The sequence below is a fragment of the Acomys minous genome (assembly GCF_964271855.1).
Source record: "Acomys minous genome assembly, chromosome: 12".
Taxonomy (NCBI): domain Eukaryota; kingdom Metazoa; phylum Chordata; class Mammalia; order Rodentia; family Muridae; genus Acomys; species Acomys minous.
Genome location: NC_140493.1, coordinates 24,549,433 through 24,691,364, shown reverse-complemented (window position 1 = coordinate 24,691,364; position 141,932 = coordinate 24,549,433). Strand labels below are relative to the sequence as shown.

The 141,932-nt window shown below is 50.7% G+C and overlaps 3 protein-coding genes and 1 long non-coding RNA gene across 8 annotated transcripts; 2 read left to right on the top strand and 2 right to left on the bottom strand.

Moving 5' to 3' along the window:
- Positions 1-15,824: 15,824 nt before the first annotated feature.
- LOC311579926 lies at positions 15,825-21,984 on the top strand. Its single transcript, XR_014773292.1, has 3 exons — positions 15,825-15,888; positions 19,955-20,038; positions 21,943-21,984. It is a non-coding gene; the product is annotated as an uncharacterized lncRNA (long non-coding RNA).
- Positions 21,985-21,986: 2 nt separating this feature from the next.
- LOC311579782 (apolipoprotein L3-like) lies at positions 21,987-25,863 on the top strand (the record flags this gene model as incomplete). Its single annotated transcript, XM_084750625.1, has 2 exons — positions 21,987-22,069; positions 24,750-25,863. Coding segments are annotated over 2 exons (912 nt in total), but the record flags the coding sequence as incomplete, so codon positions are not given.
- An 11,890-nt stretch (positions 25,864-37,753) lies between these two features.
- LOC311579911 (apolipoprotein L2-like) lies at positions 37,754-46,513 on the bottom strand. 3 transcript variants are annotated; one of them, XM_084750953.1, is made up of 4 exons: positions 46,338-46,513; positions 42,489-42,619; positions 41,819-41,951; positions 37,754-39,009 (listed from the first exon to the last, which is right to left on the bottom strand). In XM_084750953.1, the coding sequence occupies exons 1-4, from the start codon at positions 46,352-46,354 to the stop codon at positions 38,133-38,135; spliced, it is 1,158 nt and encodes a 385-aa protein (XP_084607079.1). In that variant the 5' UTR covers positions 46,355-46,513; the 3' UTR covers positions 37,754-38,132. The 3 variants fall into 3 exon arrangements, with proteins under 3 accessions (XP_084607079.1, XP_084607080.1, XP_084607081.1); XM_084750954.1 differs by having other exon boundaries at positions 42,492-42,619; XM_084750955.1 differs by having other exon boundaries at positions 41,819-41,948; positions 42,492-42,619.
- Positions 46,514-49,983: 3,470 nt separating this feature from the next.
- MYH9 (myosin heavy chain 9) lies at positions 49,984-133,178 on the bottom strand. Of its 3 annotated transcripts, XM_084750684.1 has the most exons (43): positions 132,991-133,178; positions 111,332-111,386; positions 110,531-110,635; positions 102,268-102,619; positions 97,700-97,856; positions 86,223-86,250; positions 85,388-85,481; positions 81,671-81,763; positions 81,128-81,191; positions 80,273-80,371; positions 79,897-80,040; positions 79,041-79,136; positions 78,157-78,275; positions 76,799-76,951; positions 75,756-75,929; positions 74,367-74,540; positions 72,645-72,759; positions 70,481-70,674; positions 70,226-70,347; positions 69,162-69,231; positions 67,027-67,187; positions 66,128-66,236; positions 64,976-65,107; positions 64,062-64,268; positions 63,511-63,648; positions 62,819-62,942; positions 62,160-62,331; positions 60,572-60,784; positions 60,092-60,236; positions 58,587-58,793; positions 58,310-58,414; positions 57,992-58,144; positions 57,562-57,810; positions 56,251-56,463; positions 55,948-56,160; positions 55,524-55,685; positions 54,565-54,693; positions 53,640-53,728; positions 53,437-53,560; positions 52,921-53,129; positions 52,364-52,472; positions 52,108-52,280; positions 49,984-51,409 (listed from the first exon to the last, which is right to left on the bottom strand). In XM_084750684.1, exons 4-43 carry the CDS (start codon positions 102,598-102,600, stop codon positions 51,292-51,294), a joined length of 5,883 nt encoding a protein of 1,960 aa, XP_084606810.1. In that variant the 5' UTR covers positions 102,601-102,619; positions 110,531-110,635; positions 111,332-111,386; positions 132,991-133,178; the 3' UTR covers positions 49,984-51,291. The 3 variants fall into 3 exon arrangements, with proteins under 3 accessions (XP_084606810.1, XP_084606811.1, XP_084606809.1); XM_084750685.1 differs by lacking the exon at positions 111,332-111,386; XM_084750683.1 differs by lacking the exons at positions 110,531-110,635; positions 111,332-111,386.
- Between the last annotated feature and the right edge of the window lie 8,754 nt (positions 133,179-141,932).

The following is a 141,932-nucleotide window of genomic DNA, read 5'->3' as shown; positions in this document are numbered from 1 at the left end:
ATGTCACCTTCTTCTGGTGTAATTGACAGCTTTATACTCCATTTTCTAGACCAAGAAGATAAAGTTTATTGAACACAAGTCTACAGAACGTAAGAGGACGGAAGACGGTTGGTCTGAGACACCATCTTCACCAGGACACCTCTCCCCAGCAAGAATGGAAGCTTGGGGGGGTCACAGGCTCCTGTCCCAGATGTGTTGACTTCATTCCATGCATAAGTAGTTTGTTTTCTCATACAAACCACCCTTAACTCTACCCCAAACCCACACGGACCCATCACAGCTCACAGACATTCAATGTTATTGCCCTCCAGGTGACCCTGCCCACTTGGAGGACTGGATATTTGTCAAGAATTCCATCTTTTCTGCTGTCTCCACAATTATTCCCAACATCCTCTTCATCATCTCCACCGCCACCGTCATTCTCTAGAGGTCACTGCCTGAAGGACACGAGTATGCGTTGACACTGCTGATGCTGCCTAGAATAGGCTAGAGGTCCTAGGATACTTCCCTATGGATGGGGGACTGAGGCCAACTGCTGTGGCCATATCTAGAGCTCTTGCTCTGCCTTTCCCTCCTCTTCAGCTCCCCACGTAGGAAGGGGTGCTTTGTCAACTACATGGTGGGAACACATGCAGTCAATGATAAATGAGGTTCTTTACTGTGTGTCTGTGACACACAGAGCTCCTCATACACATATCATAAAGAGACCAACGTCCTCCATTAGATGTGAGGTCTGTGAACTCAATTGGAAAGTGGAACGAAGACCATACGTGATTGCTGACACCCCAAGAGTTGACAGTAGTGCTAGACCAGGGACTTAGCTCCAAACTATTGTCATTGGCACCTCAGCATTTGGATATGAATCTCCACACTCTGTAAGCATTTCCTCTCCTCATCGTGTGACTGTGCGGGGCTCCTCACCACTGACAACCCCAAGTCAACCATGGTACCCACCCAATGCCCAACTGAGCACACAAACTATCTAATACGTTGATAAACCTAAGTAAACATCATCGTTCAAGGTTACTGAGGTTATTTGAAATTGGAAGAAAAAACGGATCCCAGCCTATAAGCTTCAACCCCATCTAGAGTTCAGAACACGTTAGCTGCCCAAGGTGCTGTCTCAGGTCACCTGGCAGGTGGTCTATAGACTTGAGTTGAAGAAATACAAGCAACCATACATGAGAAGGAGGGATGGGGCAAAAGGAGTGGACAGAACATGATGGAATGCCCCACTATAGCCTTGAATGGGGAGGTATATGATCGGCTGACGTCCGGGGAAGCAGGAAGCATGGCGGCCTGCCAGCAGTTAGAGGGAGGGGCTGTGTGGTGAGCAGGATACTGGTGATATTCACCACAGACAGAAATTGACTGTTAATGTCTCACTGACCTCGAGGATGGGAGGTTTATTTCTAATACTGACAGAACAGGGGTCCACAATGAGACCACAGGAGGTGAGGAATTAGCATTTGAAAATCCTAAACCAAAAAGACTCTCAAACCTGAAGTGACCTCAGCTTTGAATTGACAACACACAGATAAAGTTTGAAGCCACCTTTGTGGCACAGGTTATAGTACAAGCAGCCTAAAGTGATAGTCTGAAATTATCTTTGTGGGGCACTTGAACATTGCTATTGGGGAAACCTGCCCAGAGTGAGCGTGAGACTCAGATGTGCCCAAACCTCCCAAAAAAATCTCATCTTGAGAACAGACAGGAGTAAGGACTGCTCCTACCCTCTTCTGAGTCTTCATGTCTCCTCCCCCATCCTTGAGTTGGCAGGTGGCCTAGTGGCCTGGTGGTCTGGTTTCATCACCTGGAATTCCTCTACATGGAAATGAAGCATTTCCATCACCTCAAGACCAGCCAAAGATGTACACTCACCCCGAAAGCCCAAGCTATATAAAGCCCTTATTCCCTTGAATAAAGCAGAGCTGTATCACTGAAAGCTGTCTTGCTAAAAGGGCCATGTCACTGAAGCACTCCTAAGGAGAAGGCTTTCTCCCTGTGGTCTCTCCAGGCAGTCACCTCCAGACTGAAATCCTGCACTCTGCCTGCCCAGGGAAACTTCATTCCTTCAGTCCCAGCACCTGAACAACATGTTTTCATCTGCCTGTATATGATGCCAACACACATTATTGGGTTTCAAGACTACACCTGGGTCTCAATCGCAAATTATGTCATTACAAGTCAACAAAGAGTTAGAGGCGTAGGAACTTTGAATGTGGTTTTTCAAAGGAATTATCAAGTGTCCTTCTCAGGAACAAGCCTGGTCTGTTACCCCACACCCACATCTCCACTTTCCAGAAACTAGTGACAAGCCTGATCCCTTGGTCATTCTTTAATGAGAAAGCATTCTGATGACACCTGAAATCCTGCACCCTGCCTGCCCAGGGAAACTTAGTTCCTTCAGGTCCAGCACCCGACTAACAGTTGGAGCTGTGTCCCTTTTCCGGCAATTTGAAGGCCAGCTCAAGCCTCATCCATCACCTTCATTCTTAGCTCTGTTTCTATCTCACCCAGGCCACGGCTGCTGTTGGCAGTTTCAACTTCTGTCCATGCGTCAACAAGGAGGGTGGCGCAAAGCAGGCATTGTGAGGCATGAGTGGTTTTCTTATGAAGCCTGAAAACCGGGACTTGCCCTTTCATTCTTGGGAAACTGGGTGTATCAGGCCCAGAGCTTGTGTCTGGTTGTGTAGCAGGATCTCCAGGGCTCTGGAGGAGGGGGGTTGTGGCCCCATTTTACCCATGAGCTCACGGAGATTACACAGTGGCTCAGGTCCCAGGCAGGCTCAGCATCGGCATGGCTGGGCGTACAGTCAGAATGGGGTCTGTCTGCTCCTCCTCCCTCCCCTGCCATGGAGAGGATGTGGAATCGCTCAGATGGGAATCACCACACTGTCTGCGTCATCAAATCCTCGTTGATTCGACATCTCAGAGGCAACTTGTGAAGCCTCCCTGGTGGCACAGGTTGCCCTTCACACTCAGTCTAAAATAACTGTGTGAAATTTTCCCAATCTGTATGTAAATGATGTTGACACACATTAGGATGTTTCAGGGCCTCACGTGGGTGACACTTGCAAGATATGTCATTGAGTGTCTGCGAAGAAGGAGTGTAGTAGGAACTTTTGTCATTTCTGACCACCAGGACTTCTGGAGAGAAAAGCCATTGACCTTCCGGAAGAGAGGAAGGTATCAAGGTATGTTGCCGTTAATGTGGAGGTATGGCCTAATGTATGTTTATTATTAGGATATAATTACTATGGTGGTTCTTTCTAACCCACAATCAATCTATAAAACATAGCAGAAAGAGTGAGGCTCCACCTATCTTTACAAATCAGTGGACTTGGCCAGAATCAGCCAGAGTACCACCAGTTCTCCGGAATGCACGCATTTACTCTCAGACTCGGGAGGCAGAGGCAGGTGGATCTTGGTGGGTTCAAGCCCAGCCTGGTCTACAAAGTGACTTTAGGACAGACAGGGCTGTTACACTGAGAAATCTTGTCTTGACTCTGCCTCCTCCTCCAAAAAGCGAAATTCTCCTGAAACATTTCTCTTTATGAAGGGAAGACCAGCAAAGTGTCCCACAGCTTAGCAATGCAAAAAGCCTTGTCCCACTGTCTGTGGCTCTTCCTATACTCTTTCCAATCATCCCAACTCTCTCACATGTCTGCTCCTAGCAAAACATCACATGACCTCTCACAACACATCCTCCAGGAAAACATCCTATGTCACAACTGAATCTTCAAGGAAACCAGAAACTTCCACTTCATACACTGTACTGACTGCCTCAGAATAGCGGCTCACCTCCCTGCTGACCACCCTTTCTCTAAGGACCATGGCAGGAACAGGGATTTTTCAAATGTGCATTGGACATGAGACTTCTGAAACCGTACAAGGTGTCAACACAGACAAACCTACCTGGACTGCAAAGCACAGGGAAGGAAACTGCACCCCGCACTGACATTCCTGGGTGACTGAAAGCCTGGGAGAGGCATGGATAGCCTGACACTGCAGCCTGGATTCCAAACTCATCCTTAGGACAATCCTATTTGCCTTTGCTCATATAGTATATCGGGCTCTGAATAATGTGGAAACTTCAGGAGAATTTAGAACTAAGTGAAAGCCCACAGTGTTGAGCCCATGACGGTGGCATTTCCACATGGCCATCAGATAACTCTGCCCTCTGGGTGATGCACACGTAACGTTCAGGAGCACTAGTCAGATGTGCTGACTGGACACAGATTTGATGAATGTGATTCTGGTTAAAAGAGGATTAGAAATTGGCCCAGAGGCTGATGTTCACCTGGAAGACTCTACAAGTACTTAGGGAATTGTCAGTGAGCCTGAGACAGAGAATAGATGAAGCCTCAACTTTCTGATCTATGTGAAGACACATGCCCACATCCACATGGTCTCAGCAGAGGATTTTCATCCCTACATTCTTGCTCTGAGTCCCCGGAGAGGCAAGGCTCTCAAAACCCATGAATTATTGCTTAGAGTCTAGCTGTCCTGAGGCTAGGGAAGATGGGCAGAGGCTCTGACTAGGTCCCCAATTCCTGACACCACTGACCACTCCATGGCTTCTCAAAGCTTCTTCCTACAGTGGGAATGCTGATGTTTCCTTGTGCCAGGCAGCAATAGCAGGCACACACACACACACACACACACACACACACACACACACACGGAGAGAGAGAGAGAGAGAGAGAGAGAGAGAGAGAGAGTTAGACATACACAAACAGGGACATGAGCACCAGCACACACACATATGGACAAGGAACTAAGTGAGCAGTCCTGTGCTCTGTCTCACGTTGGAAGGCAGGCAGGCAATATATGGGTGTTCCCTAGTCCTATGAAGGGAGGAACTCCCATTTTGCCTCCAAGACAGACTGAATTTTTCAAGATGTCCCCTCTCTGTCTGTCTCTCTGTAGAGATAAGATTTATTGAGTCGCCTGTGCACAGATTCATCCAGAGCTTTCTGTGGTAGATGTAGACACGTTTTTCTTCTGATCCCAAGTGTGGGATGTGAATTGTGTGGGTGTGTGAGGTTTTTGCCAGCTGGAAACAGACTTGGGGGGGGACACATGGAGTTTGTCTACTAGAAGAAGAACCACTTCTTGTTGGGCATGGTCTTTGCCAACTGAAAAACATCCTGGAAGACACTATGAGCGGATACGTGTGTATATGTGAGCCCAAAGCCAGAGGCTTGGCTTTTTGGGTTTGGGCGTTGCTTCCTACCATTTGCCTTTCCTCACTCCACTTCCCACACGCTCTCAGAAGGAAACGCTCCAACGAACGCTTCCCAGTTCCTGGCTGTACTTGCTGAGGTTGCAGTCACCTTTGCTGAATTCCTGGTTTGGTAAATCCCAACAATGAAGAGTGAAATTGCTCCAAGGAACTGAGTCTAAGAGGGTTTATTCTCCCGTGCCCACCTCTTTTCCCTCCCACCTAGAGTAGATGGATTAGAAAGGAGGTGGAGGCACCGAACAACCCCAGGCACAGTAGGTTTGAAAAAGCTCAAGGTCTTCAGCTTTTTTCAGCTGACCCTGTAGATGCTCCTGCAACCAAGCTCACCAAAGCCCAGGTCCTATGGTGGTTTCTTCCAACACCTCCACTAATATCATGATTCCCAGGCCAGTCTTCTCCCTCCTTGAGAATAACTGTCTGATTCGCCTATGACAGCCGCGTTCCGGGATCTTTGACTGATGCACTGATGGGTATTGCTAGTGTCATGTGAGGAGGAATGAATATTCTGGCATGTCTGGCAGATGTCTCTGTGCACCAGGCAAAGGTGGCCATGGCTCCCAAAGGTTCCTTCCCCTAGCAGCTGGTTTTGGTCACTGACCTCACCCAGCAGCACAAGGCTCCCAAGGTCCCTAGATATCAAAATTATACAATCCTGCTACCCCCTTCTCAGTCTCCTTTCCAGGACCCTGGATAAGTCACTGTTCCCGCAGCCTCAGGTTCCACATAAAGCTTGACACCGAATAGGACCTTAGAGAAAGGATGGACGGCACACCCACATCTAGCTGCTTGTATCTCAGCCTTTCTCCCTTGCCCTCCTCCATCTCTTTGTTTCCCCCATTTCCAGGTGGAGTGGGCACCCACACTAGACACCTTCCCTCTGGGGTCCCCGTCATGTCCCAAGCATTCTGTCAACTGAGCTGAGCCGGGCAGCTCAGGAATCCCACTTGCAGGCAAACCTCTCTCTTGTTTTACAAGTGCAGAGAGACCCAACATGATTTGGAGTCCAGTTCTTCTGTCACAGATGTGTAAATAAAATGGGTTCGTATCTTTCTCTAGAGCTGTGGTGAGGATGAGCAGGTAGGAAAACTGAACACGCCCCACAATTTACAGAGTTATCTTGCTCTGTCTGAATTTGAACAGCGCCCAGGTCTTCCTAGGGGTGTGGGTGTCCCCACAGGCTTTGTGCATGAGATAACTGGGCAAAGGCCGGAACTCAAAGGGAGTTAGGGAGGCTCCTCTTCTGGGCAGTTCAGACTCATAACCCCATACTCAGGTGCTGAGCCCTACCTGCACCACACTTTGCGCACCCACTCACAGGACAACCTCATGATGACTGTCAAATTCTGGAGCAGTTGATACTGACTGTGGTCTGCTGAAGTTGGGGGGCTGTTGGGGACACAGCCAATACGGTTGGTCCAGAGGAAACATCTGCCAAGAAAAATGTGATGCCAACCCAAAGGAAACTATCATAAAGCTGCTGTGTGTTGATAGTAGCCTCACCTTGTGGAAGGAGGAGGGGTCAGCACAAACATGCCAGGGTACCATGGTCACCCCACTCTAGCCATCAGCCTAGAGAACAGGCTTGGCTCAGCACAGCTGGACATCCAAGAGACCATGAGAGAAAACCCCCTAAGACCTGCAAAGCATGAGAAGGCAACTGCATGCCATGCTGTCAGCACATTCTGAACCAGCCCAGTTCCTTAGTCGAAGAGAAACAAAGGGAAGTCAGGAGCCCAGTGCCTAGTGGTCAAAAGTACACAAACCAGTACATCAGAGTTTTCAGCTTGGCCTGGCTTCGGTCATCTTTCTAAGTATCAAGAGTGGGCATAAGAAACCCCAACCTGTTATCCCTGTCATTGCAGTGGCATGTGGGGCTCTGCAAAGGGACCCCAGTGCTGTCAGTGTTAGACCAAACCTGGCATCCTTGGTGTTAGTTGACACTAGAGCAGCCACATTCTGACTCTGATGGGTGTCACTGTGATCCTGCTTACCATAGATAGCGCCTCCCTCTGAGCCTGGGGCAGCCCACCAGGCTTTGGCTCCCCTCAGCCTGGTACTGCACATAGCTCCCCATCAAAGGCAAAAGCCGGTTATATTGAACTTTGCCTTTTTCTTTGTCCTGATGTCACCTTCTTCTGGTGCAATTAACAGCTTTATACTCCATTTTCTAGACCAGGAAGATAATGTTTATTGAACACAAGTCTACCGAACATAAGAGGACGAAAGACGGTTGGTCTGAGACACCATCTTCAGCAGGACACCTCTCCCCAGCATGAATGGAAGCTTGGGGGGGTCACAGGCTCCTGTCCCAGATGTGTTGACTTCATTCCACACATAAGTAGTTTGTTTTCTCATACAAACCACCCTTAACTCTCTACCCCAAACCCACACGGACCCATCACAGCTCACAGACATTCAATGTTATTGCTCCCCAGGTGACCCTGCCCACTTGGAGGACTGGATATTTGTCAAGAATTCCATCTTTTCTGCTGTCTCCACAATCATTCCCAACATCCTCTGCATCACCTCCACCGCCACCGTCATTCTCTAGAGGTCACTGCCTGAAGGACACGAGTAGGAGTTGACACTGCTGATGCTGCCTAGAATAGGCTAGAGGTCCTAGGATACTTCCCTATGGATGGGGGACTGAGGCCAACTGCTGTGGCCATATCTAGAGCTCTTGCTCTGCCTTTCCCTCCTCTTCAGCTCCCCACGTAGGAAGGGGTGCTTTGTCAACTACATGGTGGGAACACATTCAGTCAATGATAAATGAGGTTATTTACTGTGTGTCTGTGACACACAGAGCTCCTCATACACGTATCATAAAGAGACCAACGTCCTCCATTAGATGTGAGGTCTGTGAACTCAATTGGAAAGTGGAACGAAGACCATACGTGATTGCTGACACCCCAAGAGTTGACAGTAGTGCTAGACCAGGGACTTAGCTCCAAACTATTGTCATTGGCACCTCAGCATTTGGATATGAATCTCCACACTCTGTAAGCATTTCCTCTCCTCATCGTGTGACTGTGCGGGGCTCCTCACCACTGACAACCCCAAGTCAACCATGGTACCCACCCAATGCCCAACTGAGCACACAAACTATCTACGTTGATAAACCTAAGTAAACATCATCGTTCAAGGTTACTGAGGTTATTTGAAATTGGAAGAAAAAACGGATCCCAGCCTATAAGCTTCAACCCCATCTAGAGTTCAGAACACGTTAGCTGCCCAAGGTGCTGTCTCAGGTCACCTGGCAGGTGGTCTATAGACTTGAGTTGAAGAAATACAAGCAACCATACATGAGAAGGAGGGATGGGGCAAAAGGAGTGGACAGAACATGATGGAATGCCCCACTATAGCCTTGAATGGGGAGGTATATGATCGGCTGACGTCCGGGGAAGCAGGAAGCATGGCGGCCTGCCAGCAGTTAGAGGGAGGGGCTGTGTGGTGAGCAGGATACTGGTGATATTCACCACAGACAGAAATTGACTGTTAATGTCTCACTGACCTCGAGGATGTGAGGTTTATTTCTAATACTGACAGAACAGGGGTCCACAATGAGACCACAGGAGGTGAGGAATTAGCATTTGAAAATCCTAAATCAAAAAGACTCTCAAACCTGAGGTGACCTCAGCTTTGAATTGACAACACACAGATAAAGTTTGAAGCCACCTTTGTGGCACAGGTTATAGTACAAGCAGCCTAAAGTGATAGTCTGAAATTATCTTTGTGGGGCACTTGAACATTGCTATTGGGGAAACCTGCCCGGAGTGAGCGTGAGACTCAGATGTGCCCAAACCTCCCAAAAAAATCTCATCTTGAGAACAGACAGGAGTAAGGACTGCTCCTACCCCCTTCTGAGTCTTCATGTCTCCTCCCCCATCCTTGAGTTGGCGGGTGGCCTAGTGGCCTGGTGGTCTGGTTTCATCACCTGGAATTCCTCTACATGGAAATAAAGCATTTCCATCACCTCAAGACCAGCCAAAGATGTACACTCACCCCGAAAGCCCAAGCTATATAAAGCCCTTATTCCCTTGAATAAAGCAGAGCTGTATCACTGAAAGCTGTCTTGCTAAAAGGGCCATGTCACTGAAGCACCCCTAAGGAGAAGGCTTTCTCCCTGTGGTCTCTCCAGGCAGTCACCTCCAGACTGAAATCCTGCACCCTGCCTGCCCAGGGAAACTTCATTCCTTCAGGCCCAGCACCTGTACAACATGCTTTCATCTGCCTGTATACGATGCCAACACACATTAGTGGGTTTCAAGACTACACCTGGGTCTCAATCGCAAACTATGTCATTACAAGTCAACAAAGAGTTAGAGGCGTAGGAACTTTGAATGTGGTTTTTCAAAGGAATTATCAAGTGTCCTTCTCAGGAACAAGCCTGGTCTGTTACCCCACACCCACATCTCCACTTTCCAGAAACTAGTGACAAGCCTGATCCCTTGGTCATTCTTTAATGAGAAAGCATTCTGATGACACCTGAAATCCTGCACCCTGCCTGCCCAGGGAAACTTAGTTCCTTCAGGTCCAGCACCCGACTAACAGTTGGAGCTGTGTCCCTTTTCCGGCAATTTGAAGGCCAGCTCAAGCCTCATCCATCACCTTCATTCTTAGCTCTGTTTCTATCTCACCCAGGCCACGGCTGCTGTTGGCAGTTTCAACTTCTGTCCATGCGTCAACAAGGAGGGTGGCGCAAAGCAGGCATTGTGAGGCATGAGTGGTTTTCTTATGAAGCCTGAAAACTGGGACTTGCCCTTTCATTCTTGGGAAACTGGGTGTATCAGGCCCAGAGCTTGTGTCTGGTTGTGTAGCAGGATCTCCAAGGCTCTGGAGGAGGAGGGTTGTGGCCCCATTTTACCCATGAGCTCACGGAGATTACACAGTGGCTCAGGTCCCAGGCAGGCTCAGCATCGGCATGGCTGGGCATACAGTCAGAATGGGGTCTGTCTGTTCCTCCTCCTCCTCTGCCATGGAGAGGATGTGGAATCGCTCAGATGGGGATCACCACACTGTCTGCGTGATCAAATCCTCGTTGATTTGACACCTCAGAGGCAACTTTTGAAGCCCCCCTGGTGGCACAGGTTGCCCTTCACACTCAGTCTAAAATAACTGTGTGAAATTGTCCCAATCTGTATGTAAATGATGTTGACACACATTAGGATGTTTCAGGGCCTCACTTGGGTCACACTTGCAAGATATGTCATTGAGTGTCTGCAAAGAAGGAGTTAGTAGGAACTTTTGTCATTTCTGACCACCAGGACTTCTGGAGAGAAAAGCCATTGACCTTCCGGAAGAGAGGAAGGTATCAAGGTATGTTGCCATTAATGTGGAGGTATGGCCTGATGTATGTTTATTACTAGGCTATAATTACTATGGTGGTTCTTTCTAACCCACAATCAATCTATAAAACATAGCAGAGAGAGTGAGGCTCCACCTATCTTTACAAATCAGTGGACTTGGCCAGAATCAGCCAGAGTACCACGAGAAGTTCTCCGGAATGCACGCATTTACTCTCAGACTCGGGAGGCAGAGGGAGGTGGATCTTGGTGGGTTCAAGCCCAGCCTGGTCTACAAAGTGACTTTAGGACAGACAGGGCTGTTACACAGAGAAATCTTGTCTTGACTCCACCCCCTAAAAAGAATTTCTCCAGAAACATTTCTCTTTATGAAGGGAAGACCAGCCAAGTGTCCCACAGCTTAGCAATGCAAAAAGCCTTGTCCCACTGTCTGTGGCTCTTCCTATACTCTTTCCAATCATCCCAACTCTCTCACATGTCTGCTCCTAGCAAAACATCACATGACCTCTCACAACACATCCTCCAGGAAAACATCCTATGTCACAACTGAATCTTCAAGGAAACCAGAAACTTCCACTTCATACACTGTACTGACTGCCTCAGAATAGCGGCTCACCTCCCTGCTGACCACCCTTTCTCTAAGGACCATGGCAGGAACAGGGATTTTTCAAATGTGCATTGGACATGAGACTTCTGAAACCGTACAAGGTGTCAACACAGACAAACCTACCTGGACTGCAAAGCACAGGGAAGGAAACTGCACCCCGCACTCACATTCCTGGGTGACTGAAAGCCTGGGAGAGGCATGGATAGCCTGACACTGCAGCCTGGATTCCAAACTCATCCTTAGGACAATCCTATTTGCCTTTGCTCATATAGTATATTGGGCTCTGAATAATGTGGAAACTTCAGGAGAATTTAGAGCTAAGTGAAAGCCCACAGTGTTGAGCCCATGACGGTGGCACTTCCACATGGCCATCAGATAACTCTGCCCTCTGTGTGATGCACACATAACGGTCAGGAGCACTAGTCAGATGTGCTGACTGGACACAGGTTTGATGAATGTGATTCTGGTTAAAAACAGGATTAGAAATTGACCCAGAGGCTAATGCTCACCTGGAAGACTCTACAAGTACTTAGGGAATTGTCAGTGAGCCTGAGACAGAGAATAGATGAAGCCTCAACCTTCTGATCTACGTGAAGACACATGCCCACATCCACATGGTCTCAGCAGAGGATTTTCATCTGAGCTGGCTGCAGCTCACAAGGTCAGCAGCAGAGAGCAGAAGAGCAGCCACTAAACCTGGCTCCAGCCTGACTCTCACTCTTCACTCACTCCTGATCCACCAATGAGCAGGTCTAGTTCAGGGTCCTAGATACAGAGACCATGAGGCAAACAGGCACCATGCACAGTGTCACATTGGAACACAGCAAGGCAAATGCAATGACACAAGTCATTATCCACAGACCTGAAATGTCTTTAATTAGCAGGAGGAAATAAGGGAAATATTCTCTTCTGCATTGGGGACAAAACCACAGACTATCGAATTATGTGAATCATCCTTCAACCACTCTGGCTTTGGCAGTTCTCCAGCTATACATCCTTCCCCAATATTCAGGGATCTCTGATTAAAATAAAATACGCCATATAATAAACCGAAAGAAAAAGCCACATGATCATCTCCTTAGATGCCAAAAGAGCATTCAACAAAATCCAACACTCATTCATGTTTAAAGTTTTGGAGAGATCAGGGATACAAGGCACATACTTAAACATAATAAAGGCTATAGACAGCACGCCAATAGCCAACATCAAATTAAATGGAGAGAAGCTCAAGGAAATTCCTCCAAAATCGGGGACCAGACAAGGCTGTCCACTTTTTCCATATCTCTTCGATATAGTTCTGGAAGTTCTAGTCAGAGCAATAAGACAACAAAAGGAGATCAAGGGGATCCAAACGGGAAAGGAGGAAGTCAAATTATCCCTATGTGCAGATGATATGATAGTGTACATAAGTGACCCTCAAAATTCCACAGAGAACTCCTACAGCTGATAAACACCTTCAGTAAAGTGGCTGGATACAAAATTAACTAAAAAATTCAATAGCCTTCCTGTATACAAATGACAAACATGCTGAGAAAGAAATTAGGTAAACTACACTCTTCACAACAGCCACAAGCAATATAAAGTATCCAGGAATAACTCTAATCAAGCAAGTGGAAGATTTGTTTGAAAAATAACTTCAAATCTATGAATAAGGAGATTGAACATGACATCAGAAGATGGAAAGAGCTCCCTTGTTCATGGATTAGGAGAATTAACATAGTAAAAATGGCCATCTTACCAAAAGCAATCTACAGATTCAATGCAATTGTTATCAAAATACCTACACATTTTTAAAGACATTGAAAGATCAATTCTTAATTTCATATGGAAAAACAAAAAACCCAGAATAGCTAAAGCAACCCTGTACAATAAAAGATCCTCTGGAGGAATCTCCATTCCAGATCTCAAGCTGTACTATAGAGCAACAGTGAATAAAACAGCATGGTACTGGCATAGCAACAGGTTGATTGAGCAATGGAATCGAATTGAAGACCCAAAAATAAATCCACACACTTTGACACTTGATTTTTGACAAATAAGCCAAATCTATTCAATGGAAAAAGGATAGCATCTTCAACAAATGGTGCTGGTCTAACTGGATGTCTACATGTAGAGAGATGCAATTGGACCCATATTTATCACCAAGCACAAAACTCAAATTCAAGTAGATTAAAGACCTCAACATAAAACCAGAGACACTAAATCTGTTAGAAGAAAAAAGTAAGGAAGAGCCTGAAATGCAATGGCAGAAGAGATAACTTCCTGAACAGAACTCCAACAGCCCAGGTCTTAAGGTCAACAATTAATAATGGGACCTCATGATGCTGAGAAGCTTCTCTAAGGCAGAAGACACTGTCAACAGAACAAAGTGACAGCCTACAGACTGGAAAAAGATCTTCACCAACCCTACATCTGACAAAAGTCTAATATCTAAAATATATAAAGAGCTCAAGAAATTAAACACCACCAAACCAAATAACCCAATTAAGAAATGGGGCTCAGAATTAAACAGAGAATTCTCAACAGAGGAATATTGAATGGCTGAGAAACACTTAAAGAAATGTTCAACATCCCTAGTCATCAGAAAAATGCAAATCAAAACAACTCTGAGATTCCATCTTACACTCATCAGAATGGCTAAGATCAAAAACACAAGTGACAGCACATGCTGGTGAGGATGTGCAGAAAGGGGAATACTCTTGCATTGCTGGTGAGAATGCAAACTTGTAAAACCACTTTGGAAATAAATCTGACACTGCCTCAGAAAACTGGGAATAGGGTTCTCTCAAGACCCAGCTATTCCACTCCTTAGAATATACCCAGAAGACCCTCCACCACACAACAAAGTCATGTACTCAACCATGTTCTTAGCAGCCTTATTTGTAATAGCTAGAACCTGGAAACCACCTAAATGTCCCTCATTTGAAGAGTGGCTAAAGAAACATTTACACTATGGAATGCTACTCAGCTATTAAAAACAAGGAAATACTGAAATTTATGGGCAAATGGATGGAACTATAAACGATTATCCTGAGTGAGCTAACCCAGACCCAGAAAGACTCACATGATATATACTCACTTATAATTGGACACTAGCCCAAAAGGGATGTCCAATGAAAGTCTTCATTTACCAAGAGATCAGGATAGATGCAGGAACTTCCTATTGGTACTCTAGGTGAGGGAAATATGGGAGAATGGGGAAATAGAAGAATCCAGAGGGTCATAGAAACCCACAAGAAAAACATCCTGATGGGCCGATCTGAACCCAAGGGAATATGCTCAACCTACTGCACCAACCAAGGACAATACATGCAGTAAACATTGAACTCCTATTCAGATCTAGCTAATAGACACGACATTCTCCACAGTTGCAGGAGAGCAGGGCACATGAACTCTGGTGCCCCATATTTGACTACTAGCCTGGTGGCACTCAGAAAAAGGATAAGCAGGCTACCAGGATGAGACTTGATAGGCTCTGACCTTATGGTGGGGAAAAAAGTCACCTCTGTCACAGACCTAGGGGAGGGGAAAAGGGTGAAAGAGGGAGGGAGAGAGGAATGGGAAGATAAAAGTGAGGAGATAAGAACTGAGATGTAATCTGAATAAATTAATAAAATAAATTTTTAAATGAAATAAAATAAAAGAGAGTCCCAAGTGTCACCAGAGAAACCCCTCAGAGCAGACATTGTGTGGCAGGCACCCTGTACATCTCTGCAGCCCATGAGGCCTGAGCTCAGCGCAGGCAGCAGAGCAATGTCTCCTCTCCATCTCAAGTGTCCTCTTGCTAGGCCCTTGACTTTGTTCTTTGTGCTTTCAGAACCTCCCTTGGGACCCTCTCCTCACAGCCAAGCCACAGCAGGCTTTTAGCTCCTCTATTCTTAGACTGCTTTTGCTCTTTCTTGAATCTGGCCCATGATCAGAAAGTACAGTGAATGTGGAAGATTGCCAATATAAGGGGTTTTTTTCTGGCTCATGGACATCCTGGCAGTTGGGGGATAAGGAGTGCATAGTCTTGCCACACAAGAAACCTTACTCAAGAGATTTACTGTAGAGAATAACACAACATAGCAACTGCCTCTGAATGGGAAGAGAGTGAGAAAAGAGTTGAGCTGGAGGAAGGCTTCTATAGGGTTTCTGGAGCATTTACTATGAGCTAGCCGACCCTGAACACTAGGCCGTTAGAAAGCACCATGTGGTCAGAAGCACTGGTTTATTGTGAAAACATTGTTTGTCTATTGGCCCTGAGTCATACGGGTGCAGAATTCTAAGTCTCCGGATTAGGAACAGGCCAGGGCTGTTTCACTGTTACCCCACACTCACTTTTTTCCTTCTCTACAAAAGAATGAAAAGCCAGGTCCTTCCTTTGGTGAGCAAGCATTCTGATGCCATGACAGTCAGAGCCGTGTCCCCTTTCCTTACAAATGGAAGCTGAGCTCAAGCCTCATCCATGACTTTCATTCTTTGTTGTCTTTATACGTGATGGAGGCCAGAGCTGCTGTTGGCGGTAGCCACTCCTGCCCATGTGTAAACAAGAGTGGTGTTGCTTCACATGTATCACATTCAACATGTAATTTCATCACCACTGGCCACAAAGCGGGACTTTCCACTCTCTGGCACTGGGTATATAAGGCCCAGCACTTTTGCCTCACTGTATCTCAGGCGTGTAGCTGGATGCACACAGCTAAGGACAACTGGAACCCATTCAAACCTGGCTACGGGAAGATTCCTTGGTGAGTTGAAGATCATCTCCCCACATATGTTCATTTTCCCAAGGGTTCTGGAGGAGGACGGTGATGGGCCCAGTTTATGGATGAGCTGAGTGAGGTGAGGCAGTGGGCCAGGTCACAGGCTCAGCATCAGCGAGGCTGCACTTGCAGTCAGCGTGGAGTCTGTCTGTTCCTCCCTCTTCCTCTGCCATGAGCACAGGATGGGATGCGGAATCTTCCAAACGGGATCTCCACGCTGCCGAGGGCTTGACCCTGCTTGTAGGTCTGCCTGAGACATGATCAGGGACCTCTGGAGGAAAGGCAGCTTTTCTCTATGCTCAGTCATTTTTGGAGAGCCAAAAAACAGAAAAAGGGGTTGGAGGAGGCTTGGGACACAAGGTCCATCCAAATGTGTGGCATGGGCACCCAACACTGGCCTTGGGGTACTGTTGCTGAACTCAATAACTACCAATGGCAGGTTTTGATTAGGATATACAAAGTGTCTGAGGGGTTCGGGAAGAGGTTGTCTTTGCTTCATGATGCTGTGTCAGGCCCCATGGAGAAACTGAGGCATAGCACACAGTGACTGTTGTAGGGAACCTGGAAGGAGATGAAGAGGTTGGTGAGAGGCTGACACTCCCTGGTTCTCATTGGCCTCTGCCTAGCCTGTGGGGGACAGAGGAGGATGGCAAGGCTGGCCTGTGTGTGCAGGTGGGGAAGGGACCCAGTAAGGGACAGGGGCCAGGCTCAGTGCAGAGTCCCCAGGACCATCGTGCCTTGCTTTACCCAGGCCAGCAGGGTGGCCATGCTCTAGTCAGTCAGAGGGGCCCAGGAAGTGTTAAGTCCATGGGATTTCTTCTGTTTAGAGGCAGGGCTGTTGATTCTCTCACTGCTCTGCTCTGAGTACTTTGTGACACTGGGTTTGTCACCCTTCTCTAGGCTTCTGTTTGTCCCCTGATAGATGGAGCCAGGGTTTCCTGTGCTGCTGAGCCCCAGCAGGCTGCTCTCCACCTGTTGTGTTCTGGACAGCTGTGCAGTGGTAGAGAGGGCACAGGAGACTGGTACTGGTCCCTCAGATACCAAAAGTATGAAGAGAAGGTGGAGGAATGAGATGGAAATGTCACTGGTTGGAAGGCAGGGAAGGCGCTCCAGGGAAGTACAGGCTAGCCTATGTAGGCGGTTTTTTGTTTTTTGTTTTTTTGGGGGGAGGGGGGTTTAAAAATCTATTTTATTTGGTTCTTATACCTCTACCTCCATTGAAACCCTTATTCCACCCTAATCCCAACCAACCCTCCAACACTAGGTAGGAGAGAAGGTTGGAGGGGAAAGGGGCATTGAGCTCTTTTTAGACTACTTCCTGCTGGTTAGGGGTATTGAGTATATTAGGGCAAGTCCAATTTACATCTTATCAGGCTGTCCCAAACTTGTTCTTCTTGTATGTTTTTTTCTTATGGCCACTTGACAAACCACAACCACCACCACCACCAGCAGCAGCAGCAGCAGCAGCAGCAGCAGCAGCCTAGGAGCCAACAGGAGGAACAGTCATGCCCCTGTCTTGGGGCTCTAGTCTTTTTAGACCCTCTCTAGAGTCCTCAGAATTAGTTTATCTTCAGCTGGCAGAATCACACTCCTGCCAGAACACGGCATGGGGTAGCTGCTGTGGACAGTCCGAAGCAGCCCAATATCCCACACCTGGGATTAAAACAAAAACATGTTTACACTTAAAGACACCAAAACTCTCATTACAGGCTCAACTGATGTAGGTGAGGTGAACAGAGGGACACTCTTTAAAGGTCACTGGAGGAAGAGTGTGTGCTATCCTTCACATCAGCTTAGAATAAGCTAGAGCTCAGACTGTAAGAGCTACCCCCGGCTCTGTGCCTTCACTGTGTGTGCCCTCACTGTTTTTGCATCTCGGAGCTGCTAAATGCTGCCTGACACGCTCTATGAACACACGCACGAACTTCTCCCGCCTCTGAGGGAACGGAATCACAAGAAAACTTGAATTTCTGCACATGAACTGGTTCAGTTTTTCCATTTTGCCACTGTGGATTGTGCCCAGGTCCTTGTACAGTGCAGAACTTCAGCACAACCCACACACTTGAATTGTCTGTGCTTGATTAGAACTAGGGTCTGCAGCTGGACGTGGTGGTGCATAACGTTGATCCCACCATTCGAGATGGAGAGGCAGGTGGATTGCTGTGAGTTCGAGGCCAGCCTGGTCTACAGAGATAGTCCAGGACAGCCAAGACTACACAAAGACACCCTGTCTTGAAAAACCAAAAAGTTCTAAAAATATCTGTTAGATCCATTTGATTCATGGACATCCTACTGAGACTCTAGGTAAGAGAAATATAGGAGATGGGGAAATAGAAGGACCCAGAGGGTCCTATAAACCTACAAGAAGAACATCGTGATCGGTGGTTCGGGGCCCAGGGGGGGCTGTTCAAACTATTGCACTAACCAAGGACAATCCAATAGTAAACATTGAACCCCTACTCTGATCTACCCAATGGACAGGACATTCTCCACAGTTATGTGGAGAGCAGGGACGACTTTGCATGAACTCTGGTGCCCCATATTTGACCACCTCCCCTTGGTGGGGAGGCCTGGTGGCACTCAAAGAAAGAATAAGCAGGCTACCAAGATGAGACCTGATAGCCTATGACCATATAGTGGGGGAGGAGGTCCCCCTTGGTCATAGACCTAAGGGAGGGGAATAGGGTGAAAGCGGGAGGGAGGGAGGAATGGGAGGATACAAGTGATGGGATAACAATTGAGTTATAATCTGAATAGATTAATAAATTAAAATTAAAAAAAGAAAAATCAGAAGAAGAAGAAGAAGAAGAAAAACAGGAAACAAAGAAAGAAAGGAAAAAAAGAAAAAAGAACTAGGGTCTGAATGTGAAGGCTTAGCTGGCTTCAGCTGCCAGCAATCACTCTTCTCAGCCTCTCCAGTGCTGAAGCTACCCCATGCACTGGGCAGACCCGCTGGTCACAGTGCCTGCAGTGCACTGTGAGTCTGGGGGGAACGTCCACCTCATGCATGGCCCTGTGAGTGTAGGGTCTCACACTTTATTTATCCAACAGTGAGTTTCAGGCCCTGAAAAAGTTACATGTTGACGCTGCGTGAGGCAGTCATTTTGCTTCATAAAACATCTGACAGCTAAGAGCCCCGGTGCCGAAGGTTCCTCAAGACAGTGTTCTTCCACTGCAGTTCACATGATGGTTAGACACTGCCTAAGGTTGAACATTTAGGAAGGAGGACAGAGGGACTGCATGGGCCAGAGCAGGGACAGGGACAGGGTCTGAAGGACTCCAGCCCTAGTGGGATGCAGGCTCCTGCAGAATAGGGGGTGTGAGCTCTTGGAGATCACCCTGGCACCAGTGAATTAAACACTGTCACAGGGCACAGGGCACAGGCCAAATGTATGTGAGAAGCCACTCAGAGTCACACGGTGAGGAGAGGAAATGCTGCTGTGGGTTTACAGAGTGGAGATTCATATCCAAATGCTGAGGTGCCAATGACAATAGTTTGGAGCTAAGTCCCTGGTCTAGCACTACTGTCAACTCTTGGGGTGTCAGCAACCACGTATGGTCTTCCTTCCACTTTCCAATTGAGGTCACAGGCCTCACATCTAATGGAGGACGTTGGTCTCTTTATGATATGTGTATAAGGAGCTCTGTGTGTCACAGACACACAGTAAATAACTTCATTTATCATCAACTGAATTTGTTCCCACCATGTAGTTGACAGAATGCCCCTTCCCATCTCTCCGGGTGTAGATTGTATAATGCATTTTTTCGTGGCTCTGTCCTTAGCTGGTGACATCAACCATGGATGTTAACAGGACAGGAGGCCTCTGACTTGGCCAGGATGAGGGGGAGAGGGTAAATTAAGATGACTGACATATGTAAGCAGCAGTGCAGGGCCCACTGGAGAAGAAACAGTCTGTCTGTCAGTCCTTTGTCCTCTACTGCCACCTTAGAGGAACCCCTGGGCCTCTGGCCCCTCTCACTTTACCTCCCTACAGCTGCCCTCATTGTATCTTATGGTTGTTGTTGATGCTCTTGTCTCTTTTTCCTCCAGCCTAGACATCCGAAGAGCTTTAAAAGCCTGTCAGAAATCCTGCGGCTGGCGCTGAGAACCAAGAAGCTCTCATGGCAGGCGCAGGTAGTCAATTTCCTCTTCTGTGGCTGCTTCCTTCTCACTAAGGTTCCAGTGGAAGAGGAAATGTTCTTTGTTTCCTGTCCTAAGCATAACCTTTTTGTCTTAGTGACCCATCTATGTGTGTGTGTGTCGCTGTGTGTACGCGTGTGCTGTCTGGACTGTTCGACAGCCCCAGTGCATTTGAACACTGGTCTCCGGTTGTGTTGCTGTGTGAAGAATGACTGGGGGTTGTCCATCCCTGTGTGTGGGTGTGTAGACTTTATAGCCCTTCTGAGTGTGGTGTGCACACTTAATCCTAGCACTTGAGAGGCTGAGGTAAGAGGATCTCTGTGGTTTTAATGGCAGCCTGATCTACATAGTGAGTTGCAGGCCAGTCAGAGCTACATAGTGAGACCCTGTCTCAAAAATAAATAAAATAAAATAGAATAGAATAAAATAAAGCAAGATAAAATAGAGATCATACCCTTGCCCAGCTTCCACTAGATTCTATGCTTCTTCTATGAAGTTGAGATGTGATCTCTCAGCTTCTGTCACCTGCTTCTCTCCTTTCCTGCCCCTGTGGCCATCTATCCCTGTGGAGCTGGAAGCCAGAATGGCTCTTCCTTAAGGTACTCCTGCAGTGCTGTTTTATCTCAGTCACAGATAAGTAAGTAATCCAGAAGTTGGCACCATACAGTTAGACCATGTTATGAATAACCCCCCTCTGTGAGTGTGTGTGCATGTGTATGGGTGTGTGTGTAGTACACAGAGTAAATATTTTCTGTTCATATACATATATAATCATATAAATGCACTCACCTACACACATACACGCATATATAAATAATTGACATTTTACACTTGGAGAGAAAAAGAGAAAGCTCAATGTCATTGAACAGAGATTGTTGAGGACATTGGGGCAGTAAGTGGAGGCTCCTCCTCGGCAGTAGGATCGTTGGAGGGTGCAGTCAGGGCAAGGCCCCAGAGAACTAAGCCCCAGCTTGTGAAGGGAGCAATCCCAGAGCTTTCTTGCTCCTGGAAAATCATTGCTTCCATGTACAATGCTGCAGGTGGTGTGGTTGGATGTGACAAGGGTTCATCTCAACCTGTCAGCCAATCGAGGCGATGCTGTTTATGTAGCATGTAGGCTTTGGATCATGAAATACGAAAGAGTCAAGTGGTCATAGGAGACTTCTCCATGGTTTCAGAGAGCCCTGGGTCCTTCCCATGTTCAATACACACTGATGTTCATTCCATCTTATTTGAAAATGCTACTTTTGACTCAAAAAAGCTAATGTAGAACCCACTAATGGCTTGAGGTCACATGTGAAGGCCCTGGTACCACAGTGTGTGACATGTAAGAGTCTCATGGAAGATGGAGCAAGAGACTTCAACAAAAGCCCTGTGATTTCTCTCAGACATGGAAAGCCAGTGTCAGGAGTGAGCATATGGCAGGTTGATCCCAGTAAGCACCTCTTCCAGGTGTGCAGAGGGAGCAGGGTCACCACATCTGCACAAGGTGTGTCCTCTGCATGTGTGGAGCGGGGTCAGAGTAAGAAAACATGCAGAAAGATATGGACACATAGAGACACGTGTGTACATATGATGGATAATGAAATGATGGAGAGTAGATATCTGGCATCCCTTTGTCATAAGGACCCCAGTTCCACTAGGTAGCACCCTATGTTTATTACATCATATGATCTTCAAATTTTTACTTTCTCAAAGTTTCTGTCTCCATATGTACTTGCAGAGCCTAAGAGCTTTTACATATAAATTTGGGAAACATTTTGAACCTCAAACCCTTGTGACTCCACTAGAACCAGGTGACCCATGGGCAGAAATATGGCATCTTGCCACCTCCTGTTTCTTGTCATTTCGACCCTTTCATGCTGTCTTTCAACCCTGATCTTTTCCTTGGTAAATAGTGGGAAGACGCATTGTGGAGGAAATCACGGATTATCTTACCGACACACTCCTCAGGGAGGACCTGCAGCGCCTGATAACTGAAGATGGAGCCTGGAAGGCATTTGTGGAGGCAGCAGAATTGTCAAGGTTACCTGCATGATACACTGCCCACCAGACCATGCAAATAAGGGTTATGTTCTGGGCAGCCATGCCCGTTCTAGGCAGTCCCAATGGTTAGGGCGATGGTCATTCAAGGTCCCAGGACCATTTCTGACATCTATTAGTCATATGGCCTTGGCAAGTTATTAACACTTTGATAGTTTTAAAGCCTTGAAACTTTAGTTTGAGAAAATAAGATCATGTGTGTGAAATCCTCAGCATGCGGCCAGTACACAGTGGATGCTCCTGAAAGTTAGCTTTGAGAAGTAATTTAGAAAGTTGGAAGAGACCAGAGCCAATGGTCTCCTGTAGGGCTGAGGAATCAAGAACTTCTTTTGAGAGCCGGTGAGAAAAGTGTAGACGTGATGAACCCATGCTCCAAGGTTCTAGCTCAGTCCTCATCTGAGGAGCTGGAATGGCAGCAGCATCCATCTGTGGCTGAGGAGGCAGAGAGCACAAGGTGCAGCCGCCCAGAGCTAGGTTCAACCCTGACTGTCCTTGCTCAGATGCAGACTGCAAGGCTGTGTTCAGTACAGAGGATAATTCAGCCTGATAGGATGTGGTGATGGCCTGGGATGAGCAACAAATCAGGGATGAAAAATGAAGTGACAGTACCCTTCCCAACGCCCAGAGGAACCAGGACCAGGGTCCGAGCCAGGGTTCAGGAGACAGTGTCGGCAGCCTAGCATGGGGGTGGAGGCTGAAGGCTAGGGCAGCTGGGAAGATGGAGTAATTGAAGGCACAAAGCAGAAGCCTAGCAGAGGACACTGTGAGAAAGAAGGGACACTTGCCACCCCCTGCTCTAACTGCATGGTTCATGAGTGTTCAAGGCTGGCCTTGGTTGTTCCCTCAGCACACTGTCTTTCCTGCGGAGATCTCAGGTGGCATCTGGAACTCTCTTCTGCTCGGCATGGAGCTCCCTGGCTATCAGGAATGCCATATGATGTTACAAATTCAGTGTAGTTAGAGGTCAGTTTGCATAACTCTGGAGTCTGAGGTGACCACATGTCTCCATCCCAGGGGAACATACTTTCCCTGTTGTCTTGTCCAAACTCAGGAGAACTCCAGAGTACTAATTACTATGGGTGGTCTCCAAGAGCCTAGCATCTTTTGATGTGCCCTTCTTGCATTCAAATGAAACACTGTCACCAGATATGGTGTCTGTTGGTGGCCTATGTCTGTAGGACCCCTGAACTAGACCCTGCCAGTTGGTGGATCAGGAGTCAGTGAGGGATGGGGGTCAGCCTGGAGTCAGGGTTAGTGGCAGCCCCTTCTGTTCTCAACTGCTGACCTTGTGAACTCCAGGCATGGAAGGATAGGGCTGTGGGCGTCTGCAGAGAGCAGGTAGCAGGCAAAATGAGCTGGAGGATCTCATGGCTATGAAGGGTTTGTCTTCTGTTATATTAAGTTCTCAAAGATAAGTAAATGACAAAATCTGAGGAAAGTGTCCCAGTGAGCCCTCTTGTCCTCTTTTACACCAGCTGTTGATGAAGGACTATGCTAAACCAACTACAGGATTTGGAGTTGGCTAGAATGACCCATTCAATGCCCACATTAGATTTCTATCACATAGTTGCAGTTGACCATGGATCACATGGGGTTAAAACAAGCCAATGAAAACACCCAGCAGCCAGATCTAGGAGAGCTTCAAGTTTGAAGTTTCTTGTCCTTGGGATGCAGTGCTGTCCTGCATTGAGAGTATGGTGATTCACCTGACTACTGCACACCAGGAAGCCCACCTTAGGAAAGACTATCCATCCAGAAGCAGGTGCAAGCAGCCACAAGGACACAGCTCAGGACTGTTTCTCCAAGGGACAGAGATGGAACCACCCTGCACTCACAGAGGGCTGAGACTTAGAGCAACCTTGCAGTGAGGGCAGGAGACAGCACATCCCTTACAAGGGCACCAACAACAGGTCAATTCTACTAAAATGGGCCTCATGGGAATCTTATCAAGGTTAATGCCTTTGGCCTTAGTTCCTCTGGATGTTAGAAATGACTCCAAAGTCCCCACCACACCTCACACCTTTAAGGCTGAGCTTTTTATAGGAAACTCATGGGGACTGACATATCACAGACCCTGCACTTCCCTACTTGTAATAAATGCAGATATTTAATGAAGTATCTTACAGATGGGATCCAAATCTTAACCCCAATGCTGACACTGTGCACAGTAGATGGAGGCTGGCATGTTCAGTCTGGACATCCCATTGCAGAGCTTCTCAGGCAAGCATAGGCATCCTGAAGGCTGAATGCTCCAGGGAATGCAAATGGTTTCCCAGCAGCCAAGGGCAGAGGGAGACTCTTAGGATAGGTGCACCCCTCACAGCACACACAGTTCTCTGAGGCAAAGTATTTTCTCTGAGCCCACGTCTCTGTGCCCATCACAGGGTTCCCACAGAGAGCAATGACACTGACCCTGAGTGGAGACATTTTCTCAAGAGCCTTTCACTATGGTGTTTTGATTCTACTTTGTAGAGTAACCCCATGGACTAAGGATGGCAGCATCTATAATTTACCAACTGTACATAGTAGAATCCAAAGATTTGGATCTCTGTAAAATTATGCCCCATTGGAGTTGTAATATGAATGTAAATTTTGAACAAGCTTTTAGAGTTTTTAAAAAGCAATCCTGTTTTTCTCATGCACTTGACCTCTTCTCTCACAGTGAGGAGCAAGCCGCTTTGCATGATGCACTGAAGGAGCATTTAACACAGCCACCCAAGGATGAAAATAATGGAGCTCAAAAGGAGCTGCAGAAGAAGAGGTTCTTGGAAGAATTTCCTCAGTTGAAAAGCAAGCTTGAGGAACACATCAGGAAGCTCCGAGAGCTGGCCGCCCACATTGATGAGGTGCACAGTGGCTGCACCATCTCCAACGTGGTGGCCGATTCCACCAGCACAGCCTCTGGAGTCCTGGGCATCCTAGGTCTAGTTCTGGCTCCCATGACAGGAGGGACTAGTCTGATGCTCTCAGCAACTTCCTTGGGGCTGCTGGCAGGTCTGACTAGTATCACCACCACCGTTGTGGAAGAGATAAGCAGGCAGTCAGATGAAGCTGAAGCCAGTCGGCTGGTTGGAGCCAGCATGGATACACTGGGTGAGGTTATAAAGATCTTGCCTAAGATGAGTGTCAAATTTGTTAATAAAGGTGTGGATTTAATCAGTGGCTACAAAACATTCAAGGAGCAGGTCAGAGCCATCCGGATGGCTAAAGCAGGAAAACTGTCTGTTCAAGGTTCGAGGGGGGTGGAGAACGCCTTAGGGAATGCCTCTTCTCTTTCAATAACCAGAGCTGCCAGGATTAGAGGAGCAGGCTTTACCAGTATCTTCCTTGGGTTGGATGTGTATCATCTTGTGACTGACACAATGCATTTGTTCGACGGGGCCAAGTCTGAGTCAGCTGGAGCACTGCGGGACCTAGCTCAGAAGCTGCAGGGAAAGTTAGAGGAATTTGAGCATATTCACAGTGTCCTGAAGGCAGACCTGCCTCAGTGACCCCTCCCCCAAGCAGTGAAGAGTTCAGGGGAGACAACAATAATGGAAGGGGGTGGTGAAGGGAATATTGGAGGCATACTGTTACCAGGGAAACAGCTTGACACCAAGTCTACGGAACTGAGCATCGTCGAGTGTGCATTTCTGTAATGACCAAAGGAAGGTCAATGAAAATAGCTAGTAAAGATTCAGGGAGCAGACAGACACTGGAGTTTAACATAAGGAGTCAGAGAGGCCTAGAGAGTGCGGAATAGGACTGCAACATAGTGGGTGTGAACAGGGAGGGCTATACAGGACAAGCAAAATGAAGTCAGGAAACTTGGAGAGCAGAAGAGGAGGGAAAGGCAGAGCAAGAGCTCTAGATATGGCCACAGCAGTTGGCCTCAGTCCCCCATCCATAGGGAAGTATCCTAGGACCTCTAGCCTATTCTAGGCAGCATCAGCAGTGTCAACTCCTACTCGTGTCCTTCAGGCAGTGACCCCTAGAGAATGACGGTGGCGGTGGAGGTGATGCAGAGGATGTTGGGAATGATTGTGGAGACAGCAGAAAAGATGGAGTTCTTGACAAATATCCAGTCCTCCAAGTGGGCAGGGTCACCTGGAGGGCAATAACATTGAGTGTCTGTGAGCTGTGATGGGTCCGTGTGGGTTTGGGGTAGAGTTAAGGGTGGTTTGTATGAGAAAACAAACTACTTATGTATGGAATGAAGTCAACACATCTGGGACAGGAGCCTGTGACCCCCCCAAGCTTCCATTCATGCTGGGGAGAGGTGTCCTGGTGAAGATGGTGTCTCAGACCAACTGTCTTTCGTCCTCTTACGTTCTGTAGACTTGTGTTCAATAAACATTATCTTCCTGGTCTAGAAAATGGAGTATAAAGCTGTCAATTGCACCAGAAGAAGGTGACATCGGGACAAAGAAAAAGACAAAGTCAATATAACCGGCTTTTGCCTTTGATGGGGAGCTATGTGCAATACCAGGCTGAGGGGAGCCAAAGCCTGGTGGGCTGCCCCAGGCTCAGAGGGAGATGCTATCTATGGTAAGCAGGATCACAGTGACACCCATCAGAGTCAGAATGTGGCTGCTCTAGTGTCAACTAACACCAAGGATGCCAGGTTTGGTCTAACACTGACAGCACTGGGGTCCCTTTGCAGAGCCCCACATGCCACTGCAATGACAGGGAAAACAGGTTGGGGTTTCTTATGCCCACTCTTGATACTTAGAAAGATGACCGAAGCCAGGCCAAGCTGAAAACTCTGACATACTGGTTTGTGTACTTTTGACCACTGGCTCCTCTAGGCACTGGGCTCCTGACTTCCCTTTGTTTCTCTTCGACTAAGGAACTGGGCTGGTTCAGAATGTGCTGACAGCATGGCATGCAGTTGCCTTCTCATGCTTTGCAGGTCTTAGGGGGTTTTCTCTCATGGTCTCTTGGACGTCCAGCTGGTCTGAGCCAAGCCTGTTCTCTAGGCTGATGGCTAGAGCGGGGTGACCATGGTACCCTGGCATGTTTGTGCTGACCCCTCCTCCTTCCACAAGGTGAGGCTACTATCAACACACAGCAGCTCTATGATAGTTTCCTTTGGGTTGGCATCACATTTTTCTTGGCAGATGTTTCCTCTGGACCAACTGTATTGGCTGTGTCCCCAACAGCCCCCCAACTTCAGCAGACCACAGTCAGCATCAACTGCTCCAGAACTTGACAGTCATCATGAGGTTGTCCTGTGAGTGGGTGCACAAAGTGTGGTGCGGGTAGGGCTCAGCACCTGAGTATGGGGTTATGAGTCTGAACTGCCCAGAAGAGGAGCCTCCCTAACTCCCTTTGAGTTCCGGCCTTTGCCCAGTTATCTCATGCACAAAGCCTGTGGGGACACCCACACCCCTAAGAAGACCTGGGCGCTGTTCAAATTCAGACAGAGCAAGATAACTCTGTAAATTGTGGGGCGTGTTCAGTTTTCCTACCTGGTCATCCTCACCACAGCTCTAGAGAAAGATACGAACCCATTTTATTTACACATCTGTGACAGAAGAACTGGACTCCAAATCATGTTGGGTCTCTCTGCACTTGTAAAACAAGAGAGAGGTTTGCCTGCAAGTGGGATTCCTGAGCTGCCCGGCTCAGCTCACGTGACAGAATGCTTGGGACATGACGGGGACCCCAGAGGGAAGGTGTCTAGTGTGGGTGCCCACTCCACCTGGAAATGGGGGAAACAAAGAGATGGAGGAGGGCAAGGGAGAGAGGCTGAGATACAAGCAGCTAGATGTGGGTGTGCCGTCCATCCTTTCTCTGAGGTCCTATTCGGTGTCAAGCTTTATGTGGAACCTGAGGCTGCGGGAACAGTGACTTATCCAGGGTCCTGGAAAGGAGACTGAGAAGTGGGTAGCAGGATTGTATAATTTTGACATCTAGGGACCTTGGGAGCCTTGTGCTGCTGGGTGAGGTCAGTGACCAAAACCAGCTGCTAGGGGAAGGAACCTTTGGGAGACATGGCCACCTTTGCCTGGTGCACAGAGACATCTGCCAGATATGCCAGAATATTCATTCCTCCTTACATGACACTAGCAACACCCATCAGTGCATCCGTCAAAGATCCCGGAACGTGGCTGTCATAGGCGAATCAGTCAGTTATTCTCAAGGAGGGAGAAGACTGGCCTGGGAATCATGGTATTAGTGGAGGTGTTGGAAGAAACCACCGTAGGACCTGGGCTTTGGTGAGCTTGGTTGCAGGAGCATCTACAGGGTCAGCTGCAGAAAGCTGGAGGCCTTGAGCTCTTTCAAACCTACTGTGCCTGGGGTTGTTCGGTGCCTCCACCTCCTTTCTAACCCATCTACTCTAGGTGGGAGGGAAAAGAGGTGGGCACAGGAGAATAAACCTTCTTAGACTCAGTTCCTTGGAGCAATTTCACTCTTCATTGTCGGGATTTTACCAAACCAGGAATTCAGCAAAGGTGACTGCAACCTCAGCAAGTACAGCCAGGAACTGCGAAGCGTTCGTTGGAGCGTTTCCTTCTGAGAGCGTGTGGGAAGTGGAGTGATGAAAAGGCAAATGGTAGGAAGCAACGCCCAAACCAAAAAGCCAAGCCTCTGGCTTTGGGCTCACATATACATACGTATCCGCTCACAGTCTCTTCCAGGATGTTTTTCAGTTGGCAAAGACCATGCCCAACAAGAAGTGGTTCTTCTTCTAGTAGACAAACACCATGTGTCCTCCCCCAAGTCTGTTTCCAGCTGGCAAAAACCTCACACACCCACACAATTCACATCCCACACTTGGGATCAAAAGAAAAACGTGTCTAGATCTACTACAGAAAGCTGTGGATGAATCTGTGCACAGGCGACTCGATAAATCTTATCTCTACAGAGAGACAGACCGAGAGGGGACATCTTGAAAAATTCGGTCTGTCTTGGAGGCAAAATGGGAGTTCCTCCCTTCATAGGACTAGGGAACATCCATATATTGCCTGCCTGCCTTCCAAAGTGAGACAGAGCACAGGGCTGCTCACTTAGTTCCTTGTCCATATGTGTGTGTGCTGGTGCTCATGTCCCTGTTTGTGTATGTCTAACTCTCTCTTTCTCTCTCTCTCTCTCTCTCTCTCTTTCTCTCTCTCTCTCTCTCTCTCTCTCTCTCTCTCTCTCTCTCTCTCTGTGTGTGTGTGTGTGTGTGTGTGTGTGTGTGTGTGTGTGTGTGCCTGCTCTTGCTGCCTGGCACACTGAAACATCAGCATTCCCACTGTAGGAAGAAGCTTTGAGAAGCCATGGAGTGGTCAGTGGTGTCAGGAATTGGGGACCTAGTCAGAGCCTCTGCCCATCTTCCCTAGCCTCAGGACAGCTAGGCTCTAAACAATAATTCATGGTTTTTCAGAGCCTTAGCTCTCCGGGGACTCAGAGCAAGAATGTAGGGATGAAAATCCTCTTCTGAGACCATGTGGATGTGGGCATGTGTCTTCACGTAGATCAGAAAGTTGAGGCTTCATCTATTCTCTGTCTCAGGCTCACTGACAATTCCCTAAGTACTTATAGAGTCTTCGAGGTGAGCATCAGCCTCTGGGCCAATTTCTAATCCTGTTTTTAACCACAATCACATTCATCAAATCTGTGTCCAGTCAGCACATCTGACTAGTGCTCCTGACCGTTACGTGTGCATCACACAGAGGGCAGAGTTATCTGATGGCCATGTGGAAATGCCACCGTCATGGGCTCAACACTGTGGGCTTTCACTTAGTTCTAACTTCTCCTGAAGTTTCCACATTATTCAGAGCCCGATATACTATATGAGCAAAGGCAAATAGGATTGTCCTAAGGATGAGTTTGGAATCCAGGCTGCAGTGCCAGGCTATCCATGCCTCTCCCAGGCTTTCAGTCACCCAGGAATGTCAGTGCGGGGTGCAGTTTCCTTCCCTGTGCTTTGCAGTCCAGGTAGGTTTGTCTGTGTTGACACCTTGTACGGTTTCAGAAGTCTCATGTCCAATGCACATTTGAAAAATCCCTGTTCCTGCCATGGTCCTTAGAGAAAGGGTGGTCAGCAGGGAGGTGAGCCGCTATTCTGAGGCAGTCAGTACAGTGTATGAAGTGGAAGTTTCTGGTTTCCTTGAAGATTCAGTTATGACATAGGATGTTTTCCTGGAGGATGTGTTGTGAGAGGTCATGTGATGTTTTGCTAGGAGCAGACATGTGAGAGAGTTGGGATGATTGGAAAGAGTATAGGAAGAGCCACAGACAGTGGGACAAGGCTTTTTGCATTGCTAAGCTGTGGAACACTTTGCTGGTCTTCCCTTCATAAAGAGAAATGTTTCTGGAGAAATTCTTTTTAGGGGGGTGAATTCAAGACAAGATTTTTCTGTGTAACAGCCCTGTCTGTCCTAAAGTCACTTTGTAGACCAGGCTGGGCTTGAACCCACCAAGATCCACCTCCCTCTGCCTCCCGAGTCTGAGAGTAAAGGCACAGGTTCCGGAGAACTTCTCGTGGTGCTCTGGCTGATTCTGGCTGCTTCCACTGACTTATGCTGATTTGGCGGTGGAACCTTGTTGTTTCTACTGTTTCATGCCACCACTACAGAGTCCTGCTGGACTCCACTGCTGGCATACCGGTAATGCAGAGTGGAACTGGGCCAAGGAACTTTATCTAAACAGGTTCATAACCCCTTCTTCCTATTAACATCCTTTCTCCCCTCCCTGGGGTCGGTGGGTTAGAAGTAAGGTTGAAGTGTTTAAGAACCCTAAATGAAGTAGGTTTTGAAAAGTCTAAGCCTATAACTGTATCCATTTTGTCTGAGTCAGCTGTCCCTTAAAGGCTGTGAACCTGCTGGGGTGACCATGACGTACCCTGTGTCTGGGCTGCTTACTCTCCAGCCTCCACTAGGTGGATCTGGTGCTCAAGTTTGGCTTCCCAAAGTAGCTGCAGGGTCACTTCCCATTGCATTAATATCACATTCCCTTGGCTGCAATTACCTCTGGACCAAAGGTGTTGTCAGCACCTCCACCTTTGATGTAGCAGCCACCCTGGATGACATCTCCTGACACATCACTGGTCAACCAAGCTGTTCTTCAGGAGATCTTGATTATGTCCAGATGGAATGGCTTCTGGGTGTTGAGATCCTTATTTGTCTCTTTCAGGTGAATCACACAGGAAAAATGCATTTTAAAAAAGAAGTGGGTTCACAAGTGTTTACGGCCTAAGTTCCTTGACTTCTTCAAAATGATATATAGGCTGGGACTTTAAACCAAATCAAAGTTTTCTTCTCTCAATTCTTTGTTTGTGTGTTTGATTGATTGATTGTCATGTATCTTATCACAGAAACAGAAATGAAAGTTGGGCAAGCACAGAGGTTGGAGGAGTTTGCGTTTCTCTGGCTCACTGTGGGGTTAATATGGATGGCTGGAGTGTCAAACAAAGGTGTGACAGCGGCCTGAACCCTCAGCTCCGCCTCAAGCTGTGGAGGCTTGCTGGCCAAGATGGTGTCTCTATCAATGGGCTCTTGACCTCCTATGCTCTATAGACTTGTGTTCAGGAAATGCTAACTGATTGGTTTGACAATGGGTTATAAAGCAGTCACTTGAGCTTCTGGACCAAAGGGATTGGTAGAGTTCCAAACTCCAGGGTGGCAAACATTTGCATGACTCTTGTGGTGTCACTGATCATGCTGAGCAGTTCCCTGGCAGACCTTCATGCTCTCCAAGTGGGATGGGATCTGCTTGTGTCCCTGTAAGTAGGGACAACAGTATGGGGGTGTCCTAAACCCTGCCATATGAGTCTGTGGCCCCATCCTGACTGTTCAAGGGTCTATGACTGTCTCAGTCCATTCCTCACTCTTATCCAGGGATGCTCGCCATGCTTGGCTGTGGCTCAGCAGCCATTTCCTGGGTCTTAAATCTCACTACACTCTTCTCTGCCAACCTAAAATCATGCTAATGAAAGGAGGAAGACTCCTGAGGATGGAAAGTATTTAAATATAGAAACAAAGATCTGTCTCCAAGGGAAGCCTGGTCCTTTGTGTCTGGTGTCTAAGGCTCCATCTTGGCTTGCCCTGGGCTCAGGCTCTGAGTTGTGGAGTGAAAGCTTAAGGATGCCTCATTCCTCACCTCAGTCTCCCCATCTGCAAAATCACAGCACAGCCCCAAAGCACATGCGGTAATTACATACTGCTTTGAAAATTGGGCAAAGATGTGTACCTTACAGAATGAGTGTAAAACTCCGAACAAAATGGTGAAATAAATGTGTTGCGAACTGTACCGTATAGCTCCTGAGTTGTCACTGGCTCTCCCTCCCTCAGCCTGGGTGGAGGTGGCCATCAAGGCCCAGTGACATTTGTGTACAATAAAAAAGGCCCCCATAGAGAGGGTTATATTGTCCCCTGGTGTCCAGCCCCTCTCAGACCCTTTCCCTGGACAAAGCAGAGAAGTCCACAGCCGTCCAGATGCAGGTCTCTGGTAGAGCAGAGGACGTTCATCCCTCCACCAAAGGTGTCAGAGGAGTGGGACATAAGGTTGTGGAGTCTGCAACAGAGGATGCTGGGAAATTCTGAGAGGAATCAATGCATGATGGATGCAAGTAAAGGCAGATTCCAAGTGCCATGCTCTCCATCTTCAGCAAAGCACGGTCAGCACCAAGCACTCCAGAGACCAGAACTTTGCTGCAGGGTGAGGAGAGGCAGGTGTGCCTGAGGAGCTGGGCTGGGCAGAACTGGAGACATAGAGGGTGATCTGAGGAAGTCACGGAGCCTGAAAATGCAGGGTTTTTTTTCCTTAAATACCATGTATATGGTCTTAGGCAACCCCACTGAAGGGGCACTACCATCCCCAAAGGGGTCAGGACACACAGGCTTGGAACCTCAGCTCCAGTGACAGATCATTTTCCCTAAAGGCTGTGGAGAACCTACAGCCAGCATGGGCTGTGCAGAGAAGAATCTAGAAAGTCAGCCAAGACTGTCTTGTGAGTGGGTGCACAAGGAGTGGGGTGCGGGTGGGGCTCAGCAAGCTGACTCTGGGGATTTGTTGGATATCAGCTTTCCCAAGCAAACTCTTTCACTTTCCCTTGAGTTCCTGCCTTTGTAGGTTAACACACAGACAGAGCCTGTGCTGCTGCTCAAACTCAGCCAGACCAAGACCCCTTGGTAAGTTGGGGAAGGGGCTCAGTTCTTACATTCTTTCTGCCCCTCCTCCACAATGTTCCCTGAGCCTTGGCAAGGGTCACGAGGTAGGAAGACACTTGGCCACCTCATGCAGAGCTCAGCACTTAAGCAGTCATGAACCTCCACACTGTTTGCTGCCCACTACAGAGAGAAGCTTCTCTGGCCCCCAGCATGGCCGGCACTAATCTATAGATATAGCTATAAATGCACAGAAGGATATTTGATAGCATGTCCATTTTTAGCAAGTCAACTGCAGTAGGTTCCCTCTTGCGCCTATGACCCCTTGAGACAAGCAGCTCCTGGCTTTTGAGCAGAGTACGGTCCTGAGCGTGCGTTTCCACCGATGAAACCAGCCTCAAATCCAATGCAAAAGCAGTTGGTTGCTCCCGTGACCTTTGGCCACTGTGACATCCATGGGCACACCTGGCCTGGCATGTGAGGTTGGCTGCTGGATATGACCACAGCTGGGTTCTTCCCCAGCTGTCTGTAAAGCACCTCCTAACACCATGAAAGCTGGGCAGTATCCAGATGCTGAGATTAAGGACTTGCTCGGAGTTCCTGTGGCTTCCATCTTCCCTAAAGCTCCTCCCATGGGAGAGAAGAGTGCTCTGTGTGACACACTTCTACAAGCCCCTCTCCTCGCAGACCAGTGAAGCCAGCCAGACTCTAGCCTGTCGTCTCCCTCCCCACCGCTCTCCCGTGTGAGTCAGTCATTCGGCCGCTGTGACAAATGGCCAGGAAACACTTTACAGCCTGAAAGGCTTGTTTCTGCTCAGGGTTCAGCAGTTCTGCTCAGGGCTGGCTGGCTCGGTTGCTTTTGGGTCTTTGCTAGAAGCTCCATGGCACAAGGGCTTGGTGGAGGAAAACTGATCACAGTGGGGCAGCCAGCAAGCATGGGGACCAACAGGAAAGAGCCAGGACCAAGATAACAAGCCATTCAAGGCCACGCCCAGAGCTCTACGTGCTTCACAGTCCCCTGGACTTTTCTGGCTGTTAGGGTCTTCTGTCTCTGGGCTTGATTCCTGTTAGCCTTCGCCTCCACAATCCGATCCCTTTACCATCTCTCCATCTTCTCCTCCCGCCGCCAACCCTGGTCCACACACGCCACAGCTCTTGCCCTTCTTCCTTGGCACCTACTACTGCTGCCATCTCCCCTTCTGTGGCCCCTTCTGATGCTATTGCTGACTCTCCATGTCACCAGCTCAGCCCAGGATGAAGACCACAGGTTGGACACTGCTCAAGGAATTCTTTACTGAGGGCCAGGAAAAGTTGCTCTATCAGTAAAGTGCGTGCCATGGAAGCATGAGGACCCGAGTCCAGAGCCTTCAATGACATTAAAAGAAGCCAGACACAGCGGCACACATCTCCACCATTGGAGAGGCAGTGGCATCAGGATGCCCAGGGCCTGCTGGCCGGGCAAGTCTAGCCAAGCCATTGAACTATTGCTTCAGTGAGAGATCTTGTCTCAAAAAAAAAAAAAAAAAAAGGGAGGGGGAGGTCACATGCGTGCCAGTGAGATGACTCTGTCCCCTTACTTCTGCTGCAGAGAACAAAGGTGGTGTTTTTAACAAAATCTCAATCCTTTGATTTTACCAATAAAGGCTCAGGAGCAGATGCTGTGGTGAAAGGCTGCTGGCTCAGAGAGGCGGAAAAGCACCCAGCTGACCTTCCTCCTCAGCCAACATCCCCCACCCAAAATAAAAAACATGTTCCTTTCTCCCAGTCTCAAAAAAATCTCCTTTAAGCTGAATGTTCCTCCCTTCTCTTCCTGTGCATCTCCTCATCCATCCTCCTGGTTTCCTCTTATTCTCTCTTTTTTTCTTCCTATGTTTTCTCCCTGTCCCTAACAACCTTTAAAAGTCAACAGCAGCCTGACAGACAGGCTCCTTGTCATCCGTGAGGCTCAAAAGGAAGTAATTGGGATGTCCGTGGTGTCTGTGACACGGGGACCCTCCTCTCTGGCTTGGCCAGTGCCCACAGTGCTGTGTCTTGGAAAACAAAGGCAAGAGCTCATTAACACCCTTGGCCTGAAGCAATTGACCAGTTGCCATTCCAAAGTTGGTCCTGTTAATTAGCACAAATAGAGCAGCCTTGAGCTCTTGGTAACAAGCCAAGTGACGAAATCAATATTGTATGAGGAAAACAGCAAGAAATGTCTTGGGATAGCACCTAAGGTGGCATAAACTCAGCAGGAAGCTGGAGAAAAGGCTTGGGAAGTCAGAAGCTAAAAAGCTGCATGGTGTCTAAGGAGGAAGGCGGACAACCCATCACCAGCCCCCACTCCTTAGAGAAGGTCAGGTGCCGTCACCGGGAGTGCACTCCAACACCTTTGGGTTTCTCTACACTTGCTCCAGAGTTGGGAGCCCCAGTTGGAGCAGCCATTTACCCACTACCTGTGGCTCAGAATCCATGGAGCCCAGGACAGGCATGGTGAGGAAGCGTCTCGTCTGTCTTCACATAAGGAAAAATGGGGTCAGCCCTCCTTAGTGAGGTCACGTCTCAGGGAAGCCACAGACTGGGGAGAGGGGAGCAGAGGTAGAAAAGCCCATCATATCCTGCAGCCCCAAGCATGGGTGACCTTGGCATCTGCCAAACTCTGGTTTGCAAAAAAAACCAAAAAAAGTTGAGCACTGAGCACCCTGAGAAGACCTCGAAAGCTGACTTCTCTTGGTGTGCAGGCCTGCGCAGACACGCTGGTGTTTCGCCCTGACACAGGCTTTAGCTAGCAGTAGAGAGTTGGGGAAGGCCTGCTAGAGGTGACCCTCATAAGCAGAGTGTCTCCCCATCCTCTCTACCTCGAAGCGTCCTCCGCATTGTCCCGGGTATGGGCAAAGGGTCTGGCTGGAGCTCAGCACTCCAGTAAGAATAAGTCTAGAGGTTACCAGCAGGTACTCAGAGGAGAGGACAGTGCCAAAATAAAGACAGAGTTTAAAAAACAAAACAAAACAAAAATAAACCCACCTGTCCCATGTGAAACTTCTCCTGAAAATCTCTACTACCTAAGAGGCTTTTTTTTTTGTTTTGTTTTTGCTTTTGTTTGAGCTGGTGAGTGAGACAGGGTCTCACTACATAGCTCTTTCTGTCTTGAAACTCACTGTATTGATCAGGCTGACCTTGAACTTAGAGATCTGCCTGCCTCTGCCTCTCAAGTGGTCGGATTACAGGCATGTGCTACCATGCTCATCCCTATGAAACTCTTATACTCAAAGAAAGAACATACCTTTGTGGCTGCCAGACCTCTGCCCTCCCCAGCAGCCTGGAGTTTTCTAAGATATTTCAGAGCCAGTTGGCAGGGAAAGAGGCTGTGTATATCCACATATCCACGCCTCACCAAGGCTGCCACTCAGTGACTTTTAACCCCGGAAGTGACCACATAGGACATTCCTGAAATGGCCAGAGGGTAATTCAGCATGGATAAGCTGGGAAAAGCCAGCTTGGGGACAGAGTGCTACCTTGTAGGACAGGCTGTGTGGGGACCTCTGCGGCCACCATGACCGGTAGAGTAATAATCCTCAAGAAGCAAAAAAGGTAATTTGGCTCAATGCGTCTAAGTAGCCAGTGTTGGTTCAAACTTTAGGAGTCTGCACCCCAAGTCAGTTAGGCATATTTAAGCAGAGCACAAGTGGGTAAATGCTTTATTGCAGATAATACCTCCATCTCATGTGTACAACAAAGCTTAAGACATAACTACATCAAACCCATTCTGCACACGTGACATCTTTCATAAAGACGGGGGTTCTATAGATGGACAAGTTCACAATAAGGGTCTTGGGGTGTGGGGGGGGAGGGGTGGCACGAGGATCTGGTGTGGTCCTGGACACAAAGATAGCACAAAAGGCTACCACACTATTAGCTGTGTCCGCTCCCAACCTTCTGGGCAGATAACAGGTTACGCTTCCCTTCCTATGGAAGAGCAACCCTGCTGCTAGCAATCCCTGGTTCCCCTGGTGCGTATCTGCGAGCACAGGAACCTCTGTGTCTCCCACAAGGCTGTGCTCTCCACCTGTGATTTGGGGACCTTCAGGCTAGGGTGCCCCATTTTCCTAGAATAATTGGTTAAGACTCATTGAACTAAAGGCTATAAAACACAAGATAGAAGAGAAAGATGAGCAGAGAAGTGATCTGGTCCATCAGCCCCACCCCACCCCAAACTCCGACTGATGAGGAAACTGTGTCTCTGAATAAGGTGTGTCTCTTGACCACAAGCTGGCTGCCCTCTACAGGATACAACGTTTTTTGACCTGTCACTCCAATCTGTGTCACTCCGCGGCCCTAAGACAACCAGTACTATTCCAGCACTGCCTATGGAGTGTCACCGGAATTTCACTGGAAAACTGTTGTGCCCACTCTGTTGTCACCTCCACCGCCACCGTCATCCTAAGAGGACACTGTGGCTTCTCCACATCCAGAACCCTGTCTCTCTGGCTTCCTCCCATTCCCTGCTTGTCAGTTTCCCTGCCTTCTCACTGCTTGCACCTGCACAGCCCTCTTTATCCAAGCCTCAAAAGTATTCTTTACACCAACACCAACTGTCTTCTCCCATCCCCCACGCTCTCTAGTCCCCTCTGGTCCCTTGCTTCAGGCTCTCATTGCCTTCTCTTTGCTCCCCTTAGCGACCTGCACTGATCTTACCGTGCTCAGCCACAGAAAGGCCAAGCCCTGGCTGGAAAGGTGACTCAGCAGGTGAGAGTCCTGGCTGCCCCTAATGAGGCAGCTCACAACCTCCTGTAACTCCAGCTCCGGGAGATCTGACGCCCCCTTGTGTCCTGTGAACACACCTACACCCACATGCTCAGATACACACACATAGAGAGGGAAATAAAAACAATGTTTTTAAAAAGAAGAAATTCCTAAGTGCTGAACTCCATGGACTTGACTCCCTCTCACAAAGTGCCTCTGTCTCTAACCAGAATGCCTCCCCGGACTTGTTATTGAGTTGAGCCTGACTGCAAACCATCATAGATCTGGGTGAGCGCCTGCAATTTCTCCTCCAGCTCCTGAGCCTGCTGCCTCAACTCCTCGGCCGACTTTGCCTTTGCCCTCTTGTGCAAATGCTTGGATTCTTTCACAAGGCCAATCGCATCCCCGATGAGGGACACACCCGCGGTGGCTATGCCCATGACCCAGGCTCTTCTGCTCATTGACAAGTCAGTGCCCCTTAAGGCTTTCTTCAACTGCTTACTGCTTTGGGCAGAGATGCTCCCCGCGGTCATGAGGCGTTGGGCACTGGCTGCTATGGCAGGGCTGCCTTTGCTGAGCTTGATGGCACTGATGCTCTGCTCAATGCATCGCAGGACTCGGCAGCAGTTCTCAGATAATGAATAGACTTGGGTTCCTGAATGACCCATGGCCTTTGCAACCATCTTCACTTTGACCATGCTGCTTGACACCAAGTGGCTGGCTTCCGTTTTGGCTGATGACTCACTTGTGTAGTCCACGATGCCGGTGGAGACACTAGTCACAGCTGCCGCTGCTCCCAGACCCATTCCTGTTGCCAAGAGCACCAAACTGAGCCCAGCTGTCATGGGTACCAGAGTGAGGCCAAGGAGGGTCAGGACTCCGGACACAGCACTGGTGGAGCCGGCCACCACCTTGGAGATGGTGCAGTCCCTGTGCACCTTGTCCACTTTGTCCGCAAGGGCACGGAGCTTCCTGATGTGCCCCTCCAGTTCCACTTTCACCTGAGGAAACACGTCCACAAACCTCTCCATGTCCTGCAGGTCACGCTGGAGCCTGTCCTGGTCTTCCACAGGCATGTTTGCTGTGAGCGCATTGAGGGCATCACGCAATGTGTCTGCATCAGCTCTGTAATAGGGACCAAGTGATTAAGAGAGAGAGTTTAGTTAGGGATTTAAGTGAGTGGTGGAGTGCTTGTCTAATACACATGGGGCCCTAGGTTCCATCCCCAGTGCTATTTAAACAAAACAAGTTTGTTATAGGCTCTGTAATATATGGCCTGCCTGGATGACAGCGTGCTTACTGTGACTCAGGAGGGATTTTGCAGAAATACAGACTCTTTCTTTTGATGGTGAACATTTAGTAATTGTAAATGGTCCTTAGTCAGTAGTGGATAATGAATAAAAGTGGCACTACGATGCTTTTCAGGGGATGGAGAGATGGCTCAGAGGTTAAGAGGGCTAACTGATCTTCCAGAGGTCCTGAGTTCAATTCCCAGCAACCACATGGTGGTTCACAACCATCTATAATATGATATGATGCCCTCTTCTACAGAGCACTATATATGTTATAGTAAAAAAAAAAAAGCTTTTTTAAAAATATGCTTTTCTGGGAGCTGAAGAACAGGATCCATAAAGAGGGCTTGGTGCACATGTACAAAACTGGAATTTGATTCATCTCACATTGAGAGGCTCACAATCACCTATAGTTACAGCTCCTGGTTATATGGCGCCCTCTTGTGGCCTCCCAGGGTCTGTGCATGTGCATGTTCAAATGCACAAAAGTAAATAAATTGCCAGACACAGTGGCCCATCCTTTAATCCCAGCACTTGGGAGGCAGAAGCAGGTGGCTGTCCTAAACTCTGTGAGTTTAAGGCTAGCCTGATCTACATAGTGAGTTCCAGGACAGCCAGAGCTAAGTAGAAAAGCCTTGTCGATGATGATGATGATGATGATGATGATGATGATGATGATGATGATGATAGCCTTGTTTGTTTGTTTGTTTAAGGTGTTCTTGTTCTTGCAGCTAGGAAGAGCACTCACTCAGCAGCTAAGAGCACTGGCTGCTCCTCCAGAGGACCCAGGTTCGAGTCCCAGCACCCACATGGGAGCTCACAACTGCCTGTAACTCTAGTTCTAGAAGCTCTAATGTTCTCTTCTGGCCTCTGTGGGTACCAGGTACACACATACGAATGCAGGCAATGACAATGGAAGTAGTAAGCCTGTTTACAAACATTTAAAAACAGGCTGAGTGTGGTGGCGCAAGCCTTTAATCCCAGCACTCAGGAAGCAGAGGCAGGTGGATAGCTGTGAGTTCGAGACCAGCCTGGTCTACAAAGCAAGTCTAGGACAGTCAAAGATACACAGAGAAACCCTGTCTCAGATAGAAAAAAAACATTTAAAAGATGTTCTTTAGGGGCAGGGATTAGCACAGAAGGCAGGGTGCGTGCCTAGCCTGCATGAGGCCCCGGGGTCTAGCACTGCATAAAGTCAGGCTTGGTGGGCGGTACACACCAATAATTCCAGCACTTAGGAGGTAGAGGCAGGAGGATCAGAAGTTCAAGATCATCTTTGGTTATGCTTGAGTTCAAGGCCGATGTAGAATACAGCAGACCTTGTCAAAAACAAACTCTGAGTGGTTGGCGTTTGATAAAGATATCCCCTTATCAAGGACATCACTGTGGCCATCAGCACATCAGCAGGAGTGGACCATAAGTCACACTTAATTCATGGAATGTTTGCTAGTGTGTCATGAAGTGCCTTCCTTTCGCCCTCAGCTGCTGAGATAAGGTCAGTAGGCCTGGTCATGTCCTACCAGCCAGGACTGTCCAACTGTGGCAGCAGACTTTGGCTGGAAGCTCATTTGAGCTGAGTAGCCCTGAGCGAATACCCTAAGTGTGGGGGGCTCCAAAAGATGAGGTCTTTTGAGCAAGGTAGTGGTGCCACAGTAGAAAGCTCCACAGTTGACCTCAGGGGACAAGTCACACTCAAACACAAGGACATTAAAAAGAGCATTGAGAGCCAGGTGCAGTGGCACACACCTATAATCCCAGCACTCAGGGAGGCAGAGGCAGGCAGATCTCAGTGACTTTGAGGCCAGCCTGGTCTACAAAGTAAGTTCCAGGACAGCCAGGGCAACCACTTGTTGACTCATGACCATCTGTAAGATTTGCTGCCCTCTTCTGGCCTGCAGGCATACATGCAGACAGAACTCTATACATAATAAATGAATCTTTAAAAAAAAAAAAAGAATTTGAAAGAGTATAGAAAATTAAGGTGTATGCAAGGTATAAAAAAAAAGTAATAATAATCACTCCAGTTACGGTGATGCACACCTTTAATCCCAGCACTCAGGGAGGCAGAGGCAGGTGACTCTCTGTGAGTTGGAGCCCAGCCTGGCCCACAAAGGGAATCCAGGATAGCCAAGGCTACACAGAGAAACCCTGTCTCAAAAAACAAACAAAAAGCAAAAACAAAAAACACAAGGAAAGTTACAGTGTGTATTTCATGTTGAGACTTGAAGCCCATGCCCACAATGTATTATAGTTGCAAGTATTTTAAAATCAGGAAAATCCAGGATCCAAATCACTCTTTTGCCAGGCATTTCCTGTAGGATACTCAGTCTATATCATGTGGTGTGTGATGGGGCTCTAGAGCCATTTCTGACCTCCAGGGAGCTGGAGACTAAAGGCGCTGACCTCCAGGACAGTGAGAAACCCTAAGTCAGCCTTAAGGACAGTGTGTGTCGCCTTTGGTGGCTCTCAATTTCTCTAGGAGTGCCTAAAACAAAACCCCGTTCTGGGCGTCTCCATGGAGATGCTTTGGAGAGCATCGGTGTGTGAACAAGGGCACTGAGTGGGAAAGAATGATGCTGCACCACCCACGGGCAGGGGAAGAGAAGCCAGAGGAAGGGAGGAAGTGCCTAGCTGCAGGTGACCTGGACAGCTGGGCCTCAGCCACGAAGGCCTCCCATGCTCTATCTTCAGCCAGCAGCAGCCTCAGGTCCTCCCTCCCCGATGCGTGCTGCAGGAACTCGGTGGCTTCCTCGATGAAGCTCCTGCTCGCCGCTGCTAGTTGGAAAGGAGAATGAGGTTAGAGGACCTAGTGGAAGAGCTGGAGTCACACTGAGCAGAGTCAGCTTCCCAGGCTGCCCTCCTCCCCAGGCAGGATAGGGAGGAGGTGACCTGGCTATACCCCCTAGGACAGGGCCAGGAGTGGCCCCCCAGGGAGCTGGTGTTGGGGGTGTACCTGCAGTCCCCCTTGGGTCTCACCTTCTCTTTTTATTTTAAATATATTTTATTAATTTATTCATATTACATCTAAATTGTTATCCCATCCCTTGCATCCTCCCATTCTTCCCTCCCTCCCATTTTCCCCTTACTCCCCTCCCCTATGACTGTGACTGACGGGGACCTCCTCCCCCTGTATATGTTCATAGGATATCAAGTCTCTTCTTGGTAGCCTGCTATCCTTCCTCTGAGTGCCACCAGGCCTCCCCATCCAGGGGACGTGGTCAAATATGGTGTTTAAGGGACCCTGTCCTCAGCTTCTCTGCGCTCAGTATGGAGGTCGAGGCCACAAGCAAGAAGAAGGCGGAGGAATGTAACTACCTGCTGAGTCCTCGCACTCCGATGGGTCCATTGTGTCAGATGCAGGGTCTGTGGTCCCTGGTGTCAGATGCAGGGTCTGTGGTCCAAGCTGCAAGGGGAAGAGAACTGTGCCCTGGAGGAGGGGAGAACTGCGGAGAACACAAACAGTTAAGGACTGTGAGCCACAGCTCCCTCCACAGTGTCTGCCAAAAGTGTCTCTCTTCCCTGGGCTCTGCAGAACCCAGCTGGACATCTGGCTCTAAGTGTCCACCCCAAGTCCCCAGCTCCAGCCAAGGCAAAGGCCTCCTGTCCCATTAGGATCAGCCAATGATGCACCTATGGGAAATAATTGAATTTTTATACAGTAAGCAAGAGGAGGAGAGGGTGGGTGTTCTGGCAGCTAACTGAGGGTAGGAATGGACATTTACTGTCTGGGACACACTGGGCTCCTTAGCCACACTTCATTATGGCATCACACACATGCCATAAGATGAGGAGCGTGGTGATCCCATCTTAATGTAGAGCGAAGACCACAAGGCTAGGTAACATCCCCAGTCGGCATACCAGTTAGAGCCAGCGCGTGAACCCAAACCATTCCGAGCCATGTCCCACCCTCTGCTGACTGAGCCTGGGTCCCTTAAACAGCCAGCAGGATGTCCTCCTGCCCAAGTGCAGTGATCTGCGACCACTTCCCATCCACAGCAATGCCTGTGCCCTTCAGGGTACAAATTCCCCAGCACCCAGGGCCCATCCAAAGCCCTCCCACTCCTTGCTTCTGCAGGATCCTGCATCTGACCAGGACCTAGAATCCTGCCACATCCTGTCTCTGTTTCTGTACTTGCTCTGGGCTGCCCATCTGCCATCCCTAACCATTGACCCTCCTGTCCCAGCCAATGCTTTCTGTAAATAGTACAGTGCAAAGAACATTCTCCTTGCATAGAACTTCACCTACATTTCACATTATTTCCCCCAAGATCTGTCTAGAGGTCTGGCAAAATGATACAGTAGATAAGGGAGCTTGCAGCTAAGGCTGACGACCAGAGTTCAATCCCAGTCCCTCAGAGTGAAAAAAAGGATCTGACTCCCATATGCTGTCCTTTGGTTTACACACACACACACACACACACACACACACACACACACATGCACACATACATGTGTAATCACATGTGTAATACGTGCATGCATACATGCATATTTGAAAAATAAGTCTAGGTTGGTGTGGTGGCTCACGCCTTTAATACCAGCACTCAAGAGGCAGAGCAAGTGGATCTCTGTAGATGTAAAGCCAGCCTGGTCTACCTAGCAAGTTCCAGGCCAGCCAGGCCTACACAATGAGACCCTGTTTCTTTCTCTTTCTTTCTTTCTTTCTTTCTTTCTTTCTTTCTTTATTTATTTATTTATTTTTAGACCCTATTTCTAAAAACCAAACCAAACCAAAATAACTAACAAAACAAAACAAAAACAAAAACACCTTAAAAAACAAAAAGAAACTGACTTACTCCTTAGACAGAAAGCTAAAAGTTAAAAGCAGGTCTATGCCACTGGGATGGCACGGCCGATGGCTCAGTACTAATTGTTTCTTATGGCATTTTCCGGGCACACTGAGGCCTGGCAGATGTCCCAGGAGTCGCAGGTGAGATGAGGTAGCACCTGCCTTCACAGTGCGTCTGTCCCTTTTCTGTCTTCACCTCAGATTTGATCCTGCTCTGCTTGATCTTCATGCACGCTTGGTACACTGAGGCATGTTAGGTCCAGTACCCCATTACAGGCTTAATTTAACTTGCCTAGCTGCCCACCCCCCCCCCCGCCCAGCGCTGTGGAGCTCGGTCAAGGCATCTACCTGCCACACACCAGAGAACCCCAGTTTCTCCAAGAAGCAACAAAAATAGTCCCCAGCTCTCTCCCCCTTCTCTCTCTCCTCTCCTCTCCTCTCCTTCTCTCTCTCTCTCTCTCTCTCTCTCTCTCTCTCTCTCTCTCTCTCTCTCTGTTTTTCAAGACTGGGTTTGTAACCCTGGCCAGTGGCCTTGAACTCACAGAGATCCGCCTGCCTCTGCCTCCCTCCCGAGTGCTGGGATTAAAGGCGGGCGCCACCCCTTCCCCAGCAAGAGTCTCTCAGTATGTTCTCAGAAGGTGCATTAATATTTTCTTTCCTCATAACCAGATAAAATCTTCTCCATTCTTTGTTAGGCTTGTTTGTCTGTGACCACTCACTTCCCCTGAGGCAGAGAGGCTGCAAGGAATGTTCCCGTTCTCCGCTCTTTGGCCCCTCGGCAAACCCTTGCACTGACCTGCAGCTGGGTGCCGATGTGGGCACGGGGGAACCTCTTCAAAGGGGCTGGGACTCAGTTCATAGGAAGGCTGTTCTCCAGGGAGAAGTGGAGACGGAGCTGGCCCTGCCCTGCTCCCGGCCAGCTGTGCTGCCCTGATAGGGGCCCTCTTCTCCCCGGCTGGGTTCTGAGCAGAGTCTAGCAAAGCCACACCTGTCCTGCGACTTCAGGGCATCATCTTTGGCAGAGAAGGAAGGAGTGAAGACAGGTTGCTCCTACTAAGGAGTCCTTGATGACCTCTCGGGGTCAAGTTGAAGCCCTTTTAGTCAGCACTGCGGTCCTCAAGCCTGTTGCAGCCCCTCCCTTCCTCCCACCCAGTCCATTTCCACCCTACACCTTCAAGGCCATCCTGCCTCAGTGACCATGACACCCCCATGTCTTTGCATGGCTCACCCCGTGGTAAGTTTCCCAGCCCTCAGTGAGACACGTCTGTTCTTCCTGCTCCCTCACCTTCCCACTGTCCCCGAGGCTCCTGGCTCTCAATGCCTGCCATCTCCTGCTCCCACTACAGAGACTCCAAACCCATCCCACAGGTGGGCAGTGGCCTCTGGGGGTCCACAGCACAGGTCATCTGCCCCTCAGCTGGAAGCACAGGTTCTCTGTGGGCAGAACGGAGACCAACACCGGCCCATTTGCTCTGACACATTAAGTGTTGCCTTAAAAGCCACACTGGCGGCACAAACCTAGAATCCAAGCACTTGGGAAGCTGAGATGAAAAGATGACTCATTTAGAGCCGGACTAGGCTACATGGTAAGTTCCAGACTAGTCTGGGATTCCTAGGGAGATGCTGTCTCCAAAAACAAACAAACAAACAGCTTTGAGCTAGGCTGTGCCGCCTCACGTTCAGTCTCTCCCCACACCCATAGTCTACCCAGCGATCTTAGGTGGCAGAGCTGGAGTGGCTCTGTGGATAACGCTTGGCAGGGTGCCCCTCCCAGTCCCCACACCTTGTCTCCTTGCCTATCCAGACACGCAGGACAGCTTCCGCTTTCTGCCTCTGTCCCCTACGTACTGATGCCAGCCAGGAGTCAGGGGAGGCCCAAGCCTGTGATCCAACTGACTAGTCTAGAACCCTTGGCAAATCACCCTACTCCTGGACCCTCAGTTTCCCCCACAGGACCTGAAACAGAACAGATGCTCAAAAGGAGGCTTGCATGAGAGCCCTCTGGGCCCTTTGGACCTCACAAGCTGGACTTGGTTCCTGTCAGACAAGTAGGGTCAGAGACAAGCTTCAAACTGAGGTAGACAACCATTCTGACACGTGACACTTATGACTCCCTACTCTTTTTGCTTATGGTTATTTTGGGGTAAATTTTTTTTTCTCTATAGCTTCCCTTTCACCAAGCCTTCCCCCTTTACCAGGATTGACATTCATATTAACAGCTGAACAAAATGACCTCAAGATTCAGAGCCAGGTAAATGCCTGTATGAGCAGTGGGCATGCAGTGGCGGGGACCTTCTGGTCAGAGCATAGAGCAGAGCATAGTCTCTCACGGGATCTTAGGTGAAGCAGTCTGGACCTCACTGCAGACTCACTTGGCAGGGTAGGGCATAGATGTCTTGAACCTCAGAAACTCCCGGATATCTGAAGATCTGCTGACAGCAGCTCGGCTTGACTGGTGACAACCAAAGCAAGGCTCCCAGGATGTCTGCCCCCTGCACAAGGATCAGTATCTCAGCCCAAATCTATGGCAGTTACAGCCGTGGGGATCCTAACTGCAAAGGAAACAACCCTGAAACTGCGGAGCAAGTCAGGCAGGGTACAGCACCACCTAGTGGAAGGTGGAGGGATCAGCAGCCACAGCATCAGGCCACCATGGTCACCCCTATCCCAGCACACTTTGGCTAGGACACTTTAGGCTCAGATAAGCTGAAAGCTTGTCTGGAGCTACACTGGATGGCCCAGAACAGGCAGCCACCTCTATACTCGGCTCACTTTCTCTAGAGGATGCAGGAGGGGGGCAGGGATCTTCCAACTGGGCATGTGACACGGCACTTCTGAAGTACCTAGGCTGTCACCCCAGACAAACCTGCCAGGACTGCAAAACACAGGAAAGGTAAAACCATTTCATCCACACTGACAGCCCTGGATGACAGCCTGGGAGTGGAAAGGGAAGCCACTGCTCCCAGCCACTGCAGCCTGGCCACCAACCTCGTGCAGAGAACAGTCCTGTCTTGACTCAGATGGGCTACCACATCCCCAAATGTGTCAGCTTCAAGGTTTAAAACTAAGTATAAAGATGCCAGGATCTAAATCATGTCATGATAACCAAACTTTTGTGAGGCAATGCAGATAACACTGCCCTCAGTTTGATGTACACATAATGGTCAGGAATATCAAACACATTTGCTGAGTGAACACAGCAGCTTTGGGATTGATTTCAAACTGGACACACAATTGACCCAAGGGGTTGAGGTTCACCTCAAGACTCTGTGAGTGCTAAGGACATTGTTGGTGAGCTTTAACCAGAGAATCCAACTTTGAGCTCAGCAGACTCCCAAATAGGAGAGGGGAAGAGAGCTGGGGAGCCGCCCCACTAGGTGGCTCTGCAGCATGTGCTCAGGGTGTCACCACGGAGGGCTGGACGATGTCACTGTCATGCCACAGCACGGCCTTGAAATTCCTAGCACCGGGCTGCTATACCCAGAATGGAAGGTGCAGTGGGACATAGCTGGGCTTTGTTAGTTCGTGGGTTCTTCTTTTTCCCTCCCTTTATCCCTCTGGTTTCACCCCCTATCACTAGATAGGGGAGAGAGGGGGACAGAGAGAGAAGCCCTGAATCTAATTTCTTTCCTTTAGTTTCTTCTTTGAGCACCACTAATGCCACCAAGCCCCTAAACAACCACCAACCTCACCTATTGGGGCCCTAGCATTTATAGACCCTCTGGAAAGTTCCCTGAGTTCCAAGCGTCACACAAACACTGAAACTATCTGCAACCGGCAAAACCATGTCTCTGCCAGAGCACAAGAAAAATCATAGTCAGCTGTTGCAGACAGTCCGAAGCCCCATATCCCACACCTGGGATTAAAACAAAAGCACATTCTTCCCTCCTCTCCCTCTCTCTCTGTGTCTAAAAAACCCAAATTGACACTACTGTGGGATGCTAACGGAGCTTGTAAATTAAGAATCTAGGTTTACTTTTATAGGTGGGCCTTAAACCCAAAGTCAAGTGTCCTTTTAAGAGATACACAGGGGCTGGAGAGAGGGCTCAGAAGTTAAGAGCACTGGCTGTTTTTCCAGAGGTCCTGAGTTCAATTCCCAACATCCACCTCTTCGGGCCTTCAGGTGTACATGAAGACTGAGCACTGTATACATAATAAATAAATAAATAAATAAATCTTTTGATTGTTTTAAAGAGATACACAGAGGGGCTGGCAAGATGGCTCAGTAAGGGCACTTGCTACGAGAGAGAGAGAGAGAGAGAGAGAGAGAGAGAGAGAGAGAGAGAGAGAGAGAGACAGACAGACAGACAGACAGACAGACACACACACACACACACACACACACACAGACAGACACATTTTCAGGGGCTGGAGAGCTGGCTCAGTGGCTTAGAGTACTTGTCTTGCAGAGGACTGCCATTCAATTCCTAGCACCCCCATGGCGGCTCACCACCGTATGTGACTCCAGTTCTGGGAACAATCTAATGACCTCTTCTGACCACCATGGCACCAGACACGCAAGCGAAGCACAAGCACACATGCAGACAAAGCATTCATACACACACATAAACTTCTTTTAATCTTAAAAAAAAAAAAATTAAAGACGGGTGGGGGGTGGGGTGGGGAAGGAAGCCTCATGAAGGCAAAACAGATACTGGTGTGATGCTGCTACAAGTCGTGGAATACACGGACCCACCAGATTCCCCTCAGCTTTGAACTTGAGGGTAGCCTGCTCTCTGTTGTAGGCGACCTAGCATGTGGTACTGCTCCAGTTACCCTAGGGAAGCAGCAGCGCGGGCTGGTCTGGAAAGTAGGACTCAGGAAGGGAATGGAAGCACCCATGGGGTTAGAGCAAGGGTTCTCATCTCTATTGTCCAGAGCCTGGCATGCACCTGAGTCCTCTGGAGGGCTGGTGGCATCCTGGGTGCAGATCCTCTGAGGTAGCAGGTCTGCTGTGGCTGTAAGAATGTACACTCTCAGAGGCCTGGAGCAATGGCTCAAGAGGTTAAGAGCATTAGCTGTTCTTGCACAAGATGGAGATTCGATTCTCAGCACCCACGTGGTGGCTCACAGCTACCCTTAACTCCAGCTCTAGGGGATCTGATGCCCTCTTCTGACCTCCATAGGGACTAGGTACATTCATGGCAAACAAATATACATGCAGGCAAAGCACTCATACAATAAAAATAAAGACAAAAAAAAAAAAAAATTAGATCCCATGCAGCCAGGCTGGGGCTCCACAGAGCTTTTGGCTCAGTCAGGCCAGTGCTTATCCCCAAAACTTCCTTCACAAAACTTGACAAGCAAAATCAACACTCCACTCGAAAAGGATGAGCAGGGGACTGGTGAAAACAGCGAAGATGAGCATAAAAAGCACTAGCCAGGCAGTGGTGGCACACACCTTTAATCCCAGCACTCAGGAGGCAGAGGCAGGCAGATCTCTGAGTTCGAGGCCAGCTTGGTCTACAAAGCGAGTCCAGGACAGCCAAGGCTACACAGAGAAACCCTGTCTCAAAAAACAAAAACAAAAAACAAAGTGCATGTAAACCTAGCAGGATCCAGGCTGCTGCTGCCGCGGCCATCAGAACGGACTAGTCTGAAGGAGTGCCCCCAGGCCTTCAGCTTCCCCAGAGCACTGTTGGTCTGACGCGTTCTGGGTCCTTTCCTTCTCTTACAGCTTCCTTTCCTGTAGCATAGGGCGCCACGCCCCTGAGCACACATCGCCCCTCCCTGGAGACTTCTGCCCACTTTCTGCCTCCAGAGTCTGCAGCGCCTCACTCCATAAGCTCCTTCCGCCTAGAGGAGAAAGGTGACCTCCGCATGTGCAAAGGGAAGCATGCCTGAACCATGGCTGCCTGGCCGCTTAGCCTGCCTGGAAAGTGGAGGCTCTTGATTTCTAGGGCTGTGAGCCCCTAAGGTCTCGCAGTGGAACCATATGTGGGCTTGTGAGAAGCTTGTGAGGGCTGGCCCAGCCCCTCCAGACCTTCTGCTGTGGACAGACACCCAGACACCAGAGGGTAGGACATGGTAGTCTTTATTGTGACGCTCAGTGGAAACATCTGTAAACCAGCTTACTGTAGTGGTGACAGCTGCGACACATGCTAAGGCACTTTTATTATATAAAAAAAGGGGTGTGAGTCCCACTCACTCCTTTGTGACAGCAACTGGGACCTGAATTCAGAGCTTTTCTGGCATATGTAGCTTCATGATTTGACTGATTTCTTTTTCCTTTAAAAAAAAAAGGCTTCTTGCCATAAGGGAGTCTAAATGCAGCATTTACAAACCAGTGAGGTGCAGGAAACTAAGCAACCAGTGTAGACCGCTGTAGGACAGGCTACTCTTCTAAACATGGTTCTGTGGCAGCGGCAGTGGAGACACCCAGAACTGCAGCACTTAACTACAAGAAGGGGGAAAAAAGAAAACCTTTTTTTGTCCCCCTCTCAAAAACATCCACGTAGAAGGCAGATCTGAAGCTGGGCGTGGGCGGCGCAGCTCGGCCACCCTTGGCCCCAGTCCTAGGAGAGGCACAAGAGCGCACAGTGGGGCCCAGCCCTTGGATATTCTGGCTACCAGGCCTGCAAGTCCCTTAACCATTAAATATATTTGGTCCCCTAGAGTGCTGGGAGAGGCCACGGGAGGAGGCTGTGGGCCTTTCCAGAGTGGCCCTGATGCCCTGTCTGGTTTGCCCCAGTGCCAGGACAATCTGCCGTCGACAGGGGAGGGGCACTGCACTGAGACATTTTACAGAAGGAGCAGAGGCACCAGTGATACCCAGAAGGGAGTGGGGGGAATTCCCAGAGTGCCCCATGTTCTATACCCAGCAGAGGCATGTAAGCCGTATACTGCTCCTTCTGGACCAGGAAGGGCCTGGGGAAGGGGGCCATAGGGCAGGCATGAGGTCACCATGTGTGATTGCCAACAGCAGAGAAAGGAGTGGGGAGGAGCTGGCAGCAAAGGTTGGGGGAAGGAAACAACACTTCTAGAGGGCCTGAGCTATCAAAATCTTTATCTGAAGAAAAAATAGATTCATAGAAAACTCCTGTGCTCACTCCCATGGCCACCCGTCCTTGCCCACCACCTGGGCTTTCAGCACGTGGGGCATGACCTTGCAGGTCTTCCGGGTGAGCCAGCCTGGACTCTTTGGTATCAGATTCTCGAAGGGGACGGAGGACCGAAAGGGCTACAGCAGAGGAAACCAATGCCCTCAGTGAGGCCTGGGAGGAGGGGGTCATGGTCAGAGCAGTCTCGAGGCAAGGGTGTGGAGGGCTGGGGAGGGGAGGTGGAACCATCTGTCCATCCAGTCTTGAGCAGCAGCAAAAGCTTCTTCTATTCAGCTGCCTTGGCCTCGGCCCCGTCCGCTTTGCCGTCAACCTCCTCATCTGAGCAGTCGCCAGTGCCTTTCCGGACAATCCGGCGGGTCATGACAAACGGCAGGTCCCCGCGCCTGTGGGCAGAGGCAGAGGGTCAGTGGGGGCCAGCTAAGGAGGGGTCTTTAGAGGGAAGGAGGCCAGGGATGACCCCTGCCAGGGGAAGAGAGCCATGAGAGCCAGGACTAGCCTCTACCTGCCAGGTGTCTTTACTACAGAACACCAGCAGAGGGCAGGTGAGTGGAGACAGGTGGCGCTGCCTTCTGCACCACGTGCCTGTGCTCAAGCCTCTCGCACAGGTGGGGTGAATTCCGAGTGGCTCCCCAGCCTAACACGTGGGACCCCAAGTTCTGTCCCAGCACAACAAAACTAAAGGAAATAGGTGGACCCCGCCTAGCTTTCCTTCATGCTGCATAGCGACCCCAGCACTCTCTCCTGGACATCTCCCGGGAGCGCACTCAGGCCAGGAGGCCTCTAGCAGCCAATTCAAAAGGCCCGGCATGGAGCCGCCCCATCAGGCGTGGAGCTGCAACACGGACTATTAAAAAAGGCTGGGCATGAACTGCCAAGAAGCTGCAGTTCACTCAAGAGCCTGGCTAAGCCCGAGGCAAGGAGACCCTGAAAGGGCACGTGAGGGTGCCCCTAGGCTTCTGTCACTTCACACACTTGCACACACCACCTTGCACACTGGCTCTAGAAGGAAAGGACTTTTTGACATGCACTCAGAACTAGCCTGAGAAGAATAATAAGGTGAGGGGACGGTAGGCTGGCTCACCTTAATTTGTTCTTCAGGGAGCTGACCTCTCGGTTCATGGCATCAGCTGTCTCTGTGGCATCCTCCAGCTCCCGCTGCAGCTTCCGGCGTGAGGCGTTGGCCCGCTGGGCCTCCTCTTCAGCCTCCTCGAGCTGCCGCTTAAGCTGCTTCAGGCGGGTGGACGCCTTGTCGGCCTGCAGACAGGTGGCCAGGGGCGCTGGTGAGAGGCTCTGACTGTGCAGCCCACCCAGAAGCGAGGCTCTGCCCGCGTACAGACCTGGTCCTTGAACTGCTCTGCGTTCCTCCGCTCGTCCTCCACTTGCAGCAGCACGTCCTTCAGCCTCTTCTCGGTCCGGCGGACCTGCTTGGAGGCTGCCTGGCGCTCCCTGGGCAGGACAGAAATGGTGGCTGAAGGGGGACACTCTCCACCTGATAGCACAGCCACCAAGATGGCAACTGGAACCTCAACTTCCTGGGGTCACACAGAGGCCTGGGGACTGAGATGCTAAGTCTTTTCTGGACACCCAGTAGCTGTGGTCTCAGGATGGGACCTGGGCTGACCCATGAGACCACTGAAGAAGCCTGTCTATGGAGAAACTGAGGCTTGGGACCCAGAAAGATCCCATGACCTCCAAGCATCACTTCTGCTGAACGCAGACAACTAGACAGAATCTCTCACTAGAAACAGCCCGCAGAGCCCCCGGTTCTGGGTGGGAGCTATGGGTCTCCACTCAAGCTCCACATATTTCCCAGAGCAAATGAAGATGGCTTGTTGGGCCTGGAAGATGGAGCTGGCTCCTGACCCATCGCGCCCTCAGCCAGGCGGGCACCTACTTGGTCTCGTTGTCCAGCTGTTCCTCCAGCTGTGCAATCTTGGCCTCCAAGGCAGCGATGGAGGCCTTGTATTTGGACTTGACAGCGCTCTCCATTTCCTGCAGCTTGGCCTTGAGCTCTTTGTTCTGGCGCTCTAGCTGCTGCCGCATGTTCTCGTTCTTCTGCGCGTGGCTGCGCTCCAGGTTCAGGTCGGTGTTGATTTGGTCGATCTGCAGGAAGGGGGTACGGTGACCTCAAGCAAGGCTGGATCCCAGATGCAGGAGCATGCAGGGCCTTCTCATACACCAGGACCAGCAAACAGCCCAGCGCTCTCGGGAAGGGATCTGCCCATGAATAGGACCCAGAAACTTCCTGAAACCTAATCGTAAAGGCACAGGCCTTCATAGGGTCAGAAGCAATCAGAGAGCAGCGGGCACTCATATTTCGGCCCGCCGTGGACTGCTGCACCACAGGGAGCGCAGGTGCAGGTGCAGGTGCAGGCCCAGTGTGCAGGCCGGCTGCTGTCTCGGTGCTCACCTGCAGGTTGGCCTTCTTCAGCCGGTCGTTGATCAGCTCCGTGTTGCCCTGCTCCTCCTCCAGCTCCTCCTCCAGCTGGGCGATGCGGGCCTCCAGTCGCCGCTTCTCCTCCAGTGCTAGGGCCCTGGGAGGACCCGGAGAAGTGAGAGCTTGTACAGCTGGGGAGGTCCTCCAGCACCCCGTGCTTCCTCCCTCTGGCTCACCCTTTGCCACTGCTGTTGGCGATCTCGTCGGCCAGCTCGTCCCGTTCCTGTTGGGCCTGGCGCTTCGCCCGCTCTGCAGCTGCCAGTTCCTGCCACAAGGACCCCAAAACATGACCCACTGGGACCAACACAGCCTCTAATGGCAGCAGCCCACACATATCCTCTCTGGTCCCTGAGCACATTCCTCTGCTCCTCCATAAAGCCTGTTCCCAGGGACTCTAGCTCACAGGGTCAGCTCCACCCTGGGGCGTACTCAGCCATGTGTTTACTAAACCCCTGTGCCTAAGTACTTGGAGTCAAGCCAGGAGCCAGGGCTGTAAACAGGAAACACCCAGGCCTAACAGGGAGGGCTGTGCGAACAGGCCTGCAGTGATGGTCCCTCTGCACACGCTCACACCAGACACTGAGAAGGCTAACGAAGCAGGCCTGAGTCCAGGCTGGAGTCGGGGATTCTGTGCCCACCAAGGGCAGCAGAGCAGCACCACACATGATGCTGGAAATGGAGGGAGCCACTCCAGACCCAGCAAAAGGGAAAAACAGAGGGTCCGACTGAGCAGTGACGGCCTTTGTGGGAAGTCCACCAGACCTAGACACACCACCCCACCCCACCCCACCCCACCCCACTGCGTGCTTCCTGTGTAACCAACAGCAGCCCAGGGGCACTAAGGCCCCTCCTTGCTGGGAACAATCGATAGAACACATAACCAACACTGTGTCAGTTCATGAAATGGACTGGGGACGAGACAGTCACATGTCTGTGCCAGGTTCCAGAGGGCCGAATCTCACTGGCCTCCCCAGTTATAGACGCGTACAAGCATGAACATACACACCGCACCATGCCCCTAGAGGGACCCGTCTATTAACTCCCTCGTCCTCCCTGCTGACCCTGCTGACAGGGAGGCCCGAGCCCCGACAGCTGACCCACCTCCTGCAGCTGCATCATCTCAGCCTCCATGCTCTTGAGCTTCTTCTCATTCTCCTTGGCCTGCGCCAGGATCTCCTCACGGGAGGCGCGCGTGTCATCCAGCTCCCGCATGCAGTCCTTCATCTGGGCCTGTGTGAGGGACAGGTTGGCGTCTCCACCTACTTTGTGCTCAGGCCCTCTATCCCTCAGCGATCTCGCCCCCAAAAGGGACCTGCTCTAAGCCTAGCTCAATTTTAACCATCCTTTCTCTAAACGGGCAGAAACTAACCAAAGTGGCTCTGCCACTATGTCTTCCTGTCTGGACTTACAAGTGTCTCAGACAGCACAGACCCCTGGCTACAGTATAAGCTGTGCCTTTCTTTCTAAAACTTCTAGCTGACTTGAAGGGGATGCCAGTAGCACCATCCAGCGGCAGCCGTGACGTGGTCAGTGACCAGGTAAGTATGCTTCCTGGCAGGTTAGGCGACAACAAGGCAGAAAACCTGGTCCCCTCTGTTCCCAGCCTGAAAAGGCTCTGTAACCATCCATAACCAGCCCCTTTTCTTCTGCAGACAGATCTCACAATGGCACTCTCAGAGGCAGAGTGGGCTCCTGTTACATGCGGCTCTTATGAACGCCATCAACAAGATGATGCTCTACACCTCACAACCTGGCCCACAGAACACTGAATCTTACTGCTGACATACTGGGCATGATAGGCCCGCCACCCAGAGCTCTTTTTATCCAATATTAGTCTTTAATCGCTAGTGAGCGACAATCCCCACACTCTGAGCCACTTCTCAGAACCATCAGCTTAGACAGTCTGACACCCAACACTGTCGGCACCCGGTTTCTTCTAGAAGCGAGCACCATCCCTGACTCTGTGCCTTTCCAGCTGTCCTCTCCTTGTTTAACATGCTCAGTCCCCTCTTGTTACACAGGCCCTGACTCACAGCCTCTGCCAGCCCTGCCTGCCTCACCTGCAGCTTCCGCAGCTGTTTAATGGCCTCCTCCCGGTTCTTATTGGCTGTGTCGATGTGCGCCTCCAGATCCTTCAGATCCATCTCTAGTTTCTTGCGTGCTGCCATGGCCATGGAGCGCTGTTTCCTTTCATCCTCCAGCTCTGCCTCCATCTCGCGTACCTGAGGAACACCAGTGGCTCAGGAGGTGGGGCTCATGCTTAAGAGCTCACTGCCAAGCGCTGAGCACGGCCGAGCTCAGGCCAGTTCTGGGTTATCCGTGGGGCCACCAGGGACAAAGCACAAAGTCACTGAGCCCTGAGACAGACAGCTGAGAAATGAGGCAGTGGGAGGGTGGTCCAGGAGTCCCTCCCAGGCCTACATATCATGCAGGGAGGCAGAAGGCAGTCTCTGGTGGCTCCTGAGGTGGGGAGGCCACACGCACCTGTCTGACCAGCTGCTTCTTCTTCTCCTCGCTCTGTTCGTCCCGGCCCTGCAGGTCCCGCTCAAACTGGGCCTTCATGGCCTGCAGGTTCACCTCCAGGCGGAGCTTGGCATCCTCGGTAGCCTGGAGCTCGTCCTCCAGCTCCTCCAGCTGGGTCTTCATCTCCTCTACCTGCTGCTCCAAGGCCCGCTTGGACTTCTCCAGCTCATGGACCTACCGGAGAGCCGAGTTAGTTACAGGCTCACAGCAAAGGGCCCTGAACTCAGGCCACACACACCCTGGCTCTCCTGAGCTCAGACTCACACTCTTGCCCACGTCGTCCTTGGAGCTCATGAGGTCCTCCATCTCCGTGCGGAACTGCTTGTTGAGCCGTTCCAGCTCTGCCTTCTGCTCCATGGCCTCCTCGAGCGCCCGGGCCAACGACAGTGCCTTCGTCTCCTTCTCACGGGCCTCAGCCTCAGCTCTGTCACGTTCCTCTGCGTACTTGGCAGAGATGGTCTTCTCCTCGGCTAGGAGCTGGGGAAAGAGGTCTTAGTGTGAGGAGGAGACTGAAGACCACTGGGGTCCTACAGGCCAGACCCATGACAAAACAGGCTGCTGCCCAGGGACTAGCTGGCTCCCAGGGTACCGGGCAGAAAAAAGACAAGGATTTCTCTAGCACTGTCCTTGGATCTTCACTGCTTAGATTTTTAAAGATTTATTTTCATCTGTGTGTGTCTGTATGCGCATGCATGTGTACACACACACACACACACACACACACACACACACACGCCAATAGAGGCCAGCAGAGTGTGTTGGATTCCATAGAGCTACAGTTACAGGCAGTTGTGAGCTGTCTGGCTTGGGTCCTAGGGACTGAACTAGGGTCATCTAGAAGAGCAGTAACTGTTCTTAACATCTGACTCATCCCTGCAGCCCCTCATTTTTGTTAGCTGGTGGCCCTTTGAAGAGAGCAGAGGCACAGGGGTTGGGGAGTGGGGGTTGTCACCACCCACCCTGAACATGGCAGTGTTGATTTTCAAAGAACAGGTTGAGCTGATTCTTGAAAAGATGTGAGCCTAGTTGCTTAAAAGCTTAAATCCCATGTGTGGCCCTCCTCCAAAGATGCCACTGTACCACAGGGAGCAGGTGGTAACAGCCATCCACCTCTGCCACTATCACACAGAGAGCAGGTGGCAGCATGTAAGTGAGTAGTGCGGCAGTGTATAATGAAACTTTATGTAGAAAAACATGGGGCCAATGAGAGGGCTCAGCAGGTAACTGTCAAGCCTGGTGACAGAGGATGGACTTATGCAAGCTGTCCTCTGACCTCTACACATGCACATGCATGCATGCACACAGACCAAATAACTGAGGGTAAAATATATACAAGGTTCCAAATATGGCAGGCACAGTTTGTCTATCGTGTGTTCACCCTGATGCTTCGGTCACTCCATCTGGCCACAGTGTCTGCATCTCTGTGGTGGAACGAGGACAGACTATAGTCTAAACCTGCCCTAACCCTTTCCTGGTTACTTCCTGGGCCCCTCACCACGATGCAGAGGGGGGCCTGGGTGAGTTCACCCCACTCCTTCATAGAGAAGACGTAAGGAGGCAGAAGGGAAGCCACACCTGGTCAAACTTCTTCTGCTTCTTTTCCAGGCTGGAGACGCTCTGGCGCTGGTGGTCCAGGTCCACCAGCAGGTCGTCCAGCTCCTGCTGCAGTCGTGTCTTGGTCTTCTCCAGCTTGTCGTAGGCAGCCACCTTCTCCTCATGCCGCTGGCTCAGGCCTTCCAGGTCCTTCTGGAGCCTCCGCTTCGCCTCCTCTGCCGTCTCCAGGCACCCTACCCCGTCCTCCATCTTCTTCTTCATGTCTGTCACCTGGGCACGACAGGGAAGTTAAGCAAACACCCACACTGGCACCCAGTCTGGACACATCTTTCCCCAGGACAACTGAGGAGACAAGCCTGCTGCGCTCCAAAGGGGAAACCAGGGTCTAACCAGTTTTGGATCGGCCCCCATCACTTCCGTCTTCCCAGAAGGGAGAGGGCACCGTCCGTACCTGGGCATGGAGGGTGGCAATCTGCTTCTCCAGATTGCGCTTGGCCTCCTCCTCCTCCTCCAGCTGCTCTCGGAAGGAGTTCTTCTCATCCTCCATCTGCTTGAGCTTGGTGCTCAGGCTCAGCTTCTGCCGGTTCTCCTCCTGCAGCAGCTCCTACTCAGAAGACAGGGGGCTGCTCAGGAGGTGCAGGGCCTCGGCCCCTGAGCACCCCACCAGCCCGGTGAGAAGAGGATGTGTCATCAGGTCTGTCTGCAACCAAGAGGCACAGGTGTGGCAGCCAAGGCTCTTGGGACCTCTGGCTCCTGACATCGTCCTCACCTGCGTGTCCTGAAGCTGGGACTCGAGCGCAGAGAAGTCCTTCGTAAGCTTGCTGGACTTGCTGTCCGACTGGTTAAGGAGACCGGTCACACTGTCCAGTTCAACCTGCGTACAAAGGAGAAAGGCAATGAGTGCCCAGAATGGTTCTGGCGAAGCTGGATCACTCCTGAGCGGAACCGAGGGGGCCTGGCTGAGGAGCCAGTATGAGGAAGCACACTTAGGGGGCGGCAGGTGAGGAGGGCCCACGCCCAGGCCCAGGGTCCGGCAGAAGCCTCACCTGCAGCTTGGTGACCTTGTCAGCCAGCTCGGTGCGCACACGCTCTCCCTCGCTGAACTTGACCTGCAGCTCCTGCAGCTGGGCCTCCACCTTCTTGCGCTTGTGCTCTGAGTCGCCCTTGCCCTGCAGCAAGGCCTTCACCTCATTGGCCAGCTCTCCTCGCTCATTCTCCAGGCTCTGTTTGGCCTTCTCAAGGGTGGCTTTTACCTGGGAAGGAGGCAAAGAATGAGCATCCAGGGTCTGGGATGTGCCTGGACTTTCTAAAGCTGCTGAAGAGGCGGGGATGCTAGGTGCAAAGATGGCTGCCTCTGACTCAGGAGCCCTGGAAAGGAAAGCCTAGGCTGCACCTAGTCTCATATCCGTAAGGGTGGGTGGCAGAGCACTGCCACGCTTTCCCTCTCCGAATGGATGGAATATTCTAGTGTATGAAGTGTCATGGGCGATCTCTAGGGATTTTAGCAAAATTCATAATACAAGAAAAACCAGTTCCTAAACTTGAAATCTGATGAAGGTGTCCGGTGAGGTGGCGTGTGCCTTCAACCCAAGCACCCAGGAGGCAGAGGCAGGTGGACCTCTGTGAGCCCAAGGACAGCCTGGACTACATAGTTCTAGACCAGCCAAGGTTACATACATAGTGAAACCCTATCTCAAAAAGCAAACGGAGCTGGAGCTGGGCACAGTGATGTATGCCTTTAATCCCAGCACTTGGGAGGCAGAGACAGGTCTATTGCTGTGAATTGGAAACCAGCCAAAGCTACATAGAGAAGCCCTGTCTAGAAAACCCAAAAACCAAAACACAACAAAGCCAGGAGAGTGCAGCTTATAATGCAGATACAACAGCGCCTGTCCACACAGCACAGAGCGGGCTTGACCAGGTCAGGGGACCAGCGCCCTAAGAGAGTACAAAGCCATGGAGTAAGAGCACTGGAGAATGGACCTCACAGTGCTGGAGGAGGTATGTTTCTGAATGTTCTAGACTGCCACTGAAAGAAACTCTGACCAATAGTGGCAGGAGCTGGAAGCCAAAGAGGTGCAACAGTTCTCTGGAAGGAGCCACCAGCTACCAACTGCCTGGATGGACAACACCAGGGTTTCCAAGTAAGACACTAGCTGAGTATTTGCTGTGTAAGAAAGGGCCTCCAAGTCAGAAGAGACCACTGAGGCTCTGTAGGTTCAGAGTTCATGATGTCCCTTGAGCATTCTAGTCAGGTAGAGTGTTACAGATAAAAACATTTCATTGATGAAGCATCAATCATCCAGACGCTTTGTAGTATGATTAATCCGACCTTAGATCATCACAAGACAGAGCAGCCACCATCCTCCTTTACTGGCAGGGAAACTGAGGCATAGAGACACTTATGTGCCCAGGCCTTCTGACAAAGCTGGGTCTACGGGTCAAAGGCAGCCTGACACTGCACCGCTCTGCTCTCCTCTGCAGTGGTAGATGCAAAAGGCCCACTGGTGCCCTCCCCAGACACAAGCCACCTTTCCCAGAGCTCCCATACCCGCTTAGTCTGCTCCAGCTGCTCAGCCAGCTCCTCCACGGCCTGCGAGTGCTTCTGCCTCATCTCCTGGATCTGGGCATCATGGGTCCTGGCCTCGTCCTCGAGAGTCTTCTTCAGGATGCTCACTTCCTGTTCACGTTTCGACCTGGACAGAAAACACACTCAGAGTGGAGGCTGAGCAGCCCTAGGGGTGATGCTGTCCCTTGGCTCCTCTCTGACTGCAGAGGCCTGAAAGGGACAGAACCACTTCATATAGTACCTCCCTCCTTAACCGTCTATCCATCCTCAGGCCCAGCCTAGCATGCACACGCAGAGACTTGTGCCTTTTCAGCACTAGGGTCCACCCTGTCTCACTAGGTTCTTCAACGGGGCTTCTACTCGGTGGAGCATGCACACTCCCTGGTTCATGCCAAGTCAGGCCACCCAGCATGTGTGTACAGGCCTCGCAGCTTCAGCACGTCCACCCACCAAGCGGCCTACCTCAGCTCCTGCTGGGCAGCTGTGGAATCCAGCGTGTCCTCCAGCTCCGTCTTCAGTGCCTCCAGCTCTTCTCCGAGATCCCGTTTCTGCTTCTCAGCTTTATTCCTGGAGGCTCGCTCAGATTCCAGGTCTTCCTGGAGCTCAGAAATCTGAGCTTCCAGTTCTCGGATCTTCTTCAGGGCCATATTCTTCTGGGCAGCTTCTTCCTCCACTCTGCCACAAAGGTCAGTGACATCAGTATGAGGCCGCTCTCAGCAGCAAGGAACAGAAATGTACGGAAGAGCCTTGGGAAGGTACAGCCAAAGCGGCAGCTGGCAGTCACAGCCCTGGCCTGAGGATCAACCTCAGCAGAGCTCAGCCACCAGGGTGTTTAAGAGCAATAGCACCTGGAGCTGGAGAGGTGGCTCATCGGTTAAGAGCACTGGCTGCTCCTCCAGATCCTGAGTTCAATTCCCAGCACCCACAAAGGAGCTCACAACTGCCTATAACTCTTGCTCGAGAGGATCTGAGGCCTTCTTCTGGACCCCAAGGGAAAACACACAGTGTATGCCTGTAATCCCACCATTTCGGAGGCAGCGGTAGACAGAATGCTGTGAATTCAAGGCCAGCCTGGGACAGGACAGCCAAGGCTACACAGAGAAACCCTGTCTTGAAAAAACCAAGCAAAAAAACAAACAAATAAAAGACTGAGACAGGTGGTGGTGGTGCACACCTTAAATCTCAGTACTCAGGAGGCAGAGGCAGATGGAGCTCTGTGAGTTTGAGGCCAGCCTGGTCTACAGAGTTAAGTTCCACAACAGTCAAGGACACAGAAAAGCCCTGTGTAGAAAAATCAGAAAAAAGAAAGAAGGGGGGGGGGAGACTGCCTTAACTATAAAAAATTCAAACATTTACTGAAAATATACAAAGAAATAAAACATAGGTCATGATGACTATAAGTACAAATGTGGGTGTGCTATATAAGTTTACATGATTAAGAGATGTTAAAGTCACCAGCTGAAACCACTGTACCGCAGACGTGGCAGAAGGAGGGAGGGAGGGAGGGAGGATCTGCACATAGGGGCAGAGCATGTATGAGAAATCTCAACCTTCTGGTCAATCTTGCTGTAAATTTAAAGTTGTTATTTAAAAAGAAAAAATAATTTTAAAAAGAAATGTATACAGGGTAGTATGGTTCAGCAGGCTTGCAACCAACCTTGATGACTGAGTTCAGTCAGAGACCCACACAATGGAAGGTCACTGACAGACAAAATGTCCTCTGACCTCCACATGTGCACCATGACACATAATGCCTGTGCCTCCCATCTCCCCAACAAATAAAGTAAATCAAAATATTAAAAAGGGAAAAGTATTTTGAATGTATGCCTATAGCCACAAAATGAACAAAGAAGGAAAGAGCAGGGGACAGAGAACGGGCTGTGGGTGGATTGTTTGAGGATTAAACACCCTGGACCACACTGCTGTGGGTCAGAAGCATCTTGCCATGGGCTGAGACAGAAGCAGAGAGCAGGCTCATGGCTCACTGCAGCACCAGGAGTGGGGCGGGAAGCCACTGCACAAGTGACAGCGGCCAGGAGCAGGGCCTCACCTGGCCAAGGCAGCCTGTAACTCCTCCTCCTTCTTGGCCAGCTGCATCTTGAGTTCCGCGATCTGCGCCTGGAGCTCGGCGATCTGGTCGCTGAGGTCGGTGGAGTCTCCCTCCAGCTTGCGGCGGGTCTTCTCCAGCTCCTGCCGCTGCTTCTCCTCCCTGCGGAGGCGCTCTGCCAGGGAGGGCAGGAGGGGCAGGGGCCTCAGTGGCCACAGGCTCTCTGCTTGCTCTTAGCTACTTGTATAACACCAAACGCTGTGCACTTGCAGGACACACGGACAGTTAAAGGTGTGCGTGGACATGCCCACACCCAACTCTGAGGTGAAACAGACCCCAAGCTACCAAGGTCTCTGTGTTCCCATGGCAACACAGCACCTGGACTTTGCTTCCCTTCTCAGCTGTCAAGAGTTCAACAGCTTCTGAAATAGCTGTGCCCGACATATGCCATATCAGACCTTCCTGCTTACCACTCCTCACACAGGCAACTGTCCAGCCATGCAGCTATACTCCCAGGAGAACCAGATACTGTCCCCTGAAGCCCGATGGCCCCGTCTTACGGCAGTGACCTAGCCCTGGGCTGAGCCCAGCGTGCCTGTGAGCCGTGCAGGGCTCCACACTCCGGGTGGCTGGGATGCTCTTGGCCAGCGAGCATGCCTTACCTTCCAGGTCGGTGATCATCGCCTCGTGCTTATTCTTGAGCTTGGCCAGGCTCTTGGACTTCTCCTCCTCTTCCATGAGGTTGGTAGTGAACTCGGCTACTCTGTCTTCCAGCAGCTTCTTCTCCTGAAGGTGGAGGAAGGTATCAGCGGTCAGCGTGGGCTCACACCTTAGCTCTTCCAAAGGACTCGACCAGAAATGTGTGAGTCAAGGGGTAGAAGGCTTTAAACACCTGGCCAAGTTCATGAGGATTTACCGAACCAAAGAGGTGGCCGATAAGTCACTAACTGACCTGAGACATTTGGGTAAATTCATATCCTTAGACACTTAAAATGGAGGCATCCAAGACCTCCCTGGGCTCAGGTAAGAAAGACTTCTGCATGTCAAGAAAGACTCCCTGCAGTTTAGGGAAGGGACAAGAGGTCCTGCCCCTACCTCTCTAAGAGGCTGCCACATGGTGTTTCCTTATTCCCAAAAACTGGTAAAGAGCAAGGACAAATGGCAAGCCTCTCCCCCAGCCTCCTCACTCATGAGAAACCCCTTGGTACGTGGTGCTGGTGCCCAGAGGCCTTGGGTACCTGGGAGAAGCAGCTCACTGCTGAGCAGAGCCACGCCACTGCATGTCCACAGGCAGGCATGTCCTGGCCAGCTCTGACCGGCCCTCCCCATGACTGCATGGAATGCCAGGCCCCACCTTGGCCAGTTTGCAGTTCTGGTCCTCCATGATGATCTGGTCCTCCTCCAGTTTCTTCAGCTTGGCCTCAGTGGTCACCTTCTCAAGCTGCAGCTTCTGCCGGGCGCTTTCCTCCTCCTCCAGCTGCTCCTCAAGTTCCTAAAGGGAGAGGCGACATGAGAAGGGCATGTGACGCACGCACGCGCAGCTGGCCCCTAGTCAGGGAACCTGTATGTGAACTGGGGCACACGACTGACAGCACCACACTGTTCCCAGGGCTGCTTGAGCCAGCATGCCACAAAGAGGGTCATGTTAAGGCTGATGGGGCAAGGGCCACAGAGAGAAGCTCAATGGCCTAAGTGTTCAACTGTGTGGCGCTCAGGTGAGATGTGAGACCTGGATGTTGTGAGTGACCATTGCAGACAGGAAGCCTCCTCAGAGTTGCCCAAGTGGACAAAGTGACAACTGAATCTGTGTGCCTGCCTTGTGCCACTGGTTGCCCATAGCTGGCGACACAGCCCTGGTGCCCCGCCCTGGCCGGCAGGTGCAGGAGCCGGAGCTGCAGGTGGTACCTGGATGTTCTGCTGCATCTTCCTCTTCTCCGTCTGCAGGTGCTGGCAGCGCTCCTCCTCCTCCTCTACCCTGGCCTCCAGGTCATGGCAGATCTCCTCCAGCTCCTGCTTCTTTGCTGTCAGGCGGGCCCGAAGCTCCTCAGCCTCGGCACACAGCTCTGTTTCTGCCTGCAGCTGCTCCTGAAGCTGCATCTTCTCTGCCATTAGCTGCAAGGAACACATGCAAAGGCTGTAAGTCCCCTGCGGCTCTGTGGTAGTCCTGAAGGGAAATCTCCCCAAGACAGACACTATAGGCTTGATTGCCAGCTGATGTCACTATTAGCTGTTGGAAACTTCAGAAGCAGAGACCTAGTTGAAGCAAGAAGGCTGGGGTGGGGGGTGGGGGGCACATCCTGGAGGGGATACTGAGGCCCTGGCCCCTTCTTTCTCTATGCTTCCTTGGGACAAAGGCGTGAGCAGCTCTGCTCTGCCACACTCTCTCCGTCATGGCGTTCTGCCTTGATAGAGGCCAATGACCATAGGCCGAATCTCTTCACCCCTTTTCAGGTTATTCAGCTTAGGTACACTGTCACAGCAACAGAAAGCACGTCCAGGGTGGGTGCTTAGGGCTCAGGCTCCCGGCCTCCTAGAACACGGATGAGAACAGCTCCCACGCAGAAGCGCTCGTGCGCCCGTGCAGCCCCTACCATCCTCTACCTTCCCCTAAGCGCTTCGGACTCCCAGAAAGCGGGCTGACGGGTTGGTTATATGGCCTGCTGGGAGCTTAAGCCAGCACTTCTGCACTCTCCACTCCACTCTGCTCTCCCATTGGACTACAAGTGTTGTCTAAGCTGAAACCAGGCTGCAGGCTGCAGGCCAGTAGGGGGCAGCACTGAGAGTAACTGAGATTGATGGGTGGAGCCTCTGACACCCACCTGGGACTGCAGAGTCTCCATCTCTGTCAGCCTGTTCTCTGCAGCCAGGTGCTTCTCTCGAACCTTCACCAGTTCCTCCTCCTTGGTTAACAGCTCATCCTCATAACGCTTTGAGTTTAGCAGGGGCTTGACCTGGGAGAGAAGACAGAGGCAAGAGTGAAGGCAGCTGGGGGCTGCCCAACCCTAGAAGTCCCCTCACCTCTGGAATGCAACTAGACCTGCTATGTTGGGGAATGCGGGCCCAAGTGTACAACCTTTCTAGAGGTCGGTGTGGTGCTATCTTGGGGAGTGCGGGCCCAAGCACGTACAATCTTCCTAAAGGTCGCTGTGGTGCAACACGCCACAGACCTCTGACCCACTTAATTACACTACAGGGAAACCATCTCTAATGTGCATAAAGATGCTCGTGGCAGCATTGTTTATAACGCCAAGATTTAGGACTGATACACACAGCTCCATCTATCTTCTAGGGAATGGTTCCGAAAACCTGGTGCTGATAGGAATTTTAAATAAAAAGTGAAAAATACAAGACTATGTACACAAGTCAAAGCTTAGCTATGTAAGAATGCACACAGTTTACATAACTGAGATTTACTGTGAGTGAGAATAAATACTGAAACATGGCGTTGGCTCAGAGTGAAGCCTATGAGTGAAGTTGTAGGTTCTTCCTAATGCTTTCTGTATTTAACATATGCTATATATTACAAGCTAAAGCAACCAGAACAAGTTGCAAAGGAACTTTTTTTGGAGACAGGATTTCTGTGTAGTCCTAGCTGTCCTAACTATGCAGACACAGAGGTCCACCTGCCTCTGCCTCCTGAGGGCTGAGATGGAGGGGCACGCCACCACGTCTGCCTTGCAAAGGCACTTTTAAAGACTGAGGACGGAAGTAGAACCTCTGAGCAGCTAGCTGCCATGGGGCACCTCAAAAGGCTAGTGTCTCTCACACGGGGCCAGGTGTGACAGGCCCTTACCTACAAACGCTGCTAAGTCCCAGCCCAGGCATTGCCATCCACAGCAAACAACTGGTGCTGCTGGCACACACTCTGGACAAAACCAGGTTAGGCTCACACTGCTGGACCCTATGGAGCTATAGAAAGGCAACAAGCCCTACATGAACAGAAGGGGGCTGAGTTGCTCCTGGAGACCCACCTTGGTGAAGAGCCTCCACCACTGCCAGTTGCGCAGCCTGAGGTAGGCAGCGCAGTTCCTCTGTAGGACTTTCATGGCAGTCAGCTGCTGCTGCCTCTTGGCAAAGGCCCTGGAGGTGAAGGGCACAGTCAGCAACTCAGGAGCAAGAAATTCATGCATGCATACATGCACGCACGCACGCACTCACGCCACACACACGCACGATGCACACACACCAGCAACCCTGGCTCACGAGTCACTGCACACACAATGGATGAGAAAGGCTCGGGTCATTCAGCCACTGCCCTCCACTGAGGCACTCATAAACATAAAGGACAGTTTAAAAAAAAAAAAAAAGCAGTGACAGCCCAGTACAAGCTCTATCTGTGACCTTGGCCAAGATTTCCATCTGTGCGCAGGGGGAGTGGGCTTAGGCTATCCACCTCTGCTGCCTCCCTGCCTGAGCTGCTGGTGGTGCACAGTGTCAGTAGCCAATGTGCTGCAAAAGTGGGTAGCGAGGTGTGCGTGGGAGAGCTCCACTTCTCCGTGCACCACAAACTCATGCTTGTCTTCAGAGCTCATTCCGGGACATGCCCTGAAGCATGAGCAGAGACTCAGGGACCAGGATGTTGCTATTTTGCCTGTCGCCCTGCAGCAGGGGAACGCTGAGCTCAGGATGCCTCTGTGGAGCATAGAACTCCATCAAGACAGGCACTGACAGGCCAGGGTATCCTTGCCCACAGGGTGAAAAGTGAGGATCACAATCCGTAATCTTGGGACAAATCAAAGCTGTTGACTGACTCCCACACATCTCTCTAAACTTCATAGCAGCCATTTCTACCCATCAACAGGAGGGACTCAGGAAGCAGACAGGCAGCAGGAGCTCAGGGCCCATCCCCAGACAGGTCCCTGCAACTTACTTCCTGGCCAGGTAGCCCCGGCAGCAGGCCTGGAAGCCAATGATGACGTCAGTGATCTTCAAGTCCCGCTCCTCCTCCAGGTGGGCTAACACTCCTGCCCGGAAGAACACTTTGCTCTGGCCAATGCGGTACAAGTTACTGTCAAGCTCCAAGGCTTTGATCTAGAAGGAGGAAAGCAGACTGTGCCACTCTGCACACTGGGAAGAATGGCCAGGACCTGCCTCAGCCCAGCCTTCCCAAAGTGGCTGCACCTCCTCTAGGAGCCTTCTGCCTCAGGACCAGAGAACACAGAACACAGGGACACTAAGAGCAGAAATGGCATGGGGCAGACTGTCAAAGAAACACGGGCCTCCTCTGAGACTTTGTCTCCCTCCTGCCCCTGCACCCTGAAGTCACACCCACAAACACTCGACAGGACGCCCTCCACTGTGAAGCAGCTAAAGTTCACGACACCAAGGTCAAAGCCAGGGCCCTCCTGGGCCTCAAGTCCCAATACCACGTGGAGACCCTGGCCTGTACCCTCTCTGAGGCCGTTTCCCACAACTGGCAGGGCTGTGGGCACCGCCCAAAGCAAGGCCAGAAGCACTCAGCACAGTGCCAAAGCACCCACTGAGCACCAGGAAAGCTTTAGTCATCATGACAAGCTTGAATAGCTCCAGCCAGGCAGCTCCGCTCCTTAGAAAGCCCACATGGTAGGTAGGGTGCTCTCTGCTGCCAACTGACTGGGTTTGAAATTACCCGGGAGACTCAGCTCTGGGTGTCTGTGTGAGGGTGTTCCCAGAGTTCACCTGAGGATAGTACAGGTAACACCACCGCACAGACTGGGGTCCTGAGGAAAAAAGGAGAAAGGAGGAAGCAGCAGGTGCCATTCATTTCTCCTGCCTAGTACAGATGTTGTGTCTTCCCACATTTTTTCCTCCCTCGTGATGGACTCTACCCTCAAAACGAGAGTCAGAACAACCCTCTCCCTGAAGTTGCCTTCCGTCAACTAACTAACACAGGTAGATATGTGTACCAGCCAGTCTGCCTGCCTGCCTACCTGCCTGTCTGTCTGTCTGCCTGTCAATCTGCCTGCCTGCCTGCCTGCCTGTCTGTCTGTCTTGGAGGGATTTAGAATTAGCTCCCACTGGCATTGTCAATGAGTATTGTGTGTTGGTTCTGGGAGACATCTGTTCCTAAATAACCTTGTTAGTGTGTCAAAAACTCCTGGTATAAAGGCAGAAGACAAGGGATGGGGTGGGCCTGTCCCGTGCTTGCCCCTAGCTCTCTTATAGTGTGATGAGAGCCAGGACTAGTCATACCCATCTTCCCTGAAGACAGAGAACTCTGGTCCCTGGAGGAGGCACATAGCCCACCCCACAAGAAAGTGGCTAAGGGCCCTGGAGAAGAGGTAATCCAAACCCCAGGGAGACATCCCCCAGCCCTACCCTGCCCCCTACTGGCTGGCAAGATTCTGAACAGCAGGCAGTGTCCCCCTGCCCCACTTCCTTCCCCAACCTAATCCCCAAACCACAGCCCATAAGCCTTCTGTACACGAGAAGTGCTGAGATTTGTTTTTCTTCCAATTCCTTGTGCCAGCAGCCCCACCTCCATGGCTCTTCTGAGGCAGCAAGCAGCAGCTACTCACAAAGGCCAGGCTGGGAATAAGAAGAAGTGTAAGAAATACAGGAAAGGGTCCAGGCTGGGCTGAACCCCAAGTGTAGCTATGGGGCACTGGGAACACTGGTCATGAAATCAAAATCCAGAGTGGGCACTGCACATTAAACCAGGGCAGGAGAGTGTAGGGAGGAAAAGTCCAAAGGCACAAATTCCAGATGTTGGGTCGAACCAGGACCCATCCTGGCTGTGAGCTGAGTACACTGAGCACAAACGCCAAAGGAAAAAGGCCAAGAAAGCAACAGAATGTTTCCCGAATAGAACAGACCAACTCCTGTCAGAATCCTACCTCCTATGGTCTAGTACTCGATTGCCCTGGTTCCAATATATCCCTCACAACCCAAAGCTTTTGAAGGCGGCCCCTCAGGGCACCACAGAGACCACATGGCACAGACATCCACAGGTCAAAATGGCCATGGGACCCTCATCACATGAACAGCTGTGACCCAGCAGCCAAAGGTTCCCGCCTCAGGACTCACCATGAGCACACAGGCCTGCTTCCCATCCATGAAGCCCTTTGGGATGGAGTTAGGTGTGAGGATCTCATACCTGAGGAAGGAAAAGAATAGCTGCTCTTCTTCTACCCATGATTCACTGCTGCATGGACTAGAGCTTAGTCAAAAGTGAAGACCGCCCTTCTGGAGTAACAGGTGGTGGTGCTGCTCCCTGAGTCTCCCAAAGAAGGAACCCATCCCAGTCACACCCTGCTCCTTCTCTGGCTAAGTGCCTGAAAGGAAGTGAGCTTAGAACGGACCCTGGAATAAGCTGCGGGGCTGTGCTCTGCTCCCTGCTAACTGCAGTCCTCATCTGGGACCCAAGGACAGCCATGCTCACAGGTTCCCTGGGCACCGCAGATCAGCCCAAGGGATAAATAGCTGCATCGTGACAACAATCAGCACTAAACAGCAGGAAGCTGCAGCACTCCCCACCCCGACCCCCATTCCATAAGGACCCTCGGTGGCCAAGTGTCTGGCTGCTCCCTTTGCCACAGCACCAGCCACCACTGTCCCTGGGATGTGGCCGTTCCTTCTACTCTCCTCACGACAGTGGTTGTGCTAGGCCGAATAGGATGTCGGCTGGATTCTCACCACCCAGCTGGTGGCCCTGTTTGGGAAGCTTAGGAAGTGCAGCCTTGTGAGGAGTGTGCCACTGGGGATGGGTTTTGAGAGCTTAAAGACCTGGTGCCATTTCGAGTTTGCTGGGAGCTCCTAGTTTCCAAGTCCAGTAGGGGCCTGCCTGCTGCCACGCTTCCCTGCAGTGATGGGGATGGTGATGACTCTTACAGCGAAACTGTAAGCCCCAAGAAAACCTCTCCTGCATTACATTGCCCTCATGGTATTTTGTCACAGTTAACAGAAAAGTCGGGGAGACGGCAGTGGTACTAAGAACCGTCTGCCCACAGGGCACAAAGGAAGGGTACATAGAGAGCCGGCCAGACCCTACGGTTGAGAGATGGTGACAGCCCAGCTGAAGGGTCCTTCAGGAAGCAACCACCTGTGGCTCACCCCACATGTAGCCTGGGCCAAGCAAAGGGCCAACTCACCTCTGCCGGAACTCCTGGAAGACCACTCTGTTGGGAAAGCCCTGGCGGCAGATGCGGATGCCCTCCAGGACACCATTGCAGCGCAGCTGGTCCAGCACCAAGTGTGGGTCCAGCTTGCCAGCCTGGAGAAGAAAACATGCAGGTGGTCCCACTGCTGTGACTGGGGGTAACGAGAACAGGGCAGGTGAACGCTGCTGCGAACACTGCTGCTAGGGGATCAGCTGTATCCTGCCCCGCCCTGCCAAGCATCCTCACCTTCTTCTCATGGTTAGGAATGATGCAGCGGACGAAGTTGGGGTTAGTGTTCCTCAATGTGGCCATGAGCTTGGCCAGCTGCTCCTTGTACAGCTGCCCCACAGTACGGAACATGCCCTTCCGTGTCTTGAAGGCCCCAGGTAGTGCTGTCTCAGACATCCCAGCCACCTGGTCCAAGCCAATGATTCGATCCACTGTGAAGGACATAAAGCTGTGAGTGCCGGCGCCACACCGAAGGTCCCCGGGGCACAAGAGAGACAGACGCCAAAACAAGGAGGAGGGTCTGTAAGGAGCTGCAGGACCCTTCTGCTCGAGACTGAGAAGTCAAAGGTCTCTAGGGAGGACACACCTGACCTAGACAGGTGGCACAGAGGGAAACAGCAAAGTGCCAAGGCATAACTCTAGTGCACAGTCAAAGCTGACCTGACCTTATGTTCATGTCCATTACCCTAGCCAACTCTGGAGGCCACTTCTCCCAAGGAGAAGCAATCAAGTTGGTAATGTGTTTGGAATAGAAACAATCCCCTGAGGCTGGCTCTGGGGAGGTGTTAACCCTGGCTTAGAGCACATGTATGTTCCTCTGGTCCCAGCTGCAAAAGAACTAGTATCTTGAGTTCACCACAGTGACCTTTGCTCCACAGGAACCAAGCAGTGGGATGTCCAGACATGTGAGTGCATCACAGCCAGGATCAGAAGATTCATTACATATGGTCCTCCCCAGCAGAGACCTCTAAAGCAGGGCCCAGGGCAGCCCAGGGCAGCACTGGAAACAGCTCTGAAAACCAGTGCTGGCCCATAATAGTCCCAAGGGTCTCCCTGCAACATTTGCACACTATCATATGGTGCTTGGGTGCAGCCCGTGATCTTCATCCTTCAGACCAACCCCAAAAGACATGGCTCTTATCTGCATGGTTCAGGCCCAGCAGTAGTGAAGTGAACTGCTTTCTCCAAGGTAACAAAAACAAAAAACAAACCAAAAAACCACAACAAAACAAACCAAAGCAAGCAAGAGCCACTGGGATCAGTTTTGCGCAAGGACTAGGGTTAAATCTGAAGGCTTCTGTCACTAGAAATAGGTTATGCACTCTGTGGCAAAGACCAGTTTCTACTGTGTGACCAGAGCTCTCTTATTTGCATGAGGACAGTTTAAAAACAAAGCAAAACAAAACTTGCTAAAAATGGAAGCCACAGTGGAGCTGCAAGCCATGTGACCTTGGTGGCCACCAAAGCCTGGGGGTGAGTGGCTGGAAGAAACACTTGGGTCCTATAGAGGAAGGGGAATGTGGCTCCATGGCCAGCTGGTCCCTGTATGGACTCTGCTGCTGACACACATGCTAGAGCTCTCTGGATAACCGTTGAAGGATCATACAGCTGCCCTCAGCTAGACAAGCAGCAGCACACACTGCACCTGACCCTCATGCAAGACACACAGCTGTCCAAGCAGAAGACACGGCCTCTAGGGGGAGCTCTAAGGAGGATGGCAGCCTTTTCATGGTCTCCCTACATGTGAAAGTCATGCCAACATCCTTAGAAGCCTGGCTTCCTATTGGAGAGAGGCCTGCGCCAGGCATACTAAGGCAGGAGCCCAGGGCAGCACAGGGAACAGGCATAGCCAGGCAGGAGGAACCACGGGGTGAGAACGTGCACGGCCCTGGGTACGCCACACAAGGGAGCCCACTCGGGGGCAGCCGGTCACCTGATTCTAGGTGGAGAATGGGAAAGCGGCGATAGAAATAGGCTCTCTGAGTGCTCTGCATCTCTGCAACAGAGAGGTTAAAGCAAGACCCAGGCAGAGGAGAGGGAGAGAATGAGAGACAGAAGAAGAACAGCTTCAAAGCAACCAGCCTACGAAGGAGGAGAGGAAGAACTGCACGGATGCTCGGGGACTGCAGACCTATGTGGCAAGGCTGGGGCCGCCTGGGGATTGGCCACTCGGGAGAGGTTCCTGGCCAGACAGCCAGACAGCGAAGCCCCAAGGGGCCTCTGTCATGGAGGAGATGGCTAGGGTGCCAGTCAGGGCAAACTGTCCTTTTCGATTCAGACAGGCCTTCCTTGTGAGAGTCACAAAGGACAAAAGACACCTGGCTGGTGTCAGGGGCCTCTGGCTGGTGTCTGGGTTCTGATGGGCCACGCGGGAGGCAGGGGTGGAGGGCAAAGGGCGTACCATCCTTCCACAGCTCCGAGACGAACTTGTCCGAGGACTGGTGAAGCAGCGTGGCGATGTTGTCGTTCAGAGGGTCCATGTTCTTCATCAGCCACTCGTCTGCTTTATAATCCACCTGGGAGAGGCAGAGACCAGACAGACCCTCGTGGCTGCTGCCAGGGACACACAGACCCTTTGTGCAGACACCCTCTGACCTGCTGCTGCCATCCCCGAGAAGCAAGTGGCAGAGGCAACGAGGTATTGACAAGCTGTTCTCTGAGGTGTTGCCAATGGAGCTGACCGTTAAGACCAACAAGGGACAGCTGAGAAAATGATGTCACAGCTAGCCTTAGAACAGTCTCCTTTAATGTAGTAAGAACTTAAGCAAATATCCTCTTTATACCGACATCAGAACAAACTCCTTGTTAACTAACATTTCTTTGTAGTCATAAGGCAAGTTATTTGTGCTTTTTCTTGTCTTTTTGGAACACCCACATTTTTCTATAACTGTGTTTATTGTTCTAACCTCTTTCAAATACACTCTCAATAATACAAGTTCTACTTTCATTGTAGAAGGTCCTAGAACAATACAGGCAGAGCAGCAGGCATCTTTGCCTCCCTCCCTCTCTCTAGCCCACATGGCAGCGGCTGCCACTGAGGAACAGGGTGGCGCTTCCTTTGTCCTAAGACCAGCGCATACATGCTGTGAGATGGCAATCCAGAGCGGGTGCTGAGCAACACCACTGGGCACAGACATGGCCCAGCTAATTTCATCATTCAGACCCTGGGTGGCAGGCAGGGTGTCCCCTCCTTCCATGTGACACATCAGAGGGCAGGAGAAGCATCCTGTGAGCCTCTGAGCTAGTAGCTGGGCACTGCTGGGAGGTAGGAGGGAACATAAAGCCAGGAAGCCTTCCGTGGGCAGCTGGGTAAACAGTGCTTTGGATTTTACTGTATTTTTCTGGGGAGTTTTAAGAGAGTTGCTTCAGCAGCCTTAGGAACCACACAGCCAGGCAACACAGGCCAGGAGAGCATGGGAAAGGCTTGAGGTTAGCACTGAAGAGGTGCCAGATCCATCCAGACTCTGTGCCCCAGCTGGTACTGGAGACTGCAAAGAGCAGCTTCAGTCTCAGCAGAGACTAGGTTAGGCTGAGGCCCCAAGAACACACAGATTGGGGTGAATGCCAGCCAAGGGGCGAGCAAGCGCAGCTCTACCACAGACCAGCTGTGCAGCCTCATGACAATGGCTGCTATCTACAGCGGGGACAACTCCCTTCCCCCTGAAATAGAACACAACTGGTAATGTCTGGAGACACTGTGGGAGGGTGCTACAGCCAGAATTCTTGCAGGAGAAGCCAGGGGTGCTGCTCAACACTGCATCGAGCACAGGCCAGTGTCCACAATAGACAACTGGGCTGCTAGGGGCACAGAAAGCTTGCCCGGGAGTACTGACCCACAGGAGCTCACTTGATCCCTGGCTGCTCCCACTCTAGGAGACAGAAGCGCAGAGAGTAAAGCACTTTACCAAAAGCCGCTCACTTTATTAAGTATCAGGGTCTCGTTTCAGCTCCAGATTATAGCCACAGCCGTCCACCTCTAAAACACACCCCAAACATTCTACAAGTTTCCAAGACCACAGTTAGGCCCGTGTGCAGGCTTACTGCTGCTACCAGCCTATTACCTGAAGCGGTTTGGATCACACCTCCACCCCTGGGCTGGCCTGCTTCTATGCTCCTGCCTCACCTTGCCAGCATAGTGGATGATGCAGAAATCAGCCTTGTCCTTCAGCTGCTTGGGCTTCTGGAACTTGGGGTGGGTGCCCTGCTCCTGAACCACCTTCTCCACAAAGCTCTTGTCGGTGGCTTTAGGAAACCAGCACTCCTCATCCAGCAGGGCCAGGATGCCTGGGGGACCCGCCTGGAGAAAGGGGCATGGGGTGAGCAGGGTGCAGAGTTATGCCCACCCACAGAGAATCCAGGGTGGGTGTGGCAACCCTCAGGCTTCTTACACAGAGGAGGGGGCATTCTCCAAAGAGGAAAAATAGTGTCATTAGAGAAAGGACTTGAGTTAAGAACGCTATTTCAAGACACTTCTGGAGTCTGGGCTCTGGCTGAGAGATGGCGCACTGTAGCAGGTCTGCAGCAGTGGCAGTCACTAACAAAGCCACAGTGAGACTAACAAAATGCACAGCTCGACCACCACACCCCCCCACCCAAGTGTCTGGTTCTAGAGTGTGCGGGATCTGCCAAAGTGACTGTCCCTGGACTAAGGGACCCTCGGCCTGAGCCCTGGCCCCCAAGCTGTGTCCATACTGCTGTTTAATGATGAGATGAAAGGCCTAGGACAGCTCCTTAAGGAGAGGCCCCAGAGACCCAGTAGTCTTAGGTGAAGGTTACTCAGACACCTCTGCGAGCATATGACACTTGAGTCAGTTGGGCTCCTGAGAACTATAAGTTAAAGAAAAAACAAAAGCCCTCAAAAGGCCAGCATTACCAAAGTACGTGCTTCATGTTCTTCGGCCCACTGCCACTAACACTGACCAGACTTTCTCCTGGGCTTTCTGCTCATCCAATTTTCTATGTGACTCAATGGCCCAGATACTATAACCATTGTCCAAGCACATTCAGGAGGTGACCCAGAGATGGAAACAAGTCAGGTTTTGGTACAGTGCAAAAACCCAAAAGTCCAACCAGGTACCCTAAGTTCCACCTGGCAGAAGCTATAAATATGACCTGCTTTATGGAGGAGGAAAGCTTCTCCTAGCCTCAGCCATCTCGTCAGTCAAGGCCATGGGATAAATGCTGTGGGGCTGTGTCAGTCCTGAGCAGACAAAAGCTGGGTTTTATGTGTATGGCTGCACAGTTCTAGGCTGTAGCAGGTGAGGCTGGGGGGATCTTACTTCACAGAAGCATGCAGTTTCTTTAAGACAGACAGGCCAGCATCTGCTGGGCCTGAGGAAAATGGAAAGCTCGGTCCCAGTCACCTCCCTATTGGATCAGGGGGACTTTGATGAGGGAGGCCTCCCAAGCTGTGAGCTCTCCAGACGAGACTGACAGGAGAAGGAACTAGATGCCCTACAATCAGGCATTGCAGAGAGGAGCGAAGATCCAGACAGGCCAGCCTGGCTCTTACCGGCTTCTCAATGAGGTCGATGCAGGGCTGCAGGTCCAGGCCGAAGTCGATGAAGTTCCACTCGATGCCCTCACGCTGGTACTCCTCCTGCTCCAGGATGAACATGGTGTGGTTGAACAGCTGCTGCAGCTTCTCGTTGGTGTAGTTGATGCACAGCTGCTCGAAGGAGTTCAGCTGCAGGGAGAACGAGGCATCAGAGAGGTCCCTCCTGCCAAGGGCCCAAGGCCACAGGGAAGGAGAGCAAAGGGAAGGGATGCTGTGGACACCCCAGGCACTGCCTGTAAGCAGCGTCCAGGATCTGCCATCCATGTGCCCTACTCCACAGCAAGAGGCCTTTGCCGTCTGAGGGCAGCAGCGCTCTCCAGCAGGCTGACAAAGCCCTGCTTGGGATTATGTTATGAGATCATAAAGAGACTTAGCAAGAAACGGTGTTTTGCTGACTACGTTAATCAAAACACCAGGATGTGGCCATACATCTGTGTTCCTCGTGAGCAAGGGTTAGCTGTGGGCTTCCTCGCCAAAACTCTGACACACAGATGAACACAAGTGACAGCCACAGATCCCTATGACTCCATTGTGATGTGGCAACACCTGGCATCTACTGCTGACACCACTGCGGCCGTGCATTGCATTTATGCCACAAGTGAAAAAGATACAACGCTTCAGTGAGAAGTTGGTGTTTCCCAAATCTAAGTTCTCAGCTTCCCTGGGATCTACTGTGGGCACCGATGCAGGATCTCACCAGCTCTTCCTACTAGATCTCAAAGCCTTCATGGACAGACACAATGCATGACCTCAAAGTGCGAACTTTGCCTGCGAGAACAGGTGACCAGGCATCTGTCCATGAAGTCTCCAAGAACCTGACTCGGAAGGCCCGTGACTCTGAAAGTCTTTAACACACATACCAACAGTGTTCCAATGCAAAAAAGATTTGCCAGTATGAGCAGCTATGAAACTATGACAAAAAAAAAGACTTGAGAATCAAGGAGATGGCAAAGAGGAAGCCGAGGGGGCATCCAAGGGGTGTGAAGGCCAGAGCTTACATCAAAGATCTCGAAGCCAGCGATGTCCAGGATCCCAATGAAAGAGGCGCCCTGACGCTTTGTCTTGTCCAGTGCTTTGTTGATGCGAAGCACCAGCCAGCGGAACATTCGCTCATAGGTTGCCTTGGCCAAGGCCTCAATGGCAAAGTCAGCCTAGGGACAACAGCCAGGGGCACTGGGTCAGATGCAAAGCCTGAAGGCTGCATGCCCTTGCCCCATAACTTCACTGCAAGGCTTTCCCCAGAGAAACAGCCTAGGCACGGAGGATGGGGAAAGCGTCACACGACCTTACTGTGGTGCTGTACAATGACAACAGCTGGAACGCCTCTGTATCCCATAGCACAGTGGACCCAGATGTTTGCAAAGACCTTTGTTAACTGCGCAGTGGCATAAAACATTTACAGAAGTGGTAAGCTCCCAAGACCAGCTTCAAAATAACGCGGCTGGGAAGGAGGGTAAAGACCGACCAAGACAGGCCATCTGCGGAAGCTGCCTCGGGACAGGCACAATGGGTCATTCCATTGTTCTCTTGTTTTGCATGTTTCGAAAGCTCCATAATAAAAAGCCAGAATTGAAACTAAGTTAAAAGGAAAAAAAAATAGTCTACAGGAAATAATAATCCTCATGGGTTAAGACAATAAACACTGTTGCTTCTACTGCCTTCGTTGTATTTTCTGAAGTGTTTATATAGCATTTTCTAATTGGGGGGGAAAAAATCAAGGTTTCTCTTTAATTATTACGGATATGAACAGTGTTGGCAGCTATTACACACATTGGCTTTTGAAAACAGCACTCTTGTCTTTCCTACAATGGCCCTGTCCACGGGCTCACAGCTATGCAGTGAGAACCCTTAGGAAGAGCCTTGATAGATGCCATCCTCCAAGAGTTGGTGCCATAAAACCCCACGACCCATGGATAAAGCCAGAGGAGGAGGTCCGGCCTCCGAGGGCACCAGGCCCAGGAATGACAAGCACATTTGCTTGGCACAGACAGGAAAGCCCTGCTTGTCTCTCAGCACATGTAGCAAGGCAGCAGGTGGTAGACGAACATCTTGGACTGAGTTCCAACGATGATGGAGCCACTGCTGGCACCGGGAAATCACACTACAGAAACAGTGATGCCTCATTTTAAGCATCATCTGGAACACCAGGCAGCCTAAAGTAACACTTTCCAAAGGTGGCCTTGGGCATATCCCTCTGCCTCTGATGTTCCCAGGAGTGCCACTGTCATCTTTGCCCTATTCAATAATGTCCACACGGTTGGCAGCCCAGAACAGGCCTTGCACTACACAGCTGTAAGATCATCTTCCCAGGAAACGTCCAAGTCATGTGACAGACAAGAGACACACAATAGCATACCTGCTCTTTCGTCTGTGCCTTCTGCACATAGTCTCTCCCCACCTTGATGCGTGGGGTTAGGATGCCTCTGGTGAAGTCGGTCACATTGATCCCCAGGAGATGGGACACCTTTTGAGCAGCTGATATTTTCAAGAAATAAGGAAAAGAGTGAGAAACGGTTTAATTGAAACCATATATAGCCTGCAAGCAAAGAAAAGTTGCAAAGGCAAATGCAGACTCACTGACTGAATCTAGCCACAGCGCAGGCCATGGACTCTTGGCCCAAACCAGTGTCAACGGAGATGTGTGCCCAAAACAAGAACTTCAAGGGGACAGCCCTGTCCAAGGCACAGCAGTACATAGTCCCACAGCACAAGCCACACAACCCATTTGAATGTGTTTAAGAAGCTGTAAGACAAGGCTGTGAGGCTCAGTAACTACAACAGGAAACAGTAGTGGCTGAGCAAGCTGAGTTACACGGTGTCACATCCTGACTGGGGCAAGGACAAGGCTCAGGTTACTTTCTCCCTCAAGCAGAAATGGCTTTTAGCACCAGGACAAGTGGTTTGACTTCAGAAACAGAACTCAGGCCAGGAGAGAAGGTCCCCTAGCTCACTGCCACTTGTTGTGTATTCTACGTCTATACAAATGGCACAGCTGGAGGAAGGCACAACAATGCACAGCTGTAGTCCCAGCCACTAGGACAGGTGCCAGGGGAATACCACCAGCTCACAGCCGGCCTGAGCAATACGGTGAAATCCACCTCAAGAAAGGCCCAAAACCCTAAAACAAACCCCAGGGGATTGCACACCCACAGACACAGACAACGTTAAAAGAGGAGGGGTTGGAATCTTGGCTGGCTCTCTCCTAAGCATGACCAGAATCCAGACGGGAGCTCGTGTTACCTGTGTTGTCTGGCATGGACGCCTGGTCAGTGTTCCGTTCCTTCTTGAAGACAATGTTGCCAAGCTGAAGGACTCCTGAGATGACCCGCAGCAAGCCTTTGTTTGGGAAATACAAGTCGGAGTGGACAGAGGTTGGAGAAAGCCTCAGCCAACTAAGGGTAGCCATCCTCAAGGGATCCGTGCCTAAGCATGCATACTGCGCTTCCTGGGACACTGGAATACAAGGTCTCATCTCCTGGTGTGGAGGTTACTGCCTTGGGGGCTCACTACCACTAAGGATGGCCTGTCTCCACCAGATCTCAGCTGACAGCACTATTCAGACACAAGCTTTGATAATATGTTTGACCCACCACCCTCCCCGCCCCTCTTGGTTTTCAGGACAGGGTTTCTCTGGTTGTCTTGGACTCGCTTTGTAGACCAGACTGGCCTCAAACTCACAGAGACCACCTGCTTCTGCCTCCCAAGTGCTGGCATGCACTGCCGCAGCCACCACCTGGTCCAAGGTGGTGGCTACAGTAAGGACATGTTTCTGGCCCAAGGCCCAATGTCTGCTTATATGAATAGTGTTTTACTGGGACAGTGTTTGTTTAAAGATTGTCTGCAGTTGATCAGATGTTCTAGCCCACAAGCCTCTTCCACCCTTCATGGAGTCCGTTTCCTTTGTTTGCCTATACAAATGCCTGTGGTGTCTCATGGAGCAAACCCTGAAGCCTACTCCTTAAAGACTGCCTTCCACTACACAGAGATCCCTAGGACCAAAGCTAACAGGAAGTTCTCCAAGGGCCCCTCATCTGCCTCAAGGCCCCAGTGACAGGACACCTCTCACCACCTCTGGCACAGGAGTCCCTGCCCTTACCCATCTGCTCATCCTCTGGGATGCCCATAATCCTCATGGCCTCCATTGTCTCCTGAAACATGTCTTTGTCCTGCTGCCCAGGGATGGTGACATGTCCGTTGGACAGGAAGCGGTATTTGTTGTATGGCTCCAACAGGAGGTCAGCTGTGAGATGAGGAAGAAGGCATGGGTTAGTGAGGTGTGAGGTGCACATGCTGCGGGCAATGCTGTGACTCCAAGATGTGATCCGCCTGGACCACTCTGCTGGCGCAGCACGTGCCGCCAGCCTTTACACAATGCAGAACATCAAAACTCTGAGACTACAACTCTGCCTACAACACATGCCTCAAGACAGAAGCTTCTTCCCCTCCCTCCCCGCAGTGGGACCCTAACTCACTCTTGAGGTGCTCCCCGGCCCCAGACAACAGGTAGTAGAAGATGTGGAAGGTTCGCTCCTCCTTGGCCTGGCGGATGGCGCGAGATTTCTCCAAAAGATCTTCAAGTATGTTAAAGAACAACACACACCTTTAATCCCAGCACTCAGGAGGCAGGGGCAGGCGGATCGCTGTGAGTTCAAGGCCAGCCTGGTCTACAAAATGAGTCCAGGACAGCCAGGGCTAACACAGAGAGACTCTGTCTCGAAAAACAAAAATAAATAAAGTAAAAAAGAAAGACAGAGACACAGAGAGAGAGAGAGAGAGAGAGAGAGAGAGAGAGAGGAAGAAAGGAAGAAAGAAAAGAGCAACACACCCTGGAGGAAATAAGGGTCACCTTGCTTCTGTCTCCATCAAGAACTGGCTGTCACCAGGAAGGAAGGGTAAAAACAGCAAAGCAGAGCAGGGCCAACTACCTTGCCTCCAGCCTTCAGACAGCCTGCCAGACTAACATTGCAGCTCACACCCTGAGGGAGCCATGTCTGCCTGAGGAGACCCGGCTGATGAGTTACATCAGACTGAAGCATTCACAAAGGCCATAGGATGGTGCAAGGGAGACACAAAACAACAGTCACCACGTGACTACCACCCTAGGACCCCACAGTGATTTTCAGTAGTTCTCTCCTAAGCCAGGAGGAACCTGTCCTCTGAGCCCTGTGTCACGTATCCAGTCAGCTCCTCCTGAGTCAGATTTTCTTGATGTTGTCCCAATGTCACACAAGTAGCAACACAATAACCCCCAGGAGGGCAGGCTGTGTGCTCTGTGAGGGCCACTGCCCGCCCAGTGCCTTCTCTTAGTCAGTCAGCCACAAGGATACAAGTCTCAATGTTAGCACCGACGATGTAGCCATTGACATCAAAGTTGATACGAATGAATTTACCCTGAGGAGACAAAGACAGGAGACAAATCTCAGAGAAGGAACAAGGGGCCCCACCCAGCCCTGCTCCTGTTCGCAGAAGGCTGAGGAAGGCCACAACCTGAGCCAACACACAGCACTTAGAGGCACTAGGCTAATCAACGTGTCCAGGTTGGGGTGGGTTCCTTGCACGAGGGAAGGCAGAGAGGAGAGGCCTGTTATGGGCAGTGCTCCTTCCCACGTGACCTGACCCTGGGAACCAACAGACAACACCCCACTTCCTCACTGGCTTTTCCCAGTCTTCTGTGAAGGAAGTTGTGGCCATTATATTAAGAGGGGGAGGGGGCAGGCCATGCTGACAGGAACTTGTACACCAACAGGAGGAGGAAATGACAGACTCAAATCCTTGTTTAGGGTGAAAGCAGCAGGTGGGAAGTCATGGTGCCAAAACATCTACATAGCGCCTTGTCCCCCAGGAACCCAGGCAGCGCGGGCAGTACTCACAAATCGTGAGGAGTTGTCATTCTTCACCGTCTTGGCATTTCCAAAGGCCTCCAGGATAGGGTTGGCCTGCAGCAGCTGCCGCTCCAGCTCCCCCTGTAGGAACCCAGAGTCTCATGAAGGCCAGGCAGCAGCGTGGGCTGCGAAGGCCAGCATGCCAGGAGCAGAGGCCTGCAGGGCCTGGTAGCCGCCACTCTGGCCTCCTTCCTGCTGGACCTTTGCAACAGGATGATCAGAAACTGACCTGAGAGGAAATCAGGAAGCTATCAGCTCTGGGAACTGACCCTATTAGTGTTGAGAGTGGGGAGATTAAGCCACAGCCTATCTCAGGACAGTCTCGCCCTGTGACCACCGGCCTTGTGCCCCCTCCTTGTATCTAATCCCCACATTTTCCCTTCACATACAAGGGAAGGTGTCAGGTCCACAGAAGGCACAGATGATTCCATGCAGAGTGCAGTCGGCTGTACTATCCCTAGCATCTCCTGCCTCCAAACCTTCCCTGACATCTACACGCGGGATCAGTGAGACAGACTTTAAAGTCCCAGATAGTTATCAATCATTTTCACAGATCCTATCTGTAGAATCCTGGTGTTTGCTGGGCACCAGAAGACGCCCTCGTGCATCTCATGCCTGGACCTATGGGGTTTAGTCAGGCAGAGAGCTGCCCTGTTTCACTGACTCAGGAGCTGAGGTTGGGGAAGGAAGGACCATCTGCTCAAGATCATCCAGCCACGACTCAGCAAGGCTGACAGGCAAACTCAAGACTTCTCCCTAACCATCGCTGGTCACTTTGACATCCCCTGCCCCTGCCACTGTCCTTCATGGAGGAATCTGCAATGCCAGGCCAAATCAGTTCCGCAAGCAGGGGCCAACAACTGAGACTGGCTGGGGACGTAGGGCTCTGTCCCTTCAACTGTTAAAGCTGTAGAGGGGAGAGCGCTTCACTTCCATCAAGCAGGGCTGATGTTTCTCAGCGGCTAGAGAGTGGCCAGGACTTTATGGAGACAGCAGCCACCGGGGAGGGATGAATGACAGCAGTGGCAGCAGCTCTCCCAGGAGAGTCGGCCATACCGCCTGCCCTTCTAGCACGCCTGCCACAGGCACCTGCAAGGTTCTGGAGTCCACCAGAGCCCAGAAGTGAGTCAGGTTAAGCCTCTCTCTCCTGCTACCTGAGCCAGGGCTCTGCCTTCCTTCTGCAGAAGCTTCCATGGCCCAGTCAGGTAACTGGAGGAATCACTCTGCCTTGCTCCCAAGAGGTGGGTCAGTGAGGTCAGGCCAAAGGGTAAGGGCAGCCATGCCCTCAGAGATGGCTCCACATGTGCACTTGGCACCAATAGTCACCAAGCCACAGGCTCCTCCCATAAGCCTGGTGCTGGCCTGGGGATCAGCCCACAGGCAACCTACAGAGCCAGACTTGGACAGGAGCTGCTCCCTGCCCTGTGACAGACCTAGCAAAGCAGAGGCCAGGCTGCCAGGATGGCTGGGCCACTCCTGTTCCCTCAGACAGTCTCCACCTGCCTGACTTAGATGTAGAACTCAGGCAGCTATCTGAACCCACACATAGCTGCTGTGGAAAATGAGTTCACTGGGCCAAGTGGGAGCCGTTACAGAGCCCTGCTGCCAGTGGTGATGGCATGCTTTCAGGATACCTAACTGGGCACAGAGACTTCATACACAATATAAAATGTACAATGTATGATCCTAAGTTTGGATTGCTAGTGCAGTTTCTGAAAAGCTCTTCCTCGGTGGCATTTCAGCCAGGAGGCTCCAACTAGTACATTAAAAACAACTGAGAGGGACAGGGTCGCTGCTCAGACTTCAGATGTCCACCCTGGCTGTCCTCTTAAGAAAGCTCAGTTCTGAAAACCCAAGGCCAAGGCCACATGTCCTGTCTGGTGGGCTTGCCGGGGAAGGCTTGAGTCAATCACCGCAGGTAAGAGAGCTCTCTTAGCATTGTAAAGCTAGCCTGCCAAGTGTGGAGAATCACTGTACAGCTTCAGGCATGGTAAACAATTACACTGGTCAACGGCCTTGGCTGTGACTGAATGGCAGAGGCAGCCAGGCAATCACTCTAGCCGGAGAAGGAGCCAGGCCCACCAGATTTTGTGTCTTCATAGCTTTCCTCCTACTATCCCCCTAAGACCCTAGTTATTTGTATGTCTGAGGCCTGCCTTCCCTCTAAAGTTGGGACCTAGACATGCATCACATGGGGCCATTTTACTGCTCTCCAGCTGGGGTCCTGTCTCCTGTCCTCCAGGACAGAGACTCCACTGTGACCTCCTAAAAACCAGTCACATACCAAGCATTCAATAAATAGCTGGGATATAGATTTTTACTCCAAATTCAGAGACAAAAAAAAAAAAACCCACACAGCCAGAGACCTCCTAACCTCATGGCCCTGGTTTTTAAAATAAGTCTCAAAGAATGGAAAGTGGGAGGTGGGGGGGGGTGGAAAAAGAAAAATAAACTTTATTAGGTTCTAAATATAACTCCTGACACCCCATGGAAAAAGTTTCAGAAAGTCTCGAGAAGCTTGGCTGTGGAGAGTTATTCCTGGTCTGGTTCCAGAAGGCGGGACACGGATGCGTGCGGCTGCACCCCTTATGCATGCAGACACACCCCAACTTACTAGTGAGCACAGTGCATGGGACACCAGTGTGGTGAAGGCAGTGAGGGCCATAAAGCACCCCGATGACTTTGGGGTGCCATCACCAACACACTGGGTGATTCAGGGAAGCCTAAGTATGGGGGGGGAGGGGGAACCACTCCTCAGCCATGCTCAACACTAACCAATCCTTTCCCCCAGGAAATTCCACTCTGGGACCTCCCAGTATCTCTCCCAGCTTGTGCCAGGAGATGAGAGTCCAACCATTTGTGACTAGTGTGTACCACCAAGCAGGTAGCACTCTGGGAAGGCAGGTGCACATCTCACCGTGCCGAGATCAGGACTGCACAGGGCCCAACTGGAACTCAGGCAGGTCTGGAGCTCTGAGAAAAGCCATGTGATGAGGCCGAACCCAGTCAGGAACTGCCAAGTGCGTCACACCCAGCCCTCCGCCCGAGACAATCAGTGAGCCGAGCCTCTAAGAAAAGTTCTAGCTGCAGAAAGTGACAATGTGTGGAGTGAAAAGCTGCTCAGAAGAATGTACAGAATCCAAGGGCACACGATGGCAGAACACGCATTCCCGGTGCAGAACGTGCAGTAAAACGTGCATCTCACCTAGCCAGGGCACTGCTGAGTTCCACCAAAATCCACCAAGGGAGGAGGGAAAAAAGGAAGTAAGATGACTTTCCAACTGTCCTTTCTCCGTGAGGGGGGGGACTGTCCACCCAGAGGCATTTATTCACACAATGGAACAAGGATATGGGACTCAGAGGCAGGTCACCCCGAGTCCTTCTGGGCCCCATCAGCTTGAGAGCCGTGTCTCGGGCTGTCTCTTCCAGCATCCGAGATGGAGTGCATGCAGCAATTAGCTGCCATGCCAAGCATTCTGCTAAATAAAGCCTGGGGTGCTTCCAGTTTTCATAGTAACTTGGAGAGTTCAGAGGCCAAGAATGAAGTGGATCTGCTACTGCCCGACCACTCCCAAGACCACTAAGTGCTGCCTAGGAAAGCAGGGTGGGCCTCTGCTTCAGTCCCAAGAGCATCCTCATTTAAAGCTGGGCACCCCTCACCCCTTACTACCCTCTGCCAAACCCCACAGGGCGCAAGGCACTCACCTGGTCCTTCTTGCTCTTGTGTGAGGAGGCCACATGCGCCAGGTACTGGATGACTTTCTTGGTGTTCTCTGTCTTGCCTGCTCCAGATTCACCCCTGCCAACAGAGTTGAGGGAGTCCTCAGTAAGAGGTGGCTACGTCCTCAGCCTCCACCCCACTCTGCCCTTCTGTGGGGTACCCATGATCGAACCAACACAAAGAGAAAGCAACAGCAAGCCAAATGTGAAGCTTTGGAATCTTCTCTCAGTCTGTTTCCCGTGGCCACCAGAGGCCAGACAAAAGTTGATTCATAACCACTGCCTGCCTACCCTGGTCACTTGGCAGCCTTCAGAGCCAAATGTTTTAGACATAAGGGGAGGCAGCTGTTGACCTGAGAGCCAAAGGCACTTCTATGTGTTCCCCTGAAATATCCCTGGGAGGCAGTTTCTGTTCCACCTCCTTATTGAGACGGTAAGTGGCCAGTATCAGACCAAATCAGATAAGAAAGGCCACCATTCAGAGCCAGAAGGCATGCTAGGAGTTCTGGAAAAGCCAGTTGGTGGCTCTTACTCAAGTCTATGGTGGTCCTCTACTGTCACCCACCCACCCACACTTGAGGAGGGCTGACAAAAGCTCCCTGGGAGCTCTGAGCAGAGGACACATGGCCCTAGGTCCTGTCTCCGGGCAGGGGGAGGGGTCTAAACTGGGAACGAACCTACCAACCTGCTTCAACAGGATAACAATATTCTTTCCCCAAGAATAAGGGACAAGTTCAATCCCCAGCACCAAAAATAAAAGCATCAGAGCAGTAAACAAGCCCCCTCCCCACCCCCCCACACCCACTCAGAAAACACTTACGTGCACAGAATGGACTGGTCTTCCCGGTCTGCAACAAAGAGGACATTAGGTTACCTTGGATGGGAAGAAGAAACTCTCTCTTCCCACTTCCATGAAGAGTTGCCAAGATAAGGAACATAGACTTAAATGCTTCTCTGAAGGGCCCTTCCAGGCCTCCAACCTGGGCTGGGGCATCTGCAGTGGCAGAGTGCTGGGAAGCTGCCTGCTCCTAGCTCTGGCTGCACACCCATGCTGCCCACTCCATCCCATTAATATCATAAAAAAATGCAATGGCAGAAACTCCCAACACTGCCCATATTTAAGCAAGGACTACTGTTTAAGGGGCCAGAAATCAGAGCAGGCTCAGTAACAAGATATAGCTTGCAATGGGATGGTCCTGGAATGGGACACTGCCTCCCTGAGTTTAGGACCAAGGACAATGAACAGCTTTCACTGAACCCCGTGCACTCCTCCAAGTTGTGAGGTAGCACACGCATGAAGGACACACATGAACACTGCATGATGCCTAGTCATGTAAGGCACACATTGATGACAGGATAGAGGCCGCTAGGGAGGAATGACAGCTTCTGCCATGTGTCTGGGACAGCCTGCTCTCTCCACAAGGAACCTCCAACAGCCATTCGAGCCTCCCGAGCCATTCAGCGAGGAGGGATGGGACGTTCTCCTTCGCGTGTGGGCACTCTGAAAGCTAAGCTAGATGCTCACACTCGAGGACAATCTGCCAACCTCACGCCCTACAGAACAGCACCAGGCTACTGGCAACAACAGAACTGCAGTGAGATGCCCGACTGTGGAGTAAGCGCCACAGCACAAGGAACACTGGCTACTCATCCCGCTTCCTGATTATTTTGATAAATATAACACATAAAACAGAACTAGTGCTGACCCTGTGGGAACAGTCAACTCCTGAAGGGCCCCCTCATCTCCGCGATGGAGTGCCAATGGCAGAGGGGGAAATGCAGAACCAATCAGGGGGCCCGCCTGGCTCTCACTGTGGCTGATGGCCCCATGTGACAAGCTGCTGAGAGAATGACTCATAGCTTTCTGTGTGCATGGCCTCGGGACAAGGAATTAGCCATCCAACGCCAGACTGACCAGGCAGATCACCTGCCCTCCTGTAGGTGAGCTTTCTAGCTCCACCCCACCTCACTGAGAACCACTCAGGGAGGAGCCAAGAAGGGGGCATTCAACCTTTCTCCCTCTTGCCTTGTTTCCCAAAACATGCATTCATCAAGGATGCCAGGCAAGGACCGAGATGGAGCGGAGCAGAGCAGAGCCTCAGTAAGATTGGGGGGGAGGGGGGGAGCAGGAGATGGCTGCAGACAGGCTGGAGGAGGGCCGTTTCCACCCCTTCTTGCCCAACAGCAGTGTGGCCCATGAGGCTGGAGCAAGCATTTCTGTCATCCCAGGCCCTGCCCTTCCCCAGCAGCTCCCTGTGGTCGGCCCCAGCTGTGGCTGCGGGCGGGCATGTTTAGTCACTGCTCCAGAGCAGGCAAGAATGTACCTGTGTGTGCTGGCAAGGCAAGGAAAGGGCCTGGTGCTACCATAAAAGGAAACATTCTCCATTCCTTCCAGAAGGAACTGTTTCCCAGGGCTCTCCAGGCCCAGTTCGTGGATGACTGAAATTCCATTAACTGTGTGAGGAGGAGTCAGAGACTTCACTACTGACCAAGGATCAGGGTGGCCAACACACATGCACACATAGACACACATGCACAGAAGTAGAGATGTGCAGGCAGCTGTGCTCAGCCCTAAATGCACATAGAAGCACACTTGCATACACGTGTGTGCCCTGGTACACAAGAATGTGTGCACAGACATGTGAGCAGAAACATGAGTGCACAGAGCAGAACATACAGACGCTTGTATATAAATAGATCCACAGCATACATATGTACATCTGTACACACACATACACAGAGGCCTACACACACTCCAAAAGCTTACACTTCAGCGCCAGACGCACCATGAAATATCTGCCTACCCACTCCCCCCAGCTCTTCCCCCCTTGACCTGTCCTCTCCACATGCAGAGAGAGAGCACTTCCACCAGCAAACACTAGTTCAGAGGAACCCCCAACCTGATTCGTCAGACTGATGAGCCACTGCTTTCACAAAGAAGACCCAATGCCCACCAAGAGGCCTCCTCCCACCCTCAGGTAAGGGCCCCATCACTTAGCATGGCAGAGCCACCTACTTAGAGGGACTCACACACAGCCTCTTAACTCCTCAAGACCCTTACACTTGCTGGATGGTTCGGCCTGCCACCTGACGTCCTGGAAGCCAAAGGCAGGCCTCACCAGGCAGCTAAGGCAGGTGTGACTGCCACTTTGTCTCTTTTCATAGCAGTGTGTTTAAGATTTGCTCCTGAACTCAGGACATCCCTTACAGATAATGGTACAAAGTCTCAGCAGGTGGTGGCCCTGAGCCAGTTCATCCTGCCGCCTGCTGGTGTGTATGGTTCGGGCAGGGAGCAGGGGCCCTCCTTGGCACTCATGCAGCAGCCTTGCCTCACACTGTCATCCCAGTGGCTGAGGACACTCGCAGGCAGATGAAGCTATTTGTTTCGGCTCAAGTCCTTTCTTGATCCTATGGGGTCTAACAGTTTATCTGAAATGCCCTTTTTCCTTTGTTCTGCCCTGGGACCTGGGGAGTTAACAGCCAGCAGCATAGCCTTATTCAGAAATACAGGCTCTGAAGCACACAGGCTCTCATCTCAGCGGATGTGGGTTGAGGCAGAGCTCTGGGTTTCAGCCATGGCTTCTAGAACTCTCAACAGCCGCAGCCTGTCCTTAGTCAGAATCTTGACAAAGCCCTAGGCAGGAGGCAGTGGCTAGTAGAGAGCAGTTAGAGAGGAAGCCATTAGCTGTGCCCCTAGAGCTTTCAGTCCTGCCCTTGACCTCTGGGAATGACCAAGGCCTGCTCTGAAGACCTGCAGAAATAAATGCTTGAGGCCCACTCAGGATGCTGTCCTTAACTACCCCCGTACTACAACTCCAGGCTCCCAGTGGAGCCTTCCAGAACCACAAGAAAGGCTCTCCTGAGTTAAACACTCAGCAGTCAAGCTCTTCCTGCCCCTGACTTGACTTTAATCCCAGAAGCCCCAAGGCTGAGTCCGCGGAGTGAGGTCACAGAGCTGATGTGGCCACCCTGCGCAGACAGGTTTCTAGCCAGCTCAGAAGACTGCGTGAGGCCTGGCTGCAGGTGTTTCGTCCCAGGCATTTAGATTCCTACACAGATGGGGTGGGGGTGGGGGGAAGAGAGAGATGCACACACTATGGCTCACTTCCTCTGTGAAAGGAGCTATGGCTGATTCTTGTCCATAAAAGGCATGAGGCCTGAGAATGCTAGCACAGTGGTGACATCAGCCAGACAGGAAGTACTGGAGGAAGGGCCCAGGCCTCTGCTAGAACTGACTCATGGCCTGGCTCAGAGAGTACCTCCCAGGAGGAACTGTCATATGGCCCTAGCTGGGGGAGTGCCTGCATGAGGGACCCCCAAATCCAGGCCCACTGGGTTCTCTGGAGCTGAGAATCGGATATGGTCAAGGTAGGCCAAAGTAGATGGCATTAGAGCAGGCAGGCAACGTGTCTACCTGACACAGGACAGTGACAAACACCCCTCCTGAAATGTGCTCTGAAGAAAATTACACAGCAGACCTGAGGGTGGCTTACTGTGTGCAGACCGTGTGGGCAAGGTGACTTCTGCACTGGGTCACGCTGGGCAAAGACTGAAACTGCTCTAGACACCATCAGGAAGCCACAGCACAAAGGATTTTGCAAAGCATATAAGATGCAGGGGTTCGAGTTCAAAGCTAGAATTGGGAAGGCCTTCAAGAGTCTGGAGCCAAGGCCACAGGGCCTGAAGAACCTGAGGCTTTGATTCCAGTCCAGAGCTGAGGGGGAGAACTCAGATCTTTGTCCCAGTGAAATCGCCAACAGGCTGGGTCCAGCCCCTGTGCAGAGAGATCATGATGAGGTGGCTGTGATGCCATCTCCACAGCAGGCCCAGCCCTGGCCTGGGTGACAAGTACTTGGGAAGCAGACAGAAAGCTGAGAAAAGAGGGTGCAAAGTACCACTTCCTACTTATTAGCAGAGGCTGGCAGACAGCTGAACAGAGGTCTTTAGCAGTCTGCAGCGGGCAGCTCTTTAAGAAGGAAGCCTCTTGTCAGGGCCCCAAACATACAACATGGCGTTGGACACACAGGACCTACTCACTCAGCAGCAGGGCCCACTTAGAGACACACGGACTTGGTCTCATGGCCAGTGATCCTCAGGAAGACCTGGTCCAAGAGGCCAGGACCCCAGGAGCAAAAGGAAGGAGTCAGGCAGCCCGCCCTCCCTCCCCGCCAGGCCTGGATGATTAGAACAATGCTGCAGGGATGCCTCTTGACTGGCACTATGCTGAAAGTAAGTAATCGAGGCCCCAAACAAGCCTTCCCTTTGACCAGATGCACCAGGGAAACCCAGGTGCACAACAAGTGGGCTTTCCACCTCTGCCAGCAAGGCCGAGACAAAATGGTCTAGGCTGGCAGCTCACCTAGCACAGGCAGCTCCAACAGGTTTGTGGCCTGGAAATCCAAAACCATGTGAGTGCTCATTACCCATGGCAAACACCTCTGGGAAACACCGCTATCAGCCGGGCATTGCTCGTTTCCAACAGTCCCTTTGGGGAAAAGTAAATGTGAAGTGGAGGGGCTGGGGGGTGGGGGTTGCTGAGTCCCAGACAGAGGGTAGGGAGCCACAGTGCATGGCTCTGCAGAGCTGTGCTCTTGGAGAAGGAGCAAAGGAGAACAAGACAGAAGTAGGACACACAGGAGCCAGATGGGCACAGCCAGGCAAGACTCAGGGAGAGCTGATGCCCAAAAGACAACAACTCCATTGTGCCCCGGATAAGCCCAGGAGCATCAGTGAGAAGAGTGACACATGGCATGGGGGTGGGGGTGATCTTGAAGATGCCAGGGCCTCTAGCAACCTTGCCAGTCTAGTAAGAGGTATGCTAGAGGCTGCCAAGAAGGGCATGCCACAGAGGCACAGCTGCACAACCTCTCCTTCCAGCTTAGACCTTGGCAGGACTGTATTTCCGGGCCAGCTGAAGGTGGACGGACTATGACCCCCAAGCTGTACTGTCTGAATGCAAAAAACATCTTGGGTCCTTGGGCGTCAACCCTGAGCCAGTGCCCCGGGTCAAGATGGCAGGAACTTTATGTGTGCAGGGCCTAGATATCACAGGATCTTCTTTAGAGAGCAGAGCCTAGATTGAGAACAATAAAACCAGTGGGATTCTAAGAAGGGAGCTCACTCCAGGAGCAGATCTGCCATCCAGGAAGCAGCTTGGAGCAGCTTGGAAGAGCATGCTAGCTCCAGGGCTAAGCGGGAGAAGTGGGTGCGAGGCTGTGCATCTCAGTGCCTCTACTGACGCATCGGCAACAGGGAAGAAAGAGAGGCCTGGAGCAAATGGCACTCTCCTAGAAGACCCCAAGGCCTTCCTGCTACAGGGCTGAAGCCCCTCTGGAGATACCTGCAGTCAGTTCTGTGCCTGTGGCTCTGAGACCAAGAAGCCCCTGGAGGGAGCATCCACTCATTTGCCAGCGGTAGACAGGCTGGAGGGTAGCATCAGGCCTGGGCAGTGGGAGGGTCCCATGGAGGCTGTGTATTCAGTCTCCTGCTGCCTCCTCCCCAGGTACCTGCCACGCAGGCCTGCACTGCCTACAGCCACTCCTTAAACTCTTTAGCCTGGCCATGTTGCATCAAGTTTAAGGCAGGGAAAAAAACAAAGGCTCCCTCAGCCCGGCCAATTAGCAAGAGTCCTACTCTATCCAGTCCAAACCCCATTCTTCCCAGGAACAGCTTCTCCCTACCACTGAGGCTGAGAGGCCAGCAGACCCTTGGCTGTGGCCTACAAAGTACTAAGTGGTATTCGAACCCCCATGCCTACCCCAGCAGCCTCCAATGTTCCAGGGAGCACCACCTCTGTATGGGGACCCTAACTGTCATGGAATCAGAAGTCCTCTGGACAGGACCTGTGGTCTGCATGTGTAGATGCCCTACAGTGCACAGCACACAGGAGGCACAAGGCTAGCCCTGGGCAAGGATCATGACACACAGCCACAGGGTATAGCCCTCCTCAGGGAAGCCACACTGCCTTCTGAGGCCCACGGTCAGGCGCAGGGCTGGCTCCACACCTCCCCAGCAGACAGGGGGGCCTTTGTGAGGAGGCTGGCAGGGCTCAGGCCTCCTGGCAGGCACATTCCTACTTAAGGGGAGTCATCATCTGTGGCTTCCCGCTGTCCCAGCTCCAATGCTGCCATCAAGACCTAAAATACTCTCCTGGCCTCTGATGAGCCAGGGGCTTTTCCTCAAGAAGACCTGGAACCATTTGACCAATGCAGCAGTGTGTGTGTGTGTGTCTACATGTACACGCTATGCTAGAAAGAATTCCTGCAAGGACTAGCCAGAAAACACGGCAACCTCCTTGCTCAGGGAATCAAGAGACTCCCTTTATACCAAATCTAAAGCTTATAAGGCTTCTGGGGACCAGACAGCAGAACCAGAAGCATTTATTTTTAAACATGACAGTTGTTAATGTTTCTGCCATGGTATTTTAAGATTTTTAAATAAGATAAAGAAATATGACAATTTTAGTATATATTAGCATTGTTTGCTACTGCAGGTACATTGTATTATTTTGAAATCTTTGATGAAATAGATACAAATATAGTTTAGAAAAGAAAAATTGATATTGCTTCTAGAAATTAGTAGCACGTTCCTTATTAAGTTATTTTACTTTCATCAGTGTGTGTGTATGTGCGCACACATGTGCATAGACGCACATAAGTGTGTTTACACTGAAAAGGTTAGAAGTCTAAGTTCTTTACTTCAAAGCTTACAAGTAAAATAATGGTAGAAAATTAGAAAGAGAGAGAGAGAGACTACCTTTAATCCTAGTGCTCAGGGCGGCAGAGGCAGGTCGATTGCTGTGAGTTCAAGAGTCCAGAACAGCTACACAGAGAGACTTTGTCTTCAAAACACATAAAAAGAGAGATTCCCAGTCCCACTGGATGGCACATCAACTAACACACCTGAGCCCATCACTTCCTCCTGAGCCGGGGGACCATGCCTGGATGGGAAGGGAGCACACAAACCTCACTGCCAGTGTTCACCCAGCAAGGTCAGTCAACTACCAAGAGAAATGCTGTCATTTCTATTCGGTGACCACCGGCTTCCAGGGCAGCTTCCACAGAGAAGCAAAGGGATGGGGAGAAGGTGGCAGAGTGCAAAGGGCAGGCCAGCAAGCAAAGGGAACTCTGCTGCCTCCTCCACAAACCTTGTGAGCTCATTAAAATGCCAGCATCCCTGAGAGTGAATCAGGCCTGGCTGAGTTAATAATAAGCACAGCTTCTTTTCTACCTGTACTGGGAGATAAATGAGTTCAAGCCAAACTCTCTCACTGACCAGATGAACACTCACTTGAACCAACAAAGGCGCCAAGGCCCACAGGGGTGCTGCTGCCTGGTTACCACATGCAGCCCCCGTACCTGCCCTGGGATGCACCTGCACCCTACATGCTCAGGGCAACAACACAAGTTCATGCTCTCATCTGGTTCCTAAGGCTGAAATGTCTCTTAATAACCAAGACGACAAAAAATTGGGCAAATAGAGAGGCAGAGTTAGAGTGGTAAGCCGACCATGCAAACACAACTTTAATTAAAGCTAAGGCTGGAGATTAAAACAACAAACAAAACTGTGCAGGCACGTCTGGGCTGCAGCACAACCACTTATTAACACAGAGCGGCCAGGTTTCCCGTGGGCTCTACCTCCACGGTGCCTTGGCTGCCGTTCCAGCCTCAGCAGCCACAACTTCCTTGAATTCCAAGGCACCTGACACCTGTTGCCACTGCACTGGCATTGCAGCAGCAGCTGCAGCAGTTTGCCTTGTTATGCAACCATGGCCCCAGATCTGTTGGCTAACATGTCTTCTTTCTGTACCTGGACTGCCAGAGCCTCCAGTATCAGAGAGTGGGGAAGCCCTGTGGTATTCCGGCATCTCCTACCACCTGTTTGTGGGGCCAAAGCTGGGCACTGTGCCCTTCAATGCCCTATCCTATGCCCATGGCAGACAACAGTAACCTATCCCAGCATTCTTTAAGATTGACAATCCAGGGTCCAGACAGCTGCTGACTGACCATCTGTAAGCTTGGTCTGGGGATTTTCAACTGGAGACAATCGTGTCTATCAGGGAGCATCAATGGAACTGGCTGAGGATACTTTTTGTGGTCACAACTAGGAAAAATGAAAGGAGGCCAGGGTACTATGCTGCATCCCACAGCATCCCTAATGTCATGTTTGAGAAAGCCCAGCTTAGCGTGACACAGCTGGACGAAACTGAAAGCGCCACAGGCAGTAACCAAGACTGCACAGGCAAACCCCAGCACCAAAGGGTTCAAAGACAAGGAAGGGCCCTGGGAGTGGACAAAAAGCTTGTCTCATGAAAGTCCCCAGACAAAGCCACCAACTCTCCGATTTGGCAGAACAAATGCTTAGAATGCCATAAGCCACAATCAACTCAGGAAGGAAATTTCTGTCTAGTTCTTGGGGAGGGTGGAGAGGGGACCAGAAGAGGAACCATCTGGCAATACCTTTTGAGACACAAAAAACAAAGCAAATCTGCCCCCCCTCCCCCACTGAGTGGGCAGCAAGCACTAAGGCTTCACCCCAAAACAGAGTAACAGGCTCCACCAGCCCAAAGACCAAGGTCACACCTACAATCTCTGGCTTAGGGCAAGAATCCAGGGTCCCTTTAGGATCCATAGTGACACAGGCAGGCTGTGTGACTAACTTCCTTCACATCCCAAGACACCTACTGCTAAGGGCTTTGTGGGCCCACTGTGTACAAGGACTTTTCAACAGCCTAGAATGGGCTTATTAGTAGGTCCACGTGAGGGCTAAAGAGTTGCAGCAAACCCAAAGCAAAACAGAAGGAAATGTGGGAGCCTCCCGGGCTGAGGGTGAAAGAACGCGTGGCCCCATTCCTAAGATCTCCACACTGCCAACCACTTCCTCCGCCTGCTCTTGCCTTCGCGGTCCAGGCAGCTCCTTCCCTGCTGAGGCTACCCTGCTACGGACAGGACTTTTTAAGAAAAAAAAAATCACTTTCTCTTAACCATTTCTAATCTATATGACTTTCAGGAACCCTCCCCCAAACTATCTTCTTACGAACAGATGAGAACTAGTGACTCTTGGGAAAGAGCCCTCCAGGTTATCAAGTGAGAGTGGCTGCTGGAGCCCCTCTCCGTCGCTCGCTCTCCCATGACAGGCTAGGAGAGGGCGGCTTAAAGCCCGTGAAGAATGAACATGGCCTACTCCGGAAGACCCCAAGTGCACTTCTCGCAGCTCGCGCGGGGAGAGCCAAGTGAAAGTGACTCATAACCTCTAGACACAGAGACTCAGATGCCTCTGGAACATCACAAAATGTTCTCCCACCAGACTGTTCCCATTAGCACTTCCCAACAGACATCCTACTTTCAAACCAAAGGGCTGGCTTCCACAAGGAATTCTGATAGAAGCGAACATACGCCGAAACATATGCCAAAGGCTAGACCAAACTTGCACATCTTGCCTAATTAATAACCTGACCAAGAAATACCTTCTACAGAGCACTGTGGGCAGAATGAAGGACGCATGCTGCCATCGTACACCACTAAACAAAGGCAAAGTTAATACAAAGGGCATCACCATCACTGCCTGATGTGCTATAGCACTTCAGGACAAACACAGAAGAAACCACTATCAAAACAAGACAGAGACAGGCGTGGTGGCGGACGCCTTTAATCCCAGTACTTAGGAGGCAGAGGCAGACGGATCTCTGTGAGTTTGAGGCCAGCCTGGTCTACAAAGTGAGTCCAAACAGCCTGGTCTACAAAGTGAGTCCAAACAGCCAAGGCTACACAGAGAAACCCTGTCTTGAAAAACAAAGCAAATAAATAAACAGAAAACAAGACAGCCATGCTGGGAGCTGGGTCTGAGTTAGGATTACATACACCAGGGCTTGCCTACATTCTAAGAAGACATGAGCAGCCTGGGCCTCATCCATACTGAGAAGAGAGAATAAAATGCCTGAGTCCAATGCAACATTGCCAGGCTTTGGTGGAAATCTCGTGAATCTCCCCCTGTGGGCTTTCACAAGGCTGCAGAGAGTAGCAGTGCGCCACCAAGCACTGTGTGCAGATGGGTGCAACTGTGGTGCTCCAAAGCTGAAAGACCAGCTAGAGAAATGCATGGAGCGCCCCCCCCCAGGGGGAGGGGGGCACTGTGGTGACAGATCTGCATTGTCTAAGTCTGAGATCTGGACCCTAGAAAAGTGGTCAGCCAAAGAGGCAGAGGCTCTGTTAGAATGGAGGTTAAGAGGCCAACAGTGTAAGGAGCTGCAAAGCCAGACCTAAGCCAGAGCTGTGAGAGTGGGAAAAAAGTGGGATCAGAAACAATAAGAACAAACATGGGGAAATACAAGCAGGGGGATTCTGCGTTTAAGACCATCCTAGGCTACACAAGGAGCTGCTGTCTTTGACCTCAAAATCCAAAAACAAAAAGGAAAGTAAGTGTTGGCTGATTTGGGAAAAGGGGTGAGGGCAGGCAAGTGTGTGTGACAAGCCCAGGTTCCAGGGGTTCAAGGTTAGCAACCTGTGAGGACCGACTGTGGGCAGTGACGCTTAGCCAGGCACGATGGCAGAAACCACTCCAGTGGCTGAATGGAAGGCCGGGGACTAAGGACCAGCATAAGAGGAGCACCCACAGGCAGAAACAAGAGACCCATGGAGACAAGCAAGCAGACAGGGGAGGAGGGAGCCTAGGGTAGCAGAGCGACTACTGATGGAAAGGCAGGGAGTGGGAGACTGGCCCACACTAGAGAGGGGAAGAAGGCAGGAACACAGAAGAACAAAGCTAATGGGTGACCTGTCAGTCTGTCTAACCAGGAAGTGACCACGGGGTGTGGCCAGGAGGAGAAGGAATTAGTGAACAAACATCCTCCCAAAGCACTTCACTGTGAAGGGACAGAGAAGGCAGGCGAGTGGAGGGGTGTAGCCACCAGGGCAGACTTCACATCTGTTCTCTAAAAAGGGAAACAGTCTAGCGTATCACCAACCCTGTGCAAGGAACACAGAAGGGAGAAAATGAGGAGGAACTGAAAGACAGACCTAGAACAGACCTGAAAACCAATGTAAGCAACTCTTAGAAGGATGAAAAAGTAGGAAATCACAACAATCACAAATGTCGTCTTTAAAGTTTCTAGACCGTTCTATCAACACATAGACATATCCTTTACATATACGTGACCATTAGCCCTTGCTCTTGTATGACACCAGACACTAGAGCAAGGGGACGCTAAGTAAGGATCAGCTCTTGTAGTGTCTGACAGCATGGGTACGGATGGAAGCCCTGGAGAGGCCAGGCAAGGACCTCACTGCCCCAAGCACTCACCCTGCATCATGCTCCTGTAGGCAGTGTCTGTGATGGCGTAGATGTGGGGCGGCATTTCGTGCCTCTTCTTGCCCTTGTACATGTCCACGATCTCCTCTGAGTAGATAGGCAGGTTCTTATAAGGGTTGATGACCACACAGAACAGGCCTGAATAGGTCTAAAGAGAGCAGGAGAGGACGGTTTCAGCAAGTCTGATTCTCGGCAGCATCCCATCTCCAAAGCCACAAGTCACCTGAGGGTGACCCTGAGCCTGCTGAAGCTGCGGGGTGTACTAGCACTCTCTCAGCACAGGTGGCTGCCAGCTTTGTATGCTTACAAGTGTGCACCTGACAAGATCCGCATCAAAGCATATAGAAGTCCAGTTACAAAACTCAGATTCCAGCCAGTCGTGGGGCAAGCACCTTTAATCCCTCTTTAATTGGGAGGCAGAGGCAGGTGAATCCCTGAGTCAAGGCTAGCTTGGTTCTACAGAACAAGTTCCAGGACAGCCAGGGCTACAAGGAGAAACCCTGTCTTGAATTTAAAAAAAAACAAAAACAAAAAAAACAAAAACAAAAACAAAAAAAAAACAAAAAAAAACTCAGATTCTAAAATAAAATGTGTATCTGTCATTGTGAGAGATACACAAAGATAAAGGATTCAACTGTATCCCAGAAAACTGCAAAGAAAAACAAGTTACTCTACACACACACATACACACACACACATCCTCTAACACTGGAAAAGCTCACCATCCTCCTAAATCCAGTGGCTAAAAGCCAGCTCATGCCGTGCATTCCTGTGCAAATCTTTCAAAAACATAAAAGCCACTTTGGGGTCCTCTAAGGCCTTCTCCAGGGCCAGAAACTATAAAGTGTCAACAACCTTAATGCCAGACACGTACAACATACCCAAGGGTCCAGGTCTGCTTTGACCTTTAAAACAAGCCCCTGGAGTCAGATACCCAAGATTCCATGGGGCAGGGGTTCTCACCCTTTTCCCTGCACTTCCCAATCTGTAAGACTGCAGACTGAAGCCACACCTGACTACATGGGGAAGAGTAGGAACACTGTGTGGAGAGCTACTGTTCAAGGCTCAGGAGAGCTACATAGCTGATTCCTCCATGTTCCTGAGGAAGCCCATAATGCCTTGTGACCAATTCTAGTAAATTCCCTGCTCCTTCCAAACACAAAGGTGGCAGACTCCTAGCCAGCACATGAGAACTGGCCCTGCCAAGGGTACCCACGGATGCTCAGTTTAGGAGACATGGCTGTCCCTCAAGCAGCCATAGCAAACCCAGCCCTATCTTCTTAGGAAAATAGTTCCCAAGCTGGAGGGAAGTCTAGAGAGTAAGGCTCAGCACCCGAAGTGCACTGGTCCCCACTCCTACCCAGGAGCACTGGTCCCCACTCCCGCACTCCATTCCTAACCAGGTGCGCTGGCCCACACTAGGGAGAGCAGATAACTTGGACCCTAACATGAGGGCCTAGCTGCAGGTGAAACTACAGAGACTTCCTTCTTCCCAGGAAGCTAGGGAGTGGGGTAGAGGGCTTCTGCCATGTGCTCTGCCTCCAACTACACTACTCTCAAGGGTCCAGGAAGGTCAAAGCAGAGAAGCCCAATGTGACAAGGGCTTGGGTGCTGCAAAAAGGAGGGAGCAAGGTATCCCCTATGTGGATGTCAGATAGTATCAGATGGGGACGAGATAGAAGGGCAGAGAAGAGTGAGGTCACCCCAGGATCTCCTTTGTTCTTGAAGAAAGCCCATGCTCTAGGAACTCTAGCCTGATAAAAGCCAAGGACACATGGTCTCACATGTAGGCTGTGCCACAGAGTCAGATGTTTCAAACAGCTGGCAGAAACAGAAGGGGACGGAGGGTCATTAGGACAATTCTTTTGGACAGCTGGATGGGCAGGTGACACGGCAGAGGGCTCTAAAGGACTCTGGGCTAATTCTACCACCCCTCCCCAAGCCTGGAACACTGAGAAGAGGACACATAGCTCAGGTGGGAGGAAGGAACATAGTAAACACTCTTGGAAGCACAGACACTGAGCAAGTGGCTTTGCCCCCACAGGGCCACACCAGGGAGCTGCTCCATTCACAGGCCACAGAGGCTCTTTGTCCCCAATCACCCCATCCCAAGCATTGCCTCCCCACAAAGGAAAAGACCAAGCAGCTGTGGGGCGGAATTGGCGATGCCGCCCACAAAGCTGGGCAAATGCAGCACGAAGGTTCCTGGAGTCACAGTGTGGAACCTTGATGCACATATATAGGCTGAGAGGGAGGCTGCAGTCCCGCCCAGCCAGCCACCACAGTTCTGCATCTGCTGGGACTTCCATGAGCAGCCCCTAGTGATGCTACGTGGGGCTCATCTGTGGCAGAGAGACCTGCCTGGAGAAGGAACCAAACCCAGAGCTAATGCCTACCACCAAAGCTCTGGAAAAAAGGCTTGGCTGCTGTACACCACATCCACCTACAGATTGAAGCCCACCATGTCACTCGCAAGTGATTACCACTGAATGCACTTTGACAGCCTCATGTGTGCAGGAAAGACCACTTGCACCTCGCCAGAGGCAAGTGCAGGTGGCCAGCCTATTTCCCAGCAGGGGCTCAGTTAAAGAGACACCAGTAAGAGGCCAAGTAGAATACCGTCACTTAAACAGTGGCAGCCAGAGTTCAAAGCTGCTGCAAGTCAGGAGCTAACAGAAGCTTTACAGAAAATGTGAGGCTCTGCAGCGCATGTAGCATAGTAAGGGACAGAGCGGATGTGACATCAGCAACAAAGCCTGCTGAGAGTGCCCCACACCCAGACAAGGTGTTCCTTCCTCCCACCTGAGCTGTTTGCCCTCTTCTCAGTGTTCCAGGCTTGGGGAGGGGTGGTAGAATTAGCCCAGTCCTTTAGAGCCCTCTGCCGTGTCATCTGCCCATCCAGCACATCCAAGGGGGAACGTGGCTCCCCTGTTACCTAGGCAGATACAAGGCTTTCTTCCTTCGTCTTTCTGCAAGTCCCCAATTTGAACTTTATGTTTGATGCTTCTGAGGGGCAGGAGTTTGGAATTTGTTTAATACATTCTCACCAAAAACACTATGATTCAGTGAATAAGAACACTGATTTTGTTATGATCTGGCCCACTCGGTAGACACGTACCTCAGTTAATGGCTTTGGCACATGGGGTAGCAGCAGTTAGCGGGGTAGGAAGCACCCTGTGGAAGTGTGAAGTCACCCTGGCATCTCATAGAAAACTCAATGGCTCTCAGCCCCCACAGCACAGGAGCCTGTTCCTCCCCAAGATGAACAGCAAGCCTGGTGCATGGAGGCATGGGCGTCCCGTCTAGCGGGTGAGAGGACTATAAAAACGTTGAGAAACCCCATCCCTCGGGTTCGGACCTGTGTTGCTAGGCCTTGATAGCAAGACCGCAGTGGCTACAGCAGTGTATTCAAACAAAAAGCAATTTTAGGAAGAACAACAGCCACATTACTCCTTCCTAAACATCTAAACTAAAAAGAGGAAATCTGGCCTCTTTGGCCTTGGCAGAAGCAAGGCCACAGTGGGAATGCCGTTTGCAGAGCGTCACAGACTATATACAATTGAACTCTGCTATGGTTCTAGGGCCCACCACCTTCAGAAGCCCACCTGTGGCAAATGCAGCCCTGTCGAATGCAAGGGAAAGCATAACTGGTGCCAAGGCTGAGAGGCAAAACGCTCCCAGGACCAGCAAATGGGGCACATGAAAATTGTTTATGGCGGATTCAGACATGGATTTTGTGGCAAAGAAACATCTAAGCTCAAGAGGGTGGTGGGTGCAGCATCTGGTCCATCTTGAGGGTTTCAATGATTAGTCATAAAATAATGTTCCGTTTTCAAAGACTGTTTAAGGGGGGGAAAAAGACAAATCTGGGGTTGGCACTAGAAGAACCTTGAGAGCTCCAGGCCAGTACAGTTCATAGCCTACAAGAGGGGCTGAGGAAATGATCTCCTCTCAACATGGTGACAAGGCTGCCCACCTGAAAACAAAACAAGCCCCAACAAAAGAAAGATCCTCCTGGTCTGATATACTTGGGGTCTTTGCACACACTGCTCTCCGGACTCTAATGCCACTTTTCTGTAGGACCTGGCATGGGACCAACACTAATGTGTTGACATGTCACCATTCTACCCTTGACAGCTCAGCTCTGTTCTACAAGCAGCCCCTAGGAAGGAGGCTTTGCTGGCAGGATTCTACAAGGGAAAAATGGCAGAGGTACCAAAATGGGACTGGATCAATCTGGTGGCCAGTGGTTGACCAGGTGGTACGGGAAGAATAAGGGAGCCAGGAGACAGCACCACTCCGTTAGAAGGAACCCACGTGTCTCCACACAAATCTGAGGTCAGAAGCTAGCAGGTAAGAGCATGTTCTTCCTTCATGAGGCCAAAAACAGAGTGGGCAGGGAACAGATGGGGTAAGGTCACAGAATACACACCAGGACACACAGATGCCACGGCCGTGAGCATGTCGCCTGGCACTCCTTGAAGCCCCCTTCTTACCCGGAGAGCTGGAGCCTGGCCCCTGGGAGTAAAGAGAGCCCCCCGCACCGCGGGGCCACTTACGTAGATGAGCCCTGAGTAGTAGCGCTCCTTGAGGTTGTGCAGCACCGAAGCCTCGTTGAGGCAAGTGAGCTCGGCCATGTCCTCCACCTTGGAGAACTTGGGGGGGTTCATCTTCTGGATGTCGTCCTTGTTCACCTTCACCTTCTTCCCATTCTCCACCAGCTCCACGATGGCCTCCTCGCCCACCTCCTCCTTGAGGCTGGCTGGTTCAAAGCCATTCTTGTCAGAAGGCACCCACACCAACTTCTTGGCAGCCCAGTCGGCCTGGGCCAGCGGGTTATTGATGAAGTTTTTATCCACGTAGAGGTACTTGTCTGCAGCCTGCTGCGCCATGGTGACTTACGGCCGGGACCTAAGAGAGCAGCAACAACAACAACATGAGCCACCGGAAGACTTCTTCCTGCAACCGCTCATACATGTTGAAATTCTACAAAATCAGACTGAGCAACTACACATCTGGCAGAAAACAAAAATGAGTAAGTAAGTGGATCACTCTATGGTGAGCACACAAGCAGTTCTATAAACCAAACTGCACAGGAAGGGATGCATGTAAGAGTCCTCTCAACGAGGACAGACTCAGCCACAGTCCACTGCTGAGGCAGCGGAGCAACCACAGCACTGAACACGTCCAAAAACACAGGTTTCTAATTAGCCAAAATGGCAATGCCTTACAAATGCACAATGGCAGAAATAAAAACAGAAGCCAGGCTCTGAGATACTCCATGAAGAGAAAGGGAACGGACATGACTGATGGCTCAGGGGGACACAAGCACTTGGTGTGACTGGTTCCTTTCAAAGTTCTTTCGCAGAATAAAGGTGAGATGCTAAGTACTCATCACAGAATCACAAATGGCATAGGCACACCTGACAACACCCATCTGTAAGCACAGTTCTCTGGGAACCAAGGCCTTGTACAGAGGGGTGCAGGGCTCTAGGCCCTGGCATACGGCCTCCCTGTGTAGAGCAGGGCAGTGGCTGCAGCCCAGGGTACACGCTGGCTCCCTGGGGGGCTGTTTGCTGCTCTGGGTGAACCAAAACTAGGACTTGAAACGTGGTGTGAAACACTGAGCTCAAAGCCACCAGAGGAAGCAAGCAGAAGCTGCTCCAGGGCCCCCAACTGACACAAGTAAGCCCTTCTCTGTGAGATCAAATCTGGCCACCTATTCTGGAAAACCACAAAGTTCCCAGTTTTGAACCCAGAGTTGCTCAGCTTTCAAGTTTCCAGATTCCAACAGGGACTTAGATGCCAAAGAGGCTGTAGGCCTTGGTTGCCCAGGCCTCCTTCTCTGGCTTGTTAAATGGTTTCCAGACCTAGGCTCAGGGGATCCCTGCTCACTCCACCAGGGACTGTTTTCCTGGAAACCTGGTGCTCCCAAATTCCCTGCCAAGAGGGAAGCAACTTCAGGGAGCCCTGACAGCCTTGGCAGCTCCCTCAGCTGGTGGCTTTCCTTATCTAATCCAGCAGCAGAGAACTCTGCAGTCCTTACAGCCCCCTAGCCCCTGCACAAGGCGTCATCTACCTAGCAAGGACTGCTACAGAGAGGCCAAGGTCCAGCATCAGCAAGTAAGACAGAACCAGGCAGCTGTGAAGTGCTGTCAGCCCTCATCTTTTCTGTGGAGTAAGCCAGCGTCCCAGCACCTGGTCCAGGTGCTGCCTGATTGGAACAGGCCATTGGACAAATCTGGTCTGCCACAGTAACACCCAGAGGTCCTCTGCCTCCAAAGATACCTGACCATAGACCAACAGCCTCCTCGACACATCCCTGCTATGCTCACAAAACCCCGGCTTTCATCAGGTCCTCCAAAACTCAAACTTATAAAGGATAAGGCATCTCTGTCCATTGTATTTCTCCAAAATCCTAAGTATGTGGCTGGATGACAGTTTCACCATGGTGCTTGGAATGTTGACCCTTGGAAGGCTAAGGCAGGAGGAGCGTGAGTTAGAGGCCAGGCCGGGTTACAGAGGGAAACCCATCTCACCCAGTAAAGACGCCTGAGGGTGTGTGCCACTTCCCTGCACGAGGTCCTGACACTAGGAGTGGGACAGCTGTTGCTAAGTGTCTACGACAGATATCAAGCTTCCCAACTCACTGCCCATCGGTCTCCCTGGAAGGCAGCTTTTCTTACCTCCAATTTATAGAGGAGAGAACAGGCTCAGAGAGGGTGAGTCACTGCTCAGGATCCCCAGCTGAGACCCGCGCCAAGGCTCTAAACCAGATCTGCCTTGCCTCTGTGGCTACAGTCCTAGAACTGGGCTGTAACTGTCATAGCTGGGTGTGACCAGGGAGGCAGGGAGGCAACGTGTATATGCAATCTTAAGATATTTTTAATCAAAACAATCTGCTTTCTGGGAACTAGAGAGATGGCCTAGCAGTTAAGCATGCTTGTCGCTCTTGTGGAGGACCCAGGTTTGGTTCCCAGAATGCACAGGGAGGTTCACAAGCATCTATGGAACTCCAGATCCAGGATCCAATCCCCTCTTCTGACTTCTGGGAGTACAAGGCACACACATAAATGACAGCAAAACACTGATGCACATAAAATATTTTAAAGCCATTTACTCTCTTTTTACTGATCCTCTCTAATTTTGACTCATGGTAACAATTATCTGTCATAGGCAGAGAAAAGAGATCCACTTTGGGGGCGGGGGGTACTTCCCTTTTCCCTCAGGGTTTTGTGTTTATCCCAAAGCTCCATTTACAAGTGATGGAAATAACTCTCTAGGTCACAGGAGCTAAGAGGACTAGGACTCAAACCTGTGGGCCATTCAATGACTACATAGAAGTCTAAAGCTGCTTTTGTTTGGTGTGAAGTCACACACCTGAGGGGGTGTAGGTTTGATTTGGTTTGTTGTTTTGTTTTGTTTTTCATTTTTGTTCTTTTCAGTACTAGGAATTGGATTGAAACAGGGTGTTGTGCATGACAGGCAAGCACCCTACCACTGGGCCAGCCCCAGAATAGTTTTTCAATACCACTTTCAGGAGTTTGGTTTCCCTTATTACCTATAGGCCTATAAGCCTCCTTGCAGTGAGTGAGGCCACGCCATTTCTGCAGTGGAACAGGACCATGGCCCTGGGATGTGCGGTCTAACCGTCTCCTAAGAGGGCAGCTGCCATTAGGGAAGGAGTACGTGTGTGCTAGAGCATGACTGTGCCAACACTGCCTGCCCTGGCACTCACATGGACACGCCTGTGGCTGGGCTGGCAGGCAGCACTCAAGGAGTTAAGGGACACAGCAGCTCTGGCCCACTGCAGACTGGCCGGGCTGGGCCGCCTTCCCTAGCAGCTTCCTGCGGGTGCCCATCCAACTCCAGAAACCCAAACTGTTGCCTTTTTAGGCCATAACAGAGCAGGACACACCAGAAGCTAAATCAGGACTCTCAGGAAATGCTGAAACTGAAAGCAAAGGGGTTGACCAAAAACCTCTTCTTTCAACCCACAATGCAACTCCCTCACTGTCTGTCCTCCCATCCTCCCCCCTAAGCATGCACTAGGTTGTCACCCCCAGCCCGCTTCCTGCTTCTCTTTTTACTTATTTGTGTATTTATTCAGAGAGCAAATTGCTGGTAAAGATGGGAATTACGCTGGTAGAGACGCTGCGAGCTTTCCCATTTCCTAGACAAACAACTGGGACTACTCTAATGTCCTCCAAGGCCAAATTCCAGGCTGGCAAGCCTCAAGTTGTCACACTCATCAAGCCTTGGCGCTCCAGAACTGCTAATGAGTGCTCAATTTCCACTCCATCCTGGCGTCTTTTCACAAGGAATATTTCATCACAGCCATTTTATGGGTGAGGGAGGCAAGGCTCCAATGGGCCTCAAAATCCAGGTTAACTTAGATCTGTGTGGCCTTGAAGCACTCACTGTGAGTGCCATTTCCATTTGAGCCACTGTCCCCTAAGTCACAGGAAAACGGGGAGAAACAAATGGAGAAGCCTCTGGTGAGGCAGACATAATGGTGTCTCTTTAAAGCTGTGGGCCCGGCTCCCCTCCCTAGCTTGCACAGGGATTCTGATTGAAAATGAAAATGCCAGAGCTAAAAGTAAGGTGACAGTGTAGTCACCAATGGCTTAGAAGGCCAAGATTCTAGTCCTGACCCTGACAGGTTCCACTCAGATTCTGTGTTACGGTTTGGCATCAATGTCCCCCAAGAAGGCTCAGGTCCCCAGTGCAGAAACACTCAGAAGTGGGCTTTGGAGAAGTGACTGGATCATCCCTCTTCAGTGGACTCATAATTTGATGTCTTTATTGGGAGATGACAGTCATTTTCAGAGGTGGAGCCCAGTGACTGCAGATCACTGAGGGAGTATCCTCAAAGGCCATGGCTTGTCCCAGGCCACTGCTTGCTATATCTGAGCCTCCTCACTGCCATGAGACAAGCAGCTTTCCTCCACCGCCCACAGTGATGCTCTGCCACACCGCAGGCCTAGAAAGACAGAGCCAGCAGAAGACAGATGGGAAGCCCTGCGCTGCGTGCCAAAGCAGTGCATTTCTATCAGGTAATCGCCACATCGACACACAGCTGAGTGGCACACACTGGAAGCCTCGGTCCAGCGTAATCCCAGGTGTGTGGGAGGTTCTCCTGCATCTTCATCTCCCCATCTCCCGAAAACATAGCTGGGAACGTCCCTCCTCCCTCTCCTCACATCTATTGGTTTTGAGGCTGGTGACATTATCAAGGCATGAATCCCATCATTAATGACAACGGTTCTATAAAAGTAACTGCTGTAACAGCCTTCAAAGCCATGAGCTCCATTTACTCAATCAACAAAACATATTTCCTCAAACATAAAAGTCACATAAAAAGTCACCACCAAAGTGCAACAGCCCCTGGGGTTTTACAATGCAGAAACATAGGACAGATTGCACACACAGCTCCCTGAGGTGTCCATGTGGTCAGAGGAGGGCAGACAGAGCAGACAGAAAGCAGTTTCGGTCACAGCTTTCCCAAAACCCAAATGCAGCAGGTGCCCACTGGACACATTTGATGGCTGAGGACAGAACTGCTTGCCAAATACGCTTGGGCCCCGACACGGCACCATACCGCTTTCTCTAGGCACGGGTTGTTTAATCCCACATATGCTCCTTAAAGTCTGCACACCGTGGAGCACTGGCTATGGAAAGAAAGTACGAGTCAGCAACTAGCTGACAATCTCAGTGAAAGCAGCAGCAGCAGCAGCAACAAGGACTCAGTGGGAGCTCGGGGCAAGTGCACAGCCCTTGAGGCTGCGTAGAATACTGACTGCTGGTGTGAAAGGAGAAGAGGGGCTCAGGCTGAGATGGAGAGGCCAAAGCTAGCACACAGCCGCAATTCTGAACACAGTGGTATGCTAGTTATGGCAGTGTGTTTTCTTTCTCTTTCTTTCTTTCTTTCTTTCTTTCTTTCTTTCTTTCTTTCTTTCTTTTTCTTTCGTGTCTTTCGATTCCATGTATATCTGTTTGAGGGTGTCAGGTCTTGTAGTTACAGACAAGTATGAGCTACCACGTGGGTGCTGCGATTTGAACCCAGGTCCTTTGGAAGAGCAGTCAGTGTTCTTAACCACTGATCCATCTCTTCAGTCCCCACGGCAATATTTTTCAACTTCAGTGCTAGACCCAAGTCATGCTTGGCAGGACTGACCTGTGCATTGTTAAAATGCTTATGAGCACCCCTGGCCTCTGCCAACTAGATGCCAATAGCATCCTTCCCCAGTTTAACAACCAAAACAATGACCCCAGATATCAGCAAAGATGGAGGAATTGAAAGGCAAGCTGCACCTCAACATGAGGTCCACAGCTGGAAAATTCTCACTGGCTCTGAAGTGCCTAACACAGGAGTCTGGCTGACACAGAACCCAATGGTGGAAGGTGCTTGGCATGTGGGAGGACCTATATTCAATCCCCAGCACAAAAAGAGTTGAAGCCTATCTGGTTCAAGGTTACACAGCAAGAAAGTAAAGTTCTGAGACAAACAACGGTGAGTATGAACAGCACTGTCACCAACAAAGGACTGTCCTTTATAAGAGGCTGCACTGTAAGGAAGTTGCTTGATCTGCATGTTAAAGGTCCTGGGGCTTGGGGATGAGCACGCTGAGGGCTGATCTAGTGCACAAAGCCTCAGGTCCAACCCCTACAAGTACATATTCTAAATAGCCTCATTTACAGCAACACCCAAGAGGTGGTGGGTGAGCCTCCCGAGAGGGCCCGAAGCTCCCTCAGAACTCCCAGCACAGGCGATTAGGCGATGATTCAGAAGCAGAGTTCACCAGCATCAAACAGTCCAGGTGAACAGCAGAAAACGGGTGGCACTCAGGAAGGAGAAGCCAGGGCAGTTGCTCCTATCGGCGCCAGCTCACCCATCTGGAGATTTCCACAGCAAATGCTGTTTGGTGAGCAATGCTGTGGGTCATCGGGATTAGTCCCGGGACTCCAATTCACCTAAGCACCTTCCCATGAGCTCCCTCCGCCTGCTGAGCTCCCCAGTTCAGTCACTGTGAACTCCTCCCCAGTGCCCTGTGCACCACACGGATCCCTAGCCTCCTTTCCAGCTTCCGACTCCCCAACTCATGTGGCTACTGACACCTTCTTCTGCTCTACAAGCTGGAGTAGGTTTACCTCGTAGGTTCAAACAGACTGGATAACTCCACACCTCCTCAGAGGAGGTCTAATAACCTCAGTCGGTGAGGAGGCTCCCCTGCCCTCCCCGTCCTCACTGACCTTCCCCGTTGTGCATGCCACTCCATGCACATAGCCCATCAGGACCCAAGAGGCTGTGTCCTCTGCATCAGTAAGCCCTCAGGTCTCAGCTCCCTAATATAGCAAGATGTCCTGTTTGAGGTACCTCCCCACTGTGCCCTGGGTTCGTTTCCACCACACTGACCAACAGGACAAACTATAATTACTTACAGTCTCATTTACAGACAGGAATTTGGTCTCAAGTCGTCTCAATTCCAATGTTTAGTACAATGCACGGCCCAGGGCAGGCACTCGGCTAAAGCTTTGTGAATGGATGAATGAATGAATGAATGAATGAATGAATAGAATTGGCTAGGAACTCACCAAGCTTTGCAAAGGGGCCAGGAAGAGTATGGAGACACACTGAAACAAGGAGTGGGTGCTTGTTAATGCATCTTCAGGAAAACTAAACCATCTGTGGGCTGACTGCATATGCTCAAAACAGAAAGAGAAAGCACGACTGAGGCTTCAATCTACCAAGAAAAAATGGAGGGGAGATCATTTAGTGGCCCCCAAAAAGCTTTACATAGGACTAAACTATGTTTTCTAGAACCTTCTGGTACCCCAACACCAAGACAAAGCTGAACCTATCAGAACAATATATCAGAAAGGATGTTGACAAGGAGAGCCTGTGTCGTGGGTGCCATGAGGAGCTGAGCCTTCACCTGTCAAGCGATGGCTTCAACCATCAACCTTGGCAGTCAGCTTGGAGCCAAGTCTTAGAACTTGGAACAATCAATGGGGGGAATCTGTTCAAAGCCCAGATAAATACTTGGAGTACAAACACATAGAATGGGTACGGATTGAAGCCAAAGGGACCACGGCTTGACTTCCACAACTCTCTGTCCTCTGCTCACACCTCATGAAAGCTATTACTACCTCAGACTTCACTTATAGAATTGGGGGGTCGGGGGAGTCGCTATTAAAAGAGCTGCAATTCATGCTCCCACACAGACTCTCAATATTTCACATTCCTCTACTTTGTCCTGACTTCCTAGCCTCTCTAGGAAGGGTCACTGTGACTCTGCCTACAGGCTCTGCTCCCCTCAGAGGAAGTGTACACCACCACAGCCTCCTGATGCAGGCTGAAGGAAGCCTGCCTGAGTTATCAGGAAAATCCTGGGGGGGGGGGGGGGACCTGCTCCAAGCTGATCTGGGAAATATTGACAGGATGTGCGCACAGGTTGTGCGCAAGGGCTGTGCAGAAGAGCTGGCCTTGAGCCTAGCCTGGCACTGACCACCTGTCTGTTACCTAAGCCCAGGTCTCAGCTTTCACAATTGCAACGCCTCTACTGGGGAGGCTGTTAAGCTGGAAGCTGACAAGGGGCCTGGCATAAACACCTAGAACAACAGAGGGAGAGTCCACAAAGGGGCACTCCACCTCAGAGCCAGCCTCGGGAGACAGTACTGAGCGCAGGTTGAGAGGGGTGGAGGCAGAGGCTGCTGAGCACCAGGCCACCCCCTCCCCTCAGGAATGTTGTTTGCTTACAGAAGACGCTGGGATCTGCTTGTATTAGCAGTTTTCCAACCTAGGCCCAAGCTGATGCTCACCAGATAAGGAGAACAGGCAGGGAAAGGCCCAGAGGAATTCAGCCCAAAGTCTGCCTTCTTCCTCGGCTAAACATGTGGCCCATTGTCTTTTCAGCGCCCTACGCCCTGCAAAGGACACCAGCATGAGAATTTCATGCGCAGATTCCATCCTATGCACTAAAGGCAGGGGTTAATTCTCAAAGGGCTGCAGGCATCACCAGCTTAAGCAGGATCTTATCAGCTATTCAGGAATGTAGACTTTATTCTAGGGACAATGAGGGAGGGGTGATGACATCAGCAGCTCTGTATTTTACAGTTCACCCTACACACTTCCCTGAGGGGGTGGGTGGCCACACACAGGAAGTCAGCAGCTGGAAAGTCCTGGGCCTGGCATGGTGGGTACTTCAGCTAAGCAGGGGAAGCCCACCCTCGGTGCAGTCAGAGTAAGGTAATCAGGGGGGATTCAGCTCCCAACGCATGCAAAGTAGGAGACTCAGGGGATCCACTCCCAGTGTAGACAGGGCAGTAGGCTCAGGGGATCCAGTTGCCACTGGTAGTGGACTTAAGAGGATCCAGTTCCTACTTTAGGCAGCACAGGGGAGTTAAAAGGGATCCAGCTCCCAGTTTAGGCAGGGTAGGGGATTAAAACTAGGAGAAACAAAGATAAAAGCTGCAAGATTTCACCTCTGACCCCCACCCCATCGCCTTGAAGTTATAAGCTCCCAGAGGACAAGTGGCCAACCCTGGGCTCTATGTAGATGTTTGCGGAGTGTCAGAAGCAGCTATGTGGCACATGTCACAGGAACTACAGGATAATTTTACCAGGTGTCCTCCATCAAGATGGCTCAGGCTCCAGGCCTCGGCGTGCAACTGACTTCTAAATGAATGAATGACTAATAAGTCAGCCGGGGCAGAAAGCAATAGGAGCCACTCCCCTGAGGACAAATTGCCCACACAGGCGTCTGGAGCCCAACCCATCGATGGCCCAATGCCTTCAGTGCCTTCCCTGTCACTCCATGCTGGACACCAGTGTGGGCTCCTGATGGGCTTTCCTCACATCCCATTCCTCGCCCAGCAGCCCCTTCCTAACACTGTAGTGTGAATCATCCTGTCCTCTTCTCCCAAGCCCAGCTCAGTCCTGCCCCAGAACCCCTGCTCCTCTGCTTATTTTCAGGGATACAGAACTGTTTCCTCTGCCCCTCTTTACAGACAGGGTCCCCAGGCCACTGCTGTGGGATCCTAGCAGACCTCAGTGACCACTCCAAAGGTAACTAAGCCACCCCACCGCCACCCCCGCCACCCCCACCAGCTCGTGCCTTGGGTCTAGCATCTCCAGGACAAAAGGAGAGAGGGAGGGAGATTAGGAAGGACGGAAGAGGGGAAACGGGGAGAGGGGCAGGGAAAGGGAGGGAGAGAAGGAATCAACAACAGGTTAGGCAGCCTTGGCCCAGAGCTGAGGCCAGTCAGGCAACAGGCAGAGCTGTGGCTGCAGATAAGTCATTTACACTGGCCTCTGGCTTGAGTTTTAATTGGTTCAATATTTGCACAGTGAGATCACACAGGAGTCTCACCTGTGAGTAATGAGCTTTCACTCAGCCAGCCAGGAGCTATTCCAGGAAGAGATTCCCTCCTGGCAGCACTGGGCAATGGGTCTCTGCCCCTCCCCCCTCCTGCGGGTCCCCTCCCCTCAGCCTCAGGTCTGATAGGTTGACAGAGAACTTCTGGGTTGCTTTCTCCCACGTGAACACCTGTGGTGCCCGCTCACAGACAGCTTCTTGCAGTTTGCTGGCAGCTGCCCACACATGCGTGGGGGCAACTTGGAGCCCTTCAGGCAGTGAGGTTCCTTCCTTCTTCCCCTTGGTTCTGCTGAGAGAGGGTTTTTCTCCCCTCAAGCATGTGAGCATGGTTTGCTGAAAACCAATGCAGAAAAATGACCATACTCGAAAAATTTAATTATATGCCACTGTCTCCGGGGAACTGTGGAATGCCAGTCTCCCGAACCCACATTGCGACTGCTGAGCAGCACAACCCAGGGCCAGAAACAAGGCGCCCTGGGCCTCGTGGTGGCTCAGGCCTCCAAACACCTGCCCTTCAGCAGGCGCAGGCAGAAGGATCTGTGAATCTGAAGCTAACCCAGGCTCCATGGCAAGTTCCATGCCAAGGTCCTGTCTATAAACAGGTAAATAATAAGCCAGCTGGTTTTTGAAGGCCACTCTGCCTCAAACCCACCAGGTCTGCAGCAACATGTTTTCTCTTACTGACAGTTAAATAAAATCTTTTTCTTTGTGTCTTTTAACTTTATTTGGGGGTGGTGCTGAAAATTCTAACCCAGAGCCTTATACACATTAGGCAGATTAGCACTGAGCCAAACCTCCAGCCCCTAAAGGATTTTTTTTTTTAAGCTGAATTATAGAGCCACATCCCCAAACAACCTCATTCTTCTATTCCTGCAGGGCTAGGGACTCTGGTCACCAGCAGGCCCTTGCTGCCCAACACAGGTGGGTGTTGAATAAAGCTTGATTTGAACTGACCACAAGTGAGGAGGGTCTAATCTTTCTTTCCTAAAATAATCAAAACTCTAGGAATCTAGTCCAATAAAAACATATCTCCCATTCTGTCTCCCTTTTGCTCTGTGTGCATATGGGAATCGGGGAAGGTATTTCTGACAGAAGTCAGTGTCTAATATCTTCCTCCATCTACCACTCTCCACCTTATTTTTTGATAGACTCTCACTGACCCCAGATCTGCCTTGCAGATTCACACAGCCACACCATCTGCCACAGCTCACTGTCCAGAGACCAGAGTGACTACACATGCAAGCAAAGGCCAGACTGCACAGAGAGCTCTAGGACCAGAGGATCAATGTCGCTATAGGCCCTCTACCTTATTGCCAGCTGTGTGAAATACACTAATATTTATTTCTAAGACACAAGTGACAGTCACAACAGTCTCCCTGAACTGATCCAGCAACTACTGGACCCTGGCCACCGTCCCTGAAAGGCAGGGGACATAGTATGTCAGACTCATCATGCTGATAACTCAGGAGACTCAGGGCCTCCGGGCAATCCCTGCCTTGCTGTGGTGACTGGAGGAGCAGAGAGGTGAGGGAGACGTGGCAGGGCTGGCTGACAGCACTAACTCTGGATACAAGGTCATGGGCAGTGTTTGGTGCCCCAGACAAGCAGACTTCTCCCCTGACAGCATGGCTCCTTTCTGTCATGGCTGAACTCACAATGAGTCAGACATAGACTCTGCACACTACAGGGGCTTGAAGTCACACCCTGCCTAGCCCAACATAACATGATTTATCTCCTCCAGGAATGCAATTTTTTCCCAGAATTTTGTCAAAAGCTCTAGTCAGAAATTTGGCCTTGCAAGGAAGGGGCTGGCTTACTGACTGGTCTCCCCCGGAGCAGATTAGCTCAGACCTGAGGGAAGAAACCCCACAAGGTCAGAGCTTGGAGAAGCCCCCAGAGTATCTCATCCAAGGAGCTCCAGTTTTTTGTTTTCCATCTCAAGCCACAGGTGGACAGACCCACGGACATGGACACACAAGTGCACTTGAACACACATTTTTCAACTTTTTTTTAATGCAGATTGGTGGTCTGCCTACATATATGTCTGTGTGAGGGTGTCAGCTCTTGGAGTTACAGACAGTTGTGAGCTGCCATGTCAGAGATGAGAATTGAACCCAGGTCCTTTGAAAGAGCAGTCAGTGCTCTTAACTGCTAAGCCAGTTCTCCAGCCCCAAACACACATTAAAAAAAAATCCCAAAGATTTATTTATTTTCAAAATGTGCCTTCAAACTTTTTTTCAAACATCAACCAGCTTCATGAGATGATGACCACATACTGTTATTTTTCACTGGAATGAACTTTACTTCATTTCTAGAAACACCAGTGCCACCCATAAAAATCATTTCAAGATCTACCCTAAAAGCTGGACACAGTGGCGCATGCCTGTATTCCCAGCAATCAGGGAGGCAGAGTCAGGCAGTTGCTGTGAGTTCCAGGCCAGCCTGGTCTACAAAGTGAGTCCAGGACAGCCAAGACTACACAAAAACCATTAGGGGGAGGGGGTGGCTGATGATCTACCCTAAGCCTAAACTGAAGGTCTGAAAACAACCCACCTGAGGCAGGCGGATCTCTGTGAGCTCAAAACCAGCTGGGTCTACAGGCTGTACAGGACAGCCAAGGGTAAACAGAGAAACTCTGTCTCAAACAAAACAACAACACCTGACTCAAAACAGAGGAGAGACCTAGTCAAGCCACCTGCTGGGCCAAGTCCCACCTTCAATTAGGCAAAGCAGAAGGACTCCAAGTCCAGAGCCAAAGAGGGCTCCAACCTCTGGCAGGCCAGAAGAGAGCAACAGCAAACCCAAGGCCTGCTGCTTGCTAGACACATGTATCTCACCATATTCCTCTGGCTTGATCTTGCCAACTTGGACCAAGCCAAGGTGAAATCAGAGCCTCTCACCTTTAAACAAGAGACTCAGGAAGCATCTGACTTGCATTCTAGTGCATTCTTTAAGAATCAGGAAGGCAGCTGATGGGGCATGGTGTAGATAACTGCAGCCCACGATCTTGGGAAGCAATAAGAGGCCATAACAAGACCTTTTCTTTAAAAAAAAAAAAAAAAACAAGATGGGCGTGATAGCACACGCCTTTAATCTCAGCACTCGGGAGGCAGAGGCAGGCAGATTGTGTGAGTTAGAGGCCAGCCTGGTCTACAAAGTGAGTCTAGGACAGCCAAGGCTACACAAAGAAACCCTGTCTCGAAAAACCAAAATTAAATAAATAAATAAAAATAAATAAAACAAAAACAAAACCAGGGGCTGGAGAAAGGGCTCAGGGGTTAAGAATGCTTGCTTATTCTTCCAGAGGCCCAGAGTTCAGTTCCAAGCACCCATATAGGGCAATAGCCTGTAAGCCCAGCTCCAGGGAACCTGACACCCTCTTCTGAGGTGGTCAGGCTGCATTCCAGAGCTTCCTGCCTCTCAGGAAGATGATCAAAGTAGGAACCATAGCATAAGACCAAACCTGATTTGCTACACACAAAAGGGGGGGGGGGGGGGGCGGGGGGAGAAATAGCAGCTCTAGGGTGGGTGGGTTACATAGCACTCTTATCTAAAGACAGGCCAATCCTAGCTGCTGCCCTTGAATAAGGAGTCTGGCTGGCAAGAATGACCTCACCCTGTCCTTCACCAGAATTGCCCCTTTACCTGAAACACAATTAGGCTCCAAAGTAACCAATGCTGGCCACGGTTGTACATAAAAAGCAGGGACCCTGCTGGGCATGGTAGTGCACACCTTTAATCCCAGCACTTGGGAAGCAGAGGCAGATGGATTGCTGAGTTCAAGGCCCGCCTAGTCTACCAAGCAAGTCCAGGACAGAGGGGGGGAAAAATCAGAGACCTTGTAGACCCTGTACTAGGGACATTCAGGACTGGCCCACCTGTTCTGGGAATGTTCTGAGTCCTGTACCCACAGCCCCTATACATGTGGACCCATACATACATAAAGGCTGAGATGCAAGCCAGTGAAGTGGCTCAGGGAAAAAGTGCCTGCCACCAAGCCTAGCGGCACCTTCTTGACTATGAGCATCAGAAACCACACATTATAAGGAGAGCGCCAACTCCCATAGCTTTCTCTCACCTCCAAACATACTAGCCCACCCACACGCATACACACAGAAAATAAAGACCTAGATACAGACACATATGTACACACAGAGACCTGTACACATAAATAGATACATACACACAAAGACACATACCCAAAGACCTGGATATAAAACTCACAGAGAGACAGGTACACACAAAGACCTAGTTGCACACAAACAAGTGCATACACAGACCTTTACACACACTCGTGCTCATGTACACACTCAAAGGCATGTTTATAGAGGCATGTGCTCAGAAAGACCTGGACACACACAGACATGTATACACACGGAGACATACACAGATCCGGATACACACACAGATATTTGCACACAAAGACATGTGTAGAGATCTGTGGGCATAGACATGTACACATACAACACGCCCACACACATGGCAGCACAGAAGTGCCCCCAGAAGATGCTGGGATCAATGCAGGTGATGTTCCTGAGTTGGCTCTCCTGGATACAAGCACTGGATAGTCTCTGCTGTCTGGGGGAGTGTGGATGGGTTAATCTATCTCCCTTACAGGACCCACCTCAAAGCACACATGGCCAATGAACTTCTAACTGCCTGCTTCCAGAGCAACCGCCTTTATACGCAGCAGCCTCGTAAGGTAACTTCTACTGGAACCCTGTTTTGCCGAAGAAACAACTGGTACATGTTGCTGTTGGTGTCTGTATCTTGCAGTCTCGTTCTGGGCTTCAGAGTCCTGCATCCAACCCTTTTGCTCCCTGCCCCCTAGGATGCAATAGGCAGCAGACACAAGATCAGGAGGAAGAAAGCGCAGGGGTGACTGTGGTCTCCTTGTCTCATAGCTAAAGCAGCAGAATTGGTACTCGGGCCTAATGCTGACATTTCCTGTACCACAGACTCCCCCCTGGCAATCCCTTTGAACTTGATTCCTCTGAGGTAAAACAGCTGGGAGAAGAGGGCCATCTCCCTACTGTAGTTCCTCCCAGCTGTCTCAAAGGGGCCACACCAAATAGACGGGAATTTAATAAGCCTGGAATTGTCATGACTCTAAACAAACCACAACCAATCCGGAATGTCCCCGTCAGTCTAGGCTTAACAAAGCAGCCTGTAAAACCCAGAAGAGCCTTTGAGTCCCACCCGGGCGGCCAGATGGCCTAGGCACCCAGATGGCCCCAGCACCCAGACCTCTACTCAGGTCCACAACAGAGAGCCACATTCTTCACATTCTTGTCTGAAAGCCAGAAGAAAAGGGGTGGGCGGAACTGGGGGCAGGCGTGCCCCCCCCCCACACCTCAGCTATTTCAACCTAAAGATAATTAAAGCTCAGGACTGGTTTTCCAAGGGAAGAAGGAGGCCCACCCCACAGCAGCCTCAGGCACTTTCACACAGTGCTCCCCAAGTGCATGATACTGCAGAGTGTGTGACAGAACAGAGCTTTGCTACCTGTGAGCATCCCCACTATCTCCTCACATGCAGGACATAGTGCTAAGAAGCAAGGGGGTGGTGGGGCCCTCTGTCAGACCTTCAGCTTGTCCCATGTGACATAAGGTTGGAGATTCTAGCCAGATAAACCTGAAACTCACCACCTGCGGCCAGGGTTTGGGAGGAGAAGAGGCAGCTAGCTTGAGCAGCACAGCACTGCTAGGGCAGGGGCATGCCACGTGCTCCACACAGTGTGGGATAATAAGGCATTCCTCCTGAGCACTCGACTATACATCCACTTCCTCCTCCTCAGCCTGACAGGGACAGGAAACAGGGCAGGCAGCAGGCTGTGGGCAGGAGGCAGGCTGAGAACAGCACGCTGGTGGGGGCCAGCAGGAGGAGGCATGCTGGGGAAGAGAAGCAAAAAGGCTAGGTTCTCTGAAGAAAGCAGGCTAAAACCATCTCCTCCTTCCTAAGCAAACCCACACACACACAGCTGCCGACCACCTCTGCCCTGGCCTCCCATGCTCACCTGGGGCCAGATCTTATTCTCAGTAGCAAGAAGTCAGCAAGCAAGAGCCATGGGGAGAACGGGAACTTAGCTCTTAGCTCTCTCGTTGTCTACCTACAGCTTGTCTCTTAGGTTCCTGGAGTGCCAACGTGCCCTGCTATAAAGTGAGAACACTAATCCTGACAGCCTTCCTTGTAGGAGACTTCAGCCACAATAAGCTGGATGTGACTTCAAGTTTCACATGGTCATAATGAAAATAAGTTTCTATATGTGTGGCGTGTGTGTGTGTGTTCCTGTGTGTGCAGAGGCCAGAGGTCTGCAGTAGGTGTTTTCCTCCACTGCTCTCCACCTTCCTTTTACTTGTATGTGTTGTTTGCCTGCATTGCTTGACTGTGCACCACCTGTGTTTAGTTCCTAGAGAATCCAAAAGAGGAGACTGGACCCCCTGGAACTGGAGTTACAGACAATTGTTAGCTGCCATGTGGATGCTGGGAATTGAACCCTAGTCCTCAGGAAGAGCAGTGCTCTTAACATTGAACCATCTCTCTGGCTCTCCATACTATTTTTTTGATAACAGAGATTTGTCACAGAACCTACAGTTCACCAAGCAGGCCCCCAACCTTGCTGGCTCTGCCCTCTCTGGCTGGAATTACAGGCAAACACCAACATATCTGACTTGCTTTTTTTTTTTTTTTAATGTAATTGTTCAAGACCCAAACTCAGTTCCTCATGCAAGTACCTTACTGACTGAGCTATCCTTCCAGCACCTCAAATAAGATTTTTTTTTTCATAAAGGAAAATAATGTAAGAGATAACTTGCCACCTGGTGTGGTGGCACACGGCTTTAATCCCAGCACTCAGGAGGCAGAGGCAGGCAGATCGCTGTGAGTTCGAGGCCAGCCTGGACTACAAAGAGAATCTAGGACAGCCAAGGATACACAGAGAAACTCTGTCTCAAAAAACTAAAAAAAAAAAAAAAAGGAGAGAGAGAAAGAAAGAGATAACTTGCCACTGTGCTGGGCAAACTATATGTCAATAAAATGCAAAAGAAACAATAAGGCTTCACTGAGCAGTGAAACCCCCTGAGACATTGCTTCTTTTCCGCAATCCATAGATTACAGGAGGAAAACTGAGACACAGTGGGCCAGTAACTTACCCAAGGTCAAAGAGCTTGCAAGTGAGAGAAAAAGGATTGACTGGGTCAGAAGCCAGGGCCCCTGTCTATTTATGTAAGTACTAGACAGTAACAGACCTCAGAGGCCAAAGAAACACAGCCACCCACCCAAGGCCACCGGAGTCAAGAGAGGTGCTGAAATTAAACTCGTGCGTTTGACCAGTCTGGTATAAACATGTTCTCCTGTTTTCCCAGTCCACCATGGGCAAAGGGCTTCACAAGGGTCCTGGTGGTGAGGCGAGACCAGAATAAAGCCAGATTTCCATGAGAGACAGGAGTGGAGCCTCAGTCTGACTAAGTACCTAGCAAACAAACTTCTATAGCAGCCACTCAGCACCAGCCAACCCCAGGAATTTAAAGTTTATGGTCCTGAAGCACTTTGCTCATCTGGAGAAGAGGCCATATTGAGTGAAAGGCTGAACAGCCTGGGCGTTGAAAGGGCCAGCCTGACCGCTAAGGGATTTGATCGGAGGTGGAGGGGACACTGAGGGCAGGATCAGGAGGAGGACTAGAGCACCTGCTCCGTGGGGTCAAGTCCAGACTGTCCTGAGGGTGCTCCATCTTTCAGCTGCTCACAGAACACCAAGACAAGAGTCAGGATTGAGAGATGCAAGGGCGGAGTTGTTTTGTTTGAGACAACATTTCAATACGTAGCCTAGGCTAGCCTTCACTGAGCTCCTCTTATGCACAGCTAAGACACGCTAACCCAGTGGTTCTCAACCTTCTTAATGGCGACCCTTTAATACAGTTCCTTGTGTTGTGGTGACCTCCCCCACCATAAAAGTATTTTTTGCTACCTCATAACTGTATTATGAATCAGAATGTAAATATCTGATATATGATCCCCGTGAAAGGGAGGGTCGCGACCCAGAGGTTGAGAACCCCTGTAGTAACCTGTTTACACATGAGAAACAGGAAGCCAAAGCAGGCTGAGAAGTAGAAGGAGGTGGGGTGGAAAAGGCTTTAATCCTGGCACTAGGGAGGCTGAAGCAGAAGCAGGTGGATCTCTCTCCTTTAAGGCCACCCTGATCTACAGAAGGCAGCGGCTCCTGGAGATGCTCATCCTCCCTGACCTAAAGAGGTTACCAGAATGTCTGGGCTGTGCTGGGCTCCTCCAAATTCATGCTTCAGACACACCTCGGGTTGTAATCCACAGTAGACACAGAACCTTAACTAGGGTGACTAGTGAAGACTCAGTTGTGGGAGTAGGTAAAAGCCAATATGACTGACGTCCCCCTAAGAGGCGGGGGCGCAGGACGACCATGTGAGGACACAAGAACTGTGAGAATAAACACTGGTGCCTAGAGCCAGTCGCTAGCACTTCACTGCAGCTGTCCTTTAGTTCCCTCTCCGGCGTCTTCTCCACTGTGTAGACTGAGGACAGAGCGCCACTTCCTGCCTCCACCCCCTAGCATGAACACTGTAGAAGCTTCCCAGGACTTATTCAAGGGTGCAGTCCCAGAACCTAGAGCAGCCTCTAATGCTCGCCCAGCCTTCAATACATGGCTAATGAACAAATGAGCAGTATAAAAACTGGGGTCCAAACTCAGCGGCTGCCCCTAGTCATCCTGCGCCATGTACTCCTCCTCCCACTGTCTAATCCTTACAGTCCCCTCTCCCACCTCCAACAGGACAGCTGGTAAATAATGTAAAATAGTATAAACTCAAAGATAATCTTTGGCCTGCTATTACCAAACAGCAGAGTAAACAGGAAGTGAATAAAGATAAAGGGGGAGGGGAGACTGGAGAGATGGGACAACCATCCAGAGCACCTCCTGTTCTTGCAAAGGAGCCAGGTTCAGTTTCCAGCACCCACAGGGTGACCCATAACCATCCATCACTCCACACCCAAGAATCTAATGTCCTCTCTGGACTCACCAGGCACCAGGCATGCATGGAGTACCCAGACTCACATGCAAGCAATGTAAATCAACTAATCTTTTTTAAGTGCCTTAACTAGGAGTGTTATAATCCACCAGCTGCTGGATTCCTCCAATTACATTTTATTAGTACCAACTTCAACCCATGTGCGAAGAGAAAGCCAGATTAAGCCTTCAATTGTGTTGCTTTGAGTAAAGCGGGGGAAGGGAACACTGTGAACTGTGACAAACGTCAATGCCAAGAGGCCAGGGGCTGATGCAAATACAAACTGCAGGATGGAGAGAGGACCCAAACCAAGAAGGTAAGCAAAGCTTGCAGTACCCTGAGTCCCGTCAGCACTTCCAGGGCCACCCCAGCACCCTTCATGCCCCCAGTGGGGCAGGTAGCGACAAGCTTCTGGCTCCTTGCCAAGCAACAAAAGTTTCCTCTCCTGCTCTCTAAGGAGACCACACATTTCAGAAAGCCTTGAACTGGAGCGGGAACTGAGGGGAGGGGGCAGAAAGGACAAAGCACAACGCGGGCCCTCCCTGGTGAAGGCAGGCACCCACCTTCCTAACACCCAGCTGCCCTGCAAGTACTTCCCTACTGCAGATGAAGATCTGTTCTAAAGCTGCAACAAGATTCTGAAACTTCCTTTTTACAACAAAGCCAAACTGTTGCAAAGTATTGCTACAATTTTTACAACATCTCAGCAAGATGGGCGCCTGAGCACAGTACTGAGCCCCTGGCAAGGTAACCTAGACGCTACCAGTCCCCACCCTCATTAGGAGAGGCCCTATCCCCTCTTCCTTCCTTCCCCCTCCCTCTCTCCCTACCCTCAGCAGTCACCGTCCTACTGAGTAGGATCCTCAGCAGTAACTACCCTATGAAGAAGGGCCCTTGGAGTCTTCTGGTCCCTCGCCTCTTCCAGATAGATTTTGTGACCCAGGTCTTTAGTAAACACAGGAGACAGGAGGTGGTAGAACTGGGAGGCAGCAGGCAGGCCTTCCTCTATAGAGCCTAGAAAGATCTTCCAGCTCTTGGCTCTGGTTCCTGAGCTTTCTGAGCTCATGAATGACAAAGTGGTTTTACCAGCTTTCTATGAACCTGACTGGGCACCCAGTGACCCCACAACCTCTGCAAACCCCCATGTCTCAAGCCACAGCAACAGAAAGCAGTGACCATGTTCCTAGCACCAGATAGCAGCCCAGTGATCTGACACCTGCATCTTGATGTGCAAACCATCTCTGGACAAGACCTACAATAGATGCTCAATAGACACTCACTGAGTGAATACATTTTAAGAGTCAATAAAACTTACGGCACTTTCTGACAATGTAAATTCAAGTGGACCATAACACGGCCAGTAAATACCCAGTGTGGAGAATGTTGCAACATAGGAAACCTCAGATTACAGCACTAAGTAAGATCTCAGAGTACACAATATCACTCTGTTTGGGGGCTGGAGAGAGCTCAGAGGTTAAGAGCATTGGATGCTCTTCCAAAGGTCCTGAGCTCAATTCCCAGCAACCACATGGTGGCTTGCACCCATCTATAATGAGATCTGGTGCCCTCTTCTGGCATATAGGCAGTACATGCAGGCAGAGCACTGTATACATAATAAATAATTAAGTCTTTTAAAAAACAAAAATCACTCTGCTTGGGATTTGGTGAAGTGCATGCAGGTGTAGAGGTTGTGTGTGTGTGTGTGTGTGTGTGTGTGTGTGTGTGTGTGTGTGTGTAAGTAGCCCAGAAACTCCAATGGTGGGGTGCTCCTTGCCAGCTTTGCTGTCATACTTGTGTTGTGAACAACAGGATCCTACTTTTTCTTTTTAACTTTAGTAGGACACTGTCCCTAGTAGCAATGGTGTTTCTCAACACTGTGAAAAACCTCACCTCCAGTCCTTTGATTGGGAATGACATGATGTCTGACCACCCAACCAGAGGGCATGGGCAGCCTGCCCAGCACCCAGTCAGAAGTTAATGACCTGGGAGTGCAACACAGCACTCCACTTCCCAGGAAAAGGACACAGGCCTCCGCCTCCACAGCTACCTTGGGCTCCGAAAAGTCGAGGGCTTACTAGAGAGGGGACCTTTCACCAGTCCTGTGAGTCACAGGGCCTTCACCAAGCTGAATCACTTCTAAACAAAGCAAAATGCCTGAGCAAGGTCCCACCCGTGCTCACTGTACACGCCATGCACTGTCCTCTGATTCTGCCACCAGCTCAAGTGCCACCTCCGCCAAGCAGCCTTCTCAGACTCAAGGCCTGCTCCTCTGTATGAGCTGGAGACCATCAGCTCCTACAAACAGAAACCATACTTCCTGTACCTCTGTTCTCCCAACACACCTGGCCCTGGGGTCCATCTTTGTAAAAGGGAAACCCATGTTATCCAGTGCGGTTACTGAATAACTAAGGACCGACAAAGGAAGCAGTGCAGTAGTGCACCACGCATAGGCATCAGCAGGAGCCCACCTGCTAAGACAGCAGTGGGCACCACTGGGTCCAACAGCAACAAAGTCATCCTGGGCTCAGCTTCATGCTAGCAGCCATGGTCCTCTCACCTGCCCTCCCCCACATCCCTGAACTCCACACTCATGAGAAAGGGAGCTGCAATAAACACCACGGCCAAGGAGGCCTCATTGAGTGGCCAACAGCAATGGGATGATGATGCTCTTTAACAAGCTCACAGCCAGAGAAGGAGAAAGCCATAGGGGCCAGTCCACCTTCTCTGCAGGCAAAGCTGTGTAGACCCACAGTGAAGGGTGTCCGCCAGGCCACAGGAGCCGAAGCAGCCAACCCCCACCCCCACCCCGTCTGAATCTCTGTAAGGCAACTTCATGAACAAAATGAATGTGATTCCACCTCCTGGCGGGTGAGAGAAGAGCTCAGAGGCACATAGCATGTTATATACAGGTGCTCAATAAAATCTAACCGTCCTCATTAGTGGAGCTGGATCTCAACTCAGACATCCTGAGGCCTAGGCTGCAACAGAGGAGCAGCTGGGCCGGGTGTGGTGGCGCATGCCTCTAATCCCAGCACTCCAGAGGCAGGTGGATCTCTCTGAGTTCGAGGCTAGCCTGGTCTACAAAGCGAGTCTAGGATAGCCAAGGCTACACAGAGAAACCCTGTTGGGGGGGGGGGGGACGACAGAGGAGCAGCTCCTGTGCTGGCTAATTTTTTAATCAACTTGACACAAGCTGGAGTCGTTTAGGAAGGAAGCTCACCTGAGAAAAGGCCCACCAAGCCAGATTGGCCTGCAGGCAAGCCTGTGGGGGCATTGCCTTGATTAGTGACAGATGTGCGAGGACCCAACTCACTGGAAGTAGTGCCACCCTGGGCAGGTGGGCCTGGACTGTATAAGCGAACAAGCTGAGAGAACTGTGAGGAGCAAGTCAGTAGTGAGCAGCATCTTCCCGCAGCCTCTGCTTCAGCCCTGCCCTGGCTTCCCATCACCATGGACTACATATAGAAGCCTAATTTAACAAACCAAACCAAACAAACAAAACCCAAATTGGTCCTGGTGTTTTAGCATAGCAATAGAAACCCCTAAGACAGGCACCACGAGACCTCAGTTCTGTTCAAGCAGCAGGACTGAAGTTGACTCAGTGCCTGGCCTTACGCTAAGGCAGGGATCACAAAGGAAAGGGACCAGCCTTTAACTTCCCAGGCCTCACAGTCCAGCGAGCTCTAATATTGCTAGCCCTCACCCCCATTCTGGCTAAGTCAACCATTAGGTTAAGTCACCCAGTGTTCCGCGCCCCGCTCTTGGTGTTTATCACACAGGAAGCTGCCTTCTCCAGCCCAGTGACTTAACGTGAAACACAGGAAACGCATTCTACATAATGGTGGCTCTGCTGCTTTGTAAACCCTTTCTTCTTAATGTTTAACCAGCTCAGCTCAGAGCTGGGCTGTGTTGTATGAGGAAGGGTACCCCAGGGGCTGGCCTCAGACCTCAGCGTCAAGCCTAGAACCTGCCGCCCGCTGGTTCCTACCTGCATCACTTAGCTACTACACCTTGTTACCAAGGAGCAGCTTCGTGGGATAAGGTAAAACTCTTTAAAACTTGAACATGTATTTCCTACCACCTGAGGAGAGCGGATGTCAACAACAACATGGCGTGCAGGGAGGAAGCTGGGGAAAAGATGAAGAGAGCACCATTTCAAAGCTGGCCTCTCTCTCCATGCCGCAGATGGAGAACTGAGCCAAGCAGGCAGTGACAAGGTCTGCCCCAAGCCGAAAAGCCTTGGGTTGTTCCTTCTACCACATCTGTATTGAAAACTGAAAGAACAAAACAAAAAAACAAAAAACTGATCCTGAGACTTGGAATTACTAGAAATTCAGACTGGCTGGAGGACAAGTACCAAAGTGGCTTTCTGGATGGCCCACCCTATGGGGGACGGCACTACCCCATAAGAGATACTCTTTCCTTTCTTTCTTTCTTTCTTTCTTTCTTTTTTTTTTTTTAAAGCTTTGGGAACTTTTTCAGGCTGAGAGCCCCACCCAACTGGAAGAAATTCAGACAACCTCAACACCTCCCCCATTCTTTAACTTTCTGACTCTAGGGGCTGGAGGGAGGGCTCAGTGGTTAAGAGCACTGCCTTCCAAAGGACCCTGGTTCAATTCCCAGCAACCACATGGCAGCTCACAACTGTCTGTAACACCAAGATCTGATGCCCCTACACCAACAGACATAAATTTTATAAATAAATAAACTTTCTGACTTTCAAAGCAGAAGATGTTTTAGAAGAGGGAAGAAGGGTGTCAAAGGAAGGCTAAAGAATATGGCTGTGCGGCCAGGCATGGCGGCGCACGCCTTTAATTCCAGCACTCGGGAGGCAGAGACAGGTGGATCACTGGGAGTTTGAGGTCAGCCTGGTCTACAAAGCGAGTCCAGGACAGTCAAGACTACACAGGGAAACCCTGTGTCAAAAAAGAGAAGAAGAAAAAAAGAAAGACCCCTTCAGCTCAGACACTCCACAATTCTAAACAAACTGGACAGAAGGGACTTTTTGTTTGGGTTTCTTTCTTCAAAGACAGGGTCTGTCTATGTAGACCAGGCTGGCCTCCCCTCCCCACTGCTGGGATTAAAAGTATGAGGCACCATGGCCGGCACGGCATTGATGCTGATGGCTTTTCTTTAGTCAGGACATCATTTACAATTAGAATCAATATTCAGAGAGTGGAGGATAGCTCCGGGAGAAACTCAATGGCAAAGGAGTTTCCTGGCATATAAGCCTTGGGGTCGACTGATTCCCAGCACTGCAGGGAGGAGAAAACTAAAAATAAAAAGAAGAAAATCTAATGGTCAAACTTCCAAATTGTAAATGTCCTCTTGGTCAGTGATACCCTTATAAAGGAAAGGAATTTGCCTATGGCTATTTCAACACATAAACATTATGGAGACAGGAGTCTGACCCACTGGGACCATAAGAGGCCTCTCGGGGAGGCCCACTTTTTCCTCTGTAAAAGATCAAAAGGACCTTGGGATTGGAGAGGCCACAAGGAAGTAACCTGGGGGATGGAAAAGATAGGCCACCTGCAGCAGATCGGCTGCAGCCCAACCTGTCCAGCAGGAAGCCTCACCCTCTAGAGACTTCCTTCCAGAGAGCACTGCGAGCTCCTCAGCCACAAGGAAGGGTTCCTACCCAGGAATTCACAGCTAGCAAGACAGCTAGAGACCTCAGCCACTGCCTGCAGCTCCTTCTCTTTCTCCAGCCTCCTGCCTGTTGCTCAATTACCTCAGGCTTGGGAAACTGGTCAGAGAGGAAGCAGACTAACTGCAGCACAAGCCCGCCTCGGCTCCTTTTTAAAGAGACTCACATCAGATCCCCTCTGCCTCAGAGAAGACAGCACACGGGCACCAGCCTTCAACGGGCTGCCCATGTGGTGGCAGGCCTACTTTAGAGCCTGGCTCATCATCCGTGATCTTGGGTGACTCATGCCACTCTCACTTTCCACACTGTCTGGCAGGGGGACAGGTCCTGCTCAGAGCCCTGGATGGCTCTTCCTCAGGCGTCATGGGAGAAAGGAGCCCAGTATGCAAGGAACAGAACTGACAGCCTCTCCAGTACCCACACCATCCAAGGCTGACATCGCCCCTTCCTGGAGGCCAAGGTCAGGGTCCCGCCAAGTCACCACTTGGCTTTGATCATATTGTCTCAACCTGAGCTTTCCCACCGCTAAGGCATTAAAAACCGCACACCAGATGTCTGAGCACTAACTGGGCAGAGCAGAAAGAGTGTACTTTCGAATGCTATGACCCCAGGTTAAAAAAGAAGGGGACACACACCTTTAATGCCAGCACAAGAGGCAGAGGCAAGCAGACCTCTTAGGAACTCCAGGCCAGCCCCATCTACATAGTGAGATCCTGTCCAGCCAAGGCTACAGAGTGATACCTTGTCTCAACAACAAAAAACCCCACGCAAGCTTCTCTTTCTCACAGCCAAAAAGAAAGTAACCACCTCCATATTTCCCAGCCTGGGCTGGGTGATGGCATCCTGATCAGAACAGTACATCTGTCACTCCAGTGAGATTGACACAAGCTGAGGAAAACAGGACCCAAAGTGTTCTAAACCCAAGAGCAAGTCCATCCATTTCTAAGCCAGGAGTGATGGCAGGGGCCTGCAATCCCAGAGTTCAAGGGGTCGGGGTGAAAAGTCAGAGGTGAAGCTAAACCCATCCAGTGAGATCCTGTCTCAACAAAGGAGCAGAGAAGCAAAAGGTTTCCCTCAAATGGGAACACAGTACACAGTGTCTAGCTGTGCTTTCGTCGTCCTCAGAGAACCATAGAGACCAGCTTGTCTTCTAAAGGCTGCAAGGACTTCCGCTGCACAGCTGTGCCATGATTACGGCGACCTTTCTAATGGACAGTGAGCCTACTTCCTGTCTTCTTCCCTGACAATGCCACAGTGGCCATCTTTGGACATTTCCTTCTGCACAGTCAAGTTTATCTGTGGGGTAAATTCCTAGAATGCAGTTAGACTAGACTGTGGAAGGGGCACTGTCAGCCTAACTTAGAAAAAGAGGTGCGTGTGCCTGGAGCTGGAGAAATGGCTCAGTGGTTAAGAGTGTGCACTGATTCGGCAGAGGACTGGATGAGTTTACTTCTCAGTTTCCACACCTTGTAGCTCACAACTGCCTATAATTCCAGCTAACGGGGGAACTCACACACATACTCGTGCACACATACACATACACAATTTTTTAAAACAATATTTATTTATTATGTATACAGTGCTCTGCCTGCATTACACATGCACACCGGAAGAGGGCATTAGATCACATCATAGATGGTTGTGAGCCACCATGTGGTTTTTGGGAATTGAACTCAGGACCTCTGGAAGAGCAGACAGTGCTCTTAACCTCTGAGCCATCTCTCCAGCTCCCCACAATTTTTTTTTTAATCTCTACAAAAAAGAAAAAGATGTGCAGCATGCACCTGTCCCATAAAGTACTCAAGGGGGGAAGCAGAGGTATTTGGAAGGAAGGCAGCCCCTCAACTGTAGTTTCCCAGGCACTCCTGTGTGCCAGCAGCACAGATGCTGCTCCGGTCTTCTAGGGGACATGGTCCTCACAATCAAACCTATCTTCTACCAGCACCACAGCTAGAAGACAGGCCTCCAGACACACAAGTCCACTGTTGGTCAGTCCACACCACCCTTGCCTATCACCTAGAACATGGGAAGCCATGTTTCAGAAAAGGGAAAAATAAAAATTAAACACACACACACACACACACACACACACACACACACACAGCTAGTAAGGGCAACTTCTGCCTACACCAATACCTCACAGCAAGTCATCCGGCCCACATTCATAGGCAAGAAGCACACTCAAAAGCATCAGTAGAGAAGCCTAAAGCCACTGCACTGTATCTTCACCATTTTTGGCTGCCTAGCCAACCACAAGTACCACATGATACATGCACCTCCCCTTTTTGGGGGCGGGGGCGGGGCTGGTTTTTTGAGACAGGGTTTCTCAGTGTTATCTTGGCTGTCCTGAACTAACTTTGTAGACTAGGCTGGCCTCCAACTCACAGCAATCCGCCTGCCTCTGTCTCCCCAGTGCTAGGATTAAAGGCGTGTGCCACAACATGCAGCTAACATGCACCCCGTCTTAGAGGTGGAAAAAAAGCTGAGTTGGGAATCAAGGAAAACAGTCTACCCTCCACCCTCACATAACCACCTAGGGAGGAGGCAAGACCGGTAAAATCTATGATTAAAATAATAGACAAAAGAAAAGATGTACAGAGCCATGATATGCCAGGCTTTCACACTGGTTCCTCCTCCTAGCTCTTGCATCCGGCTCTGCAGAGAAAAGTGAGGCTCCTGGCGTTATAGAAAGTGTGCGATGGAGTCGCAAAGCTAGTGGGGAGGGTTAAGATCTGAACTCTGCCTATTGCCACTCTTCCCAACTTTAGAAATGGGATTCCGGGCCCAACTCAGTGGATTGAAGACCCTTGCCACCAAGTCTGAGTTGTATCCCAGGGACCCACAGAGTAGAGGAGAAAGGCCAACTCCCCTAAGTTAGTCTCTCTTATACACACATACTCTTATTTTAAATGTATTTTTAAAAACAAACAGACAGAGGCTTCGAGCCAGATGCCTAGTTCTGCCGTCACCAGAGGACATGAGCCCAGGGGCTCAGAGCACCGAGGGTTAAAGCTGAGAGGCAGTGATTCTCTGGAGCAGCAGACAAAAGGAAAATGTACTTCCTGCCCTTTTCAGCAGCGGGAGATGTTGCTTTATGCTCAGTAAATTAGGACCTTTGTTTAATTAAAAGAACACGAAGATTTTGTTATTCTAAATATTTTTGGAACAAGATGCTTAGAGGAAGCTGTCAAGGCAAGGACTTTTCCCCCTTGCTTTGGCCTGCTCCCCCTACAAGAGAAGGAAAACAGCAGCTAAGCCCTCCTCTCCTTTTGAAAATAAGGATGTCAAACTGGTAGGGGCTGTCTTCAGTGCTTTATTGAAGGATTAGTGGGAAGAGGAAGTGAGGGAAACTCCAGCCGGCCGTTTCTACTAATACCCTACCAGGCTAGGGACAATGCTGCCTCCCCCCCCCCCCTTCCCGTGCTTCTCCGTCTTTTAAAGAGCTAAGAGATGCTTGTTTTGTTTTGCTTTTTCTAGAGCAAGACCAGGCAAAAGACAGGCTGTGATTAACATGCACCCTTCATTCCACAGGAGAGAAGTTGCCTCATCACCAAACCCTTCCTTCGGTTAAAGAGTTCAAAAATTAAGAAAGAAAATAAAAACTAAGAAAACCAGGACTCTGTCCTTTCCCTCTGGTCCTCGGTCAAGCCCTTCAGACCAGCAGACCCCTGAAAGTCGATCCCCGCCCCCAGGGCTGAACAATGCCTCCCAACACAACTGGCTAACGCTGGTTTGAGGGGAACCTTGGTCTGCCCACCTGCCCTTGCCAGGACCTGTGGAGTGTAGGAGCAGAGCTAGTGTCACCCACACAGCACACCAGCTCTCAAACTACTCTGAGCAATACCTCAATGCTTTTAATGACTCCCCAATTATCCAGTAAATGACTCCCCACTTTCCTTCACCACGTGCTTGCCTCAGTTTGCCCTGAAAGGTCTTCCTTCCTCGTGGTGGCTTCCTTGCTTGCCCTGGACAGGAGTGGCTCTTAGCTTAGGAATTCCTTGAGTCCTTTATCCGTGGCTTGGTGAGGAAGGACACAGTCTACCACTGTTGGTCTCCCCCCCCCGCCCCCCCCCCCAAGTCAGGGTCTCTCTGTGTAGACTTGGCTGTTCTGGACTGGCTTTGTAGACCAGGCTGGCCTCGAACTCACAGTGATCCACCTGCCTCTGTCTCCCAAGTGCTGGAATTAAAGACATGCACCACCATGCCCGGCTCCACTGTTGGTCTTTAAAGCCTTCAAAATTTCCCCAGGACACAAAGCCTCTTTAGGAGGCCTGTCAGCTCTCACTGGGTAGTTCTATGCCTCACAGTACAATTCCTGGAGTTCCTGTCATCTTCACTTCATACTAGAATCACCTACTGATTTGTCTTGGCTCTCCCAGAAGGACCAGGTCTTGCTCAACTCACACCCACCCCCACCCCCACCCCCACCCCACCCCCACCCCCACACACCACCTGGCAAAGTCCCTGGCAGGAGAAGCCAGCTAAATATTTGCTCAATTACACATCTATAAGCCCTCCCCCCACCACCACCCATAGCAACCTTGTATATAAATTTACTGATATTGAGTGATTGTCTAAGCAGGCCTTCAAGCAGCCTGTCTCCTAAGCAGACAGGGACATAGACATTCAGGTGAGGTTATCAGCCTGGACTCCAGACAGTAGAGTCAAAAATGGCTACAATGTTGCTGTGCACAAGTTATCTTTTATTTATTAATTTTTTTCTGCTTCAGAAAGCTTTATTTTTGACTGGGAGGGGCTCTGGGGCAGTTACAAAGCTGCCTAATGGCTTGAGAGGTTCAGGTGGAGGTCCTAAGGCTGGCTGGCACACAGCAGAGGAGGGAGTTCCTTGGAAGGCAAGCATGACCTCCTAGTCGCACTTCAGAGTGAGCCGCTCTTAGAGATGCTTGCCCAGAGATGACTGGGACTCGCCAGTCTGCGCTGGCTAAAAATACGGGACGATTAACGAATTTGCTTGTCATCCTTGCGCAGGGGTCATGCTAATCTGTATCACTCCAATTTTAGTATTAGTATTGCCGAAGGGAGCACGCAATAGTTACTCTGAAATCTTGCTAAATCCAGAAAACAGCTCAGAGAACCAAGGAGTCACTGCGCAGGAGCCTCTGCGTCTCCAAGACCTGGGACTTCCCAGGAACCTTTTCCCTAACACCGCTGGGTGGGGCCTCAGGCACACGCCCAGACCCACCTACCCTCAATTTCACTACTGCCCTCAAGGAAGGCCTGGAGGGTACAGACTGCATTGCCTAGGAGAGATGGGGACCTAGGAGTAGGGTGCAGTTCCTGTCCGGGGCGTGGCTCCAAAACAGGATGGCGTGAGGACCCTAGCACAGGGGAAGTGGGGGGTGTCTTCAAGACTCCGCATCTAACCCAAACATAAAAGCTGCAGCAGCTGGGCCAGGTCCTAAAATCAAGACCAGTTCCCAGAGACTGGCCCGGGCGTGGCGTCCCAGGATGCGGTGGAATCAGGTGCACTCCAGGGCAGCCGGACAGCTGCCGGGAGACCCAGGCCTTCTGCCCTCGGGCAATAGAAATCCAGGATTGAATGAAGACAGACCGGGATCTTTCCCGAGCCCTGAGCCCCGCGGCAGCTGGGTCCCCTTTTCCCACGCACCCAGTGCACCTCTCCCCGCCCCCTCCCGGCCCGAAAGCTACCCGACAAACGAGGAAGTCCGCGGCGGAGGGCGGAAACCGAGCCGAGTGCAATGTCTGCGGCGGGACCGACCGATCAAGGACGCCCTGACAGCTGACCAGCGGTTCCGGCCTGCCCGTTACCTCCCTTTGCCAAACTTAGAGAGGAGCCGCTGCCCCGTGCCCGCGACCTCATCCCAGCGGGCTCGGCCGGGGGCTCCGGGACTGCGGCGTCCCAGAAGGGGTTAAAAAGTTTGCCCGAGCTGGCCGTCGGGGAGGCCGGAGTGCACAGCGATAGGAGCAGGCCGAGCTCCCAGTGCCCCGACCGGGAAGGCGTCCGGGCGGGGCGGGGACTGCGTCCCCCCAGTGCCCAAACCCCCGAGGCCTCGCTGCCTCTCGGGCGAGGATGCGGAGCCGGGTCCGAGGCGTTCGCGCCCCACCGCGCTGAAGACGGCCACGAGGAGGCCGAGAATCACAGGGCCGCCGGCCCCAAATGCCCAGCGTCTTGTCGCCGCGCGCCCGCGCGCGCGCTCCGCAGCCCCGGGGCGGGACACACCGGCAAGGCTCGCTCACCTGAACCTGGGTCTGCCCGGGAAACAGGCGCTGGTTCTTCCGAGAGGACTTTCTCGAGCGCTCCGGCGGCGCGACGGGGTGGGGCGAACGCGAAACTAGAGCTACAGCAGGTCAGGTTCTTGAGCCTTCCGTGCCCTGCCCAGGAACCGCGGTGATCTGCGCGCCTCACCGCACCCAGCTCTGGAGCTCGCCGCCCGCCCCGCCCCGCCCCGCCCCGCCCTGCCCTGCCAAGATCCAGCCCGCCGTTGCACGGGGCGGAGCTTCCTGGAGCGCCCGCCCCTCCCCACTCTGCCCAATCCTGCAGACGTCTGGCCTAAACTGACAGATTATCTGCCTATAAGCAGACAAGCGACGGACCGGGTCTCCTTCCCTTCACCCCATCTTCCCCCTCCTTTCCTAAAGCCACGCCTTGTGGGGGGCGGGTCCAACGGACAGCCAGGTTTACAGGACCAGGATTGACGTGGGCTGCACCCAACCAGGAAGGGCGGCTCCGGCGGGTTTGACTCCCAGTCCCCGCACTGGTGCGCAGCCTGGGCCGCGCCGAGGCCGGAGGGAGCGTGCTGGGAAGGTCTGAGGCTCTGACACTCCGCCCCGCGAGCCGTGTTTTCCCTTCCTCTTGTCCTACCAGGAGAACAGATATTAAGTACCATATATGGGAAAAGTGGTATTTTACATAATTATGATGGCTGTGGGGGCGGGCATGGCTTCAACCCTGCATTCCATGTGGGCGTCCTGAGTTCGATTTTGGAGCCGGCTCGCGGCTGTCTTTCAGCCTTGGAACCTTTGCTCTGGCGGGTCCCTCTGCTTGGAATGTGATCTAAGCACCCTTTACCTCTGAGTAATTAATTCGTGCAGATCTTCTCAGATATTTGTCGCTAAATTATCTTTAAGGGTGGACTGCATTTGTTTTATTTTAGTTACTAAACCACGAGAGAATCTTTTTCCATCAAAAAAAAAAAGACTCCTGTTTGAATCCATCATGAATCTGTCTACACATTATTTTCTGTTTCCGAGTTGTGTCCGTTGATCTGTGTGGTAGAACCCGCAGTACCTCTTTGGGGATAGTTTTCAAATCGCTTTATGAGGGCAAATTTCTTCTCGTTGGTCTTAACTGTTGGAATGTTTTTGCTAACACAGCTAAAACAAATGAACTTCAGGGGAAACTGACTTTTTGGGGGTTTGGTTTTTGGTTTGGTTTGGTTTTTCAAGACAGGGTTTCTCTGTGTAGCCTTGGCTGTTCTGGACTCGCTTTGTAGACCAGGCTGGCCTCCAACTCACAGGAATCCCCCTGCTTCTGCCTCTCAAGTGCTCGGATTAAAGACGTGCGTCACCACGCCTGGCTGGTTTTGGTGTTTCAAGGCAGGGTTTCTCTGTGTAGGTGTGCAGGTTGGCTGTCCTGGAAAAAAAAAAAAAACCTGACATTTTAAAACCAAAAGACAACTTAAAAGGAGAGAGGAGAGACAGAGACAAGGGGTCGGCGCTCATTCACTGGGGAACACCAGGGTATGTGGGGAACTTCCTCAAACACTGCCCTATTACCTACCCTGTAGCTCCTCACCCTGCCCCCACAACATGGAGGGGGGGTGATTGAGGCAGCATTTTTCAATTAGGGTAGGGAGTTCGGGTACAAAGGAAAACCTGATTGCTTGAGAAAGAGAGAGAGAGAGATTTTTTTTTTTTTTTGGTTTTTCCAGGCAGGGTTTCTCTGTGTAGCCATGGCTGTCCTGGACTCAGTTTGTAGACCAGGCTGGCCTTGAACTCACAGCAATCCGCCTGCCTCTGCCTCCCGAGTGCCGGGATTAAAGGCATGCCCCACCGCACCCGGCGAGAGAGAGAATTTTGCAGCCCAGGTGATGATTACTACCAACAATACACTAAAGACTGCTTCCCAGTTGATAAGCAAACCCCAAATGCTCCAAAAGGAAAAAAAAAAAAAAAAAACTGGCTGAAACATCCAGGAGTTGCGGAGTTGCAGGTGGTGCACTGGAGCTCATGAGGTTGAGGCAGGAGAAGGGGGAATTCAAGACCAGCCTGAACTACACAGACAAGCAGGTCAAAGGTGTGAAATACAAAAGGCCAATAATTGCTTTTTTAAAAACTGACTATCAAGAGACTGGCGCTGTAACTCAGCCACAGAGCATTAGGAGGCTAAAAGAGAAGCGCGTCCTTAATTATCACGGACAATGCACATGAAAACGTCGAGGGAGAGCAGCATGGTGGCACACAGCTGTAATCCCAGGCCAGCTTGGCTACATAGCAAGACCTAGGCTCAAAAACCCACTGCCCATGAAAAGGAAAATATGACACCATAGCAACACACACCTGGGTGACTAGCTGAGCTGAGATGCCTAGCATTACTAGAGATGGGGGGAAATGAGACTCGTTAATTGCTTGTAGGAGAATGTGTTTCTTCTTCTTCTTCTTCTTCTTCTTCTTCTTCTTCTTCTTCTTTTGGTTTTTTTTTGTTTGTTTGTTTGTTTGGTTGGTTGGTTTTTTTGGTTTTTCGAGACAGGGTTTCTCTGTGTAGCCTTGGCTGGTCTGGACTCGCTTTGTAGAACCAGGCTGGCCTCCAACTCAAAGTGATCCACCTGCCTCTGCCTCCCAAGTGCTGGGATTAAAGGCGTACGCCACCATACCCGGTTGCCCCGCTTTTTTTTTTAACTCTGAAAATGTGTGTGTGTGCCTATGTATGTGCATGTGTGTGTATGTGTGTGTGTATGTGTGTGTACATCAGAGCACATGTGGGAGTGGGTTCTCACCTTTGCCAGGTGGGTCCCAGGGATAGAACACAGGCTTGGCAACAGGCATCTTTAGCTGTTGAGCCATCTTGCTGTTCCCTTTGGGGGGTTTTAAGCTTCTGTGAACATTTCTGAACATCCTTTGATGGATCTAAACCGTCCTTTTTGTTGGACATATGTTTAATAGCGGAACTGCTGCCTCTTGAGGTTAAGCTTTACTACATAAAACCAAGGGCTGGCTTTCTTTGGCTCTTTGTTTTTTGAGACAGGCCTTCACAAAGCCCAGACTGGCCACAACCCCACTATGCTGCCAAGGGTAGCTTAGATCTCCAGATCCTACTGCTTCTACTGCCCCCGTGCTGAGGCCACAGGTGCGTGCCACCATGCCTGGCTTGCACACTTTCCCAAAGTCATTGTAGAAACACACTCTCCTGCTTGGTGTGGTGGCACATGTCTTTAATCCCTATGCTTAGGAGGCAGAGGCTGGCAGATCGCTGTGAGTTCGAGGAGCGAGTCCAGGACAGCCAAGGATACATAGAGAAACCCTGTCTCGAAAAAAAACAAAAACAAAACTTAAAAAAAAAAAAGCTGGGCATGGTGGTGCATGTCTTTAATCCCAGCACTCAGGAGGCAGAGGCAGGCAGATTGCTGTGAGTTGGAGGCCAGCCTGGTCTACAAAGTGAGTCCAGGACAGTCAAGACTACACAGGGAAACCCTGTCTCAAAAAAACAAAAATAAAAAATAAAAAAGCCAGGTTTGGTAACATATGCCTTTAATCCTAGTGCTCAGCACTTTCAAGACAGAGATGAGGTAGATCTCTTGAGTTCCAGGACAGTCAGGGTTATATAGTTAGATCCTGCCCCTTCCACTCTCCTACCAAACAAACAAACAAACAAAAATAGTAGGAGAAAATTCAATCAACAGAAAAATGCAATCAGATGTGGTAGCTCATGTCTGTAATTCCAACATCCATAACATTCAAAAGGCTTTAGCAAACAGTGAGTTGGGAGGCCATCTTGGGCTATATAACTTTTTTTTTTTTTTGAGACAGGCTTTCTCTGTGTAACCTTGGCTGTCTGGGACTAACTTTGTAGACCAAGCTGGCCTCGAACTCACAGTGACCCGCCTGCCTCTGCCTCCCGAGTGCTGGGATTAAAGGCGTGCGCCACCACCTCCTGGCCTGGGCTACATAATTTAAAAAAATAAACTAGCCAGGCGGTGGTAGCCCACTTCCTGTAATCCCAGCACTCGGGAGGCAGAGGCTGATGACTCACTGAGTAGGAGGCCAGCCTGGTCTATAAAGAGAGTCCCAAGACAACCAAGGCTACACAGACAAACCTTGTCTGGAAAAGCAAACAAAAGCTTGTAATAAACACTCTGAAGGAATCTAGGTCAGCCTGCCCCACAGAGAGATCCTTGCACATCCATATTTACTATGGAGCAAGCCTAGATGCTCATCACCAGGTAAACAGCTGAAGCCAATGTACTGTAAATACACAATGGATGTTTAGCCTTAAAGAAGGATGAAGCACCGGGCATGGTGGCACACACCTTTAATCCCAGCACTCGGGAGGCAGAGGCAGGTGGATTGCTGTGAGTTCGAGGCCAGCCTAGTCTACAAAATGAGTCCAAGACACCCAAGGCTACACAGAGAAACCCTGTCTCAAATGCCACACACACACACACACACACCGAAGAAGGAGGAGGAGGAGGAGGAAGAAGAGGAGGAGGAGAAAGCAAAATGATGCTGTTCACATGGAGGTGAGTGGGACTGGAGACCATCATGTTAAGAGAAATAAGCCAGGCTGAAAATGGCATTACTATAGGTTGTCTCTCATACACTGAACCTAAGTTTAAAATATATATACTTATAATCAGATATGGTGGTGTGTGCCCATAATCCCAGCACTTGGGAGGTGGAGACAGGAGGATTAGGAATTTGAAGCCTAAGTTTCTAATTTTAAGCATGAAAACAGGAAGGGGGCTATGTAGGGCATCAACGGGGTCTGAAGGAGGGGGACAAGGAACAAGGAAGAGTAATGGGGAGAGAAGAGACATACTGTATGTTTTCTCTTTTTATCTGTGTGTGTGTGTGTGTGTGAGAGAGAGAGAGAGAGAGAGAGAGAGAGAGAGAGAGAGAGAGAATATCCAACATCTTGTAGAACTGCCTACCATGTGGGTCCTGGGATCAAATTTAGGTCTTCAGGCTTGACAATAGGTACCTTTACTCACTGATCCATATCTTTTTTTCTAGATTTAATAATTATATATAGGAGAGTTAACAAAAGACAATAATAGAGGAGTGAGTGAGCAAAGTACAATTATGTGTGTGTGTGATCACTAAATCCATTATTTTGTGTGCTGACAAGAAAATATACTAAAAAAATATAAATTATACAAAATTATGCAGGTGTGGTGGTGCACACCATTAATCTGAGCACTCAGGAGACAGATAAAGGAAGATTTCTTTGAGTTCGAGGCCAGTCTGGTCTACATAGCAGTCTCCAGGACAGTCAGCAGTTCATAGAGAGACTGTCTCAAAAACAGAAAATGATAGATAGATAGATAGATAGATAGATAAATTGTGTTAAAATATATGCAATAAACTTTACCATTTTAGTCTTTTTATTTTGTTTTCTGAGACAGGTTTATCTTTGTAGCTCTGGCTGTCCTGGAACTTGCTCTGAAGACCAGGCTGCCCACCTCTAACTCACCTTGATCTGCCCGCCTCTACTTCCCAAGAGTGCTGGGATTAAAGGCGTGTGCAGCCACCCATGGCTCTGAATGTCCTTTTAAAACATGCAATCCCAAAACCAAAACCAAAAGCCAGGGCCCTAGGCTTTTAATCCCTGCACTGAGGCAGCAGAGGAGGGTGGATCTTGTACATTTGAGGCCAGCCTGGTCTTCATAGTGAGTTCCAGGACAGCCATGGCTATGCAGAGGCCATATCTCAAAAACCAAAGTAACAAAAGGACAAAAATTAAAATTAAAAAATATAAAAAAAAACCCAGAGCCTTCCTTAACTCTTCATTTGTTTGTTTGTTTTTTTCTGGGCATGATGGTTGAGACTTTTAATTCCAACTCTTAGGAAACAGCCACAAGGACCACACCTGCCTCTTCTGCCCCCAGAAGGGTGCTCACTCAGAGTCCTCTCGCTAGCATTCAGTCAACAAACATGACTGTTTGGCTACACTGTCTAAAGCCCAGCTTGGCCTCCATGTTTCTGCCCTTCCCCTGGAGCCTCTGTGTGTGGACCTTCCTCCAGGGACCTCTCCGCATCCTCCCGCCTGGCATGGTGCCCTCCTCTTCTCTTCCACAGTTCCCTGGGCTCCCTGTTAGCCTAGCACTCTCTTCACCCCTCCAGCTTGCCTGCCTCCTGGTGAGAACACATCAGGGTATGCGTGTGTGTGCCAAACACGGAATTCAGAATCTTGAAAGTCTTGCAATAAGTGTCTACAGAGTGAGCGAACAAATAAGCCAATAAAAATTGCAAGAGTGCATATGAACCCGCTACACTAAAGCCACACTGGAGAGTACAATTCTTCATTTGTGTGGGCCCACACACGGGTGCTGGGAACCAAATTCACAAACATGCTGCTGGCTCTTCTAAGTGGGTTTATTGGGCTATAACTCCCATTCCACAGATTTCAGTACTTAAAGAGTTCCATTCTGTAGATTTTATCTTGTTTAAAATTGTGCAATCATTATCATCGTCTACTTCTCGAATACTTTCCTTCCCCTCCCCCACTCTGCCCCGCAAGAAACCCCATATTCATCAGGAGTCACTCCCCCATTTCCCCAACCTTCTCCACCCCCACCCCACCCCCAACCCTTGTCTGGAAGTAGACAACCATTAATCAACTTTCTGGATGGATTGGCCTCTTCAGAACATTCCACAGAAATGGCATCACAGCGTGTGGGCTTTTGCGTCTGGCTGCTCTTATTTAGCTTAGTGTTTCAGAAACATGATTGCGTCAGAGCTTCTGTCTGGAGTGCACTCCTTCCTATTGCTGAGCGGTGTCTCCCTCTGCAGAGAGACCATGATGGATTGACCCACTTCTAAAATCCGGTCATAAGCAGACTGCACAAAGAACTGCCTTGGGAGGTGGGGAGGAGGAATTGGCCACAGTGTTTTCTCGAGGCCTCACTTCATCTTGGTGTTTTACCGTTTGTTCAAGGAGGGTTGTACTTTCCTTCTTTTCATAGATGAGTAAACTGAGGCCTGCAGTGACACGTTGAGACATGCCGAAGATCCCAAGAGATTAAATGGCAGGAACAAAAGGCTAAGCCCTTCCCTGTGTGTCACTCTGCCTCCCTTCCAGGTGCAGGTTTCACCTCTTTTTCTCTCTTGAACCCACTTGCCTATGTTCACTTTGCCTGTGTCCACCTGGCCTTGGGATTCCTGACAGTTTGGGAGGAAGGGAGTCAAGCCTATGTTCCAACTGGTTTGCTTGACTGACTGACTGACTGACTGACTGACTGACTGACTGATGATTGTGTGTGTGTGTGTGTGTCTAGGTCAGAGGACAACTTACAGGAATGGGGGTCTCTTCTTCTTCCATCATGTGGGTCCTTAGGCTTGGTGGCAAGTACCCTTATCCTCTGTGCCATCTTGCAGGCTCCTGATCTGGATTTATAAGTCAAAGACTACTCCATTTCCATCCTCAGTGCAGACAGGCCACTTCTGAAACACTGGCCTGGGTGAAAGTAATAGTAGAAGCCTGAGGAGTCTCCACCCACTCCAGGAGTCCCTAGCCCTCCCATCCACCTAGCAGAAAAGAGGCCCCTGTTACCTGCCCCGGCACCACCCCGCCCTTCCCTCACCACTTCCTTCTGCTTGAGCCATCTCGCCACACCCTTCCTCTCTGCCTGCAGGGAACTTTAAGCAGGCCTCTGAGACAACGGTTGTGAGGTTGTGACACGGGGGGCATGACTGACCTCTTCGGTATCTGCTCCTCCAAAGCTGGCAGCTGTATGCCTCCCAGGAGCTGCCATCACACTCACACAAACTCAGTCTGGAGTGGTAGGATGGATGCTTTGTACTACGTTATGACAGTGCGAGCCACGGGCGCTGAATGCTTTCCAAAAGCCATTTGATCCTAATAGCCCTGGGAGGTGCGTCTAATCTCTTTTTTATAGCAGAAGAACTGGACACTCAGGTGAAGTTTACAACCCAGGCCCAGGAGGAGGGGTGATGAGGGAAGGAAGGAGACACAGAAGGTCTGGTATCTTCAACCTCCCCTCCCAGGGCCTCCCCTCCCAGAGCCTCCCCTCCCAGAGCCTCCCCTCCCAGAGCCTCCCCTCCCAGAGCCTCCCCTCCCAGGGCCTCCCCTCCCAGGGCCTCCCCTCCCAGAGCCTCCCCTCCCAGAGCCTCCCCTCCAAGGGCAGGGAGTGGCCCACCACTAAGAAGCAAGTGTCAAATTTAGAATCAGAGGCTGAGGGAAGAACATAACCGCCCATGATTTTAATCTTAGCACTCGGGAGGCAGGAACAGGCAGATCGCTGTGAGTTCAAGTCAGTCTGGTCTACATAGTGAGTTCCAAGACAGTCAGGGCTACATAGTGAGACACTGTCTTGATTAAAAGCTTGGAAGAAAGGAAGAAAGGGAGGGAGGGAGGAAGGAAAGAAGAAAGGAAGGAAGGAAGGAAGGAAGGAAGGAAAGAAAGAAAGGAAGGAAAGAAAGAAAGAAAAGAAAAGCTGGGCACAGTGGGGCATGCCTGTAATACCAGCGCTTGGGAGGCAGAAGCAGGTAAATCCTTTTGTTTTTTTAAATATATTTTATTAATTTATTCATATTACATCTAAATTGTTATCCCATCCCTTCTATCCTCCTATTCCTCCCTCCCTCCCATTTTCCCCTTACTCCTGTCCCCTATGACTGTGACTGAAGGGGACCTCCTCCCCCTGTATATGCTCATAGGGTATCAAGTCTCTTCTTGGTAAGGTGAATCTCTTTTAAGTTCAAGACCAGCCTGGTCTACAAAGCAAGTCCAGGCCAACCAAGGCTACACAGAGAAACCCTGTTTCAAAAAGAAAGAGCCAGCTGGACGTGGTGGCTCATGCCTTTAATCCCAGCACTTGGGAGGCTGAGGCAGGTGGAGCGCTGTGAGTTCGAGGCCAGCCTGGTCTACAAAGTGAGTCTAGGACAGCCAAGGCTACACAGAGAAACCCTGTCTCAGAGGCTAAGCCTGGCAACCAGGGTCT

Bases quoted from the DNA above. Each gene is read 5' to 3' on its own strand.
- LOC311579911 (XM_084750953.1), bottom strand. The intron at 41,952-42,488 runs GTTACATTCCTC...CTTTCCAACTAG, and splicing joins GTGCGAGGACTCAGCAGGTA to CAGCGGCGAGCAGGAGCTTC. The intron at 39,010-41,818 runs GTCACCTGCAGC...TCCCTATTACAG, and splicing joins GCTGAGGCCCAGCTGTCCAG to AGCTGATGCAGACACATTGC.
- MYH9 (XM_084750684.1), bottom strand. From the start codon at position 102,600: ATGGCGCAGCAGGCTGCAGACAAGTACCTCTACGTGGATAAAAACTTC. The intron at 80,372-81,127 runs GTATCCTTGTGG...ACATACTTGAAG, and splicing joins CGGTGCTAACATTGAGACTT to ATCTTTTGGAGAAATCTCGC. The intron at 52,473-52,920 runs GTAGGTGCCCGC...TGTCCTGCCCAG, and splicing joins CAGCTGGACAACGAGACCAA to GGAGCGCCAGGCAGCCTCCA.